This window comes from Mastacembelus armatus, chromosome 12 (assembly GCF_900324485.2).
Source record: "Mastacembelus armatus chromosome 12, fMasArm1.2, whole genome shotgun sequence".
NCBI classification, from domain to species: Eukaryota; Metazoa; Chordata; class Actinopteri; order Synbranchiformes; family Mastacembelidae; genus Mastacembelus; species Mastacembelus armatus.
Window position 1 is genome coordinate 20516308 of NC_046644.1, and position 141525 is coordinate 20657832.

A 141525-nucleotide genomic window follows, 5' to 3' on the forward strand; every position below is an offset into this window, starting at 1 on the left:
AATGATGAGGCTAACTGGTAATGAGGAGCAGCTGAGACGACGTTCCTGTGAGGACGAAGGTGGATTCACTGCAATGAGACCGTTTCCTCCTCTCAGTCCTCGGCTGTGATGTAATTAATGTCAGACTGGCTGCGTTAAACGTGACGCTGCCGTCGGGTTCTGCCCTCGTGGTGGTCGGAGCTGAAAGCAGCGACGACCTGCTGCTCCTACGAAGCGACCGCAGTTTAAACACTTCACATGTCCTTTCACTTATCACACACAGCAGGCTGAGATCTGTGCCATTGAATCGAACTCTGCAGTTCTTCATTTCATAGTATAATTTCCATCTGATGTGCAGCACCTGACACACCTGTCTTCATTTTGCATATTCAAAATCAAAAGGTCAGTCCTCACAGCGACACACAGACATCTGCTTTATGAGCCCGACACCAAGCGACAGTGCAGAGCGGGGATGGGTTCTGTGGGTTCTGAGTGGGGATGGGTTCTGTGGGTTCTGAGTGGGGATGGGTTCTTTTTACAGCAGTGTAAAAGCACCAGTGCATTAATCCCAGACAAGTATTTGTGAGGGCAGGGAAATTATTTAAACTTTTATTCAAACTAATATTGGCTTGTTTCTTCTTCTTCTTTAAATTTGTGAGTGTAAGATTTAAGCCCAGATGTTCCTGTTCGCCCTTTATTAACTATCCTCTTTAATAACTCCAGCGTCGTCTCATCCTTTCTTCGGTGACTAATGAGAAACTTGGCGAGTCATTAAATGGGTCTAATTGATGAATAATTGACTTGTCCATGTGCACGTTTAGCGCTGTGACCAGTGAAAGGTGTGGGCTCCTCACCTGTGTGACAGACACTGAATACTGCACATATGGCGGTGAAATAGGAGCAGTGATTAGAAGGTGGAAACCAGAAAACATCTGCGCTCGTACAAAACAAAAATAGAAGCGGTTTGATTTAAAAATAGAAACCAAAAACCATCCATCAGCTGGCAGACATCGTCTCGGAAGCGGGGACTCAGAACATCCACTATTTTCCAGCAACTGAGCTCAGAGTTTCCCAGTATCCAGAGTCAGTGCTGCCACGAACCCTCAGAAAGGCCGGCTCGGTTTACAAAATGGGAACCCAGTCCTGAGTTTGGGCTCAGCTTTTACTAAACGTCCTGCTACACAATCGGACAGTAAATAAATGACCTGGTGTTTGATCCTGGTGCTGTGTCAAAGAAGTCAAATACAGAGCTGCTTCACCTGTAGGCTGTCGGATCAGCGTGTGTCTGTTTTCACTTCGCTTCTCTCAGGACTCAGTGAGTCAGAGCCACCTGTGGCCTCGACACACCTGCACTTCCTATACAGCAGGTGCACGTTTAGTTACTTACAGACAAGAAGTCGCCTCTTTGTGCTCGTCGTATTAACTCGGTTTGACATTTGAGATGGATTTAACCTGTGTGACTTCTGTCTGTAAATGTGGGGACCTCTTACGCTTCAGTTCAGTTTTTAATTGACTTCATTTCCAAAGTTCACACACACTCTGACAGTGAACTACATTTTCACACAGCAGCTCCTGCCTCTTCTGTCGCCCCACTGCTCCACTTGTTATAACCTGGTCCGATGCAGCAGTGTAAACCACGCTAAGTGTGTTAGGTTTGGGTGCATCTCGTGCAGCAGATGGCACATGTGCATCAGGGTTAGGTGCTGAGCTCTTATCTGGGTCCAGCAGAGTTTCCAGTGAGCAGACACCTGCTGCACGTGACGCTGCTCCTCACCTCGGCATTTGTTCTGCCGTTGAACACGCTCGACCCCAAGCTCCTGCACACTCACGTAAGCAGTGAACGCACCACCAAAACAAAAAAACGTGTTCTGGACACAGAGAACCCCCCAACCCTCCATTCAGCAAATCCAGACCTCCACAGCCCCCAGCGCCTCCAGTCTTGTTCTTTAACTCTGTGTTTCGAATGTATTTGTCAGGAACTGGCATCTCCCTGTGACTGAGCGTGACTCAGCAGGCTGCCGGCCGCATGAATGGAACATGATACCTGTAAATATATGGGCGTGAACTAAAGCTGTGACGATCTGACCAGTCTGCACCACGTGTGCACGTTTGTTAGCGTTTGTTAAGGCCAGACACAAGTTGACTTTCAGCCGGATGTGATGTGTTACAGGTGAATTATCTTCATTTGAGCTGACGCTGATCCATTGAAATCACAATGTTACACACAATATTCAGAGTTTGACAAAGAGGATCCTTCACTTTAATGAAAAGCACATGATTTAATGTGTCTTATACTGTAGATTGAAGACAAAGTGTTTTAGCTCCACATCAGGCTGCAGTTTATTAAATGACTCCACCCTCATGAGTAAATTCAGCCTCCACCTGGGGCCGACATGATGTTGATGTGCTGTTCTGTGTTTACGTGTACGTGGGGGAACATGACGTGCTGTCTCTTGCTGACTTTTTGTAAAATGATGAAAATTTTCGCTCTGCCAGACTTGCCTGTTTGTTGCTGATAAGCCCGGTGTCTCCCATGTTTCTGTGTTTATCTAGGGCCTTGCCCAGCTGGAGATCCTGTGTAAGCAGCTGTATGAGACCACAGACACCGCTGTCCGACACCAGGCGGAGAAAGCTCTGGTGGAGTTCACCAACAGCCCCGACTGCCTCAGTAAATGTCAGCTGCTTTTGGAGAGAGGCAGTGTGAGTAGCCTGTGTTTCACCGTGTGTTTTCGTGTGTCAGCAGCAGCAGCAGGCTCAGTTGTGGGAAATGTCAGCTGTGTCCAGCCTCTCCAGCAGTTTTCAGTCACCTTAAATAGACTGTGTTCCCCGTCGGGGGGCTCATACTAAAGTCAGGTCAGATTGATCAACTTGCATCTTTTTATATTTAATATGCTCGAAAACAACAACAGAACAACACCTCTTATTAACAGTTCAGGTGTTTTAAATGTTCTGGACGTGTCTGACAAAAGTGGACGTGGAGGCTGGACCCAGGATGGACTGACCACTTTAACAGTCGCATCTGTTGGACTTTCCTCCCAGTCTGCCGCCTCCGTTCAGGTCGTCACACTGGGAAGTGTGGTCTAACTCCACACGGTTCAAACTGAGCTGGCTGCAGAAAGCTACAGTCTAAATATCACCACATGCTTCAGCACAAGTTTCATGTGTGTCATATAGAAGAAGAGAAAGGACAGGCCATTAATCACGTCTGTTGTTTCTGTCTCATCAGTCGTCATATTCTCAACTGCTTGCGGCCACTTGTTTGTCTAAACTGGTATCTAGAACCAGCAACCCTCTACCGCTCGAGCAACGCATCGACATCCGTGAGTATCTCTCAATGCTTTAAACCACTTCCTGTTGGGGGCGGTCTTTAACTTGGGACACACAGCTGGATTTGAGCGTGACGACTGGTCCGGACCGAGTCTGTTCCAGTCTGGGTCAGTCTGCAGATCAAATCCTGCCAGGTGTAAAATGTGAACCCATAAATACTGTACAGACTTGATGTTATCTGATGCTGGAACTTTGAGGCGTGTAGTTCAGGTCTGATGACGATGGGCTTGTTTTGTCTAACGTGCAGGGAATTATGTGCTGAACTATCTGGCAACGCGGCCAAAGTTAGCGGCGTTTGTGACCCAGGCTTTGATCCAGCTGTACGCCCGGATCACCAAGCTGGGCTGGTTCGACTGTCAGAAAGATGACTACGTCTTCAGAAACGTCATCGCCGATGTGACGCGCTTTCTGCAGGTGAGTGTGCGTGAAACTCCGGGGTTAGCGTAGCGCTGCGTGTGGCTCAGCCGTGCTGTTGATGTGTAACCGCTGTGTTTACAGGATAGCGTCGAGCACTGTATCATCGGGGTCACCATCCTGTCCCAGCTGACGAATGAGATCAATCAGGTGTGTGTTCATCCGCCTTCAAGCCTTCGGTGTCTTTTTTCTCCGTGTCACGATGGGAATGTTAACGTGTTTTTGTTCTCTGCAGGCCGACACGACGCATCCCCTGACCAAACATAGAAAGATAGCGTCGTCATTCAGAGATTCCTCTCTCTTCGACATCTTCACGCTTTCCTGCAACCTCCTCAAACAGGTACGTCTGTTGCTGAGACACAGACGCTGAATATTTCACGCAGCAGGTTCACAAAGAAAGCTAACAGGTGGATTTTAGGTAAGATGGCTTTGACAAGTTTAGTAATTACGTGAAACAATATCTGACAAAACGTTTCTTTTAAGCTTGTTTTTTAAATAAAGAGTAGAAATAATATTTATCCTGGATTATGTGGGGAACAGTTGAAGCTGTCGGTGCTTTTGTTCTCAGGTTTAAAGTAATTCACTTCAGGAGACCTTTGTCAAAACAGGATCAGAGCTTTGAAAAAAAATAAGAGCAGGTGTTTGTTTCCAACCTGACGCTTCAAAGAGAGAAGGCTCCGGCTGCAAACGGACTGAAGCTGCTGTGTTGTGTGTGTTTCCAGGCCTCAGGGAAGAACCTGAACCTGAACGATGAATCCCAGCACGGCCTGCTGATGCAGCTGCTCAAACTCAGCTACAATTGCCTCAACTATGACTTTATAGGAACTTCCACAGACGAGTCGTCGGACGACCTCTGCACCGTACAGATTCCCACATCATGGAGATCAGGTAGCTGTCCAGGACGTGGACACATTCAATCCCATGTCCTAAAACATGAGAGTAAGCACTGGTCTGCATTAGGAACAGACCAAACCACTAAATGCTTCCAGACGAGGCTCTGTGAGGGTGTTAGTTTTGCACATTCAACACCTGACAAGAGAGACAGATGTGATGTGTTGCAAAAACAACTGGCAGACAATTATTGCAGTTTCATTTGAAGCCTCTCAGCAGGTAAAGCTGCAGCACAGAAACGCTGTGGAAAGTTGTTAGTTGATATTTAGCTGATGAAACGTCAGTTGAAGTGGAAACTGGAAAATGAAATATTTGTATTGAGTGTGAAATAAACACCAAACACTGAATTTAGCTGCAGTTAAACTGTTGTAGTTGCTGTTTCAGCCGCTGCGTTAACGTATGTCTATGTAATTACAGGTGACGCGTTTAAAACGAACATTTTATGGCCGTTAAATTGATAGTTTCAACAGCTCCTCAGTGATCAGAGCTGCTCTCTGGCATCCTGACTTAAATATCAGCATGTGCTGCACCGACTCTGAAACTGCTTTTTTATTTCTCTCCGGCAGCGTTTCTTGATTCCTCCACACTGCAGCTGTTTTTCAATTTGTATCATTCCATCCCTCCATCCCTTTCCCCGTTGGTAAGTAAAGCAGGAACGTGTTGGTATGTGCAGAGTGAGCTGTGAAGCTTCCTGTATGACACTAAATACTGTGTGTGTGTGCATGTGCGTGTGTGTGTGCGTGTGTGTGTGTGTGCAGGTGTTGTCATGTCTAGTTCAGATAGCCTCTGTCAGGAGGTCTCTGTTCAACAACGCAGAGCGAGCAAAGTTTCTTTCACACTTGGTGGATGGAGTTAAGAGGATACTAGCAAATCCACAGGTATCAGACAAAACTCACACATTTCTCACATTTCTCTCTTTTTTTTTTTAAACTTTCCTGATGTTGTGAAATGTTTTGTGTTTCAGTGTTTGCCAGATCCTAATAACTACCATGAGTTCTGTCGTCTGCTGGCGAGGCTGAAGAGCAACTACCAGCTGGGGGAGCTGGTCAAAGTAGAAAACTACCCTGAGGTCATTCGACTCATAGCCAACTTCACCGTCACCAGTCTGCAGGTGGATGCATGTCCTCATCAGATATTACAGACAGACAACACATTAGTCTGACTGAGGTTTAATGTTGAGGCTTAGATGATCTTAGGGGCTGATATGACAAATTTACCTTCTAACCTGCTGCTGAAGTTGTTGGTAGATTCACTTCTCTTAACAAAACCACTTCAGAGTCACCCCTCAGCTTTAAAAAATGGCAGCAGCCTTATTATGGAAAGGTTTGGCAGTTACAGTGTGGAGATGACATGAACAGTCGGCACTCAGTCCTTTCTCTCCTCTCTTCCTCCCAGCACTGGGAGTTCGCCCCCAACAGTGTTCACTACCTGCTGAGTCTGTGGCAGCGCCTGGCAGCGTCAGTCCCCTACGTCAAAGCCACCGAACCTCATCTGCTGGAGACCTACACTCCAGAGGTCACCAAGGCCTACATCACCTCACGGCTGGAGTCGGTCCACGTCATCCTCAGGTAAGATCTGCTGCGGCTTTCTGTTTGGGACCGGTCTTCACGAATCGTGCGCTAAATACGTTTGCCCCACAGAGACGGTCTAGAAGACCCTCTGGATGACGCCGGCCTCGTTCAGCAGCAGTTGGACCAGTTATCGACCATCGGCAGGTGTGAGTACGAGAAGACGTGCGCGCTGCTCGTCCAGCTGTTCGACCAGGCCGCTCAGACGTACCAGGAGCTGCTACAGTCCACCAACTCCAGCGCAGTGGACATCACTGTGCAGGAGGGTCCGTGCTGCAAACACACTACACTGATTTTCAATGATACATTTAAATTCATTTACATTTAAAAATAAATATTCACCAGTGGCTTCTTGTAATGATGGATGACATCTTAGCATTTTGGACTTGTCTCTTCACTCCGGCTGCTTCGGCGTGGAGAAAAACGTCTTTCTTATCAGTAAACTTTGATGTGCCATCTTGTTCTCTGTGTGCAGGTCGGTTGACGTGGTTGGTTTATATAATCGGGGCAGTTATCGGTGGACGGGTGTCGTTTGCGAGTACAGATGAGCAGGACGCCATGGACGGAGAGTTAGTCTGTCGGTGAGAATTATAAGATCTGAGATCATATCAAAGCATTCAAGACAAAAAAGTCACGTCAAGTTTTACAGTCTGTGTGTGTGTGTGTGTGTGTGTGTGTGTGTGTGTGTGTGAGAGGGACCAGAACAATGAGAAGGAAGCAGGAAATGTTGTGTATTTCATTTCTGAAAGGTGTTTTTATAACTCAACAATAAGTGTATGCTGTGAATAAAAAACCTGGCGTCATCTTTGTGTGCTTATGTCAGGGTGCTCCAGCTGATGAATCTGACCGACTCTCGGCTGGCCCAGGCCGGGAACGAGCGGCTGGAGCTGGCCATGCTCAGCTTCTTTGAACAGTTCAGAAAGATCTACATCGGTGACCAGGTGCAGAAATCGTCAAAGGTAGGCACAGGTGGAGGAGGAGCCGTGTGCACCGTGTGTCTGCTGTCCCTCCCTCAATGACCCTAATGTCGCTGTCACCGGGGGCCAAAGCTGGTTGGCTGTGATGGCTCTTTTGTCCTGAACGCTGCTGTGGCGTCAGCAGATTGTACAGTCACAGTCTGTCTGCTCCCCCTCGTCTTTTCCTGCGGTGTATTTGGACCTGGCTTAGACCGAGCGGTCCGCCCTGACTGATACGTGTGTTTGCTTTGTTCAGGGCAGAAACTGCAAAATATGAGCGTCCCAGATAGAAACTGCTCTTTTAACTTGTTTTTCATTTTGTTCACAAGAATAAAACTGTGTTTTGCTAATTGCAGCTCTATCGGCGACTATCAGAAGTTCTGGGACTGAACGACGAGACGATGGTGCTCAGTGTTTTTATAGGGAAGATGTGAGTAACACGAGATAAACACACTCTGGGTTTAAGACTGATGTTTATGAGCCCAAGGTGGAGAACAAACCTTCACATTCAACATTTCACTCTAACTAAAATGAAAACGTGCCAGTGCTGTTGAAACTATTTTAAATCAAAATAAAGCATCTGGACTGTTAATGAAGCTACAAAAACATGTTTCTCTTCCTTTCAGCATCACAAACTTGAAGTACTGGGGCCAGTGTGAACCCATCACCTCCAAGACACTCCAGCTGCTGAACGACCTCTCTTTGGGATATCCTTTAGCAACAGAACATAAGGACTTGGTTTAGAATTGTGGTGCATTTCTGGTGCTGCTCAGCAACTGGTCAGAGAAAAGCCCAGAATATTAAAGACAGTCAGACGCCTCGTCCAGGCTACAGTGGAGAGCAGACAGTTTGTTTTTCACCTTCAACAGTAAATAAATGAAATGGAACAGGTCCCACAGGTTTGGTGCAGCAGACACTGGTGAATTATGGGATGCTTATTCTAAAAAGCGTGTGTGTTGGTGTTTTTGATCTGAGTTTGCAGCTGTGAGAGTTAAACTGTTCTCCTTGACCTGACCCGTGTGCACGTACAGCAGCGTGAGAAAGCTGGTGAAGCTCAGTGCGGTTCAGTTCATGTTGAATAACCACACGGTGAGTTTTCTCCCCCGTGTGTTGGTCGACCCGTCACGGTGTGTGTGAGTGTGTGTTTTGACGTGTCGCCTGTTGTCTTGCTGTGTCAGAGCGAACACTTCTCCTTCCTGGGGGTGAACAACCAGTCGAACCTGAGCGACATGAGGTGTCGGACCACCTTCTACACGGCCCTGGGGCGCCTGCTGATGGTCGATCTGGGTAAATACACACAGGGGACGTTGTCATTGTCGTCGTCCTCTTCTTCTTCCTCCTCTTTCTTCTTCAGCTTTTATTTATAGCCTTGTATCAGTGAAGGTTCAGTCTTTAGGTGTGAACTGCCTGGAAAGTTTAACTATTAAACTTGATTCTCCACAAACAAAAGTCAATTTGTGGGCCCACATGTACCACAGTGTAAATACAGAGCAGCCACTGTGTCATGGGTCTGCAGTGCAGCCACAAAGTGATGGAACATGTTGTGCTGTGTGTTTGTAGGCGAGGACGAGGACCAGTTCGAACAGTTCATGCTGCCTCTGACGGCTGCGTTCGAGGCCGTGGCTCAGATGTTGAGCACAAACACCTTCAACGAGCAGGAAGCCAAGGCACGTAACCTTTGTACACACAGGCTGCATGCTAGTTAGTTAGAGTTGGCTCTAAAGCTTTGTGTTATTTATAAGAAGCTGGTTTTTGTGCATTGACTTAGATCAGAGCCAACTGTATCTCAGAGGTGGTTTGTCCTAACATTTCTTCTTCTTTGGTTTCCTGTAGAGGACTTTGGTGGGTTTGGTCCGAGACCTGCGAGGAATCGCATTTGCCTTCAACGCTAAGACCAGTTTCATGATGCTTTTCGACTGGATGTATCCTTAGTCCTGAACCCTAACCCCAACCCTTGGAGCTGCCTAGAGACCTGAAGTGATGTTGAGTGTTTTAATCAGTGTCTGTAAGAACGTCTTTAACCCACACCTGTAGATATCCAGCCTACATGCCCATTTTGCAGCGAGCCATAGAGCTTTGGTACCATGACCCAGCATGCACCACACCTGTGCTCAAGCTAATGGCCGAGCTCGTTCACAACAGGTAAACTTTTACAGCTGTGTGTGCAGAGGCCGACTCAAATAAACCACATCAGGGCCAGTTTGGCAGTTCCCCCTTTAACAGTTCCTGTTAGAGGGGGTCCAGAGTTCACCTGACACCAGAAAAAACCAGCTGTTCCTGTTCCAGACGTGACATTAACCTGTAGATGCTTTGGCTTGATTGAAATTAAAAACGTTTTAGTTTGATGCCAACTCATCATCACTGAGACGGTTTGTTCTGTTCTGTAGATCCCAAAGGCTACAGTTTGATGTGTCGTCACCCAACGGGATTCTGCTGTTCCGAGAAACCAGCAAGATGATCACCACCTATGGTACTTCCACCAGTGTTCCCCCACCCTGATCCTCGCCCACCTTAAACCCTAATCTTGTTGTCTCGGCTGGCCGGCGGTCGGGTCTGGTGCACTGACCTAAACCATTAAAACCTCCCTGATGTTTCATCTTTAGGGAATCGTATCCTGACGCTCGGTGAGGTCCCGAAGGACCAGGTGTACGGAGTGAAGCTGAAGGGGGTCAGCGTGTGCTTCGCCATGCTGAAGGCGGTGCTCAGCGGAAACTACGTCAACTTTGGGGTCTTCCGTCTATACGGCGACGACGCTCTGGATAACGCCTTACAGACCTTCATCAAACTACTGCTGTCCATCCCTCACAGTGACTTACTAGTACGTTCAACAATGGTCCATGAAACATCCTCCGTCAGTCAGTGACGTCTACGTCTGTACATAATCGGTATCGAGACACGTTCTCTTAAAGCTGCGATGTGTGCAGATTGTACGAGCAGAACAGATGAGGTTGTGTTTAGTGGTTAAAAAACACTCAGCACCACTGTAGCTGTGTGTTGTGTAGATGTTTTGAGCAGCTGTAGGTTTTATTTCATCAGTTTGTGGAGCAGCTCAGACACGCTCGGACTCACTGATTGTTCCTCCTGCAGGACTATCCGAAGCTCAGCCAGTCGTTCTACTCTCTGCTGGAAGTGCTGACGCAGGACCACATGAACTTCATCGCCAGTCTGGAGCCTCACGTCGTCATGTACATCCTGTCGTCAATATCAGAAGGGCTGACCGCGCTCGGTAAACACGCTTAGTAGTCATGTTTGAGCTCAGAGTGTGTGCACATCACTGTAGTTGTTACACCTGTGTGTGTGTGTGTGTTTCAGACACGATGGTGTGCACGGGCTGCTGCTCCAGTCTGGACCACATCGTGACCTACCTGTTCAAGCAGCTGTCCCGCTCCACAAAGAAGCGTCCCACCCCGATGGCGACGGACGATCGCTTCCTGCACATCATGCAGCAGCACCCGGAGATGATCCAACAGGTCAGATGATCTGCTCGAGCATTTATTTGAGCTCACGTGGCTCATTCTGATGAGTTCACCTTGCTCAGGTTTATTTTATGCCACTGATCATTAACGTCATTAAAATGCAGTTTGAGGTTGTTGACGTCTCCTAGTTTGGTTGTGGAGCAGCATTTGATCCGACTCAGTGTCGAGGTCCGTGCACGTCTCCGTGTTGGTGTGACTGAAGAAGCTGAATCTGACCCTGTGATTGTCGTGCAGATGCTGTCCACGGTGTTGAACATCATCATCTTCGAGGACTGTAGGAACCAGTGGTCGATGTCGAGACCTCTGCTAGGCCTGATCCTGCTCAACGAGAAGGTAAACGTCTCTCTCACACACACACACACACACACACACACCTGGGTCATCTCGGACACATCAGTGTGTGTTTTAACACAAGTGTTGGGCCGCCCCGCAGTATTTTGCCGACCTGAGGAACAGCATCGTCAACAGCCAGCCCCCAGAGAAGCAGCAAGCCATGCACTTATGTTTCGAGAACTTGATGGAGGGAATCGAGAGAAACCTACTAACAAAGAATCGCGACAGGTGGGTCATTGTTTGTCGACGAGCCCTTTTCTTACACGAGTCCAGACTTTAATTTAACTTAAAGTACTGATCTGTGAACTTTATTGTTCTGCTGACTGGGTCTGACCCGCAGGTTTACCCAGAACCTGTCGGTGTTCAGGAGGGAGGTGAACGACAGCATGAAGAACTCCACGTACGGCGTCAACAGCAACGACATGATGAGCTGACATTCCTCACAGCTGAGTCTCACCCAGCTGCAGACAGAGCTCCCCCCTCCCCTCACCACCCCCTCGCTCCTTCACAGCCTCCTCCCCCCCTCTCTGCATCAGCCTCCCTCCCCCCTCGGGCCCGGATGCCCGGGGATCGTCTCCTCACCCCGATACGCCACGTACGGGATTGTTGATTAATTCAGCGAATAACCCCCCCCCCACCCCCTGCTCCTCCTTTTTGATATAAGCATATATAAATATATACAGATCTATTTTAAAGCCAGTCTGCGTTGGTGTGACTCGCCTGGCTGGGTCGCATGTCCGAGCACCCTGGATCACTCACAGAGGAGGCCGAGCGTGCTGTGGATGTAGGAGGTGAGGTTGGGGGGGGGGGTGAGAGACGGGACGCCGGTTAACGTAGTAATCCGCTTCTGCCTGCCTTGTATAGAAACCCACACAACAAGTGTACATTTTCTTTGGTAACATTTTGAACAATGTTTATAATGATCGAATTTAAGAAGAGCTGAGGAAAAACAAACACAAACCGTGTGATTGAGCTTTTTACAGTGTAGTGCGTTAGTGCAGCTGTCTGTCTGCGGGTGGGGGGGGCAGTCGAAGCAGAGGAACACACTAACAGGAACCGAGCGTCCGTGTTGTACATTTTTCTGTCTGGTTAAAGTGATGTAAATAGACACGCACCCCCCAACCCACCCCCGGTGGGCCAGGCCCACCGCACCAGGCGCCACGGCCTTTAAAGGGACGTTGCACGATTTTCAACCTGCCGCTTGTTGTCACTGAGCTGCTGTCAGGACACGAGCCTCAGGAGGGTTTCCACGTTTTGAAATCAACTTTATTTAAACAGGTAAATGAACAAAAACATTCCATGACTGAGACTGAAACACTCAGTTTGATGTTATATAGAAGAATCACGTGTGTGATGTTGTTCAGTACTAATCTGGTTTGTCAGACCCGTGTGTTTTGTCTCAGCAGCAGACAGATGCAGGCAGCAAATAGTTCCAGCCGGATTTTACCTGAATCTGCAGGTTTTTCTGAATCACATGTAAAGTCCGGTTTTTATTTCAGGTTAGTGTCAGAGAAGAGAAGAACATTTACTTGGTCTTTACAGTTTGGCCTCATTAGTTTGCTCAGACGTTGTTTTGGCTGCAGTGTTTCATGGAAACTGTCTAAACCGGATTTGCTGCCTGTTTCTTCTAAATTTGCTGCATTTCGGTCAAATCTGAGTCACTGGTTGTATCGAATCACTGTGAGACTGTTTGGTTGAAGCAGCTGTGAAATGCAGGAGGCTCCAGATGTTGCTGCGCTGCCGGAGACACAGTCCTGGTTGAAAACGGTGTAATGTCCCTTTAGTCCCTGGTCTCACGCTGGTGTCCTGCGTGCGTAACTGCGCGGTCACAGCTGCATGTCCCCGCTGGCAGGCTGAGCGCAGCCGCCACCGCCGCGTTTACGCTCCGGACTCCTGCCCCCCCCCCACCCATCCACCCCAGCCCCCTTAGGTCCTTTTGGTGTGCGTGACGTTGTCCGTGCGTGCGTGACGTGGCTCTCTGTTGCCTGGTGTGTATGTGGCGTGAACTCAAACAGCCCAGGTGTGCGGAGGGAAACCGCTGGAGCTTTTTCCTTTTGGAGGAGCCCGGTTTGGACCGTCCGTTGACCCCGGTAGGCGTCAGGACCGTGTGGACGAGAAGCGGAGTCTTTAGCAACTTGTGTTACTCTCTACGATGTTGCTGCTAACTGTTCGTGACAACTAGCTCTAACCATGTCAGCACTCATGGCTGTTCGTCGAGTTCCACTTGTTTGGTTCGTGTCCCTGATGTGAGTGTGTCGGATCCATAGAGTGAGTAGCTGTTTGAGTTGTTTGGATGTCTGCTACATATAGTGTAAGCATTGTGACTGCAAATAAACCTCATTGATTTTTAGCTGCCTGCTTCTCGCGTTATTTGGTTCGGGTCAGACGGAGAGAGAGAACCACGTGACCGATGACGTCTGCAGCCACACGAGCACCTGGTTCACCTGGTTCAGCAGAAACACCTTCTCATCATATTCCGTTAATGTTTGTGAATGTTTCTCAGGTCAAAGTTAGAATCTCACAGCTCATGGTCCCTGAAATGTGTCGGGTTGTTAAACTGAACTTCATCTGCTGAGATTGGTGAAGGAAACTAACACTTTATTTTTATATTAGTTACTGAGGAAACGCTAAAAAAGCTGCTGCTGTTTATGATCAATAAACAATAAAATGCATCATGAATGATCTGGTCTGAGGAAGCTGCTGTACCTTTACCAACCACCTGATGTCGCTGTTCTCAAAATTTAACCCAAACCTTCCTGACGCTTCATTGGCCCCGCAGGTCCTTTAAAGTCCTAAGTCCAGATGTTTCTCGAACGTATCAGACCTTTTATTTATTTCCTCCAAACAAACAGCCTCAGTGTTATTAGAAAACAAACCACTTCAGATAATTGGCACAATAAAACTTTACAGTAAATACAAAAGCTGAGCCCGTGGAACAGACCAGGACCAGGACCAGGACCTCAGGACCTCATCAGGATCCACAATATGACCTTTTTTAGGTTAGCTCTTTGAACACTTGGCTTTGTACACGGCGTCATTGTAACCTTCTCTGTTGCGGGTGATCTCGATAGCAAAGAACTGAACCCTGGTGGCTGAAAACAGAAGCAAAACATACAAATTATTCACTTTTATATTATTTAATGACAACGATCAGTGTCCTCAGGCCTTAGTCCTCAAAAAGGCTTAAGATGATTTTAAAGTCCCTTGTATGCAGATCTCTGACCTCTGACACAGTTGTCTTTAATCCATTGACCCAGTGAAACACGTGAAGCCTGCTCACTAACTCCAGCCCACAGGTGAATTCAAACACTGATTCTTTTAATACAGGTTCAGTGTGTTGGGGTCAAACTTACCGAATATCGTGTTCTCCTCTGTGTAATCCTTCTCACAGTCCAGACGGAGCAGGGTGCCGTAGTTAAAATCCTCCACGACTCCTTCAAACTGGTTACAGAACGGACGCCACCTCTGCACAGACACAGTAACGTCACTAATGTCAGTCACGTGAGAAATCCAGTAAAGACGATTCTCTCTGTTTTGAATGATTTATTTTGGGAGTTGTGTTTGTGGAATTTAAGGCTCCTGATCAGTTTGTAGTTTAACCTGTAGCTCCTGCAGCTGAATCTACTGACGAACACTCAGGTTTCTGAACAACAGCAATGCAATGAGCTTTTAATGATGTTTTTATCTGTGTGCTTGTTTTTACTGTGAAGTATCTGCACTTTCAGTCTGGTGCTGTTGTGCGATGACAACAAAGCTCTAAAACCAAACGTGGCTGCACACAGAGGACGCCGGACAACAGGTAAGCGATGATTCGACCGTCCCACCGACCTCTTTGGCCTCGTCGGACTTCAGGTCGTCTGCGTTCAGCAGCTTCACGTCCAGCTCTCCGAAGCCTTCTCTGAAGGACGAGTAGATTTTGTCGTCCTGCTTCGTCAGCTTCAGGAACTTTGGGTCCACAGAGGAAATCAGCTGCAGACAGAGGAGCAGGTGGGTTCATGTTTAAGACAGAAGCCGGCTCTGGTCTCTGGTCTACAGCGCAGACCAAGAGGCCGAACCAGGTTCTGGACTCACACCACATCCATGTGTCTGTGTGAACAATATGAATAACTGGTGCAGGTCTTACGTTGAAGTAAACCTCTGCGTGGTTGTAGGCCTTCATGGCCCACATGACCTCGAGCCGGGGCTGAAAGAAGAAACCCAGAGGTCAAAGGTAAACACAGCTTGTGTTGTTGATGAAGTAGCAACGAGCTGCTCGTGTGTGTGAGACACTGACAGGTGACCCTGCTCACTTACGTCGTTCCCATAGGCCTCAGCGGGCAGAGACAGAGCATGTGCGGCGGCGGAGGCTCCTTCCACGCCCTGTGAACCGCAGCACACACGGTGACTTCAGCAGCTAATTACAGCAGGTTATTATCATCACACACACCATCATCATCATTATTACTGTAACGGAGTGACCCTCACACCAGGTGTGGCATTAGCAGAAGCACGTGACCCGTCAGGGTTCCGTGTTTATCTGCGGGACACACGTGTTTCCCCTGAGCTAGCACAGTTAGCAGCCTTAGCTAACCACCGGAAACACCGGCCGCGTCAAACCGGTTCGTTCGTCAGACTCGACCCGGACTCTCCGGTGAGTCCGCTCCCACACACTCAGCCCAGAGACAGAACCTGTGGACGGGTCGTTTGTGTCCCAGGTGCTTACCAGAGAGGCGAGTCCATTATCCGACGCCATTACTGCTGACCAAAGATGGTCTATAGTGAAGATGAACCGCTGCAACTGCGCAGACTACGCATGCGCCTTGCTACGTTAATTTATTTCCCAGACAAAATAAGTAAAACTAAATTTAAAATCTCAAATTTATTCCAGCGCTTAGTTTTTACTCCGAAATTAATGTAAACAGGATTAGCCTGTAAAACCTAATTCACTCGTTTGAAATAAATTTATTATTGTTGATGTTTTGCTTTTTTTAGTGTCAATCTTTTATTTTCAGTTGTCAGTTCCGGGTTTTCATCCCCTTTAAACAGTCTCCATATAATTATACAGAATAAATGAACCCATGTTTATCTCACACAACTACTTTTCCCTTGTTTCTGTTAATGAAGTGAAGGGAACCACTGGAATCACTTATTATTCATATTATTGTAGTTCAGTAATTTCGATAGTATTAGAATCAGAATCAGGTTTATTTCCAAGTATGTTGGACACACAAGGAATTTGGCTCTGGTACAGTTGATCAGCGTGTTTGTCACTCAAATACAGTTTGTGATCCAGATGTGAGGGGTCTGCAGAAGTCTTTTCTGCCCCCCTTCTGACCCGTGAGGTGTTGAGGTTGGCACCAGTGTTTGTTTCTGCAGCCCACATTAGCTACTGTAAAAACCTACATACACAGTGGTGCATTAGCAGTGATAATGCACTGATTCCATATATTATAATAAAATAGTTCCAGTTCTGCAGAACAAATATGTTTCCATTTCACGATTTAAATGCATCTGAATCAAAATCTCTATGTAATTGAGCAGGATTTTCAATTCTTACTCCCAGTCTGTCCCTGCATTTTTATTGTGATTCTCAGGAAGCATGTATTGGGGTGCTTTCAAAGTTGAACCCATTTCTTTGTTGTCACAGGTCATTTTCAGTAATGTTTTCAGTGAAAACAGAAGAAGAAAGAAATGCACTCCTTCAGCTCGGGCTCTTCATACCTGCTGCTCGCCAACTACAGTTGTCTGTCTTCTGCCTGATACAAGTCCTACAACACAAAGCAGACTTCAACACTGAGATGGCCGACTTGTGAACAGGTACTTTTATTGACATCTTCAGCAGTTTCAGCAGTAAAGAGTACAACAGCAATTGACATGTAGCAAATTGTTAGTATATAGTCAGATTTTAATAAGTATAAATAATAACAGAAAAAGATATCGCCATGCAACTCCATCAGTAGAATGTATTTTTGCCCATATACAGAAAGGTGACACAAGAGGAGGAGCCCTGGAGTTTAGTGATAGAAACTTATAGTACAGCCCTTTTATTATGTGACAAAAAAATCATCTTATTATAGCATGTGGCAAAAAAAATGCCTTATTATAGCATGTGGCAAAAAAATCACCTTATTATAGCATGTGGAAAAAAAATGAAAAAAATCACCTTATTATAGCATGTGGCAAAAAAATCGCCTTAGTATAGCATGTGGCAAAAAAATGAAAAAAATCACCTTATAGCATGTGGCAAAAAAATCGCCTTAGTATAGCATGTGGCAAAAAAATAGCCTTATTATAGCATGTGGCAAAAAAATCACCTTATTATAGCATGTGGCAAAAAAATCGCCTTAGTGTATAGCATGTGGCAAAAAAATGAAAAAAATCACCTTATAGCATGTGGCAAAAAAATCGCCTTAGTATAGCATGTGGCAAAAAAAATGCCTTATTATAGCATGTGGCAAAAAAATCACCTTATTATAGCATGTGGCAAAAAAATCGCCTTAGTGTATAGCATGTGGCAAAAAAATGAAAAAAATCACCTTATAGCATGTGGCAAAAAAATCGCCTTAGTATAGCATGTGTCAAAAAAATCGCCTTATTATAGCATGTGGCAAAAAAATAGCCTTATTATAGCATGTGGCAAAAAAATGAAAAAAATCACCTTATAGCATGTGGCAAAAAAATCGCCTTAGTGTATAGCATGTGTCAAAAAAATGAAAAAAATCGCCTTATAGCATGTGGCAAAAAAAATGAAAAAAATCACCTTATAGCATGTGGCAAAAAAATCGCCTTAGTGTATAGCATGTGGCAAAAAAATGAAAAAAATCACCTTATAGCATGTGTCAAAAAAATGAAAAAAATCACCTTATAGCATGTGGCAAAAAAATCGCCTTAGTGTATAGCATGTGTCAAAAAAATGAAAAAAATCACCTTATAGCATGTGGCAAAAAAAATGCCTTAGTGTATAGCATGTGGCAAAAAAATGAAAAAAATCACCTTATAGCATGTGGCAAAAAAATCGCCTTAGTGTATAGCATGTGTCAAAAAAATGAAAAAAATCACCTTATAGCATGTGGCAAAAAAAATGCCTTAGTGTATAGCATGTGTCAAAAAAATGAAAAAAATCACCTTATAGCATGTGGCAAAAAAATAGCCTTATTATAGCATGTGGCAAAAAAATAAAAAAAATCACCTTTTAGCATGTGGCAAAAAAAATGCCTTAGTGTATAGCATGTGTCAAAAAAATGAAAAAAATCACCTTATAGCATGTGGCAAAAAAATGAAAAAAATCACCTTATAGCATGTGGCAAAAAAATGAAAAAAATCACCTTATAGCATGTGGCAAAAAAATGAAAAAAATCACCTTATAGCATGTGGCAAAAAAATAGCCTTATTATAGCATGTGGCAAAAAAATGAAAAAAATCACCTTATAGCATGTGGCAAAAAAATGCCTTAGTGTATAGCATGTGTCAAAAAAATGAAAAAAATCACCTTATAGCATGTGGCAAAAAAATGAAAAAAATCACCTTATAGCATGTGGCAAAAAAATGAAAAAAATCACCTTATAGCATGTGGCAAAAAAATGAAAAAAATCACCTTATAGCATGTGGCAAAAAAATGAAAAAAATCACCTTATAGCATGTGGCAAAAAAATGAAAAAAATCGCCTTATAGCATGTGGCAAAAAAATGAAAAAAATCACCTTATAGCATGTGGCAAAAAAATCGCCTTAGTGTATAGCATGTGTCAAAAAAATGAAAAAAATCGCCTTATTATTCAGGGTGTCCGCGGATCCTTAAGAAGTCTTAAAAAGTCTTAAATTACATATTATAAAACTAAGGCCTTAATTAGCATTAAAATGTCTTAAATTCACATTTCAAAGGTCTTAAAATGAAATCTAACCGATCCCATAAAGAAGATTTTATTTTCATCTTGAAATCAATTTGAAAGCCTTTCGCGTATTTGTTACGCAGAACGAAATAGGCGGAACCAACTAAAATACGCGTTTGAGGGGAGTTTATTTAACATGCTTTCCGGCAGCTGCGTGAACTGCGGGAAAGTTTCAGCATTAGTCTTTTGCCATGGGTAAATATAAATTTAATGACAATTGGTTACCCTGATTTTGCGCCGTGGTTAAGTCCAGTTGGTGGCAACGTGTTCGAGGTACGGTGCAGGTTGTGCAAAAAAATGTAAAACTCAGAACAATGGGTATGAAAGCTTTGGAGACCCACATGCGGCGTGAATAAGACAAAGCGGCTGAGGAAACATGTCCGAAAACACCTGGCATTTTATTTTTGTTTTACTCAACAAATCAAAAGGTGTGTAAACAGTTTATATCAATAAACAGTGTGTTATGGTAATTGGTTGTATTGTGGGATGTTTTATTTTATTTCTACAAAATTGGTCTTAAATTTCATTCAGCGTGGTATTAAAAAGGTCTTAAAAAGTCTTAAATCTAGTTCTTAGAAACCTGCAGATACCCTGTTATTGCATGTGGCAAAAAAATGAAAAAAATCTACTTTTTGGAGCATGTTCCTCTTGATTTTCAGGATTCTTTTTAAATATACAACTTTTGTGTTTTTTGCTTGATAAAGGTAATTTCCAGCAATGCTTCACTGAAGACATAAGGAAGAAGACAAACCAAGTGTATCAGAGATTTGAGTGTCTTCAATTTCTTCAATCTTTTTTTGTCTTTTGTTTTTGAATTCATTTTCATGTTTGGTATGTACTTTTTTGTTTATATGTGTGATGTTATTTAAAACATTGAAAATTTGCTACATCAATAAACCTGTTTCGAAGAACATTTTTGATTGACAGACTGGGCTATAATGAAAGTTTGATCAACTATATGAAGACTATAATTGCCACACACTATATACTAAGGACACCTTCGCCACACACTATATACTAAGGACACCTTCTATATACTAAGGACACCTTCGCCACACACTATATACTAAGGACACCTTCTATATACTAAGGACACCTTCGCCACACACTATATACTAAGGACACCTTCTACATACTAAGGACACCTTCTACATACTAAGGACACCTTCTATATACTAAGGACACCTTCTATATACTAAGGACACCTTCGCCACACACTATATACTAAGGACATCTTCTATATACTAAGGACACCTTCTATATACTAAGGACACCTTCTATATACTAAGGACACCTTCGCCACACACTATATACTAAGGACACCTTCTACATACTAAGGACACCTTCTACATACTAAGGACACCTTCTACATACTAAGGACACCTTCTACATACTAAGGACACCTTCTACATACTAAGGACACCTTCTACATACTAAGGACACCTTCTACATACTAAGGACACCTTCTATATACTAAGGACACCTTCGCCACACACTATATACTAAGGACATCTTCTATATACTAAGGACACCTTCTACATACTAAGGACACCTTCTATATACTAAGGACACCTTAGCCACACACTATATACTAAGGACACCTTCTATATACTAAGGACACCTTCGCCACACACTATATACTAAGGACATCTTCTATATACTAAGGACACCTTCTACATACTAAGGACACCTTCTACATACTAAGGACACCTTCTATATACTAAGGACACCTTCTATATACTAAGGACACCTTCTATATACTAAGGACACCTTTGCCACACACTATATACTAAGGACACCTTAGCCACACACTATATACTAAGGACACCTTCTATATACTAAGGACACCTTCGCCACACACTATATACTAAGGACACCTTCGCCACACACTATATACTAAGGACACCTTCTATATACTAAGGACACCTTTGCCACACACTATATACTAAGGACACCTTCGCCACACACTATATACTAAGGACACCTTCTATATACTAAGGACACCTTCTATATACTAAGGACACCTTCTATATACTAAGGACACCTTTGCCACACACTATATACTAAGGACACCTTCGCCACACACTATATACTAAGGACACCTTCTATATACTAAGGACACCTTCTATATACTAAGGACACCTTCTATATACTAAGGACACCTTTGCCACACACTATATACTAAGGACACCTTCTATATACTAAGGACACCTTCGCCACACACTATATACTAAGGACATCTTCTATATACTAAGGACACCTTCTACATACTAAGGACACCTTCTATATACTAAGGACACCTTAGCCACACACTATATACTAAGGACACCTTCTATATACTAAGGACACCTTCGCCACACACTATATACTAAGGACATCTTCTATATACTAAGGACACCTTCTACATACTAAGGACACCTTCTATATACTAAGGACACCTTCGCCACACACTATATACTAAGGACACCTTCTACATACTAAGGACACCTTCTACATACTAAGGACACCTTCTATATACTAAGGACACCTTCTATATACTAAGGACACCTTCGCCACACACTATATACTAAGGACATCTTCTATATACTAAGGACACCTACATACTAAGGACACCTTCTATATACTAAGGATACCTTCTATATACTAAGGACACCTTAGCCACACACTATATACTAAGGACACCTTAGCCACACACTATATACTAAGGACACCTTCTATATACTAAGGACACCTTAGCCACACACTATATACTAAGGACACCTTAGCCACACACTATATACTAAGGACACCTTCAATATACTAAGGACACCTTCGCCACACACTATATACTAAGGACACCTTCTATATACTAAGGACACCTTCTACATACTAAGGACACCTTCTTCTACATACTAAGGACACCTTCTACATACTAAGGACACCTTCTATATACTAAGGACACCTTCTATATACTAAGGACACCTTCGCCACACACTATATACTAAGGACACCTTCTACATACTAAGGACACCTTCTATATACTAAGGACACCTTCTATATACTAAGGACACCTTAGCCACACACTATATACTAAGGACACCTTCTATATACTAAGGACACCTTAGCCACACACTATATACTAAGGACACCTTCTATATACTAAGGACACCTTAGCCACACACTATATACTAAGGACACCTTAGCCACACACTATATACTAAGGACACCTTCTATATACTAAGGACACCTTCGCCACACACTATATACTAAGGACACCTTCTATATACTAAGGACACCTTCTACATACTAAGGACACCTTCTTCTACATACTAAGGACACCTTCTACATACTAAGGACACCTTCTACATACTAAGGACACCTTCTACATACTAAGGACACCTTCTACATACTAAGGACACCTTCTATATACTAAGGACACCTTCTATATACTAAGGACACCTTCTATATACTAAGGACACCTTCTATATACTAAGGACACTATAACTATTCATCACACGGTAAAGTAAAATGGTATATTTGCCCCATGCCACATATACTAAGGTGCTAGTTTTGACATATAGGCTACACACTATCCAACTGGTCAAGGTCATTAGTGGTTAGTTATTGTTGCATGGTACATGTAAAAATCAACATTATAACAAAATCAATAATTATGTTACTTTTCAACTGTGTGTTTACATGTTTTTTCTGTCAATTCTGGATCTTGGTGGTTCGTTTTTTGGGATTATCATCAGAGTGAAGCATCTCGCCTTTCTAAATGTCTCTGCGCAGCGTTGACGTACTCTGGTGACGTCACGCTTGTAAAGGGCCAGTTTAAAAACAATTTTGTAATATTTGAAAAATATTAAATTCGACATTTCAAGTTAACACAGAAGCTTCTTTGTTCTCACACAATCAAACTCTACGCCTGTTTTTGTTTAAAGTAGTAAGTTTTTTTTTTCTGAAAAAATCTACAGTTTATTTTTTTTTTATGTCCATGATGCGTTTATTTTTTCCGGCATTTGGTTCGTCGATACAACATTTAGTCAAGTCTGTTCTGATGAATTGTAATTCCCCAATTAATTTCATATCTGAACTAGAACAGCTGAGTTAGACGTTTTTGAATAAAACCAATACAATAATTTAACAAAACGAGTACAAAACACATATTATGTAGTTTGTACTAATTAAACTACTGTAGTGAAATATCTGTGAAACATAATCCTACAGTCAAGATGTGTGAACTGTATTAAAGTACACACAGGTATGAATAAGAACCACAACGATGGAGTTAAAGCCTAATCAATAAAAAGTGGAGGATACACTGAGCTAATAAACAGACTAATTATAATATTTCTAATAATTATATACTAATCAATAGTACATGAAGTATAATGTGTAGGCCCTGGGTGAATGTGCAGCTCCTAGTGTCTTGTATTTCAGGGGAATTTTATTATTATTGAATTATTGCATGTGGCTGCAAACTGATGATAGTTACCGTCGGTAACTCGGAGGAGTTTTACCGTGGGAGCTGGGATCGTTGCATAATGAGAAGGACGCTGGGACATTACGCAACGTCACAACACAGCGCTGATTGTTCCCCCTGCAGATGACAGTGGACCGGTCCGCCGGAGCAACAGGAAAACAGCCTCCTCCTCCTCCCGGGGTCACAACAGCCCCCCAGTCCGGCCTTTAAAAGCAGGCTGCAGCCACATCACAGAACACCTCCTCCTCTACCTCCTCCTCTTCCTCCTCCACCCTTCCTCCTCCTTGGAGCGTCACCGTCGGAGTCCTGGATGCGTCCACCCGGAGCTCATCCAGCCGCACTTTGATTTATTCTGCGCTGTTTGCAGGTAGGAGCCGCTTCCTCCGCCTAAATAATAAGAGACAATATGCGGATCAGACCCCGCGGGTCTGCGGGTTTCAGGTCTGGATAACGGGCCGTTTTATCGTGCTGCTGCAGACGCACTTGTCTCCTCACCCTCCCAGTCAGCAGCCACAGATAATGCAGGCCGCGCAAAACGGAGCTGATCGTTTCTGTGTGATGAAACTGTCATTACACGATTGATTCATTTAATGTGAACGAGTCTGATCACGGCTCGTTACACTGGCCACAGTTTGATTGTGAGGAGATGATCTGACGTTTGCTCCGGCCAACACTACAAATGAGCCTTTTCATTCTCAGGCTAGAAATAAGAAAAACAGCTGGAATGAAACAGCTGGAATTAAGACGCGTTTCTGTCTGAGCCCAAACTTATTCACATTATACTTCACAAGAAACGTGATTATTCTGCAGATCGATTCCTTAAGTCACTAAAGTATCAGAAAATGATGAGGAAACATTTTGAACATATCTGAATCTTTTCAGGTGAGAAAACAGAGAAAAGCAGCCAAACGTCAGGAAGGATGTGAAAGATCCCAAATAATAAGAATAAATAATAACCAGCAAATATTCAGCTTTAGTAAACAGAAGCTGTTTTCCTTTTCTGCTTAGAGAATGACTCAATCAATCAATTATTCAGCTAATTGATTAATCTAGCTGATTCCCAGATGAGTATTATTGAAATATTTCTAGAAAATATGACACAGAAATGTATAAATACTACAATATTTGTAGTCACGTCTTTGCTGCAAACTAACTTCAGCCATTTTCTTTTATTAATACGACAACAGGTGAGAACAGGCTGATAATCAATCGATTATTTGCCAAACATCGGCCAGTTCCACCCAGTGGTTTTCTGCTTTTCTCTGCCCCAATAAGCTCAAACAATAATCAAATAATCAATAAATAATCACTTGTGACGTTGCGTAATGCTGTGCTTTCAATAATTACTGTGGCACAAAGCTCCGGTATGATTTGGTACATTTGTGTGTGTGTGTGTGTGTGTGCAGTACCAGGTCGGACTAATGGACCACACACACACACACACACACACACACACACACACACTGAGCTCAGCTGCATCGACGTCTCTGGCACTTTAAAGCTCTTAGTGATAAGACAATCGGACACAGAGCACTCACACCGCTCAGAGGCCTGATCGCTGGTCCTCAGAGACCAGAGACAGGCAGAGCAGCAGGGTAACAGTACTACACTTATAGTACTACCTTACAGTACTACACTTATAGTACTACACCTCCAGTAGTGCACTTCCAGTATACTGCATATACTGTACTTCCAGTACTGCACTTCCAGTATACTACACTTTCAGTACTGCAATTCCAGTATACTGCACTTCCAGTACTGCATATACTGCACTTCCAGTATACTGCACTTCCAGTATACTGCATATACTGTACTTCCAGTATACTGTGCTTCCAACACTGCATTTACTGTACTTCCAGTACTGCACTTCCAGTATACTACACTTTCAGTACAGAACTGCCAGTATACTACACTTTCAGTACTGCAATTCCAGTATACTGCACTTCCAGTACTGCATATACTGCACTTCCAGTATACTGCACTTCCAGTATACTGCATATACTGTACTTCCAGTATACTGCGCTTCCAACACTGCATTTACTGTACTTCCAGTACTGCACTTCCAGTATACTACACTTTCAGTACAGAACTGCCAGTATACTACACTTTCAGTACTGCACTTCCAGTATACTGCACTTCCAGTACTGCATATACTGCACTTCCAGTATACTGCACTTCCAGTATACTACACTTTCAGTACTGCACTTCCAGTATACTACACTTTCAGTACTGCACTTCCAGTATACTGCACTTCCAGTACTGCATATACTGTACTTGAAGTATATTGCACTTCCAATACTGCACTTCCAGTATACTACACTTTCAGTATACTGCACTTCCAGTATACTGCACTTCCAGTACTGCATATACTGTACTTGAAGTATATTGCACTTCCAATACTGCACTTCCAGTATACTGCACTTCCAGTACTGCATATACTGCACTTGAAGTATATTGCACTTCCAATACTGCACTTCCAGTATACTGCACTTCCAGTACTGCATATACTGCACTTGAAGTATATTGCACTTCCAGTACTGCACTTCCAGTATACTACACTTTCAGTACTGCACTTCCAGTACAGCACTTCCAGTATACTGCACTTTCAGTACTACACTTCCAATGGTTATTGCATCTTTCAAAATAAAATGCGACATAAAAACCTAAAGGCTGACAAATTAAGAGTCTCCAGCTCTAACGTCAGCATGTGAACATTTACAGCTCAGCTTCAGACTGATGCAGAGGAAAAACATGTGGTCAGTGATTGATGCTTGTACATGGTGGGTCAGGTTTGGATTGATTGATTGATTGATTGATTGATTGAAGCACAGACCCACATGGTTCACCTTCATGACCTCTGTCATCACAGTGAGACACGTGGTCGTGGCTGTAAAACAGCAGCCGCACTAACTGAAGGTTGTCGTCCGTTGTGACCTCCGTCATTAGGTGACCTGCAGGTAACCCCCTCCTCCCCCCAGCACAGAGCCAGGCTAGCTGTTTCCCTCTGTTCCCAGTGTCTATGCTAAGCTAAGCTATCAGCTGCTGAGTGGACTGACCACCTGACTGAGAATGAAAGGCCAGACGACAGTTTCCCAAACTGCTGAACTCTTTCCTCCATCCAGAGCACAACATCTGTCTGTGCTGTGATGCTGATGCACAGATCAGGTTCATCTGGGGACAGCAAACACTGACCTGGTGTCAGTTTTTCTGCGTTGTGACCTGACAATGTCTGATGTAGAAACAGGAGCAGGGGGGATGGAAGGTGACGCTGTCCTGCCGGTGTTCTGCTGATCCTCTGGGGCCGAGTGTAACCACAGCAGTAACTGTTAGGCAGCGCTGGGCGTTGGCCCGGCTGGGCGAGCTGATAAACAGGAGGGGGGAGGAGGGAGGAAGAGGGAGGGTGACACAGATGAAAGACACAGGGATGTTTGGAGGAGGATTTCCTCAGCAGCAGTGAGGCTCTGTGTTGTTTAGGCCCCCTCACCCCCCCACACACCTCCACCATCCGTCCCCGGGGGAGGCTCTGATAACAGCCAGACATGAACCTGATTCTCAGGCTTGTTTTCCACTGTGTCCTTGTTCTCATCCTCCAGAAACACAGCGATTCTGCTCAGACACCACCTATAAAGGCTGCATCAGCTGTCATGGACCAGTCAACAATGACCGACTGGACCCTGGTTCATGTTTTTAGCTTGTTCAGTCATTAGGGACAGGTCTCCCTGGACCAAAGTGCTTTAATTAACTGTTATTAACATTCCCAGCTGCAGAGTCATGGTGGACTCTGTTGATCTGTGCAGGTTTCTGTTCTGTTCCTGTTCTGGTTCCTGCTCAGTAGTTATCACTTTATAAATGCTGGTTAACACGAATAAAATATTAGTTTCATTAACTAGAAGCAGCCAGCAGTTGTTACTGTTTACTGTAATAAATGCATTTGGTTCTGATGTGATCCAGCCTGAAGGTTAATGAGCCAAAGTGTCTGTCTGCCGGAGGATTTTCCACAACCTGGCAACCAAAGGCACCCAAACTGATTAAAATGAGACACATACATCATGCTGTGCTTTCAGTCTGTGGGTGTCTGTCCCTCTGTGGGGCTGTCGTCTCACGATATGTCCATAGCTATGAGGAGACGTATAACAGCGTCAGAGGTTTGTTGGATTTCTTTAAAGAAACTGCAGCAGAACAAAAGGTCCCTGTTTCCTCAGCCCATGATGAGTCACTCGTCAAACATCGACCAGAGTCTGTACAGCAGCTGATGCATTTGCTGATTCTCTCTCGCTTCTTTCTCTGCAGCCGGTTGAACCCAAACAGGAGGAAGGATTCTGTCCAGACATGCAGAAGGTAACCAGTCACGTCCGTCCACAACCCTGAGTGTCCTGATGTTTTCCATCAGAGCTGCTGCTTGTGAGTCCGCGTTCGTCCGGGATGTGTCCGGCTCCACTGTGAACATCCCTGAGCTCCTAAACCTGGAGAGAAACATTAGCTGTGATGTGAACGTGCCCCACACAAAGTTGCACTGATCAGCTCAGATCTGGCAACACAGAACTGTCTCTGCAGTAAAACCAGAGTCGGACGATCACACAGATGTAAACAAAGAGTTTTTAGGGACTTCACTGAACCAGATTCAGAGACTTTGACTGTCTCTGCTCTGCAGTTGATGGTGTTAATGATGAATATGTCTAATGATGTGGCTGTGAGGGGAACAGCTCAGCAGCTTCACTGGAAACACACCAGCACCAAATAATAACATGTTTGTTTGCTGCAGCACCAGCAAAACAAAAGAAGCTGAACTAAACCAGATGTTTGTCTGCGCTCAGCGTCTCACACTGAAACGAGACCTGAGCTGAATTCACCTGGAACTCTTTCACCTCTTCTGTTTCTTTTGGGGTCACAGGTGGAGGGACGGGTAACCCCGGTCAACCTGCCTTCTTCCAGGGGCCCGAGCACCCCAGGGTCTCCTGCCACTGGCATCATGGTAAATTACACCTGTGCAAACACACCTGTAGTATCAGTCTGTACACCTGTAGTATCACACAAACTACACAGTTTTCTTTGTGTGTGTGTGTTCAGACCCGGGTGAACGACCAGGTGGTGGGCTATAGAGACCTGGCAGCTCTGCCCAGAGATAAAGCCATCCTGCAGGTGGAGAGACCCGACCTGATGACCTACCAACCACACCTGAGCTTCTCCTCACTCGACCCGCCGCGCAGAGAGGTACACACTAAACCCGATACGGCTGTTACACACGGCTGCGACACACGGCTGCGACACACGGCTGAGACACACGGCTGAGACACACGGCTGAGACACACGGCTGTGACACACGGCTGAGACACACGGCTGAGACACACGGCTGAGACACACGGCTGAGACACACGGCTGAGACACACGGCTGAGACACACGGCTGTGACACACGGCTGTGACACACGGCTGAGACACACGGCTGAGACACACGGCTGAGACACACGGCTGAGACACACGGCTGAGACACACGGCTGAGACACACGGCTGAGACACACGGCTGAGACACACGGCTGAGACACACGGCTGTGACACACGGCTGTGACACACGGCTGAGACACACGGCTGAGACACACGGCTGAGACACACGGCTGTGACACACGGCTGTGACACACGGCTGTATCAGTCATGTAATGTTTCTGCCTTTAACACAGACCTGGTCTTAAATAACCCAGTCGAAATGGTTTCAGTATTTATTGACCCTAATCAGACCCGTAGTCCCAATGAAGCATGTGCTGTTATTCAAAAACATGCTGCTATCTCTGTTTTTTAATTATTATGCAGCTTCTGTATCAATAAAATCAGTTTGTTCTTCCCTGTATCAGGAGACGTTGCTTTTCTGAAACTTAACTCATGTTAAGGTGATGGTTAAAGGGTTAAAACCACTTTCCCTAAATCCCACAAACTGTCTGGCTGATAAAATATTCAGTGCCCTCAATGAAAAGAATATTTTTTAGTTTTTATTTCTGAAACCAGCTGTTTCTCCTGTGACCCAGACAAACTGGAGATCATTCTGTTTGTGCTGATGTTAACGTGTTGACCCTGTGTTTCTGCAGCGATCTCTGTCCCCTCCCTCCATGTCTCCCACCATGTCTCCTGAGGTAAGACTCAGTCTGGTCTGTTTGCTCTGAGGACACACAACATCATATTCCAGGTACAGCGCCACTTACCTGTGTGTGCTTTGTTTTCAGGTGAAGGGACGCAGAGCAGAAAGCGACAGCGGATCTCCTGGAGGATCCACGCTGCAGCTTCAGGCCGGACGCAAGATCAGCGCCAGCCTGCAGCATTTCCACAGACCAGGTAACACGACTGCACCTGGACCCGGGAGACGACGTGAAGGTGTTTGTGTCTGAAAACAGAGAAACATCCAGCAATGTGATTTATGTTCACATGAGTAATATATTATATTCTGCAATAAATAAATAAAGTTATTCAAATGAAGAGACAAAGAGGTGAAACCAGGTGTCAGACACAAACAGGACAGTCTCTGTCTCAGAAGAATGAAAACATTTCTCAGCTTCTGTCCTGCAGCCACAATAAATCAGTGTTTATAAAGCAGGTAGTCCTACTTCCTGTTTACTGTCAGTCTGGAGATGTTATGCTGCCACCTGCAGGAAGCACATGTGGAACTACATTCAGTACAATTATTCAGTTACATACAATAATATACAGTTTTATATGGTGACTCTAAATTGCCCATAGGAGTGAGTGTGAGTGTGTGAGGTTGTTTGTCTCTATGTGGCCCTGTGATGGACTGGGGACCTGTCCAGGGTGGACCCCTGCCTTTCACCCAGAGAGAGCTGGGATAGGCTCCAGCAGATCCCTGGGACCCTGGTTAGGACTAAGGGGGTCTAGATGATGGATGGATGGATAGTTCTTTATAAACAAAGATGAAAATGGTTTAAATGTTAATGAGACCCCTCAGACACATTGGAGAACAAAACACACCTGTCAGTGAATCTAATTTAAGAACTGATTATTTCTGAATTGGCAGTTACTTGGTGGCCCTTTTCTTCTTCCCTCTGACAGTTAAATCTAAAACTGTTTTTCAGACAATGGAAGCAACATCTACAGGAAACCTCCGATCTACAAACAGGGTGAGCTGCAGCTTCTTTCCTCTCGGTTCCCTCAATGAGCAGTTTACTCACTTTGGCTGCTCCGTCTGCGCAGATGCGAACAAACATGTGGAAGGCACCGGGGTCATTCAGTCTGCAAAGTTTCCTGCAGCTCAACCTCCAGATCCCAACCAGCCCTCCAAGATCGAGACCGAGTACTGGCCCTGCCCCCCCTCGCTGGCCACCATGGGTAACACACCGACGTACTTCATCTTTGACTTCATTCTTGTTGAATCCAATATTATCAGATACATTCATGTGAAATGGGTCATTCTGCACAATTACTACTTTTACTTCAAGTACATTTGGATGATGGTACTTTGCATTGTGTATTAGTATTTCTATACTGTAGTATTTTAGCTTTTCCTTTTGAGAATGAGGTACAAACCTGTGAGCAGTGGAAACAGAGCAGACCAGTTGTTTCTTCCTCCAGCTGTTGCTTTTTGAATGTTGCCAGATGTTTACTTGCATGGAGCATGTCTGGGCCCACGTCTGTTTCTGTAGCTGGACCTAACTGTCCGGCTGAACTCTTGCAGAGATTGAGTGGAGGAAGAAGAAGAACCTGCAGGAGGAAGACGAGTTTGAGGACCTGACAGAGGAGGCCCAGACGCTTCAGGAGCAGGAGCTGGAGAAGGTTTGTGAAGAAAGTCTGAAACACAAACCCCACGTGCTGACACCGTCTCCACTAACTCAGGTGTTAAATGCATCAGGCTGAAAAGCTGCAGCATCACTGGATTTGCTGTGGTCAGAAATGTTCTGTGTTCACCTATACACCTGTCCAGCAGCAGGTCAGGGTGGGCTGGTTAAACATTTTCAGAGGATGTTAAGTTCATTTTTACAGCATCACATCGATGTGACACAGTTTGTACCATGAGGCTCCTGGTCCTCAGCCATGACGAGTTCAGCACAGTTCAGTTTGACGATGGTAGGAAGTTTTACTAAGTTCAGAACTGAGGCCAGACTCACCATCATGCGGGCACAAACTGCTCTGAGGCTCCTGTGTGTGTGTCCGAATCCAGATCAAGTCCAACCTGGGCCGTCTGATCCTGAAGGAGGAGAAAGAGAAAGCTGTTCACTTTCGAAGGAAGACGCAGTCGCTGCCGGACAGAACACACATGCACAGCAGTAAGAGCTTTTCACGCTTCACTCTGTGGCTTCACCGTGAACCTGTTCTCCAGCTGCTCCTTTGTTTCCACCTGCAGGTTTGTCAGCAAGTGCGTCGAAGTCTCCGTCACGCTCCGGCTCAGGCCTGACCAGAGTAAGTGTCCAATAAGAGACGTGAACCAGGCTCCGCATCAAGACGCAGCTCATATATTATTAAGCTGATGCACTGAAAAGGTTTTGGAAGGTTCTCATTAGGCCACTTTAGTCTGCAGACACCTGAAGACACACGAACAGAAAATAATTTAATGCAAAACAACCACAGAGACAGAAAAACAACGATAAATACACAGAACATGAGATTACACAGAGACAATAACAAAAACTGAGCAGTGTAGGAGAAGTGGACCCCTGATTACATGTCTGTGCTCCTGATTGGTCCCTGAGAATATATAATACAAAAAGCTAAAAGTTCTTTAGTCAAGAATAAATGAATTGTTTGTTTAGTAAAGTCTCACACTGAAAAGGTAAAATGGAAGAAAAGAGGCATGTGAAGACACAAACCTTAACAACCTGAAAAGTAAACCTTGCTGTTTGTTTGCAGATGCAGTCTGCAGAGTTTTCCACAGACCGGGATAAAGGACGACCAGGTACGACTCAGTTCCATAAACTCAAACCCACTGTGCTGATCGGTGCTCAGGTCACCGTGTTGGTGTGTGGACACATGAAACCACCACAGGTCGAACGTGTTCAGCTGGGAGGTTTAGACGTGTTAGACAGATGCAGACCAGCTGTTCCCTCCTGTTTCTAATAAAGTGAGACTGTCGAGCTCACAGACCTGGGATCAGTCTCCACCTCTCACTCTCAGACAGACCAGCGTGTCCGTTATTTACAACATCAGCAGCTCCTGTTTGTGTGGACGTAGACATCCATCACTGTGGGACTGAAGAAAAACTAAAATCAGCAGGATTGTGAATGAAGTTCTGCAGATAGAACCATGTTCCTGATTTATCATTTGAATGTTGATTCAGATTCACATGGTTAAAGTTCAAAAGAAACAGACCAATAATATATAAAAATCTTATTTAAGAACTTTGTGCACAACAAACACAAACCACACACTGATGAGCAGCAGGGAACCACAAAGTAAAACATGTTTCTTCTCTGTCGTATGTTCCTGGCTTCGTGCTGCTGCAGCTGCTCAGGTAAGCGTGTTTTAAGCGTGTTTTAAGCGTGTTGTTCACTGCTCAGACTCTTGGTGCAGCATGTGCATGGCCGTCAGCTGAACTGTGACTAACCTGAGCCACCTGAACAAGGTGTGTGTGTGTGTGTGTGTTGAAGCTGTGCCTCTCCTGCTGTTTCTGCTCTGTGTCCCTGAGCTGCTGGGACGGTGGTTCACAGGTTCTACAGCTGAATCTTTCACACTCTGTGTCTCTGGTCTGAGCAGGAAGGAGACGCCCGCAGGGAGAGGATGGACCGAGGAAACTCTCTGCCCAGTATCCTGGAGCAGAAGGTCAGTTACTCTCTGGGTTTATCCATTAATCGTTCTGTCTGCAGTATTTCACAGCTTCTACAAGACGAACGTGACGTCCTCGAACGTCTCAGTCCACAACCAGAGAAAGAGCAAATCCTCATTCAGGAATCAGAAATGATTAAATTGATGATCAAACTTTTTCTGCTTTTTCTGAAAAAATATCAAAATAATATTTTCAGTTTAGCATCACTCTGCTCACGCTGTTCCCTGAGTTTCTTAAATGAATAAACTCATGATCGTGTCAATGAAAATCAATTTACAGAAAAGTCAGAACTCATTTGACCTGTTTGCTGCCCAGGTCTATCCCTACGAAGCACTGATTGTGACCCACAGGGGGCGCTGTAAGCTGCCGCCAGGAGTCGACCGCACTCGACTGGAGGTTTGTATCAGTTTGGTTAGAGACTGGATGGACCTGATGTGGGGAGACAGTTATGACTTTCTGCTGCCTGACGAGGGGACGGCACAGGGACTTTAGTGTCAGAGCCTGGGAGGGTTTTATTTTCTCACTACACATTTTGGTTCTATTTATTTATCCTGCTTCTCCTAATGAAGCTAAAAGTGTTTTAAATTCCAGCTCCTCCATTTTCTCCTCAGAGGCATCTGGCTCCAGAAGAGTTCGAGCAGGTGTTTGGGATGCCCATGGCCGAGTTCGACCGCCTCTCTCTGTGGAGACGAAATGACCTGAAGAAGAAAGCCTCACTTTTCTAACAGGAAGTGACCTTGTTCCCAACAAACAGTGATGAACCACCTGCTTTGGAACGAGGAGGAGACTCAACAGACCATAATATCAAATATCCAAACACACAGCGATGCATCATACTAGTCCACGCAAACATGTCCGCCATCCAACTAACCAATCACGTCCCTGGATGTGTCAGGATCAGACAGTGTGACCCTGATTAACCTTTTACTCTGACCAACCCTAATGACGCACTTACACTCATCCATGTTACCTGTGCTGCACTTATAACCACCACTGCTTCATCATCCTCATTGTGTCACCACCATCATCATCATCATCATCATCATCATCTCACTGAGCTGAGCACCCAGAGGTCTGTGTCATGACCCGAGGCTTTAGCAGTGACTGTGTGTTATTGAGGCCAAATCCAGAGGCTGGTCTCAGAGCAGCTTATCAGACGTCTGAGTCACTGATCCTTTAATGTTTGATATTTCCGGTGTTTCTGCAGCTTCATAGTCATGTGACAAATATTCCAGCTCGCTGCCTAAACACCTGCCAGGACACAGTTTGGTCACATATCATGTTGACTGGACCAGTTACTACCCAGCTTCAGGACACCAGTCTAACCAGACTGACCTCTCGTCATGACCCACAGCTCTGACGTGTTTCCGCTCTGAACTTGAAAAACTGATAAACGTCACGTGTTCAACGTTCCTGCTCTTGTACAGCAGATGGTAATATCTATTTATTATGTATTTATCTGAGGATTGGAATTTACTGCCATAAGTGTCACATTTGTTTGCTACTGTGAAACGTTTCAGTTGGAAAATATCAGTTTTTAATGAGCGTTCACTGACTTCATTCCTCACCTTAACCCACGTACCTGAACTTTTAAAGGAGCAGTTCGTACTAATCCACATGGTAGCATCTGTAAGGGATCGTGTCGTCCTCTCTGTGCTTCCTTCTGAAAATGCCTCTTTGTTTCTGTTGTACAATGTAAAGTCAATAAATAGTCAAATAAATCAGAGAAAACGTTAAAGGTCTCGTGTTTTTTTTTCTTGTCCATCTTGAAGCATCTCACCTTAGTGACCAGAGCAGGACAATCTGTGGATTCAGTGAGTTATGCGGTAAATGTTCAGGTAATAATAGGTGAATATTACGCACAAGATCAGTCATCACTGATCAATTAATTCAGAAAAAAGACCTCCACTCACCCTTTAGAGGCGCTCCAGGCCTGTCATGCTCCTCCAGGCCCTAAAATAACTCAGGGTCTGGAGCTGGTTTTTGGAAAAAGACAGGCCTCCCATTGTGAGCCAGGTCAGCGGTGTGGCTCCCTGCTGGGTTTTTAATAGTTTTTGGACAACAATGGAGGTCTACGGCTCAGACCCATAAGCTGAACCAGGTTCTGGATTCACACACATTCATTGGTGCTGTCAGTAACACACACACACACACACACACACCCACACACCCACACACCCACACACCCACACACACACACACACACACACACACACACACACACACACACACACACACACACACACACACACACACACACACACACACACACACACACACACACACACAGAATCATCAATGAAGTAGCCAAAACCAACACTGGGATAAACAGAACATTGAATTCTTGTGTTTTCTGACTGGTTGCATTTTGTTTGTCGTTCCTCCCCTGTGGATTTTCTTCCACCTGTTGTAAAGACGGACTGCGCAGAGTCCAAACGCCCCCTCAGCTGCTTTTATCACCACGAAGCTTCTGTCTCCGGTGAACTTGAGCTGTGGGTGCTTCATCTGGAGAGAGCTGCAGGTAATAATGTGGAGGGTCTGTGTTGCTAAGAAACACATGGAGCTGGCGATGTTTCAATGCGGCTCGTGTCCCCGCTGGATTAATGCGCACAAAGCAACACTTCCCACGCCGCCTGTGATTGGCAGCCGCTGTGCCGCACACACGGCGCCCTTGAACGCTGAAAGCGGCAGCAGCATTTAACAGACACACAAGTACTGGTACTTTTCTGTTTTTTATTTGAATGGAGTGAAACATCTACAGAAATGAGAGGCCTCGCAAATACATGGACTTGACAAAAAAGTTCTTGTTTTTTCAAATCGAGCTGTAAAGAAAAAAAAAAAGGTTGGACTTTAAACCGTTTCTGTACATTCTGTGAGAGATATGTTCCGAGACCAAGCCAGAAACGAGGCCTGCATACTCCCCCCACACAGCATCCGCAAAATTAAAGCAAAAATAATTCAATCCCACCCAGCCAGGTCCTCACCACTAAACGCTCCTCGACCTCCTGTCGCCCCCTGTTCTCCTACTCAGCTTCTTTTTTAAGGACAGTTCAGGTTCTTTACAACTTGGGTCTTATTGTGAGGCTTTTCCATGATTCCATCAGCATGAACCTTCGTCGTCACTAAATCTGCCCGGGATTTTATTTTTGATTCGATGTTCAGTCAAAAAAAAAAAAAAAACAGAAAACTGAACAGTCAAAATATTTCACATGCGATTTCTGCAACTGTTGTTTTGTCTGATCAACAGCAACTTTCACTTTTCACTAAAAACCTTAATTTTCCACATTTTAACACGTCGGCCGAGAGCGAACAGCACGGCAGCGGACTCCAGACCCCTTTACAGTCCCCGTAAGCTGCGGGTCCAAATTTGACTGTTTGTCTTCCGGTGGTGTAGAAAAGCTGAACCCGACAGTCTGACTTCAGGGAGGTTGTAAGACCACTAAAGCTGGCAAGCGCAACACAAACAACAGCCAAAGCCACCAAAACAAGACCCAAGTGGTTTCACAAAATCCAGCTGAAGCCCTGAGCGGTCTGTCAGAGACAACTCAGCATCATCATCATGCACAAAAAGCGAGTAAGCCTGTAACTCGTCCCTCACCCCGTCTCCCTCCCTCACCCCCACTCTGAACTTCTGCCTAAATCTATGTTGTAAAAAAACATCACATTGAAAAGAGGGAACAATTAAAATGTACATACAGAATATAAATGTCAATACTTGCTCCTCAGAGCTCAGCCACACTATCATTGGCATAAGAAAGATGGATGATATGTGTGTGTGTGTGTGTGTGTGTGTGTGTGAGGGTGTGTGTGTGTGTGTGTGTGGGCACAAATACAGCGTCTGAATAAGCGTCACTTCCTCCCTCGCCAAAATAAAACACAGCAACCCACCCCCCCTCCCTCTCCCTCCCTCCCTCCCTCCCCGCTGTGATTCTGGTCACCAGCTTCCTGGATGGAGAACGGGATTTGCCTGGATGGGTCGGGGCGTGAGCGCCTTCAGCAAAGTCCATGAGCGGCTGAGATCTGATCAGTCTGAAACTATGATTTTCCGATGATAAAATAAATTAAGCATGGTGAGAGTCGCTCGGACTGAACCGCTCTGAAAGGAGGAAGGAAGGGAGGGGGAGGAAGCAAAGGAGAGGAAGAGAGGGGAGGTAAAGGGCAGGGGGTTCTAGGCCTGTGCGTTGGTGCCGTTCTTGTCCGGAGGTCCAGTGCTGGCGGGCAGGTTGTTCTGGGAGGGCGTGGCCTCGTACTGCTTGCTGTCGCGCCGGGGGGGCATCCTCTCGTTGATCCGGTCCAGGCCTCGGGCCTCCTCAAAGCTCTGGATCTTGTGCTGCGGGTTGAAGCCTTGAATGGCTGTGAGGAAACAAACGTCTGTGAGAGCTGAGCCACAAACAACAACAAGCAAATATAACAACAACAATATACAACAAACTACAGCAAACAAATAACGAAGACAACAACAATAAACAACGACAACAAACAAATATAACAATAAACCACAGCAAACAAATAACGAAGACAAACAACAACAAACTATGACAAATATAATTATAAACAACAAAACAAACAAATATAACAACAGAGACAAACAAAACAAATATAATGACAACAAACAAACAACAACAACAACCAGCAGGGTCAGAAGAGTCAACATATTTAAACCAGTCAGTTTATCAGAAACCCCTGTGTGGGACCTGGTCGGTTTATTAGGAACCCCGTGTCACTTTCTGACCCTGCTGAACACAGTTTTTACTGGTACATACAGGTCACAGAACACTGGGAGGACTGGTTGAACAAGGAGCATAAACTTACTTCAAACCAGGACAAGGACAGCATGAAAACAAACAGACGTTCAGTAATAGAACATTTCGCTGCTACAGCTCTAATAATTTGCTGCTACAATGTAAAGTTATGACGTTAATATTTTGTAAACAATGTGGTAGATTTTGAAAATAAACTTTCCAAAAATATAGAACGCAGCTATGATTATATGAAAGATGAAATGTGTGTGTGTAAACAGATATAAGGATACGTTTATTATTAATGTCCTGTTTTTGTTCTCTTCTGAAGACATTTTATATTTATACACTCATACCTGCTTAGAGATACATTACAGTCTGTTAGAAACTGGTCAGGACGTTTAGATTTTGAAAGAATAAAAGATAAATACAGGGGATAAAGTCATTATCCATAAATAATAATAATAATAATAATAATGCTTCTCAGTTCTTTAATGTTCAGTTTTATGCAGATGATACTGTTTTCTATGTCTCGGGCTGCAGCTCATCTGCAGTTATCGCTCATTAACCATAATTATTCTCCACATCCACCATCTCTGACTATCTGCCATTACATTCCAGCTTCCTCACTAATTCAACAGTGATGTCACAGTGTCTCTATTGTGTGAATAGACGGGTTTGATGGGGAAGAGTTCAGAACAACATGAAGTTTTTGGACACTGAGTGTTTCGCTGCATTAGATCAACAGGACTAAGACGGTAAAGGTCTTTTAACCATGACAGAAAACACTTTCTGAACAAAAAAGCATCCAAATCATTCACAGAGTTGAAAGCACAACACAGAGCTGAGACAGAGACAGACAGATGGGAGCATACCTCGTGCCTCTTCTGCCTCTACGGTGGCTGTGTAAGCGTGAGTAGAAGTGCCATGCCCAAAACCAATGGAGAGAGAGTGGGAACGTTAAATATCAGTGCATTCAGTCAGTCACATTATCACTGCAATCAGTCAGTCCTGTTAACATGGAGTCAATCATCACACGACCCCGCCCACATCCCAAAACGCAGTGACCAGTCAGAGGTTAGATCATCATTATCATCATCATCATCACCATAATCATCATCATCATCAGAGTATGTTAGACAAATAAAACGTTTGCACCATGCTGCCATAAAAGAACAAACCACAACAACAAATATCCAGATTGGGTCAGAATTGATTAAAGAATTGAAGAAATGATCATGTGGGGAAACATGTTTCTGTCAGATGTTCAGATTATCACGATGATCAGATGATTGATTACAACAGAAAATGGGAATAATGATTGAATCATTTCATCCTCAGCCATTTATTCAGCAACACACACAAGCATCTGTCGTTCACATCGCACTCTCAGGAGCCAGGACAGGGTGGGAGGGGCAGAGAGCGGTGAGGGGGGGCTTACGTTGGGAGTTTGAGACTCATCTTAATGAATCAAGTTCACTTCAGAGGTTCACTCCAGCCTCTGGACCGTGCTCCCTGCTCAGGGTCTCAGCTCTGTCCACAGATCTTCAGCTGGACTAAGATCAGGTTAGGGTTTACTGAGGTTCGTGGCAGTTAAACTTTTTCATCACATTAAATTGTAGATTAATTCCTACATCTGACAGACACACATTAGTTCTCACTATGAGCTTTAAACAAGGACCTGTGGTTCTTTGTCTTTATAGGGCAGCATGGTGGAGCTGTTTGAACACAACGGCCCTTTAGAGGAGGAGAGGATACCGCTTGACATTTCCATTTCAACTGTGTGCGTGTCGGGAGTGTTGTGGGTTTGGGCCAGTGTCTGAGCTGTTAGTCTGTCGGTGAGAGTGCAGGCACGGGGAGTTAGTGTCAGCTGGACTCAGTGTTAGTGTTTGGTGGATGCTCGGCTGCGTTCGCACTCACCGCTTTGCAGAGTTCGCCGACCTCCAGACAAAACCCCCAGAGGCAGCGTTCCTGTCGGGGTCAGACCCTTCAGCTGCAGCACGCTCTCATTCTCCTCTCTGTCACCACACACACAAATAAACACACAAGGCTTTGTCAGAGCCAGCAGCAGTAAAAGCACTTCTTTAAATAAAAGTATATAAGGATCATCAGCAGAACGTAAAGTATCAGAAGAGCAGTGTTTTAAATGAAGCTGAGAAACTGTTTCATATCTAATTATTACACCAGTTATATCAACCCGTTTCTGACACAATAAGTCCAGTTGGTCCTTTAAAATATCTTGATTCAAGTGAGTCTGAGGCGGCTGGTTCTTGTGCACATTAAAGAGCAAAGTGAAAACAGCTTCTCAGGCTTGGGATTAGTCACAAGTGGTTTCTGTCTGAGCTGCATGTGGGTTTCTTTGCAGTTTTCAGACGTGGGCGGTTTATTGTATTTATTATACTCATGTCTTACATGTTGTTGTTTGCAGATTAATGCAAAGCAGGTAGCGTTCACTTATCATGAGATAAAGGCCTTGAACAAAAACTCATCTGCTGCAGAGAGACCAGTTTCTACTCTTCACCTCTGGAGCAAAAAGCAGCAGCCCGGTGGGAACCGATGTCACATCATGACGTGTTTATGTAGTGAGGGTGGTGCACACTGTGCAGTGTAAACTAAACAGATAACTAACACACTGTGAGATAGTGGCTTCAATAACAATGAAGACTTCTGATACAGGCCTGTCATGCTCCTCCAGGCCCTAAAATAACTCAGACGTTTTCTGAACAGGAGCATTCACCATTAAAGGACAAACTATTCTGACACACTTGCACAGGATTAAAGGAGGACACATGCAAATCAAGGAGAAAGTCATTAGCCTTATAGCAAAGTGGAGCAGGACTGGCAGAGTAACTCCACAGTAGCCTGGAGTCTCAACCCAGAATTTTCTGACCAGTCACATTAATAACTGGATTCAATGAAGCATTTTTACTTTAAGACAGTCCCACAGTCTCTTTTGCTGCCAGACAGGAAGCAATAACACAAAACTACGTCTACAAAAGCATAAAAACAGAAACTAAAACTGCTAAATTAAAAAAGACAAACTGGCCACATGTAAATAACATCCTCAGCATCAGAATGTGGAGTCCGTTACCGGATTCTTCAGTCTTCACATCATCTGTTTATCTTCATCTACATTGTTGTTTTTATGACCAGGGAGATGAAGACTCACCTGAGCACAGAGAAGACACGAGCCATCTTCCCAATCGCCCGGATCTTGTTTCTGATCACCTCCTTCCTGGCGGCCGGCGCTCCACCTGAAGAGCCAGTGAAAGGACGTCAGTCAACGTTGAGGAAACACACACGACAAAGCTCTGAATTAATGAATGTTAATAACCTGTAACGTCCGTGTGCCTGTGAATTAATAACCTGTGTATTCAACTTCACACACAAACCTGTAAATTATAGTCAAATTTAAAACACGTGAGTAAACAAACCAAAGACTGAGTTTATACTTTAATGATAGAAACATGGACTCTTTGAACAGACAGCTGATCAGGCTTCTTTTCACATTCGACGATGATGTTAAGACCCGACTCTCCATGTTGGAAACAGATTAAATGACTGATGAGTCCCCCCTTATCATCCTGAGCCCCTCAGAGTCCATCTGACGCTGGTCGGGAACTAAAGGGCACAGAGCTTTTCCCATCAGAGAACCACCCTGCCTGATAATCTCAGATTGCAAACTTCTTCTGAAAACTCACTTTTTTCTTTTTTCTTTATTAATCATTGATTTTAGCACGTGTCTGTGTGGCTCTGTATGTGTTCTTACAGTCTGCCTTATATAGCTGTGTGTAACTGCAGGTTACGCCACAGAACCTTCTGGTGGTGGACAAAGGGTTCACGTGGGCTACAGGAATTGAACATGCGGCATGTGAGACCGCTGTTCGCTGGCAGCAGCCTGCAGAGTGTCAGCCTGGCACTCGGCCACTCTCTGTGGACAAACACGGCGTTGTGTTGGCATCAGCTCACAGCAGCGTCACCATCACCCTGACACAGCACAACTCGTTTTAACTCTTCGGCCTCCTGCAGGGGTCGGCTCCTCCTGAGCTCCAGCCACATCCACTGTTGAAGCTTTATCAGACTCAAAGCCACAACTCTCACATGCCCACAAACGATAATAAGCACATAAACAGAACAAATCACTAACAGAAAAGTTGATCATATGAAGGACTAGACTGTAGTCCTCTTAGTCCAAAGCCCTTATTTCTAGCAGAGCTTTGTCCACTTTGTTTATAAAATCTGGAGTTTGCACCTTTGGCCTTTTTCTTGCTACTAAAATCCAAATTTTAGAAATAAATTCTGACTTGTTCCCAGGTAGGAACCAATGGGCTTGGAGCTGAGGGCAGAGATGGTGAGAGACAAACAAAAGACATTACAGTCCCACGCGGCTCTTTGACAAACCTGCTCATGTTACAGCTGAGACTGGGCATGTTCACACTGAATGTGCTGAGAAACACAAGGTGTCTGGTACTTGGCGTGACTCTGGCCACTTGTTGATGGGACAGAAAACTGAACGGTCACGTCCAACAACAGCAGGATACTGTCACAGTCAGGAGCGGCATGACGCCAGTACAGTGGGAAACCTGGAGGTGCCAAACCGCCTGCACGATGTGTGAGCGCTCTGACATGCAGTGTGTAGTGAAATGATTAAAAGGTGTGTGTGGTCTCTAATGCAGCTGGGTGGGGGATTGACACTTGTTCTTGGTGCAAAAGTAAAAGAAGGCGTTACATCCTCTTACCCTCACATGTGTCGTCCCCTTCTGACATCAGCTCGTCATCGGAGCAGATGTTCAACACGTTCACCAGCATCTCTGTCACTGTGAAAACACACAGCAGACACTGACACACACACACTGAGCCTGTGCATCAAACCTTCCACTAAATTAGCCGGTCTCCATTTTCCAAGAATCTCCAGATCCAGGTGTTGACACTGGGCGTCTGCCAGTTCACATACTAAGATACTAAGACAGTATTTACTTAGACGTTCGTTAAATATGTACCTAAGGCCACAGCTAATGGTTATTTTCTCAGCCTGTAATTTAATCTTCCAGAAACATCAGAAAATAGTTCAAATATTTGCAGAATAATGTAAATGAAGAAGCTGGAACTATATTATTTTATTTCATTATTATTATTAACATAGTTGCTGGTTAATTTTCTGCTTAATTATTAAAGTGTGTTAGTCAAACATGGCACAAAGTATTTCTGGAAAGTTTGATGCTTGAGGAAAACAAACACGCCGTGTGCCCTTTAAGATAATCTTTCAAGTTATTTGTTGGTTTATGTTCCCACAGTTATTGCGTATTATATAGTATTACACAAACTCACGCAGCGTCAGACCCACCTTTCTCTCCGACGAAGGGCAGCGACCAGGTGAAGACGTCCATGAAGTTGGGCAGCCAGTAGGGGTGGGGGGAGCAGTTAAACTGGCGGATGTTCATCACATTATTCTCATACTTCAGCACCGCCGCTGAGGACAAAACACACAAAACACATTTCCACTTCATGCTGCACTTCCTGCCTCCTGTTGCCATGGTTTCCATCCTTCGCCGCTCTTACCTTTGTTGTTGTACACGTCCAGGTAGTTTGGAGCCGAGAAGATTGTGATTAGAGAAGGGAAGCCTGTGGTCTGACTCTTCCTGTACATGCGATACCTGACAGACACAAATTACACGTCAGTCACATGCTGCCAACTTCACAATAAAATACAGATTATAGATGTGGTTTGTGTCGCATTCAAACAAAGCAGCATATTAGAGCTAATAAGTGTCCAGGAGAGATCAAGGTACACTGGTTCCTAAAGGTCAAAGGTTAATAACATAAGACAAAGTAAGAACAGGAAGGTAATAAAACAATGTAGCATGTAATATAATAATAAAAGTCCCATCAGAGAGACTCACCCAGCATCCTGCGCTTCGTGTGCTCGTATTACAGACAACAGGTTGTTGTTTATCAGGAAGTCACATACTGCTGGGTAACTGAAACACAGACAGACACTCATCAGGCACGTTCAAAGTTTTAAGGTTCGGCTGCTGCCACAATTAAGGCTGCTCCATCTCCAGAACAAGAGACGCTCACAGCGCTAAAATTAGAGATTAATTAAGGTCGAGGCTTTTTACACAGGAGAGGTCACAGAGTTTTTATTTGATCCACAGAACTGCACATTCACTGCATTCAGTTTCAACCGAGAGCCGTGTGCCGAGCTATGTAAACACTTTCACAGTCCAGGTATCAATAAAAACCTGCAGGGAGGACGAGGCCTGGATTTACTGAGCAATTCATTTAATATTTAACTCATTACTCGCTGGTATTTTCCTAATAACATAATGAATCATTAAACATGGTCTGAAGCAGGATGAGCAGCAGAAAACAGGCGGATGGATTAAATCATTTCAAAATAATTGATGTTAGGAGGTCGGGACAACAGCAGTAAGGCAGGTCCAGCACATACAGGAACATTTCAGAACAAATGTCCTGATGCACTAGAGACATCCCCTGATTTTTAATATCCTGTATTAATTATAATATTTACTTTGCCATGACATCAACATCTCCTGTCAAATTCATTCCACTTACTGCTGTCCTTCAAAACCAATCAGACCAAACAGATCTATTAAGTTGCAGCAGCAGTATTTATTAGCAGCAGTACTGCAGTATTTATTAGCAGCAGTAGCAGTATTTATTAGCAGCAGTACTGCAGTATTTATTAGCAGCAGTATGCAGTATGTAGTAGAAGTAGTACTGCAGTATTTATTAGCAGCAGTACTGCAGTATTTATTAGCAGCAGTACTGCAGTATGTAGTAGTAGTAGTATCTGGTGTAATTTCTTGATGAATCCTGTAATGTGTGCAGGGCAAAAGAGGCTCCAGAGCAGCACAGTAGCTTTGACCTCACTGTGACCTCCACAGGGTCAACACAGCAGAGCAAATATTAAGACAGAGCAGAGAAAGCTAATATTTGTTTTCAGTATAAGTCTGACAGCAGATTGAAGCAGAGATAAGCCACTGTTTAGAAAAGCTTTAATCAGCTCAGATTAACAGACCGAGCTGCCCACGCTGTCCTACCTGTAGAAATACGAGCAGCCTCTGACACTGTTGTGGCAGAAGTGTTCCTGGGTCTTTTCTGAGCCGTAGTCCTCCCCCGGGTCGGACCACAGCAGGTCACACATGGGCCCGAAAGCAGGAGGCTCCTTAAACCGGTCCACCTGCACACAAACACAGTCCGAACAGAGGGAAGTGAGGAAAGACCACATGTCTGAAACTCATGTTGGATAAAAACAAAGCAGATCAGTTAAATAACTGAAGAGCAGCCTCACACAGGAGACGTAAAAACACTGAGCTCTGATCTTTAACTGGTCTAACACATTATCTTTTCATATAGATGTTCTCTGTAAGTTACTCTGGTGTTTTCTGTCACTGAGCTGGTGACTGGTTTGGTTTTCTTTGTGTTCGTCATGTCATTTACAGCTGCACATCCTGAGCATCATAAAATCCCTCCATCCGTCCCCTGAAGACTTGGACTGTCTTGGGTGGGAACCTTCTCTCTGCCACTGTTTTTTTGTGCATGGTTCCTGTTTGTGCGTCTACGTGATGGCACAGCTGGATCAGCAGAGCCGGCTGGCTGACAAAAAGCTTGATAGCAGTTGAGAGCGTCCGGTTACCTTTCGAATGTCATCCAGGCAGGTGATTTCAGGGCTCAGGCCTCCATGCACACAGAGGAACTGCTGGTTGAGGAGAGCCGCCAGAGGAAGGCAGTCAAACGCTTCCATACAGGCATCGTACACACGCTCAGAGTACTTTATTTTACCTGGAGGACGCACACACACAAACACACCAAGGTCAGACGACTGAACGTGTCCCATTTTCAACACGCTCTGCTGCTCAGAGAGCGCCACGCCCTCCCAGCCTGCACAGACACAGCCAGATAAGACGTTTGTCTATGGCGGGGACTTGTAAAGACAAACAAAGCAGCAGGACTTACACTCCTGTTTGAAGGTGAAGTACTCGGTGAGATGCCGGCACTCGTGGTTGCCTCTGAGGAGGAAGAGGGTGTTGGGGTGGTTGATCTTCAGCGCCCAGAGGAAGAGTACGCACTGAGGGGAGAAACACACGGGGGAGATACTGAAGCCTGGTTGGAACGACTCATTCATCAGCATTATTTACTAAATGTGCTCACTGGTGCTGGAGCATAAAAAATAATCAGCAGTTTCATGTATTTTCCTGTTACTGCACCAAAAATGAGCCGAACTGCGATTTCAGACCTGAGGTACCAGACTGTGATGTTTGTGGAGTGTTAATCCTCAGCCAGTGTTATTTTTCATTTGGATGGAAACAGTGTCTGTAGGAGTGAAGGCTCCTTTTGTCACAGATTTGTGGGAACACTGCAGTCACAGGCTGAAACCACATGGGCCTCTGAGTGTGTCGCATGTGAAATGTCCAGTTAACACAACGTCAATAAAACGTCCCCTGTTGTTACGCTCTGACCCTGTAACACAGGACTCTCAGTCCAGCTTCTGCCCCACATACGCTCCCATTACCAGATATCAGACTCTAAAAATGCTGGACCGGGTGTTTATGTGGTAACTAACCCACTGGTTACCCAAACACAGGCTGCTGCACTTTAACGGATGAATAAAGCAAAACAATGGACGCCTCTAAATAATCACATTAGTCCTGCATTATGAATGTAAGCTCCATTATTATGGAGATTTCTGCCTCAGACAATGGCAGCAATCAGGTATGACAAGTATTTAGATCATTAGATGAGATAATTCACTTCTACGTGGAAATGGCCACTTGTTACGAGGGAAAAGAAGCAGCGAACGTGACAGGCGTCCAAACAAACCCACTCCTTTCAGCTGCCGCCCGCTCCGTGTTCCTGTGCAGCGTCAAACCACCTGCTTCGTTTCAGTTTTCTTTCTTTTCTGACCAGCTGTTCAGCAGACCGAGAACAACAACAGGCGGACAGACTCATTCTGCAACGCCCTGCACAAAGTGTATCATAACCGATTACTGGCTGACTGTGGCACTTTCAGATCCATCCTGTCACTGACATGGTCCCTGTGAGAGAGCTGTCAGATACAGAGCTGTGTAAATGTAGATTTAGGACCACAACAAACAGTTTGGTTCACTGTGGTGGAAGCAGATAAAGATCCTGTCCAACCCCAAGTGTTATCAGCTGCATTAGTCTTCAGCTGGAGTGCTGCTGTTTGCAGATCTGTGTCCTCTGTGAAATATTTATTATAATATTTATTTCTGATTACTGTGTAAAGAAAAGTCCACCATAGTACGTTTTTAAATTTCAGTAGAGCTGAATTCCAAAAACAGTGAAGGATTTTCAATTAAAAGTTACTGTGTGGACACTTGTAGAATATATTTATTAATATTTATGTTTATTATGATTCTTTCAATTCAGATAAAATGAGCTGCTGTGGCTTTAACTTTACCGAGGTGACTCTTCTTCTACGTGTTTAACCCTCTGGGGTCTGAGGGGGTTTTTTTGGGCCTGGACAAATTTTGACATGTCCTGACATTTGTGCTTTTTTCAGTGTCTTTTAATAAAGACATCTGATGTCACCTGATGTTTTAGACGCCAGTGTTTCTGTCAGCAGGTCAGTAGCCGTGCTAACGCTAATGCTAAGCTCAGATGAGAAAACGAGAGCTGCCTGGGCCATGTGACAGTCACAGTAGTCGTTCTTGTTCTTTCTGAGGACAAACGGCTTCTAAATTCATCTGGTTCACTGGAGCATCTGCTACTGCAGAAAGTGTGTGACCCAGATTGTGAGTGCGTCTCTGAAACAGGACAACGTGGGGCTCAGGATATCCAGCAGCCAATCAGACTATCATGCCCCCCATAGCTGCACAGGATTCCTTCCAGAAGACCCGTGTCCTTCCCTCAGATTGTTTTGGGAATGGGACACTGCACCTCTCACTTCCTAAAGCTACTGAAAACCACATGAGGGCGAGGCCAGATGAACCACAACCACCTACCTCGATGCTGAAGTACCCCCGGTCCACATAGTCCCCGAGGAACAAGTAGCGGGTGCTGCTGGGGGATCCGCCCACCTCAAACAGCTTCATCAGGTCAAAGAACTGGCCATGGACGTCTCCACACACTGGACACAGAACACAAGCTGGGTTACGTGTGTTAATGGTTCTGCACATATGCACACACACATCACACTGATCCCTCTGAAGCAGCAGAGTTGATCTGACAGTAATGAGTCTCTCTGTTCAGCTAATCTGCTGATCAATATGTATTAGTCGATTAATACTTCAATCTTCTTTAGGAGACACAGCTGCACACAAACTGTCTCACGTCGCTCAGCATGGTCTCAGTCTGAGGGTGGGGTCTGTGTCTGAGTCAGTCTAGGGGGGTTCACCTGTGATGGGGGCTTCCACCTCCAGCATGCACTTCTCCTGGCGCAGGATGCTGGCTCCCTCGTTGATGATCCGCAGAGCCGCCTCCTCCTCCAGCCGGCCCTCCTTCACCAGGTGGGCCTTCAGCAGCTCCACGCTGGGCCTCCCGTCCACGTACAGGTCTTTGACCGACAGGCGTGTTCCAGGAGGATAGGGCACCGCTGCACACAGGAGACACACAGTTGATGAGAAAGTTCATCCTGGACAGAGACGATGCTCCGGGTTCTACAGGGAGACATCCGACCGTGTCACAGCCACAGAACACAAAGAACCGATACGCTGTTTTTTATTCTTGATGAACCTGTTCGTTCATTTCTTTAGAGTCAGATCAGGCGTCTGTAAATGTTTAGTCCAACCAACAAACCAAAAGACATTCAGGTTGAAGCTGCAACAATTAATCAACAATTACTATTTTCCAATAATAGGTTCTAAGCCAAAATACAAACACTTACAGGTTCTTAATTGTGACAATTACTTTTTCACACTTTGATGTGTTTAAACTAATCCGGTAAATAATGAGAAAAACATGTTTTCCCATCATCGCTTAATCTGCCCTTTATTTACTCAATTAATCACTTATAAAAAAATTAAATGAGTCCACTGTGATGTCCCAAAGCCTTTTCATCGGTTTATCAACAGAACAAAAATCTTCAGTTCATAAAAGCAGCAAAACAGGATGTGAGAAGCTTAAACTGGGGAACAAAAACAGCAGCTAATTAATTTTTCATTTTACTGTCAAATTAAATTAAGTCTATTTGAAGGTGACGTTAAATACAAGATGAAACCTGTTCCCTGATGTTCTAAACGGACCAATGACCCGTTTTGGGCCGTGTAGGCTTCACCCTCATGTAGACTCTTATGTCTGTGACAGTCACATGACCTGCCACAGCTTTCCATATTCTGACCACCTCACTACGACAGGTATTTACTGCCTCGGCAAACTACAACTCCCATGTCTGCCTTTACCAGGTCACCAGAAGAGAAGAGCAGCATGAGGAGCCAGGAGTCTACATGTTGGACCACCCTGACCTCAAACAGGATCTACAGACCTGACTTTGGGCCCTTGTGTCTTTGGAGAACAGAGCAGTGAGTGTTTCCTATATTATATTTTTGCTATTTATTTTACATACTTTTGTACATTGTACATACATGTCATATCAATTAGCAGGCAATGTACAATATAAACAAAACACACATGGAAAATATAATACTTTAATATATATAAATATAATACTTTAATATATATAAATATAATACTTGAAACAACTGTTTCTCTGTCCTGATGGTTAAAAGCCGACGTCTCTGTTTATCAGGTACTTCACACATGCAGGACACTCCAGGATGTTTGTTCCTGTTTGTTTTCCCTTTTGCTTCTGCTGCTCGGGCTCAGCACGTTAACACCCCCCTGCGATCAGGTCAAGGTGGGCCTGCAGCACGTCACTCCTCACTGTGGCTGTGTGTCTTCGCATGTGGAGACAAATGCACGTGCACAGCTGCCAACAGCTTGGACAGACTCTAAAACGATGCATTATCACATGCACCAACCATCAGTAGCGTTCAGTGATTTTCCCAAGCTTCAAAATCCTGCAATCAGATGAGTAACAGAAAGTAAGGAGCGTGGCGGCGTGTCGAGGCTCGACTTGAAGACAAAGGATAACAGTTTGGCAGCACACCCCAGGCCCTGGAGGAAATACCAGACGGCTTAACTCCTGGAACACACCTCGATTTCACAAAAAGACCTGGTAGGTCTGATGGAGCGGGCAGCCCTACAGCTGAACGATTAATCATAACGAAATCAAACACTGAAACCTCAAGCTTCACAGTTTTAATCATGACTGACATTATACAGGAGATGTAGGAGGCTGAGCTAATGTTTGAATCCTGGTTCAAGCATACAGCACTTTGTCTTTAAGGGTTATTATTATTATCCCGTTCTCCTGTCTGCTCAGGTACACAGAGCGTTACAGGAGAACCCGCTTGTGTCGACACACACACTCTGTCCTGGACTACTTCACCGTGAAACTTCCAAACCAAACCAGGACACACACATTCAGCCAACTGTGCCGACATCCTGAACTGGTTCATCAGCAGCAGAGCGAACAGATGTGAGACTGAGCGGACAGGATATTCAGGCCAATAGCCCGCGAGTCACTCGTCTTTCTGAAGAAATACAAATGCAACCACATTTGTGAAGACAAGGCGTCACCAACCACAGCAGGAAGTGGTATTCAAATAACCAACAGCAGAGATGCAGTGTGCAGTGATAGGAGAGACAGAGGATATCTATTAATAATCGCACCAAAAAACACATTCCAACAGCTTCCAGTGTAATCAGCTTAAGAAAACTCAACCCTGAAACTAAATTAGTCTGAGGCAGATAAATGTTTTCATTCCGTTCTCTCACACCACTTTCACTTTTGTCCCTGTTGGCCACCGAACACACTCAGGCAATGATCTGATCAACCAGGCACCTGCTTCGTGTCTTTTTCTGCTGCTCTGCACAAACCGGACCAACGAAACGCGACGACGCTCAACATCAGCAGCAACAGCACGCGGCGCTAATAAAACGCCGGGCCGTGTGCGATGGCAGGCGGTTCAGATGTGAGGCAATAACGGGAAATAAAAATTAAAACACTCTGCAGAGTCACGGTGAGCAGATACTTCTGCTAAAGAGCTCCACGCCCAGAAAGAGAAAGTTTAATCATCGAAATAATTAAATTAAACCATAATGTTTCACTTTGTGCTCTGACCATCAACTTACATCAGGCTTTTTTCTGAGAAATCAGTTTGGCAGAAGGCATCTGCTCCATGCAAACCCCAGTGTAGAGCAGGGGGTTATGGGTAACCACAAGTTGCAGGGGCTCACAGAGGAGCTGATGTGTTGAACAGACCTGTGCACCAAAAAACACCTGAGTGGCTGATCCAACCTGCTGTGGGGAGGTGGGCCTGCACTAGATCTGACGGTTTAATAAACTGGGAGCTGAGTGTTGTGTTTGTGCAGCACAATGAGTTTTAGGAGCCAAACCGTAATAAACACAGCCTGAAAACCAAAAAACCCACACAGGAAAGAGACAGAAGCAGCAAAAAAAGATACTGAGATGGTTTTAACATGAGTCATGAAAAGGAAGAACAAGCTGTAACAGCAACATTTTGCATCCTGGACTAACAGTAACACCACCTGGGCGTAATTCAATTATTGTTTCAGCCCCTATTTAACTCATTACAACACTTGTCCCTGCACCAGGCAAGCACACAGCACAGGGCCCAGGGCGGAGCTCCATCCTGGGGACCATGAGGACACCCATGACGTCCTCAGGTCCAGCTCCATCAATCATGAATGAGGACAGACTCATTGCACACGCCAGGCTCCGCGAACGGGCCGATTCGATTACCATCGGTAACTAAGCCAAAAGGCCGGAGCTGATCTATTGGTGTGGGCGCACACACACACACGTGCACACACACACGCACACACACACACGCAGAAAGAGCAGTGAGGACAGTGTTCACCACCGTCAATAAAGAACAGCAGAGTTACAGCAGCAGCTCTCTGACAGCGTTCATTAAAACCCAATATTAGTGGTTTTGGTTCTGGGAGGACTGCACTAGATTTTACAGGTCCAGGTAATAAAGTGGGCACTGAGTGTATTTTACCGACCACACTGCTGCCACCGTGGGATCACATTTAATTATCCTATTCAGGTTCACGCTGCTTTAATTTGTCAGGTCTTTTTGAAGTGAAACGTGGTTTGTCATGGACCATCTGGTGCTGGAGCTGTGAAGGAAGATGCTGCTGTAAAAAGCCTGGCGGGTCGGGTCGGGTCGGGTCTGGAAAGGTTTTTACACAAGTCTGTGTCAGAGACGGAATGAGGATCCACTTTGAAGAAATCTTGTGTCTGTGGCGTTATTCAGGTGGATCAACAAGCCAACAGGTGAAGGTGTGTTGTGCAGCCTCACACTCCTAAGCCTTTCTAACCCAATGAGCCACACAACTAACCAGCTGGTTACCCCCTCAGTCCAACTAACCAGCTGGTTACCCCCTCAGTCCAACTAACCAGCTGGTTACCCCCTCAGTCCAACTAACCAGCTCTGACATCAAATAACATTATCTCATTAAACTCACTGCTGATTTTCTGACTTTTCTCTATAATAACGTTTATAATAATAATAAATCTTTACATTTAATTTTTTCTGACCAACCAACAGACTCAGTTTAACATGAGAGACAGAAAAGCAGCAGAGTCATCACAGAAAAACAAAACCAGCAGATATTTGACAGTTTTCACATTTCCCTGGTTCTAACCTGTTTCAGTTTAATTGATTCATTGCTTTGGCTCCAGACATTAACACTGTATTTCGCAACACTCGCAAAGATTGAAACCAGTTTTCAACAGCCCCCATGTTAGAGTCTCTAATATGGTTGCTAGAAACTTTAGTTCCCAGTGTTTCTGTGGACTTTTACGGCCTTTCTGTTCTGAATATTATTCCAGATTCTGGTTTGCACAGATGAGTCATGAAAGCTGATTGGAGATGTTTTGCTCCTGAAATATGACGTGGACTCGTGCCACAAGCCTCCAGGCTCTTTGGCTCCACCAGAACATCTTGTTTAATATTTTTATCAGACTCCTTCTTTTTGACGCTGTGCTAATAAACTGCGACCGGGTCGGCCAGTCCCGAGGGCGTCCATTTGATCAGTCAATCAAGAAAATGATCTGCAGATTGATCGATGGTAAAATAATGAGGAGTTTCCACACTAGTCTGGAACTAACACAAAGAAAACTGCACAGCATTTCCACCCACAACAATCACATTCATTATTTCAAGACAAATCTTTTCCAGTGTAATGATTTGGATCCGGATTTGGTGTCTGTCTGTGTGTTGTGGGGTCTGGGAGCTAAAGAGCTGACCTTCATCTGGGAAAGTGTGATCAGCCTTTTTAACCAGTCTGATCAACTGATCCAGAAAATAATGATCAGTGATCAATGATCACCTTCGGTTATTTTCTTGTGAAAACGCGTCTTAGCACATAATAAAATGTCATTTGGCTCATGTGTTCAGGCTGTTTCTGCTCTGATTTGATCTGAATCAAACGACCTTATTTTTCCAAAACCATCAACCGACAGAACAGACTGCAGATTAATCAATAACTAAAATGATCGAGGATTGATCCCTGATCAAATTCAGCCTTTCGGCCCAAACTGGGTCTGCAGGTACTTCCAGAAACTGCATTTACATCCACCGCCCCCACAAAGCGCTTCATCACCGGACAGCAGCCCCGTTAACAGCCGCGGCCCCCGCTAAAACCGAGCAGCTCTCGGTCTCCCGTTCGCAGCCGCGGCCGCGGCCCCCGTTAAAACCGAGCAGCTGGCGGTCCCCAGTTCAGCGGAGCCCGGGGCGCATGTGCTCGCTAGCGGGCGGTGACAGCTGGCACCCCGGACAAGCTAACTCGTTAGCCGCCGCTGGGTTGAGCCACTGACTTGACCCGGCTGGTTCTTCCCAGGCCGGGGAGGGGCGGTAACGAGCTCCGTGACCCACCGGGCTCCGCCGAGCAAACGGACCGTTTCCCGGGGCTGACTTGCCAGCAGCGCGTTAGCAAACTAGCTCGGGCGCCGTTAACTTCCTGCACCGAGAAGGAAACGGGCAGAAACGGGTAAAGGTCACGTACCTTTGATGGGCCGCTCGGTGGTGGACAGTTTGCTCTGGTCCTTCGCCGACATCCTGGCTCCGATGGGCCGCGGTTCGGGGACGGAGCTTGTTTCCGAACTGAACTTGACGAATTCCTCACTAGCTAGCTAGCTAGCTGGAGAGAGCTAGCCGCGCTAGCTAGCCGAGCGAGAGCAGCAGCGCTCCAGTCCAGGGAAACCGGGCCGAGCCGAGCCGAGCCGGGCTGGACTTAAACCTGGCGGGGGAAGGGAGAAGGGAGGAGAACTCTTCCGCCGACAAATTACAGCTTTTCCTCCCTCCCTCTCCGCACTGCTGTCAAGCCGCTGTCAGGGTCCGTGAGACGAATGGGTCCAGGAAACCGCCCGGCACCGCCGATCACCGAGCGCTGCGTCAGATCATAGCCGACTTTAGCGCTCTATTCTCGGCCGAGCTGCATTGGCTACAGGCCGCTGGGCTCGGGCTCCTCGTCGTGATCCGGTGTGTCGCACAGACCCTCTGTCGGATTACAGTAATCCGCCGCAAGCGGATTTCCTACAACATGGCTCGACGCGTGGGCTTCTGGGTAGTGTAGTGTTAATGCGACGCGTTCATGGTCCGCTGAGTATCGGCCAAACCAGCGTGTTACTGCGTAAATAATTAGACAGGGTATCAATAGGAATGTTCAGAGTACCATTAGTACCAGTACTCAGAGTAGCAGTACTGAAGTACTCTGATAAGTCACTGTATTTAAATCCTTGGCTGAGTAACAAATGACTCCAGAGTACGATCAGTTTTACAGATGTTGCTACTCCTGCAGCTGGTTGTCTCCTGTACACAAACCCTCATTACTAAACACACTATTTTATATTCTATATATTTCTATATGTCACTTGAACATTATATGAAAAGTCCAACACACTGACTGCAGCGCCACCGTGTGGACACTGATCAAACTGCGCTTCACACAATAATGTGGATTTTGAATTTTCCTCTGTATAAAGAAGAAAAACTTGGTGAGCAGGTTTCTAGGTCAGGACGATATTACACACACACACACACACAGGTCGGTTTATTAGATACACTTGGTTCAAACTGGTAATGGTCTGTGAAGCATTTAAACGTGTAAATATGTCCCAAGTATTTATATTTATATTATTATTATTATTATTATTATTATTAATATTCTTCTTATTAGTATTATATTAGTTTAAATTTGAATGTGCTGCAAAATAAATCTGCTCATGCATTAAAAACCTAAACAAATGAAAAAAATAAAAGCATGTACCCAAACCATCTTCACATTCAGGTACATGTGTCGGCGATTAGTGTTGAAAGATGATAATTAAAATCCCTTGTTTAGAATAAGAAGAGGTGATTAGAAAAGAAAAAGGAGGGCTGTAATGTCAGTAACCCTCAGATTTGTCCTCCCTCGCTCCTTATGTCTGTCTCCAATGTGAAACTGAAAATAGAAATGCTGTAAAAGGTTTTGATCAGCAGCAGCAGTTGTTGGGCCTCAGGAGAACCAGGCTTTCCCGAACATATTGTCCATTTAAGGGGAACTGTGAGGGGCTGCGGGGTCCCCGAAGACCTGGTTTCATTCAGACCATCATCACATTTGCTGTCTGCATCCCAGACAGCTGCTGTATTTAAACTCCCAGGTCATTAGAAGCAGTGAGCAGCATCGCAGCAGGGAGCAGGACAGATGGTATGTGTTACTGCATTTTCTCTCTCTGATTTAAAACCTCGCGTTCAGAGAAACCATCTACAGGCTTAATGTATCTGTAAAGTATAGAAGCTATTTATTATAATAAGGTAAATTAATGATTTTTGTACAAAAACAAAAGCTTGGTGACTTTTTCTGCTACAAACTTTAACACTAAACTCCAACAAAAACCTTTCATAGGAAATAATCAGGGAAAACTGAGAAAAATCTTCTGTTCATCTAATTTTATCACTGCACAGATTCTTCATTTCTGTGTGTGTGAAAATAAAATAATGTGTGAATAATTTTTTTCAGGCAAGCAGAAAGACGAAGAAGAAGGAAGGAGGCGCTAAGAGGGCTCAGAGAGCCTCGTCCAATGTTTTCTCCATGTTTGAACAAACCCAGATCCAAGAGTTCAAAGAGGTAAAGTCACTCTCCTCACAGGTTCAGCCTTAGCTTCTCGTCCTGCACTGACTGTTCTGATGCTTCTACTGCAGGCGTTCACACTGATCGACCAGAACCGGGACGGATTCATTGATAAAGAAGATCTGAAGGACACGTACGCCTCACTGGGTCTGTAGCTCTGAGTGCACGTGAACACATGGGTAGGGTTTTCTGCTGCGATGACCAGGTTTTGATCCTGGTCTCTGTCCTCAGGTAAACTCAACGTGAAGGACAACGAGCTGGAAGACATGTTGAAAGAAGCCACTGGTCCCATCAACTTCACCATGTTCCTCAACCTGTTTGGAGAAAAGCTGCACGGTGAGAAACTAAAAGTTTGCAAAGACATTTAAAAAGACCCAGTAGATTTACTCTAGAACTGTACAAATGTCTGGTTCGCCTCCATGTTTCAGCTGCTACTGACATGTTTCAGCTGACAGACAGACTAAATAACAAATTAAACCTGACAGATGTTCTCATGTTCCGTGTGGTGCAGGCACCGACCCTGAGGAGACCATCCTAAACGCTTTCAAACTGTTCGATCCTGATGCCAAAGGCTTCATTCACAAAGAAGAGTGAGTCTGACGTCTAGACTTTTAGAAACGTCACTTTTCTGCATGAGAAAACAAACTTCTGTCTCCTGTTTTTGCAGATTACAGAAGTTACTGATGACACAAGCCGACAGGTTCACGTCTGAGGAGGTACATTATCCAGCAGCTTTATGCAATAAACACATTTTGTGTTGCTTTGTGCTGAACCGTCTTTTCTGACCCGCTGAAGGTTGAAAAGTATGACCACAGAATAATTATAATGAGACTTAAACGTTAGATACTTTAAAAACAGGTGAACACACTGCTCTCATCCGTCTGACTGCAGGTGAAACAGATGTTCCAGTCGTCCAATATCGACGCCGCAGGAAACCTGGATTACAAATCTCTGTGCTACGTCATCACACACGGGGAGGAAAAGGAGGAATAATGTGTCTGGAAACTGAAAATAAACCTGGTTGTGATGAATCCAAACTCAGTCTTTGTCTTTCTCCAGTAAAAAATAGTGACAGACTGTGAATGTCGTACGTGACCTGACATGATGCTCTGATGAGACAAATACTCAGTTTGTAGTAAGTGAATTATGGGAAATAATCTGTTCTGAACAGGACAAATAGAAAAAACATCCACAGGTTAAAAGTAGCTGCTAATGGGCGGAGTCAGCAAAGAAATGCAGTAAAACTTTTATATTTTTGGTGAAATTTAGAAAAACTTTGGTTTCATGGTCTTGACCTGATCTGATTTACTTTGGGAAGCACCTTTTTGTGTCCTCAGCTGTTCTATTAGATGTTCTGCAACCTGTTTACACTAAATGTAGTTTTGCAAATAAGAGAGTCAAAGTGAAAAATGTACAGCTGTAATATTTGTGTAGTCGTGAACAGCAACTTCAAGCCTCTCACCACGTCTGTGTAAAGAAGAATAAAAACTGCTTTATTAGAAACTGTGCCTTCAATAAATTAGACCATATACAAATATTCTGGACACCAAACCCATTTAGTGTCACTAGAGTTCTCAGAGCTCTCAGTGTTTCATTTGTTCTCAGGCAGGAGGAGCCGATAGGTTCACTGACAGGCGGCCGCTCCAGCGTCTGCGAGAACAAAGAACGCCAGCGAGTGGGCGGGAAGCTGCAGATGTTCAGCTGGAGGCAGACGAGCTCCTTCAAGGTCGGGAAGAGTTTTATCATCCACCATCTTCAGCAGGTCTCCGTTCAGTTTCACCGACCTTCGTAAAAACACACAAAACCAACTCATGACTAAAACAGTGTGTGGCATCAAACGCATCAGCACAGACATGATTCTGCCTCCAACACGGTTTGAATTCTGCAAAGACTCTTTCTACCAAATGAATGTGAGGTACATAAAAAGCAGCAGCGCGTGTCTTCATGAAGACAAAGGAGCCTAAACGGTAAAACATGACTTTTCATGTGAAAGGTTATACTGAGGCACCTGGAGTAGAGCCCCTCCTCCCCCGGCTGCTCCGACTGCAGGACAAAAGCCTCCACGGTGCTGGAGGAGACGAGTCCAGGAACGGAGATCCTGGCTGGTTTCTTGCTCAGGTTCATGGAGATGAAGGTGACGGCCCCGCTCCTGTAACTGCAGAGACAATTATCAGACGCTAACAGCAGAAAGAACAACATGTAAATGGGATCCTGAAGCAGGAGTACCTCTGTTTGTTAGCACAGTGCAGGTACAGCCTCACTTTTCGACTTTGGGTAAAATTAGAAGACACTTCAATTTTCAAAACCTCTGGTCCGACGAGCTTTTTGTAGAGAACAGACAACCAGTAATCCTGAAAGGACACAACACGGACACATTAACCAGAAGGACAAACAGCAAAGTCCACAACATTGACTTAAACCTGCACTAGCTGATGCTTTGTCCACATGTTCTCAGCAGGAACAACATAACATCCACATTTACAGAACCTCAGCCCAGTGTTCCCTCAGTCTGAGCTCAGGGTTTGGTCTCCACCACCTCCTGAGGGAAATCTTACAGGCAGAGGATCCAGGTTGTTGTCGACCAGGTGGTAACTGCCAGAACCAACAAACACCTGCCTCATCACAACATCGAGGCCGAGCTGAGCCCCCAGGCCCAGTTTATCCAACCACCTGTGAACACGTGAATATCACATGACTGAGACGTTCATGTAGAGTCTGGACCAGACTTTTCTAACGCGGTTCAGAACAGTTTGTTTCTAATTAGCAGGTTTTTATTTTATTTTAGTAAACACCAGACAAATATACAGTTTCATGTTTCAGTGTGAGGTTCATTCAATTAGCAGAGCTGCTGCTGATAAACCACTAATGGCAGCTGTTTGTCTCAGATCAGGTCTTGACTCGTGTGCTGGTGTAAACTCACATGAATCCTGCTGCGAATGTGTCCGACAGCCCCACAGCTCCTCCTCCGTAGGCTGAGCTCGTCTCTCCGAGCCAAACCTTCTTCCCCGGAGACGCCGCATTTACTTCCTGCACCAGGACAGAAAACACAGACTCACTGTGGTGTCTGGACCTCACACAGATCAAACACAGGCCACTGCGGTTCTACCTCTAGGACTTCGTTGGTCTTTAAGGCCAGCGTGTCCAGAACATCCGGATCTACAAAGTCCTCCAGTGACGTGTCTCTCCCGTTCACGTAGTAACTAGGAAACAGCAGAGGGTGTTTGAGTGACAAACTGAACCGACTCGTAGACCCAAAGCCTCTGAACAGCTTCAGTTCTGGTCTCTCCTCATTAATAATGTCAAGATTTGTTTCTGCAGTTTGAGGTCAAAGGTGAACTCACTGGTGCCAGGTGCAGGCGTCCACCGCCGCAGCTCCGCTCTGCAGGAACCTGCACACGACATCGAACCAAAGATTAAGCAGCTGGTTGGGATGAAAGGACCTGGTCTGACGTCAGCTCAGGTAAGTCCAATAGATCCAAATAAAAACCACACACCAACACGTGGATAAACTCCCTGCTTGTTCCACCTGCTGTATATTTCTTTGGTTTTATTTTGTGTTTAATTTGAAAGATCGTGCAGTGCTCTGCAAATACAACATTCAATAAATTATTCACAAAAGATTCTTGTTTTTAATCTTCGAATGTCTGAGCATCAGTCAAAAACTGGAAAAAGTTCAGTTCACCAACAGAAACTAACAAATATTTAGAGGCTGAAACGAGAATTTCTGACATTTGTCTTTTGAAAATGATGAAACTTTAGCTGAGCAGCAACAGTGTGACCTCTCACCCCTGCAGCACGTCCACCCTGTGGCCTCGCGGCTGGCCGACGTCCGGCCCGTACAGTGCGGCGTCCCGGTAAAGTTTGGATTGGGACATTATCTCTCTGAGATGGGAAAAATCCTGGCCAAGCTGATTCCCATCCACACGAATCCCGGCCTTCTTCTCAAAGCTGTTGGGTTCTGAAGACAAGCAGAAACAGCACAGTCAGACCCACTGGGGAAAAACCGCCAGCGGGTCCGACCACAGGAACCGACTTCCTGTTTGCACTGACGCACGATGACGCATCAACACACAAAGACACGAAAGTGAAACTCAAACCTCAGGTGGGAAACCACTATTGACTTCAGGCCAGTAGAGAACGAGAAGTAAAACAGAGGAAACAGGAATTTGATTCTTCAGTTTTCTCAGTATTTTTAGGTTTCAGACTCAAACACTGTGGCCCAGAAACTATAAAACTAATCAATCAGGAAAATAATAAAACACTTACTGACAATGATCTGGTAATTACTTCCTTGACTATTCACTGAATTGTTTGATCGATAAAAAGAGAGAAGAAGGTCAGTGAATCAATCGATCAATATGTTTGTCGATTAATTTGCCAACAGTCAGAGAACCGGCGGCGTTTTAGGGTCAGTGTACCGTTTCCCAGCTCCCAGGACATCCTGTACTGCCTGGACTCACAGTACTGCAGCAGCATGCGGGCGTTGCTGCTGTTCCAGATGTTGTCGGCTGTCCGGAGCAGCGCGTTCAGCCCGAAGATCAGGTCCATCCCAGAGCAGTTGGTGAAGGAGTGCAGCAGGTCTACGGTGGACTCTGTGACAAGGGGGACAAGGGTTATATCGGACCTGTCACATGAGCAGCCCTTCATAAAGACCCTGAGGGAGGACTGGTACCTGTGAATTGGACTGTTGTGTAGTTCTTCAGCAGGTCTTCTCTCAGCAGAACCTCCTGCTGCTGAATCCACTTCTTCTTCAGCTGCTCCTCCAACCACAAGGCCAGTTCCAGCTCCTCGCAGGACTGAGCTACAACAATGACATGTTGTACTACTTCACCCTGGACCTCACTACATGTCAGAGCCAATTCCCAAGATACCCAGTACTATATAAAGTACTTCAAATTACAATCAGCTCTTACCTGCTGAGACACCTGGCTGCACCTGATGAGACTTCTGTGGACTGAACACCATGAAGTCCTGTCTCGTCCCCCCAAATCTCAAAAAAGCTGGAGTCAGAGCTTTAGCCAAAGTCCGTAACTTTGGGGACCTGAAAAAGACCAAAGATTCACATTCACGTTCTGACATCTCATAGACAACACAACTACACAAATACACAACAACTACACAACTACACAAATACACAACAACAACACAACTACACAAATACACAACAACAACACAACTACACAATAACACAACTACACAACAACAACAACATAACTACACAACAACAACACAACTACACAAATAACAACTACACAACAACACAACTACACAAATACACAACAACTACACAGCTACACAACAACACAACTACACAACTAGTCACCATCCGGCCCTAACACACTAATCGACAGAGCACTTTTCAAAATAAAAGTGTTTCAGACATGGACCTGCAAACAGAGACAGACAGAGACACAGCTACAAACGGATGCAACAAGACCAGAGACACAACGGACAGAAACCAGTGAAACCAGTTGCCCAGTGCCATTAAAGCAGTTTGTGGTGGTTTTGTGTTTCAGCATCAGAAGAAAGAAAATGTTCATGAAGACTTTAACTTCCACCATCAGCCCAGAGCATCGGGGTTAACTTAGCCCCGGACCCGGGACCCGGGACCTGGTGCGTGTTTAAAAGCTCCGCGTAAAAACTAAACCCGCTCAGATAAACCTTCTCAAACTGGAATAAGCGGCTTCACGGGAAAAAACTAAGTCCCTGAAACCGGTCCAGGACCGCAGACACCTACCTGAGCAGGAACATGAACCTCTCGTCCGCGGCCAGGCTGGCGTCGATGGTGACGGATAGAAAGCGCGGATCCACCCGGTGGATCGGTGCGGACAGATCCACATCCACGGCCCCTGAAAAGTTCCCGAGGTCCGGGTACCGCCTGAAGTCAAACTCGTAAGTCTGAGAACAGAACAGCCACAGGACCCAGATACGCATCATGTCAGCACACACGCACCGGACACGCGACACTTCCTGCACCGCTTCCTCCTCTTTCCTCCAGATTCACCCTGTTCACACTGGAGCCGGATCATGTCCGGATCGCCCTCAGCAGAGACCACACTGACATGGCACGGATCCGGCACATAGACTCAGTTTCATCCCTAACGTTTTTTTTAGCAGAAAGGGCCAAGACTAGACCCTCTGGGGCTCAGAGCAGTCCAGCCCAACATGAAATGTGTTATTAGGATCTAAGAGCGGTTCCTGTTCCTCTGGTTTATGGCGTTTAGAGACTTTGTCCTGTTGACAGTGAGTCCTCATGCCTGTGGGACAGGTTCTACCACCACCCCCTATCCACCTGTCAGGCTTGAGCTCCTGAACTGACACCATGCACAGACAGAACTCTGAAAGGAGACCTGGTCCCTCTGTAGATTTAAAGGCTCACATTGAGACCAGTCAGTATTTCCTGGTGATTACACGCTAGTGACTAATACTACATTAGAATACCATGATAGAACATTACACGCTAGTGACTAATACTACATTAGAATACCATGATAGAACATTACACACTAGTGACTAATACTACATTAGAATACCATGATAGAACATTACACGCTAGTGACTAATACTACGTTAGAATACCATGATAGAACATTACACGCTAGTGACTAATACTACATTAGAATACCATGATAGAACATTACACGTTAGTGACTAATACTACATTAGAATACCATGATAGAACATTACACGCTAGTGACTAATACTACATTAGAATACCATGATAGAACATTACACGCTAGTGACTAATACTACATTAGAATACCATGATAGAACATTACACGCTAGTGACTAATACTACATTAGAATACCATGATAGAACATTACACACTAGTGACTAATACTACATTAGAATACCATGATAGAACATTACACGCTAGTGACTAATACTACGTTAGAATACCATGATAGAACATTACACGCTAGTGACTAATACTACGTTAGAATACCATGATAGAACATTACACGCTAGTGACTAATACTACGTTAGAATACCATGATAGAACATTACACGCTAGTGACTAATACTACGTTAGAATACCATGATAGAACATTACACACTAGTGACTAATACTACATTAGAATACCATGATAGAACATTACACGCTAGTGACTAATACTACGTTAGAATACCATGATAGAACATTACACGCTAGTGACTAATACTACATTAGAATACCATGATAGAACATTACACGCTAGTGACTAATACTACGTTAGAATACCATGATAGAACATTACACACTAGTGACTAATACTACATTAGAATACCATGATAGAACATTACACGCTAGTGACTAATACTACGTTAGAATACCATGATAGAACATTACACACTAGTGACTAATACTACATTAGAATACCATGATAGAACATTACACGTTAGTGACTAATACTACATTAGAATACCATGATAGAACATTACACGCTAGTGACTAATACTACGTTAGAATACCATGATAGAACATTACACACTAGTGACTAATACTACATTAGAATACCATGATAGAACATTACACGCTAGTGACTAATACTACGTTAGAATACCATGATAGAACATTACACGCTAGTGACTAATACTACATTAGAATACCATGATAGAACATTACACGTTAGTGACTAATACTACATTAGAATACCATGATAGAACATTACACACTAGTGACTAATACTACATTAGAATACCATGATAGAACATTACACGTTAGTGACTAATACTACATTAGAATACCATGATAGAACATTACACGCTAGTGACTAATACTACATTAGAATACCATGATAGAACATTACACGCTAGTGACTAATACTACATTAGAATACCATGATAGAACATTACACGCTAGTGACTAATACTACGTTAGAATACCATGATAGAACATTACACGTTAGTGACTAATACTACATTAGAATACCATGATAGAACATTACACACTAGTGACTAATACTACATTAGAATACCATGATAGAACATTACACGCTAGTGACTAATACTACGTTAGAATACCATGATAGAACATTACACGTTAGTGACTAATACTACGTTAGAATACCATGATAGAACATTACACACTAGTGACTAATACTACATTAGAATACCATGATAGAACATTACACACTAGTGACTAATACTACATTAGAATACCATGATAGAACATTACACGTTAGTGACTAATACTACATTAGAATACCATGATAGAACATTACACGCTAGTGACTAATACTACATTAGAATACCATGATAGAACATTACACGCTAGTGACTAATACTACATTAGAATACCATGATAGAACATTACACGCTAGTGACTAATACTACGTTAGAATACCATGATAGAACATTACACGCTAGTGACTAATACTACGTTAGAATACCATGATAGAACATTACACACTAGTGACTAATACTACATTAGAATACCATGATAGAACATTACACACTAGTGACTAATACTACATTAGAATACCATGATAGAACATTACACGCTAGTGACTAATACTACGTTAGAATACCATGATAGAACATTACACGCTAGTGACTAATACTACGTTAGAATACCATGATAGAACATTACACGCTAGTGACTAATACTACATTAGAATACCATGATAGAACATTACACGCTAGTGACTAATACTACGTTAGAATACCATGATAGAACATTACACGCTAGTGACTAATACTACATTAGAATACCATGATAGAACATTACACGTTAGTGACTAATACTACGTTAGAATACCATGATAGAACATTACACACTAGTGACTAATACTACATTAGAATACCATGATAGAACATTACACGCTAGTGACTAATACTACATTAGAATACCATGATAGAACATTACACACTAGTGACTAATACTACATTAGAATACCATGATAGAACATTACACGTTAGTGACTAATACTACATTAGAATACCATGATAGAACATTACACGCTAGTGACTAATACTACATTAGAATACCATGATAGAACATTACACGCTAGTGACTAATACTACATTAGAATACCATGATAGAACATTACACACTAGTGACTAATACTACGTTAGAATACCATGATAGAACATTACACGTTAGTGACTAATACTACATTAGAATACCATGATAGAACATTACACACTAGTGACTAATACTACATTAGAATACCATGATAGAACATTACACGCTAGTGACTAATACTACGTTAGAATACCATGATAGAACATTACACGCTAGTGACTAATACTATATTAGAATACCATGATAGAACATTACACACTAGTGACTAATACTACATTAGAATACCATGATAGAACATTACACGCTAGTGACTAATACTACATTAGAATACCATGATAGAACATTAAACCATTAATAACCATAATAAAATATTTTAATTTAATTAATGGTTTTAATAACTTTATTAAAGTCTAAAACAACGACTGCCCCTTTATTAAACATGTGACACGTCTGTTTTTTCAGGCCTTTATAGCTGCAGCATTGAAACATTGAAAATACTGTTGTTGTTTTGTTGTACAATATTTAATAAGTTCTAATTCCCAAAGACATGAAACAATAAAAAACAGTCTGTTGTAGGAAACAGAGAATAACAATGTCAGGTCAGGTGCGTCAGGTGCGGCAGGTCCGACGGCGTCGTCAACAGGTCGTCCACCTCCTCCTGAAGAGCTGCAGCTTTTTCATTCAGAAGCATCTGCAACACACACACACGTCATCTGATGCACACAAACAGTCCACGGGTTAATTTAACCTTCTGTGAGTGACAGCGTGACGGACACAGGTACGACTCACCTTAGCAGAGGCCACGATCTGATTGGCCTGTTTCCTGTAGAGGTTTTCTATGGTCCGGGCCAGAACCGCAGGGTCGGCGTTGGCCAGGTGAGTCAGCGTCTTATAGCCTGCGTTATACAGCTGCTTCGCTCTGGACTGGAGGGAAAACAGACACAGCTGGAGGAAAATCCACGTCAAAGACAAATGAACCAGTAACTGATGAAACGCAGGTAAAACAGTTTCAGACACTGTTTGGCTGAGACTGTTGTTTTCATCACCAGATAATCTGCAGGGTAAATTCATGTTATCTGCCTTCAACAGCCCCCAACACTACAATATTGTATTTACAATCATAAAAAACAAAGATGTCAATTATGCTGAGTAAACGACTAAAATGTGTAAAATAATCAGGTCCAGGGCGACGTCTTCAAACGTCTTTTTTCTGAGAAAACAGAGAAACAGGAAACACTCAAAGAATCTTTACTTAAAAAAGACAAACAACATAAATCTATTCAATGAGAAGCTGAAAGCTGTAAATGTTTATCTGTTCTGAGTAAAACAATGATCAGAGCACTTGGTGTTTCAGTGCGTCACTGAGTCTTTCAGCAGTCAGAACAGCTCCTCCGCTCTTATAAACCCAGGACTGGGTGTCTTTGGGATCACTGACCTCCATGACTCCGGCCACCTCCATCAGGGGGATGAGCTCGGCCTTCACACAGTAGCTCAGCCTGCGCGTCAGCTCCGCCAGCAGAGCTCTGAACGGCCACAGCTCCTCCAGCTCCTGAGCACAGGGCGACAGCACCGATCACCCACCGGCTGCAGCAGCCTCGGCCACGTCCCCACAGGGGCCGGGTCCTTTCTTACCTCGGTGAAGTGCAGCGCGCAGGAGCAGAAGGCCGAGGAGGAGCTGAGCAGCGTCTGAACGAAGCCTCGGCTCAGCTGAAACCTGTCGGCCACGCTCCACAGGTTCGTTTCCCTCAGCAAAGAAAACAGCACCAGAGCGAGGTACATGCGCCGCACCGCCACCATGTCCACGTCCTGAAACAACATCACACTGAGGGGATCTGCTTCACACCAGAGCAGGCGGCCACTCGCTCAGCTGATCTGGCAGTTACTCTCAGCAGCAGATCATCACTTCTCACCTTTCTCACCGTCTGTCCTGCAGCTTTTCTAGCAACAAAGCTCTCAGGAACTCCGACAGCTGCAGACATCCTCTGCTCCGCAACAGACAGCAGCGTGAACTGGAACAGAACCACAGCACCAGGTTCACACACCTGCAAACACCCACCGACGTCAGTGACCCTGCAGCGACTCTACCTGTCGGAAGTAGATCATCCAGTTGGGCGTGCACTGTGAAACCATGTCGTACGGCGTGACCAGGTAGACCAAGTGCAGGTAGCTGTTGAGCAGCAGACCCTCCAGGCCTCTGGACAGGTCTTTGTACAGAACGTCACAGTAGGTCAGATCCACTGAGCCTGAGGACGACAGGTGGATGATTCAATACTGTCCATCCCACCCATAAACCTGTATGGGACGAGCTGTAATACTGTTTTATCCCAGCTGTTATAAATTATTATATCCAGAGGGGACAAGGACAAAAACATAAAACACCTCTGAATATAATGTAGTCTGGTCCAGCTTCACCTTTATTTTTACCAAAATGTGGAGAGAAACTAAATAAGCTCTGTCTGGTGCTGTACCTAATAAAGTGGCAACTGGGTGCAGATCTTATCAGAATTTTTTAAATATTCGTGCTGGCTTTACAAATCCAGTACTGGTAGGACTCTGGGTCTCTGCTCTGGAGATGTGCCATGATTCTGGGGGTTTACCTTTGTACGTAGCTTTTCCCAGCTTGGTGACCTGCAGAGTCTGAGCGTCTGAACGGATGAGATCTTTGGCCTTAAGCAGGTCGACGCTCTGCTGCACCACCTCCCACAGGCTCTTCTCCACACACAGCTGCTTCTGCTGTACATGTAGCAGCGTCCCACGCAGGAAGTCCCGAATCTGATCCAACGACGTGGTGATCTGCAACCAAACAGCCCGGTTCATGTTGGTCCACACCTGGCTCAGGTAACACGTTGGGATGTAAAATTTAAAAACAGGGTTTACGTTTAATCCGATGAGTGACAGGATGAGACTCAGGATGCCTTTTCCACCGTCGTGCATCAGGTTGCTGTAACAGTTCTCCATTGGGGCACACATCAGGGTTTTAGCCTGGAAAGATGAAACACATCAGGCACTACAGACTGAGCCGATTACTCCACTGTTCAAAAAACACATCAGCTGCAGCTTCTCGTCTGTCAGTATTTTCTGTCTTTCTTAGATTTCAGTCTAATAACAAAATTCCTCAACAGAGAAAATGAAACCAGACCATCCAACTTCACCTGTTTTCACTGTGTTTCTGGAGTTTGGCGGGCGGCTCACCATGTGCCTGTCCTTGTCCTGCAGGATGAGGATGCTCTCTCCCACAGTGTCGATCCCAGCTCGCCCGGCCCGCCCCACCATCTGTTTGTACTGGCTCCTCTTCAGGAAGTCCGTAGCCACGTACGGCGAGCGCAGAATCACCCTGGATCATGCACATCAGGGTCAAGCCCCAAAACAGAAGAACTCCATCATCTCATGAGCTCAGCAGCATTTTCAAAATTAAACTCAGATGTTTTCAGACACAAATGTTTTCAGTGGCACTTGTCAACAGATCCCAAATGTCTGTTCCACTTCTCTTGAGCAGTGCAACGTTAACCTGACACTCACCTGCGGGCAGGTAGGTTGATCCCTGCAGCCAGAGTGGAGGTGCAGGTGAGGAGACAGAGGACCCCACTGGAGTAGGCCTCCTCCACCAGCTTCCTCTCCTCCGTGGTCAGCCCGCTGTGGTGATAGGCGAGACCGTAAGGCACGGTCTTCCGGAGCACCGGGCACACCGAGCCGTTCCCGCTGTCCCTCAGCTCTCGCAGCAGTACGGCCTTCTCCGCCTCCCGGTGCTGCAGAAACTCCCTGTGAGAGTGACGAGAAGAACCCGGAGTCAGTTGGTGCTGTGGGCGGCCGGAAACAGCAGCCATCGGCTTCACTCACGCTTTCAGATATTTGCAGATCATCACGGCGACGTTCTCGCAGTTCTTCTTGGTGGGACAGAAGACCAGACAGGAGTGTGTCGGGATGACCTCAGTCACCAGAGCAATGATGTGATCTGGGTCAACCTTCTGCATCGCACTGGAGTACTGAGGGATATTACAGAGATCAGACACAGTGTCAGGAAGTACCTTCCTGTATCACTGCCATTCATTTATGTTCCCAAACAAACTGCCTCTGGACTTCATATAAAAACTGAAAGATCAGGCCTTTTTAATTTGGCTTTTAATTTGTAGTGACGTTACAAATTTCATGTCCTTGTTATGGTTTATTTTCATTTTCGATTTTCATTTTTGAATCAAACAAATAAAAACATATGAAGACTGAAAACAGCTTTAATGAGACTGAGTGCTTCAGTAGCCTGAAGATTACTAAAAATACAGCATGTGAAAACTGTCAGTACCTTATAATTGAGAAGACGTGAGAATTTAAAACAATCCTCTTCCTTTGGATCCACCTCATAGATCGTGTCTTTCAGTTTAACATATTCCTTTAGTTGGACCTGGACAGGACAGACAACAGTTTAACCATGAATCAAAGAAATCTGCTTATGTAAAGACTCTTTCAATATTTAAAACACTACAGAAAAGTGCGCTTAGCTTAGAGTTTTCCAAAGTTTAAAATCACCTACAGGCCTGAAGTCATTTGTATAATTTTCAGCTCCTAAAAACATCTGCAGGTCTCTGATGTTTCCCAGGGTGGCGCTCATTCCAATAATCTGAGTCGTTTCTGGAGAAGAATAAAAACTGGATCATTTGTTTAATTAAAAAAGTGTGTGGGTTTAAGGAGAGCTGTGATAGGACACTTACTGCTCATATAAAGAAGTTTAGCCAGTGTCATTTCAATAATAGCCCCTCTGCTGCCATCACCCAACATGTGAAGCTGGAAATGAAAGAATATGTGCATTAAACTCTTACTAGAGCTTTATTTTATAGCTAAAGCAGCTTCACTGAAACAAAGTGCGTTCAGACCTCATCAACCACGACCAGTCCGAGGTTATCAATCCTGCTGCTCTCTATCAGAGAGTTGACGAGGCTGTGGGCTTTCTCTATCGTAGCGATGAAAAGTGATCTGCTGTTTCTTCTCTTTACTGGAGGAAACTTGCCCTTACTGCCGGCGTACTCCTCCACCATGAAGTCCAGCTCCAGGCCAAAGCTCGCTAACCCCCGCACCTGCAAACAACCAAGCAGCAGCTTCCGTTGGTTTCACAGGAAGTAAAGGTGTCCCACAGGGCTCTATTCTTGATCCTTTTCTAGTCAGTATACACTTAAATGTGCATTTTTATCCAGATGATACCATTTTATTTATCACTGCTTTGTCTTCAATGGCACCGTTATAATGTGTGATATCAATGATCTTACAGACACATGCTGTGAGTTCTCCTTTGTTTCAGACCGTCATCGTATATATTATATATTAATTAATTAATAATGAATTATTATATATTAAACATTTGCTTCATTCATGGATAATCATGCACATTATTGGAATTTTATTTAAGACTGTCCCTTTATGTAGTTTTTATTGTTCTATTTTAAGTTATTTGTTTTATTATATGTATTTTTTTATTATATGTATTTTATATTTTTTAACACTTTTTTAACTTGTATGTATAATTTAGTCTTAAAGCAGCTACAAAAGCACTGAGGTATGAAAACAGTACAGTTTAACAAAAGGCTTTCTCTTTTGGGAGCAGTGTAGTAAAATTATCTGTCTGAATGTATTTGTCTATATAAGCAGACTGAGGAAGAGATCTCAGTGACTGCCTGCTTCAATTAAGGATTAAACAGATAAAAGTTCATGTACTAATGTTGCAGTTTTACTGTATGTATTTGTTTTTCTGTGGTCCCAGTACCTTCTCCTGCACCAGTGATATGTAGGGTAAGATGAACAGACAGTCCTTCTTCCTGCACAGCAGCTCTCTGAGGATGAGGATCTCTGCAACAAGAGTTTTCCCTCCACTGGTGGGGAGAGAGTAAATCAGATTGTTCCTCTGCTGAACACAGTCCAGGTTCAGACACACCTCCTGCCAATCTGAAAGAGTAAGAGAAAAATGTATTATTTTACTGTAGGAATCATATGGGAGCAGGTGGAGCGTGTACATTTTAAACACTCTTGCTTTAGAAGTGACTTCAAGTGATTTTCAGAATCCTTGAATTTTCTGTTGATCTACTAATGTGTAATAATGCATCACCATATAAATTCTTGATTCCCCTCAGTTTGTACATCAGCTCCTTCACTTTGGAGGGAAGTCCAAAGAAAGGCCCGAGGTCCGTCGTCTCTGCAGATACAGTCTCCATGGCCTGCATGGCGACGCCGATCTCCTCTGAAACCACCGCTTCTTTTAAAACCACTGTCCGAGAAACATTTGAGGGAGCTGCAGCGTTACCAAGCATCAGCCTCTTCAGCTGATCAGTTCTCCTCCTCGCTTTGTTTTTATCCTCCATGGTTCTCTCTGGTTCAGCCTCTGTGGTCTTGTCAGAGTTTCTAAAAGGTGTAGAGGTGCTCTGTCCCTCCTGAAGTCTGCTCCTCTTCACAATTTCATGAATCTGTTCTTGAAACTGGACCTGGCTGGCCGGTAAGTCCTCAAAGAGATTGTCTCCCAGGTCGTTTAAGATGGAGTCGGTGATGTTGTCTTTGCAGGACTGTTTCCAGACGCTGTCTTTCGGTGGCTGCACAGTCCTGAGGTCCTGCTGATCCACAGCATCAGTGTGAGCTGCATCGTCCAGCTTTGCTAAGAGAGAGCTGTCGTCCAGGATGCTGTCATAGCCCCCGAATACATCCTCAGTGTCACTGCAGTATGGCTGGAATCAGTACAGGAATCATAAAGGGCTTACTTGACTATTTTATTGCATCTAACATCAAAAAACTGATAAAGTTAAAGCAGCAGTGAATCTAAATAACAGCCAGCTGCAGCTGTAGATCAATAACAATTAGTCTGATGATGATTTGAATCAATTATCGTCTATAAACTGTGAACAGGTCTATTTATTCTGATAAATATCTATTGGTCAGAGTGTCATCTTTATCGGTCCTGACTCTTTATGGATCTGATGTTGACCTGAGAGGCTTTAATGTGTTGGGGCCCTAATGATTATTGGTTTATTGAACTTTATTAATTCAGCAGCCAAATGGTTCCACAGCCCATGGTGACAAATGAACAAGTGGAAACAAACCTCTGCAGCCTGTAACTCAGCCATGATGCTGCTGAGCCTCCGGTCTCTGCGACCCTGCTGCAAACATGAAGCCCCTCCTCTCTTCTTGGCAGGTGTCAGGTGAGTCTTCAGGAAGTCCCTCGGCCTCTTCCGTGACCAAACTCTTCTGATTCGGATGGTTTGGATGTTTCCATTGCTGCGCAGGTCCAGCTGATGCTGCATGTCACTGACTGTGACACAGAATAAACTCAGAGTCCATGTTGGTAAACGCAGCTGACAAACCTGAGATAAAACCAGCCCTAAGCAGCGTTAACGTTACTAACGTTAGTTACCTGAACAGGTAAAGTCCCCTAGCTTAGCTTAGCTTAGCTTAGCTTAGCTTAGCACCACTGCAACTCAGTCACAAACGGCCCTGAACCTGTAATTTAATGTCCAAACACCGTTTCACCAAACTAAAGTCATAGTTCGCCTCAGTTTGTTGTGACTCTAGACTTTAGCATCATGAGCATCACAAACTGCAGCAGCGTGTGAGCAAGAGACTCTTCACCCGTCATTTCCGTTTCCGGTTTACTAGCTAGCTGCCAACTTTATTATCCAACGCTGCTTCGTTTGTTGTTGTTTAACTTTCTTCGTTTTATTTATTATTTATTCATCATGATTATCTACTAACATGTTACACAGATAAAGCCGATAATTACAGTTACCATAAAATTCCTCATGCACTCCACCGGGATATTTCTATCTCATCTTGTCATATCTTTGAGTGTAACGTTTAACTTTCTCCGAAAAACACAAACTCGGAACAATAAATGTGCGTTTACTTCTTAAGTTTAAAGTGTGAGGAGTGAAAAATAAAACGTACATATTATTTATTTATTATTTGCAAATGAAGCTATAGTTCTAGCGTAATGTTAATTCAATAACATCGACTTAAAGGAAACATCAATTACTGTAGGCTAACTGGTCTTTAGGGTGAAGCAACTTTACATTTGTGTTGGAGTTGCTGTTCATGTAAATAATAATAATCATAATAATAATAATAAAAAAACAATGTGGTAGGAACTAATACCACATAAAACGCATTTACGGACCGAAATAACTGGCGGACAGGTTCCGGCCAACAGCGGGTCAAAATGCTGCCCCTGAGAGTGTTTCAGAGGATAAAGCCGCTTTTTCCTCAGCGTGGAAACTGCGGTAAGGCTCAATAAACGCTTCACCTTCTGTGTGAACAGGGTCAGTTAATGTGGGTTTAACTGTCGGGCCTGTTTTTAATATGAAGTGTAACTAACTCAGCTGTCAATGCTAAGGCTGAAGCTAATGCTAACACATTAACTATCAAATGTAATTTCAGGTTTACGGAGATTTGGCGCAGATCCTGGCGCAGCACCTGGCGCAGAGCTCCGACGCAACGACACGGTAGGAAATAAGCGGTGGAATAATGTGGGTGAGCACAGTGATAAATCCGTAAAGACTGAGGGGTTTTATCTGCTTCTTTAGCTGGTACAGATAGAAAATCCGTACAAGGAGCCAGAGAAACGGTGCATCCTCTGCAACGTCACAGTGGACTACAAAAACATCCAGGTGAGGGACGCACCTGTGGTCTGGGGGAAACACACCTGGTCTAACACGTCACTGACTGTATTTTCTCTGCCCTGGTCACAGCTGCTGTCTCAGTTCATCTCCCCTCACACCGGCAGGATCTACGGCCGACACATCACAGGTGAGCACCTGGACCTGGACCTGGACCTGGACCTGGAGCAGTCCGGTCCGGTTCTGGATAATAACCGTCTTTGTTCTGTTTTGCAGGCTTGTGTGGAAGGAAACAGAAAGAAATCTCCAAAGCGATAAAGAAAGCTCACTCAATGGGTAAGTTCCTCTGAGGTTTGTTCCCCCAGAAACTGTCACACATCAGCAAAAACACATCTGGATACTGCATTTACAAGTATTTCAAAGAGTAACTGGACAAGCAGCTGTACAAGCATTAAGTACTAACACTTCGGTGGAGTAAAAGTCCTGCATTCCAAGTGTTACTGCAGTAAAAGTCCAAATGTACTTGAAGTATCAACACAATACTGCTGGGTAGCTGACGTTAACTACCTTATATACTTCTAATTTGAAGTACTTTCCATACTGCTGGGTATCTGACATTAACTACCTTATATACTTCTAATTTGAAGTACTTTATATACCGCTGGGTAGCTGACGTTAACTACCTTATATACTTCTAATTTGAAGTACTTTCCATAGTGCTGGGTAGCTGACGTTAACTACCTTATATACTTCTAATTTGAAGTACTTTATATACCCCTGGGTAGCTGACGTTAACTACCTTATATACTTCTAATTTGAAGTACTTTATATACCCCTGGGTAGCTGACGTTAACTACCTTATATACTTCTAATTTGAAGTACTATATATACTGCTGGGTAGCTGACGTTAACTACCTTATATACTTCTAATTTGAAGTACTTTATATACCGCTGGGTAGCTGACGTTAACTATCTTATATACTTGTAATTTGAAGTACTTTCCATACTGCTGGGTATCTGACGTTAACTACCTTATATACTTCTAATTTGAAGTACTTTATATACCCCTGGGTAGCTGACGTTAACTACCTTATATACTTCTAATTTGAAGTACTATATATACTGCTGGGTAGCTGACGTTAACTACCTTATATACTTCTAATTTGAAGTACTTTATATACCGCTGGGTAGCTGACGTTAACTATCTTATATACTTGTAATTTGAAGTACTTTCCATACTAGGTTACTTTCGACCACCAGTATACAAGAGGAGGTATCTGCCAGAGAATTCAGGTTCTGTCTCTTTCCAGGTTTCATGTCGGTGACACACAAACATCCACAGTTCATGAGGGACCCCAAAGTCTGTGGTGTCAAACTTCTGGATTAGTGCATCGTCTTCAGTGTTGAATCTGTGATCATGTGTTTATTAAACTGTCAGTCTGTGAAGTTCAGGCCTCAGTTGTACTTTCACTTGAGGAAAGATCAGTTTTGATTCAAACGACTGGACGCGCACTGAAAACAGACACCAACCAACGTCCAGCTCTTCAGTGTGAGTAGTGACAGTTCAGGTATTATTGAAACTCTAGAGTTCAGTAATAATTACTGACACTATTTAATCTGTATTAAAAATCTTAAAAATCTGTCTGTGGACAGTTACTGACTTGTCTGCTAAGGTTCTATTAAACAGCCTCAGAGATCTCAGGCAGTGATCACAGCAACAAGTCTTATAAATCAACTTTTTATCAAAACATTTTTACACAACTCAAAATACCTGAAAAGCAAACTGGTTACCACGAACCTGAACTGGGTTTATTAATATTAAAATAAAGAAACAACAAGAAACGATTAAAAACAAGATGGAGATCAGGATTCACTAAAATAAACATAACCGAACACTTTGTACCCACAGTAACTTCCACTTCAGGACTTGCTTTTCCTACGTTTCCGCTCCCTCTCAGGCGGCGTCTCTTTCAGCCTTTTCTGACAGTTCGTCCTGCTGGGATTGAGCAGGGAGAGCGAGTTGTCGTCCTGCTCGGAGCCGCAACAGCCAGCGGGAACAGGAAAGGCGTCCGGGGTTAACGTCTGCGTGTGGAAGAGCGGAGCGCAGGCGAACAGAGCTCTGACGGCCTCGTGGAGCAGCAGGTTGTTCTTCTGTTCAGCTGGACCGTCGGCCGAGTCTGTTCACAGGAAACACACAGTAATTGACCTCTTTCAGTATCTGCATCTGCTTTGGAACCAAACACCAGAGCACCTGAGGTTTGACTGCAGGGAAAATGTTGTGTTCGTCTCTAGTTGTGACTTAGATGAACTTTGATTTTATTGAACCGATGCAGAAAAGTGCAAACAGCCTGAAAAGGCAGATGGCAGCGTACCTTGTCCTGCTCTGTCCTGCTGCTTCTCTCGGACTCTTCTCCTGAGAGCTGAAACTTCCAGCTGCAGAGTTTCCAGCAGACGTTCGCTCTCCTCCACGTCTCTGCACGCTTTCTGCCCAACAGAACACAAACACAGTGAGGCAGCAGCACGTGCACGCGCACTGTGCACACGGCTCCCGCCGCTCCTCACCTGCAGCTCCGACTGCAGAGCGTCGTTCATCTCGTTCACTTTGTTGACTTCTCTCAGCAGCCCGCTGGAGCAGAAGAATCTCGAGCCGTGTTTCTTCATGGTGAGGTTGTAACCCGCCGCAGAGCACGGAGCAGATACCTTCCAGTACGCCAGCTGCTCCAGTAAGCCCAGGTTGTTGACCAGCACAGGAACATTCAGGAACTGCCTTCACAGCACAGGAAACAGATTCAGATTTTTATTACATTTAAAAAATATTTTCACTTTATCATTATGGGTCTTTACATACACAAAGTGCAGAAAGTGAGAGGTCAGAACTTTCTGAAGCTGCTGTTCAAACTGTTCACTTGCTGAATTTACCAGCAGACCTGAATATTTAAATCTATATTTGGTTCCTATACACTTCTGTAAACAGGGTCAGTTTAATTGGTGGATTCTTAAATGCAGTCTGGTGTGTCACCTGCTGCGTGAGATGAAGGCAGCGTACTCCATCCTGTGCGTTGAGCCTGCAGGTGTCAGCTTGCTGGGCGTCAGCAGCACAAAGATCATGTGAGGGTTGGACAGAGCGCTCTTCAGGTTCTCATGGACGAGCTTTTCTCTGAGCGTCATCTGCTGGTCCGTGTTCCTGCGCTGCCGGTACCACCCGATCACACTGTCCTGCGTCAGTCACGGCAACAGCTTAGTCACTGACGACGGTTTCACTTAATCCACATTCAACTTCACTGACCTGCTTGTTGTCCGCCAGGATTTTCTTCAGAGTTTCCACGTTCACTTCTCCTGCATTGTTGTAAAAACTACAGACAGACAGTAAACACTCCTGTAACTGCTCCTGCAGCTCATGTACTGTTAAACACATCAGATACTTCATGTAGACACTGTGCAGTACTCACTGGTGCAGTGTGTGACAGTCAACATGCTTCTGGACGTCTGTCGAAGAAAGAAAAGGTTTATTATACGATAAAGGTCAAAGTTCTTTGTCCACATTTCTGTTTTGCATTATCAGTTTAATGTGGTTAAAGTACCAGCAGTATTTTTATAAGTAAATATGAAAACTCTTATTCTGCACAGTAACTAGTGAGTACAGGTGTCAGAGACGTGAAGTGCAGTACAAAATGTGAAGTAGAAATACGCTGTAGAATAAAAACTTCACTCCTCTGGGCTTAAAGTGCAGTACTTGTACTGCGTAGGAAACGTACTGTATGTCTCCTCGATGTGGATGTGATCGGCCTGGGAGTCGCTGATGGTGATGTGCTCATCGAACCGGCTCTCTCCCAGGATCAGACCCTCCTGTGGAACCAGCAGAAACACAACCTGCAGCTTTTCCACCGTGGGAACGTCAACGCTCGACACCTCAGCACTAGAACTGCATTTCTATCATCTACATTCTACACAGTTATGTTGTTATGTGAACTGCTTCATATTAAAAATACATTATCTAAAAATAAACAGGATTTAAAAAGCACAACATAAAAATATAAGATAAAAACTGAAGAGATCATTTAAAAAGTCCTCTGCACTTAGTTTGATCATGTATTGATTGTTTCAGACAAACAGGCTTTGACAGACATCACTGCATAAACATATTTGGGGCTTTTACATAAAAGACCCAAATTATATTTAATAAAAGTTTCAGGCCTCAGTTTAAAAAACTGAACCAAACCTTCAGTTCATATTAGTGGATTCTAACGACGTAACCCTCAGGTAAAGTAAGTTACCTGAGATCTGGTCTTAGTCAAACACACCTATTTCAGCTCCAGCTGCTTTGTGAACTCCACTTAAAATTCAGGTGTATTTTCCAGCAGGTAGACCACAACAAAACCCAACACAGTGGTTTGATTTACAGTTGCCGAATTTATCAGCAGGCACGAAAAATGCTTAATGTGTATTCAGTCGTTTTTCATAACGTCTATTTGACTGGTCCACAATCAGCGTCACTAAAAATTTGCGGATTTTTGAGCGGAGTCTGGTGCGTTAACTCTTAGCTTAGTTTCAAAAGTTGCAGGTGTGCCGCTGTGGGAGTTTTAGCTTCAGCTAACAAACAAACCCGTTTCCTCCGCGGCTGCAGCCTCAACATTTCACCCGTGAAACACGAATTAACCGGATTAAAAGTTTGTTAGTCCCGTCAGGTCACTCTTGTCCGCTAACGTTAGCTCCTCCAGCAGCCACACGCCCACTCCCCGCACACTCCGCTGGAAAACGTCGCTTTCAGTCCGGTACAAAAGTGTTTCTTACCACGTCCGAGTCGCTGTTGAGGTGCTGAAACATGAGAGAAGCTAAAACGATCCCGGACATACGGACCGTCGGCTCCGCCATGCTGCTCGTTGACTACACAGCTCGTCTTCGGGAGCGTCACTGACGCGCAGCAGACGCGCAGTCACGTTGTGCGTTTTTCCTGCGCAGCCCTGCGTCGCGGCGCAGGGGCGTGTTTTTCACAGAAGCACCGACTCTGAGGACATTTCACTCCGCTGCTGGTTCCGCCACCCTCAGGTAGGTTCTCACTAAATACACGGGCTGTTTTGTTAGAAGTAAAGAAATATTCCTCAGTACTTGAACTGTAGTACCAATAGAACTACTTTAAATACTTCACTGCCAGAAGAATAAACTGCAAATGTGTTTATTCACCATGACATTAATACTGTCAATGCATTAAACATATGTACTGTACATGTATGTATGTGAAAAACTACAGTATTTCCCTCTGAAATGTAGAGTATTACGGTACAAGTAACTTCAGATGAGAAAATGTAGTTAGTCCAGTTTAGAGGTAGTTGTACTTTAACTTTATGAAACTTTACTGCATTTGGGAGGAAAACAGATTGTTGTTCTGGTGTGTTAAAGATTAAACCAGTGGTTCTAAACATTATTCTAATACTATGTAGTGAAAATGTGTTAATAATTGTCTGTTTCCTGTCAAATGTTTTTTTGGCTCCAGCATCTTAAATGTGATGAACAGATTTATTTTGTTGTCGATTGTGAAATTGAAGATATTTGTGTTTTGGGCTCATTCTCAACTGTAAATAAACAATATAGTTTTTCAGCAGCCGAGCTGAAACAGATGATGCTGATGGGCTTCAGGTCAGTAAGTTTCAGGTATCTGGTCATAAAGTAGTGGACACATGATATTTTCCACCTCATGGTGGCGCTAGATGATGAGTCAGGAGATGAGCAGGCAGCAGGATTCATCCTGAGGGGAACATGAACATCTGAAGCACATTTCATCAGAACTGTCGAGATATTTGAGGCTGCATTGAAGGACGCGGTGACTGTTAATTTGGCTGAAAATCACATGGACTCTGGTTTGTCTTGTGCTGCAGATGATGATGTGACTTTAGGTCTGTGGCTGTCAGCGATGGAGGACCTGTGGTGTGTGGCTGTAGGTGTTTTCCAGCTGTGGATGTTTATGGTGGTGTTCCTCATCACGCTGCCTGCCATGTTTAACGTCTCCTTGGGGGTCACTGGGGTCTACATCCAGATCCTGGTCAAAATCCTGGAGGTAACTGAACCGAGCTGCTTATTATCGTCTGTGCACAGTTGGGAAATGTGCAGCAGGAGGCGTCGTGTCAGAGATCATCTGAAAATAACTTTGTTTTGCAGTGGGCCACCATACGAATCCGGAGGGGACAGCAGGAGCAGCACACTGTCCCTCCGCCCAACGGTAAGTCCGTCAGTCCGGTGGAACCAAACTGGTGTTTACACAGAGCAGGAGCAAATCAATTAGTCGACTGGCAGGAAAATAATCCCCAAGTATTTTTTAAACTGAATAACAGTTTGAGTTGATCTTTAAACCAAGATTTCTTGGCCCCAGCTCCAGGTGTGAGGATTAAAGGAACATGTTTGGGTTTTGGTGCTGCAGCTGGAGCTGAAGCTGATTTTGTCACATTCAGGTCGAAGCAGCCAAACAAACGATGTGTGAGCTGCTGCTGATTCTGCCATGAGACAGTCATGAGCCGTGTGGCAGCTGAGGCTCCCTGTTGTCCCGTACACTCCGTCCCAGGTCATGTGACGCTGTGGGAGCCGGCGGTGGGGCTCTGCTCTCATTGGTCAGTGTCAGCATCTGGTGTCGGGATGCCGTGCAGTGTGAAAAGCACATGGCTGGTCTCAGGATGATGATGCAACAGCAGATTGCATAAGTTTGGCCAAACAGACGCCAGTGGGAGTTTAACCCTTTAATCAAACAGCAGATTTCACATAAACAGTTTTCATGCATCATGAAGACTTTTACAGCGTGGATTCACTGAAGGGCTCAGCACCTGCTCCACCACGGCACTTTTCTCAGAACCACACACCAAAGGTCCAAATGATGAAGCTGATCAGCTGAAATTATTGATCTGATGTGAATGAAAGCTGTGATTCCTACAGAAGAACTAGAGAAACCCTCAGTCCACTCTGGTGCAGCTGTGCTCCATCCAGTACTGATTATCAGCCCAGACTGGTATCAAGTTAATGTATCACAGGATTATTAATTATTCACATTTCCACTAATCTAAGAGGTTTTTTCTACATTTGGTGGAAAATACATCCGTGATACTACAGTAGAAAAACTGCAGTACTACAACAGTGTCACCCTGTGTGGGTGGTTGTTTGCAGGGATCATTGAGCGAGCGGTGGGCTCGATGGAGGAGGATATGGGCCGGCCCCGGAGCTCCCCGTCCCTGGCGGGGGGGGACTTTGCTCTGAGCGATGCCTTTTACTTCTACAAGAAAGGTCTGGAGAGCATCGTGGACGACGAGGTGACCCAGCGCTTCTCCTCCGAGGAGCTGGCCTCCTGGAACCTCCTCACCCGCACCAACCAGAACTTCCACTACATCAGCCTCCGACTCACCATCATCTGGGGCCTCGGGGTCTTCGTGCGGTACTGCATCCTGCTGCCGCTGAGGTCAGTGTGAGACAGACAGGAAATGATCATTATAAGAACTGAGCCACTGGTGAACAGCTAAGGGATCAGTCAGATACTACACAGTGACCTGGCCTCTACCTACAGGGTCACTCTGGCCGTCATCGGCATCTCGTGGCTCGTGATCGGCACCACCCTGGTTGGATTCCTGTCTGACAGCAGGTAGGGGTCCGGTGCTTCCAGCAGATCATATGAAACTGTGGCCATTTTTTATGATTCTTGTGTGTGTCCAGTGTGAAGAACTGGCTGAGTGAACTGGTCCACCTGACCTGCTACAGGATCTGTGCCAGAGCCCTGTCGGCCACCATCCGCTACCACAACAGGTAGTTCTGCCTCTGCTGGGGGTGTCAGTACACACATTCACTCCAGTACTGCACTGTGAGGTACTATATCTATCTGACAGCTGGAAGTACTCATTAATACTTTTATGGAGTACAACACGCAGTTTAAACCTGTGTAGGTTTGTGAGTCACAGTTACAGTTTTTGTTCTGTGTTCTTGGCGTCTAAAGTGACGTTTTCTCATCTCGTTCCCTCTGACAAACAGTTCAAGACCCAAAGAATTTTCAGAACAATGATCAGCTGTTTTTCATGGTTTCTGATTTCTCTTAGTTATTTGTTAGTTAGTTTTTTAGATACTGTAACTGTAGAACTGTGATATTCAGCCGTGTATTATATTCAGTCAGACCAACGTGCATCAGGTGAGTTTCAAAGTTTGTTTTGCTAAAGAAGCAGGAGAATTTATTCATCTCATAGAAGAAGAATTGATTTTTCATCTACTTCCTCAGCTTTGGAGGCGTCTTGTTGTCACTGGACAGAAAATAAAACTATAACGTGTTAAAGGTCAAAGTGCAGTAAAAAGTACAGTATTTCCCCTGAAGCTCAGTGTAAAGTCACATGAAACAGAAAGCAGCTCACATTTGTGCTGACGTTGGTGAGTAAATGTCACTTACCTTATAGAGGATGTGAGTACATGTCTTCCTGCTGCTTCCACAGGGAAAACAAACCACGGAAAGGAGGGATCTGTGTAGCCAATCACACTGCTCCGATCGACGTGGTGATCCTGGCCAACGACGGCTGCTACGCCATGGTGAGAATCATCAGCGCCAAAGCTCAGCGCGAGCTCTGGAGGCGGGAACGTCACATCTCTGTGCTCCCTGTCGTCCTCAGGTGGGCCAGGTTCACGGCGGTCTGATGGGGGTCATTCAGAGGTCCATGGTGAGGTCCTGTCCTCACGTGTGGTTCGAGAGGTCGGAGATGAAAGACCGGCACACCGTGACCAGCAGGTGACACGGGAATTCACACAGCAGCACCCGGAGCGTGTCAGCACCACCCAACCACGTCTGATCACAGTGAAGCAGAGAGAGATGGATTAAAACCCAGGGCAACTACATTTCCCACAATCCTTCACACAGTTTCTCCCCTTACAGAAACACTGCTCAAGTTTTAAAGTTTAAAGAAACTCACCTTCTTACAGTCCATGTTATAAACAGGAAATATTCAGGTTTTATTCTGGAACAGTGGTTCTCCTCAAACCGGGTCACTGAACCTTGTATCTGTGTTCTGGATCTTTGGTGTTTTAACTGACATGTCTCTGCAGGCTCAGAGCTCACGTCGCAGCGAAGACCAAACTTCCCATCCTCATATTTCCTGAAGGTCAGTGTGAGCTGAGCTGCCGCCAGTCACATGATGCTGACGATGACGATGACGATGATGATGATGATGATGATGATGATGATGGTGGTGGTGGTGGTGGGTTCATGTTGTCATGTTGTCTCTAACAGGAACCTGCATCAACAACACGTCAGTCATGATGTTTAAGAAGGGAAGCTTTGAAGTCGGAGCGACCATATCCCCGGTCGCAATCAAGGTGAAAGGATGAAAGAGTTGATTCCCACAGCGTGGGGGGTCGGTTCTTCTGTTCCGGGTTTATCTCTGAAGTCAAACTCAAGTCCCCTAAAGTCCGTTTGTCTTTGACACGGTAAAGGCCCCGTCCAGCCTGGAAACTGTAGCTTCCACCCAGGACTCAAACACAGCAGAGGCCAAACAGAGCTGCTTCTTCTTTGTCCATTAGTGGGAAGAGCAGCTAGTGGGGATTGGTCAGGTGGTTTAACTGGAGTTTAACTGGTGTTTAATCCTGGTCTCTGTGTCCCAGTATGACCCCCGCTTTGGAGACGCGTTCTGGAACAGCAGCAAATACAACATCGTGAGCTACCTGCTCCGGACCATGACCAGCTGGGCCGTGGTCGTCAACGTGTGGTACCTCCCTCCCATGAGCTTACAGGTACACGACACCTGAAGTCACATGACCAGCAGCAACACAGTCGCAGCAAAGCATGTCCACCTGTTTTAGGTCTTCGCCACCAATAACCTGAAACACAGACATGAAACTTTTCGTCTGTGTTTCAGAGCAGCGTTATGTTTGAATGAGCTTTATTCATTCGTTTGTTGACTATTGTAACAAACAAATGATGGATTATTGGACCGGTGTGTTCTGTTTCTCCTGAGCAGGACGGGGAGGACGCAGCTCAGTTTGCAAACAAGGTCAAATCAGCCATCGCTCGTCAGGGAGGCCTGCTGGACCTGGCCTGGTGAGCCGAGCCGCCGCACAGCACTCACACTGCCAACGTAGACTGCAGTACTGCCAGAGTACTGCCACATACCTCAGTAGTACCATGTACTTCACCATCAGGGCTTGAACCCAGTAATTAATGAATAAATAATGAATAATGTCACATAAACTGTGGAGCTACAAGAAGCTTTCAGTTGTTTTTATTTTGAATTCCAGCTGCAGCTAACCTTATGGTTATGAGGATTATTATTGTTGACAAATGTCCTGAGTGTTTTCACAGTGAACCTACAAACCGATTATCAGAAAAGTTCATGCAGTTATTCGGGTCGATCGGCCGAGCTCTTTTCCTGAGCTGCGTTTGTGCCTCACAGGGACGGAGGCCTGAAAAGAGGAAAAGTGAAGGACACGCTGAGAGAGGAGCAGCAGAGGATGTACAGCAGCATCGTCCTTGGACCCATCGGCACCGACGTCCCACAAACCTGTGGTGAAAAAGCATCGGAGCAGTGAAACAGTCACTTTGTGTCACGTCTGCAGACTCAGACTCAGCAGCTGGTCGACCTGTCGTCTTAGTCCACTGGTTTCATACCAGCGGCTGTCCGTGTGCAGGAGTGAGTGTGCACCAGCAGGGGGCAGCGTAGGACAGCAGACGGTCTGTATCTCACCACAACAAACCTCTGACATGTTTCTATTTTTAAAACACGTCACTCTGTCTGAAGCTTTTTTATTTTTAATTGTCTTTTCATTATTGATCCTAACAACCTGCACAACATCTCACCTGTTCTCTTTGCTGCTGATGCAGCGTGACCGTCAGGCTGGGACACAACGTCCACATGTTTAGGCCCCAGCAGTTGTTGTTCTCACTGATCAATGTTCTGATAATCTGTCAGGTTCTGTTTGTGATGAGAGAACAAGAAAAAACAGGACATTTGTGACAGATCAGCTCCAGAAAGACTGATGAATGTTGGAACATCAGCACAGCTGCACTGAGGACGTGGAGGGTGAACTGATCAAGAGAAAGATGTGAGCAGATGAAAATAACTCGTGACGACGAAGGGAAGTGAACAGAAGCTGATTTTCTTTGTCACTAAATCAATCATGTTGTACATGTGTGACATTGTCAGGACGCGATGCTCCTCCACCAAACCTCCTGTGGATTATTTCCGTTTTCATCTTTGACAGAACAGAATCCACAATGTTCTCACAATGTTCTCACAATGTTCTCACAGTGTTCTCACAATGTTCTTGGTTCTTGGTTTAGTCACTGAAAAAAGAAAAAAATGAAAGCAGGTTAAAAAAACATAAAAATCATTATTAAATATAAATTATAACATAAACTAAAAAAACAAATAAAAGAAAAACTAGATTAAAAAAATGTAAATTACGTAACTTGTGCTCCAAATAGTTTCTATATATTAGAGCAGTGGTTCTCAACCTGTGGGTCAGGGCCCCCACAAGGGGCTGAAGGGTCAACCTGAGAGGTCAAGAGATGATTTTTAAAATACAAAACAAAAAAAAAACAATAACTTTGTTCTTTCACCTTTTCTGCCGTGACTGAATTGTTTCTGTTTACTCCTCGAAATAGGAAAATAAAACCATCTCCTGTTTTCCTATAATGATAGTCCAACAAATCTTCATCATCTTCATCTTCCCTTTTATAAACCCAGATATTTTCAGATATCAAACCATCCAGAACCTACACAATCATTTTAAATATTTAAAAACACATTTAATCCATTTAAGTGTCACTTTTTAAAATATCGTTTGTTTTTGTCTGTCACTCTCTTTGTATTTGGCCAAAACATATTTGACATTAGTGATTATTATTATTTGATTGTTGCTTATTCTTGTAAAACACTTCTGTTCTTTTAATAAATGCCACAAAATTCAATTCGATTTTTAATGATAAAATTAAATATAATAATAATTATGATAATAATAATAATAATAAGGTTAAATCTGTGTTTTATATATTTTTATCCTTCAACATTCACATTCCTCCAATTGTTCTTAAATTTTTTACACTTGTTTTTTTTTTTTTTTATATACGTTGAGAATATTTGTCATAATCTGAACCAGACGTTTGAATTTTCAATAATCAATAAAAACACCTGCGTTTCTGTATTTGAAAAACATAGACAATGAGCCCCGTCAGCATCCTCCACTCTGATCCTGTGGTGGCTGATTGAATAATTTCTTTCAGAAAATCTCCACAAAGGTTTTTCCTAATTTTCTGGCGTCTTTATCTTTTCCATCTCTGGATGAATCGCCAATGAAAACGATCAACAGTTGTCGGCCTAACGCCGGCTCTTGTGGCGTCTCCTGAAACAATGACCTTGTAATTGCGGCTGCAGCTGCTGCTCCTGCGTGGGGGAGGCAGCAGAGGGAAGAATTACAGTAACCGCCTGCACAGCTGAGTCGGCCCAGACGTGTTTACTGTGACGGTGCTTTAATAAAGAAAGCAGAGACTGTGAAATAGCATGGACTTATTGTTCCTCACACAGCCAGGCTTACATCTCACAGCCTCTCCGCCTCGTGCACGGAGGCCGCCTGCAGCACCCGCCTGAAATAACAATCCCGCAACTTAAATTGCTTGAACAGAAATGTTTGTTCTCCCCTAACAAGATTGTGAATTATTAATAGGATCTAAAGCCGATTCTATAACCCGATTGTTGAGGTGGGATTCTTGGCGAGCAATGCTCTGCCACACCATTTACCGTGATGTATGTGTCTGCACATCTTTATATCCAATTTAATGTGATTCAGATAGATTTCAGAGGGACATCATAAAAGGCATTGGAGTGACCCCGACTGTGGACTCCATACAACCGCCCTGTATGTCCCAATATGGTGATTCGATTTGCTCAATTTTACTTTTACCCTCAAGTGATCTATACAAATGCAATGCAGGTACACTAAGTAAATATGAATACATTTCCAAATTGAATCGCAGCGAATGTAGTCCACAGAGGACATCATTTTAAATCACGCTGTGCTGGGAACTGAGCAGCCTGACCACTCATGAGGGTAAATGACTGGAGCTCCTTCTAAGACTTGCCATTAGTTGGAGCGTAATGCCTTTAAATACATTGTTCTGCCATCTATTCTGTGCTCCTGCTGTAATGTATGTGATGCCGAGGAGCTACAATACAGCTCCGAGGGAGGGATCGATACCGGCCGACTGTCTGCATTCACAGGGCTTCCTGAAATCCATATGTTGGCCAGCAGCAGATGATTCAGCATGCAGGGGTGTGAGACCACCACAGCGTTTCAAAGGTCCTCGGCTCTGCTAGGAGAACATTAACCAGGCGCACGTGTGAGGTTCTTTATCCTGCAGCTGAACCACATCCCAGTGTCTCCTTTGCTTTTTCTCTGCCGACTTTCTGCCTCTTTGTCAGATTTACAACATATTTTATACGGTGACCGAGCGGCTTCTTACCTCTAATTAAAATGTGGTCATTATATTTGTTGGGCTCAGGACTGAGGTGTGTTTGTCTCGGCACCCGAGCAGCTGATTAATATCCGGTTCCTACACCAGTTACTGTCTCATTCAGGGGAAATACTGTTTTTTCTTTAGGCCAGATGTTACAGCATCTTATTAGCTTTTGCAGATAATTAATAATTCACATTTTAATAGTTTGTGGTGGTTATTAAAAGATAAAAATAGTTAAGAGCACATTAGAGCTGGAAGATTTATTTCTGTATTTTATTTAATAAATAAAAAAATAAATCTTCCAGAAACACGACTGTTGGTTCTGAGAAGCTTCTCGGTTTCTCTCCTGTCCTGCATGTTTCGGCTGCAGGCGTCTGGTCGTGCTGCAGCTGTGAGCGGCCACAGTGCAAACAGCTACACAATACTGACCTGTCACACACACATGCAGCAACACAACATGAAGGTTCTGCAGAAACCAGTCCAGGCTCAGCGTCTCTGGGAGTGTCTGACCAGGAGGGGGAAATATGAGACCAAGTCTTCTCAGCATCCTTCTGATTTGCATACACTAATGAAACCAGCTATAATTGGTCAGAATTGATTTTTTTTCCTGCTTTGATTGAGCTACAATTGAGTCTGAAGTTCTTCAAGTGGAGAACTGATTGATTTGTGGTTAAATTCCAGTTTATTTAGTTTAGAAAATAATTATGCAGCCGTGCTGTGATTGGCCGAGCAGAGCGGAGTGTCCGACCTCGTCCTCCAATCCGCTTCTCTTCCCTCTGTTTGTTATGAGGAATCATTTCTGCCGTCATCTACAATCTGTCCCAACAATGTGTTGTGTTTTACTGAGTGAGAAGGTGGAGTTACATGAAAAATGTCCTGCAGCGCGGCACATGAAGGTGTGAAATTGCAGACTCCTCTTTGCCCTCGGCCCTGTGCCTCAGAAGGTATTTCTTCTTTTATTGACAGAGCGTCTGAATTTCAGCCTGATGTCGGCCGCCGCCGCCGCTGCCCACCAGCCCGGCATCCTCCTCCGGCCTTGATTGCTTTTGTTTCCAGGTCACCTCCTATCCATTGCTGCAACTTTTCCAATTTCTCAGGGCTTGTTGTATGAAGACAGAAGGCACTGCCATCAGCTCTCTGGGAAATGTACATAAACCTCTGCAGAGACAATACAGAAGGAACACATTGAAATGTTCCCACTTTCACGCTCAGTGGGCGACACAGATCTTGTCAACGCCGTCGCTGATGCAACTTCATCAAACGAACAATCAAATAAATGTCCCGGTTCATTAATATGAAATTATTTTAGCATGAAGATTAATTGCATTAAACTTATGAAAGTGTGTTTTGGTTTGGGTCTAAGCTGGGAATGATGGATGATGAGAGAGGCGTGATGAATGGAGAAAGCAGTGGAACTAAATTGAAAGTGTACTCATCCGTTCTCCCCTCACAACTAATGATAAATTGAGCGTGTCACGTTGAACAATACGCCGTGAGGTCTGAACAGCGGCGGAGGGAGTGTGGACCATCGGACAGCAGCTTCCTATGGGAGGAGGGACTCCCGTATCCTGGGGTCAGCACTAATTAATTACACACCAGCATCTTGATCTGCCGCCGCACAGCTACTGTACTTCACTACAGTTGGAACATACACATCTTGTTTGAGTATTTCCATTTACTGCAGTATTTCAGAGGAAATATTCCACTTTGTAGTCATTTAAGGTGCTAGAGTTTGACGTGTGTGAGGTTGTTGCTACTAGTCTCAGTGAAACACAAAGTTTTTGGGTGTTTTTATAATAAATTTTTCTCTTTTTGTGACGTCATTGGTTAAATGAAAAACAAACAAACAAACTGGCTGTAAACGTATGAATGTTATTTCCTGCTTATACATTTATATTAATCTAGTAAATAGCTTCTTACAGAATGGGAGTGTGGGCTTTCTAAATTATTTATAGCAGTATTCCAATAAAAATGTACATTTGTGTTTCAACAATACACTGAAGTATTTCAGGTCTGTCTGCTGCTCTCTGGTACATAAAACATTTGCTCCTGTCACTGCCTCATTTCTGACTCATGTGTCTTTCAGGAGAAAACCGACTCCCAGACATTCAATCATATTTCCATCTGAAAAAAGAGCAGGAGGGCAGCACGGTGGCTGAGTGGTCAGCACTGCTGCCTCACATCAAGAAGGTTCCTGGTTTGAAACCCATCAGGGGCCTTTCTGTGTGGACTCTGCATGTTCTCCCTGTGCTTGTGTGGGTTTTCTCCAGGTACTCTGGTTTCCTCCCACAGTCCAAGAACATGTATGTCAGGTTGATTGGTGACTCTAAATTGTCCATAGGAGTGAGTGTGAGTGTGTGAGGTTGTTTGTCTCTATGTGGCCCTGTGATGCAGCCCTGAGTGGTGCCTGCAGGCCTCAGCAGCTGCAGCGTCTCTGTAGCCTGAGAGACCAAACGTGGGTCAGAGGTCACAGCTTCAGTACTGACTGAGTCCAGCCCCCGTCTCTTTAGCCAACACCGACAATAATCACTATTTGGATAACCAGCATTAACTCTTCTGTCTGTGTGGACGACCTGATCGCAAATATTTTTCTAACTGGTGGAAACAGCAACACGGACCGATTGCCAGAATATTTTTACTTTGCCCTGTTTAAAAACCAAAACAAGTGACAGGCAGCCAAAGTTACAGATGATCAAACTGCGATTAAGATAGCACCTGGCCCCGCTCCAGCCCACAGCCTCCATCCTAAATGCTATTGCCATCTGTGAGATTACAACAGCTGGGGAATGAAGAAGAGGATCTCTATCAATCTCTGCTCGGCCCATTCAGATTCCAGCACTACTCGTGTCACCCCGTCAGCGCGGCGTCAGCGCTCAAACACTCAGTCTCTAGGTCACATTAGCTTTAGCTGCTCTGCTTGAACTCCCATGTTAAACTTCTGAGGTGAATGAAGCACCTGCCACTGGACTGAAAGTGTGTCCAAACTTAGTTTCACAATAAAAGCCTTCACGTGGAAAGCTTTTAATGTGAAACATCAGCAGCAGAATGTGCAGGCTCTAAATTAGGACTTAACAACCTGAAACCTTATTCCTGGATAAACAGGGACACTGAAACTGTGAATTATAAACATGTTATATTGATGTGAGTACTATAGTAGTACTGTATCAATATAGAGTACTATACATGTGCTGGTATGTTTTGATGGGAGTTGGAGTTTTTTTTCTGAGCTGGCCTCTTACTTTTTAGGAACATGGATGAAGATGTCACAGAGAAATAAGTCAGGAGTCGTCCCTCATGTTTCTACAGTTTATTCTGTGCTGCTTCACCACACACACTGTGTGATTCCTCACATTCATCCTCTCACACACACACATTCTTCAGCTTGTCTGCACCGGCTGCCTACATCACCCAGAATGCAACTGGACCAGCTAGCAGTAGCTAACGGAGCACATATGGCTTTAGGAATAAACGAACTGATTAGATTTGTGCTGATTACACACTGAGACTAAAATCTGAAGTGACTGGTGCTTAAAGGGAAACTCTAAAACTTTAAATGTCTCTCTTTTCACGCTTCATTTGAATTATTAAACAAAACTGAAGCACTGACAGACGCTCAGTGGCTCCACGGTGTGTTTGTGTGTGACACTGACTCCTGCCGTGTGGCGTCAGGATTCACTAAACTGGGCCACGGCTCGTCACAGAAACAACTTTCAAAGAAAATTACGGCGCCTGATTTTATTCCAAGTTCATATTTGGCAGGTCCATGTTGGCTGTCATCCATCAGGGCCTGCGCCGCCCGATCAGCGTCTCCGGGGGACAGGGCTCGCCTCGCCTCTTCCACCAACCAGAGCAAAAAGAGCGCCTGCAATTTCATTCTCAGCAGCTATGCAGAAAAACCATCAGCTCAGCGGAGCAGCAACTTCTCTGCAAAATGAATACTTTTAATTTCTCTGCCTGGGATGGCCCCGGGCCCCAGGACAATGTTGATGGATGATGTTTTAATGCTGCTGAATGTTATTTTTACTGAACAGGGAAAACTATAAATTTTTACTTCATTGGCAATGATTGTGCCCTATGCATAAAAGCGCGGCGGGTGTGTTGCCCATGAATAATCGCCTCCTGCAGCAGATGTTACTTTGCAGAAACCAATTCCTCGGATAAGATTTGCAGAAGATTAATTGTCTACAGCTGTTTCATGGCCCGCTGCAATCTTAATACATTTATGATAAGTTTAAAAGCTCACCAGAGGCAGCGGAGCCAGCCGAGTGAGGCCGCACAGAGAAAGGGACGCTTTATTCTCACATCTGGATTCATATCCTCTGTCAGATTCATCATTAGCCTTTATGCAAGACGACTAGAGGCCGGCCGTCATTACCGCACGACATGCAACGGCGTCTCCCTCTGTCTTTATCCTCTCCTCAAGCCCATATTTTCATCTCTCCCATTTTTGAGTGACTGAATTATTCAGATTTGTGCAAATGAGTTGTTTTCATTTTTCTCCCCTGGAAGTGGAAATTGGAAGTGACCCAGTGTGACCCCCATCTATTACTCAAGCTAAATTGCAGTGAATGTGCAGCCCGGATCTTTCTAAGCATGCAGGGCTTTGTTAGCCGCCGCTCTGTGACCCTGCCCACGCGCAGCATCTGCACCAGTTTGGAAGAATCGGCGTGTTATGACCCAGACTCTGCGCTTTTATAAAGCCCCATTTAAATATTCTCCACAGAACAAAGGCAATCATGTTCGGTGCGGTGCCGGGTCAGGGGCCGGCGCTCGGCAGCCCAGTAGTTTAAGGTGAGTTTTTGAAGAAGCTTTTCATGTTTCAGGTTCCTGACGCTGACAGAAAGGACGTGGAGGCTCCGAGGTTTCCGTTTGCTGAGCATTTAACCCTGCGTGGCTCCTCCTCCGGGCTCATTGTGTGTCTTTCATCCCGGCTCAGCTCATTTAGCTCAGGCCCGACGCAGAGTCCACATCCATCATTAAATATGTGAACCACCTGAGTGACCATCAGAGGAAAGGCTGCAGCCTGTCGCCTTCACAAATTAATAACACTCAGCATTTATTAGCAACATCAACACATAATAATATTTGAACTTATATATATATATATATATATGTGTGTTATGTTATATATATATATATATGTGTTATATATGTGTTATGTTATATATATATATATATATATTTATTCATTTAGTTTCATTTGATTAAAGCTGCGCTAACAAATCCATCACTAAACACTAAGACCTGTTATTAAATACACACTATTTACCTGACAGCTGCACCTATTGGTTATTTGATGTTTTCCAACCTGGCAACCCAAGTTAACACTTCGATCTGTTTCCAGTTACATTCAGTTTTTTCTTCTAATTATGATGTTTATGTTATGAATTGAGACAAACCTGAAGATGAACAGAAACGCTGCTTGTTTTAATCTGATATATTGATTTTGTGTAATAACAGAATATTTCAATAAAGTCACGTTTTTATAACGACAATCAATTTAGCACCTACAAAAAAAGAAAATACTTGAGACTGTTATAATGTTAATGCTCCTGATTCTGTTACAACTGTGCACATCTTCAATGATTTTGGGTCAGAATCCAAATTGACATTAAAACAGTGACAGAAAAAAAAAGTTTTTAGAGACAGAAAACAATTGAAAATGCCAAAGAAATATATATATATTTAAATCACCATCCACATGGTGCATTGATTTTATATCGGATCACCATTAATCACCATTTTGTTCCCTCTCTTTTTGCATTTTAGCTCAATTTTAGTGCTAATTTTTGAACTGTGGCAATTTCTGCTGCAAAATGAAGCAAAAATTCTTCAAAAATCTCCAAATATCTGTTTCCAGTTAACCATCAGGACAAATCACCAGTTTATCAAAATGATCCATTTATGCATCAGTTTGCAGTAATAATGGATGGAAACATACTGAATCAAAAGAAAACTGTTGTTGCTTTAAGCTTCTCATTTTGCTTCATTTGCTTCTCAGCCAGAACCACAGTTTGATTCTCCGGTTTCTGTTGGTTTTCACTGCCAAAGAAAGAAAAGTCCAGAAAGATCTGCTCCCTGTCAGTTTGCTAATAAATACTGATAAAAAAAAAACAAAAAAAACCTGATCCTCAATATCCCGATCACACACACACACACACACACACACACATAAATAATCCGGACTAACCACCATCAGCTCGGCCTTTAGCTCAGTCCTGAGACTCCTCAGACATTGAACATGACATAATACGCTGTAATAAAACAAAACCTTCACTTCATAAATTTGCATGATTTATGTGGAGGATATGGGATGAATTCAGCATCATAAATATGCAAAAACATGAACGTGTTTCAGCCGCATAATTTTAATTTATTCTCATGTGATGTGGGACTTAATTACTAATTGGTTTCTCTCTGAGCTCTCGCTCATTAAGAAATTTGTGTTAATGAACTGAACGTTGTGCGTCTACCTTTTTATTCTGTTGTTAATACAGAGAGCGTACACAGGTAGGAACTCTGCAGTGCATCTAACTCACACGTTACACTTTCATTTTTCCTCCGAGGTCTGGGCTTTGTGGGAACATCAGGGTTAAACGCCAACACTCACAGGAGCTTTAATCGCAGGATCGCAGCCACATTCAGTCCTCGCACATCATCATTCCAGCCTGGCTCCTCTTTCTTTGTACAAACAGATACCTGTCACGTATGAAGAATAGGCCTGCTCCTTAACAAATGCCTCATTCTCTGCGGATTATTTACTTTTAATGGGTGGGGGGATGAGAACAGCATATGTGCTCACACGAGGTGTGATGTATGGGGTCATCGTAACACCGGTGGCACCGCCCCGGTAGCTCGTTGGAAATAAATCTATCCTCGGCTGTGGGTTTACTGCAGTTTATGTTAGAGCAGAAATGTGCTGTGGTAGACAGCTGACGTCCCACAGGAAGCTGCCGTTTAGCTTCTTTTATCATTTAGTGGCCTGGAGTGCAGACATGTGGGACTTCACACAATGAAGTCCGAGGAAAGAACAGTATTTCCACCATCATCAGGCCAGAGAAGAACATGCCATGATGGATCTCAGGTTAATATGAAGGTCATGGCTGTTTATATTTTCTGCTGGGATCACAGGAGAGCTAATGCTAACACAGGAGCCACTGCACTGAGTTAATGCTAACACAGGAGAGCTAATGCTAACACAGGAGCCACTGCACTGAGCTGATGCTAACACAGGAGCCGCTGCACTGAGCTGATGCTAATACATGAGAGCTAATGCTTACACAGGAGAGCTAATGCTAATACAGGAGAGCTAATGCTAACACAGGAGAGCTAATGCTAACACAGGAGCCACTGCACTGAGCTGATGCTAACACAGGAGCCGCTGCGCTGAGCTGATGCTAACACAGGAGCCGCTGCGCTGAGCTGATGCTAACACAGGAGCCGCTGCGCTGAGCTGATGCTAACACAGGAGCCGCTGCGCTGAGCTGATGCTAACACAGGAGCCGCTGCGCTGAGCTAATGCTACCACAGGAGAGCTAATGCTAACACTGGAGCTGCTGCACTGAGCTAATGCTAACATAGGAGAGCTAATGCTAACACAGGAGTCGCTGCGCTGAGCTAATGCTAACACAGGAGCCGCTGCACTGAGCTGATGCTAACAGTGTTTAGCTTGGCACGTTTACTTGACGTTGTGTTGGTCCCACTTTTAAAACACTCAGTCTAGTTGAAATTAAGTTAAACTTCTCAAACTGAGCCTGGGGACACACTCAACGGTTTCAAGGCCTGATTTGAGGTTAAATCTGTGGAGTCGTCACAATTATTTTACTGCTCCTGATCGGGAAACGCCAGCAGCAGAGGGAGCGTTGATAAAGAAAACATTCTTGTTGAATTATAGCAACAACACAAGTGTTACCACAACAGGACCAACAATGAGAAGGTGCCAGTCATGAAATCAATCCAACCAGCAGGTGTGTGGTCTGGTGGAATCGTCTAGTGTGTGTGTTATAATGTTGACACTGTCCTTATGTCTATGGTCTTCCAAGTTTTTTTTTTTATTATTATTTTTTTTGGGCAGTGGTTTTTGCCTTTATTTTGATAGGACAGTGGAGAGAGACAGGAAATTAGGGGAGAGAGAAAGGGAAGATATGCAGTCGTCCCCTGCGTATATGGACAGGCGCACTACCGCTACACCACCAGCGGCCCCTCGTCTTCCATGTTTTTAAAATCATCTAGTGTTCAGAGACTAACACACCACCAGTTTCCTGTCTGTCTACAGGAAAAGGCCCAACAGTAAAAAGATCAGAGGGAGCATATCGCCACCTATTGGAGCGGAGTCAGTCGTTCTAGCAGGACTCGGACACATGTCCCTGACAGATGTGAAGGAACACACACAAGCAGCAGATCTGATGGACACAGCAGGACACTCAGGCCTGGGACAGAGAGGACATCGGACTGACACTGAAACCGTGAGCGGACCCCCCTGTCCTCAGTCTAAACGATACCCCCACCTGTGTGACAGCTGTGCTGGATGAAATATGTCGGCTCTCCTGGCGCTGCACCTCCCTGACAAGACATATATGGAGGAGGCCATGAGGATTTAAATGGGGCCATTTATTTGCCATTTGGTGTTATTAATATTCATGATCAATCATCAGCAATGAGGCACCAAAGAGCCACTACGATCTGTGTTTTATGATGGTTATTAATGACGACCTGAGCGCTCACTTCTCCCACTCATACAGCTCTGAACTGTTAATGATCAAAAGTATTAATTCCCACAGTATTCCATTATTAATATCCTGGATGGAGATAAAAAGCAATATTAATGTAAGGCCAACATAAAGACAGACTCATTATTTAAGGCCTGTCATCGTTTGTCTTATTTAAATACCAGTGTGATAAGGCTTTATTTTAATTTAAATAAAGACATTAATTTCTGTAATGCTGAGTAATCAAAGCAATATTTTGCCGTTGAACTGAAAAGCTTGTTACTTCGATCATAAATCTTTTTAGGAATTACCAGTTATGGATCTGCCTTGATTACAATCATGGTTTCTGTCTTCACTTCAGCGAGTGAGGAAGGAGCTGATTTACATCTTTACATCTGGACACTGAAACCAGTTTTATTTAAACACACAACCCTAACATGCTGTGATTTAATTGGATCCATATTAAAGGTGAGTACAGTCCTTTCCTTACTATTATAATCACAGCAGCCACATTAAACTTTATGGGATGAACTGAACTTAAAACTGAACAAACACCTGAGTCAGTGAAAATAATAACAGATTTCTAATATTATATAATAATAATAATCATTTACAAAGATGGAAACAGAGAAAATGCCTTAATAATAAAAAGGCCCTAAAATAATGAAAGATAATCCCTTATTATGTTGTTCCCTCTGTAGTTATCATCTACTGTTTACATAGGATCCATAACATGTGCTCAGAAAATCAGAAAATATTGTTTTAGGTGTTTAGAGACTGTGGAGATGAGGATTCAGTCCACGTTTATGTAATGTTGAACTCTTAACATAATAATATACATATTAATATTCATTCTTGTCTTCTGGAGCACACGTGTACAAATTATGGAGATACTTCCTTCATGTCAGACTCATTATTCTACATTTGTATTCAATGGACATTATATGTCTTATAGTCTCACACACACACACACACACACACACACACACACACACACCTGTAGTCACATAACCCACACACCTGCGGTCACACACACACCTGTGGTCAGACTCTCAGTGAAGATGGAGCTAGTCTTTGTGGTGCCGCTCAGCTCTGCCTTAGACGGGAAGGTGAGGCGATACCTGTGCGCCCGCCGGTTGTGAGCTCGCAGTAAACAGCGTTTCCTCCGAGATGGCACGGAGGCGGCGGCACTTGTTGACGGGGAGCGGTGGGGGATGAATCACTAGATTATGTGGCGGGGGGGGGGGGGGGGGGCGTGCACTCGGAAAATGAGAACGAGTCTGAGGCAACACACACTCAGCTGCTTTCGGATCATCCTTTTAATAACCTGTAATATTGTGGCAGGAGATTTGTGCCAGGATGAATCTGATTGATGGGCTCTCCGATGAGACATTACAGGTGCAGCGTAGATTGGCCAAACAGCTAAACATACAAATTATTAAAAAAGGAGGGGTTACCCTCTGGACCCTGGGAGGAAAGTGAATAACCTTTGGTTAAGATGACACCATTTTCCAAGTGCAATTTATAGTCTATTGACTGGAGAAACTGTCCTTTCAGATATGCGGAAATTGTCTTACATTGCAGATGAGATCTGTCGCTTGACACCGGATTTGGGGGCCAGGGCGACAGCAAATATCACATTAGCTGCCTGGGAGCCGGAGAGATGATATCAGACTGTGTTTCAGCTCTGGACAAACACAACCACATATCATTCCATCTCCCAAACACAACCTCATCCTCCTCAGCACAGGCACAAATATACACACCGGCCGAGCACCGTGGTCCTCTAGCTCGGCCGTAGCCAGCAGGGGCCTTGTCATTAACTATAACCAGGACCTGTCTGATATTAACAGTGAGGTTGGGTTTCCTAACACTAACCACAGCCTAACGACCTTCTCCACACACTAGACGTTATCATGTCGTGCACACACGGCGTCACGGCTCATGCAACACACACGTCTTATTTCTGCAACGTATCTGTGCACACAATTATCATCCAGTTTGCTCCAATTGTGTTTGTACACGATTCATATCAGGTAACGTTAACGTCTTGTTTGTGTGAGTTATTATCTGGTCCGAGGTCTTGTTGACACATGCTAATATCTTATCTAACAGTAAAGTAACGCCGGGTATTTCACTCAACTTATCATTTTGTTTGCACAATTTATTACTTTGTTCTGCAAAGACAAGATCCTGCAAGAACAAGATCTTCTGAGCCAGACGGATCTCATTAAACACTTATTATGAAGATAATCGTCTGTGGTTCTGTCGTCTCTCCTGTGCAAGACATGCAGACAAAATCCAAATCTTTTGCAAACAAGAAATGATTTTCTGAACACAAGATACAGACCAATACATCAATATATCAATAGATCAATACATCAATAGATAGTAGAGCATCTGTGCCTCCATCTCAACCTGCACTTTAAATGTCTCCACGTTGATATATTGACCCTTATTATCTTGTTCTCAGAATGTTCTCATATTGTTTGGTTTGCAGACGCTGACGTTTTTACAGAACATCCAGATCCTGTGCTCACTCGTCTTTTACAGATACTGTCGGCTTCAAACGTTTCGCAAACGGTGGTGTTGAACGTATTTATAGGTTTTGAGGATCTTCTGCTGATTGATCTGCACACACACACACACACACACACACACGCACACACACACACACACACACACACACACACACACACACACACACACACACACACACACACACACACACTTCTCCAGTGTCAGACAATCCGACTGATTAAAAGAAGAAATCAGGGTTTTTGTGGGAGGTTTACACTCAGGTGGCGTTTCTCATTACCTCTCAGCCCGGGATGTTTTGACAGGGAGGGCCCTTCACTTGCCACTCAAGTCTATCAATGTCAGCAGCCGGGCTCAGCCACACACCCATATATTTGGATTAAACAGTCAGAGTCATTACAGCGAGTGTTATTGACCTTTTAAGATACAACTTTAATAGCTTTTCTCTCCCCTTTCTGTCTGTGCTGCTGTGAGACATGAGAGGCTGCTGTGCTGATGAAGTCCCCCTCAGGGTTTGCCTGGAATTGGAATCAAATACTTTAGATCCCCTCTTCCTTGTAGGTAATGCCGCCGGCTTTGTGCCAGAGAAAGGAGAAATTAAAGGAAAAGCACACAATGAGAATGAGGAGCAGGCGATCAGGATTACGAGACAGGACAGTCATTTTCCAGTGGCCAGCCAAGCTCGACAAAGCCGGAGTGTAGGACCGAGACCATACCGGCTGTGACTTTAAGCTGTAGCATCATTTCTCCTCCGACGGTAACGGGAGGTGTGATACTGCAACCAGCCGGCGCCAAGTAAATAAATAAGACATTAGGAAATAAATAAGGAAATGATTCAACTTCTTATTGAAACTCATTCCAACAATGTTTTGTAAGATTTGTTCTGCAGCTACTAAGGTTCTGAGCCTTTACCTGGGAAAATGTTGACATGTCGTTTTACAGCCACGCACAGTTTGTTTGGACCAGACTGAGAAGAAGCTCATTTACTGTTTAGCTGCTGGGCCCAGGTCACAGGTCAGCACCAGCGACACGTAGACACTCCTGAGTTGTCTGGTTTCAGTCTTACATTAGAAAATGCTGACGTGATGTTTCCTTTCTAGAATGAGCATCTGGGAGAAACAGGCACTGAGACATTTTGAAACGTGTCTAATGAGGCAGAGATGATCTCCAATAAACTGATGAATTGATAAAGACAAGGATCAAATGTTTGTCTGTGACTGACTGAGCTGACACACACTTTGTCTTCAGCTCTATAAAGACTGAACAATAACAGTTTCAATAACTTATTTCACTAACTTTAGTCCATTTTTGCGTCTGTTGTTGCGTCTGTTGCTGTTCTGCTGTTTTCCTGCTGATGTGCTTCATATCAGCCATGTTGGCTCCACCGTGGAAATAAAGCAGCAAAGCAGTGAAAGGTGTGTTTGTGCACAGGGTGGGGGTTAATATCCTGCCCTGTCTCGGCTCCTATTTATCATCTCAGGTGTGTTTAAGTGCCGCGGTGCATGATGGAGGATGGCTCATATGAATTGACAACAGCCATTTGGAAATCGCAGCACAGCACGGGGTCACACATAATCTGTTCTCTCACTTTATATAAGAGGAAGATAATGCGATGGAACTTTTGGAAACTCGTAACCTTTTATCGCCGGCGGCCCCCTCCTCGCTCCCTCACCTGTCCAGATCAGTCTTATTGTTTCTGTGCTCGTCGCTGCCCTGCCACAGCCATGTCCTGTTATTCACTGTCTGCAGCCATCAGCCTTTTCCAATCTCCCCATCAGGGAAGTCACAGCTCTTTGTACAAGTGCCTCCAGTAATTGAATTTGCTGCAGAAATAGCGGCCTGGAAAATTTCATTTTCGCTCCCGGTGGGTGTGTGCGTGTGTGTGTGCGTGTGTGTGTGTGTGTGTGTGTGTGTGTGTGAGGCTTCCTAACTGATCTATTCTCTCTTCCATTTCCAGTCTCGATGCTTCCTGTCCCACTCCATTTTGCACCAACAGACTCAACTGCCCCTGTTCTTGCCACCTCCACCCTCGTCCTCTCAGCCTCCCACCAACCACATCACCAAACACAGATGCTGATACTCTGCTACGTCCTGGATTATGTTCACTGACAATATGGTGAAATACATCTGGTGAAGCATCTGCACCTCTGCCTGTGTGGTTCAGTCGGGTCCTGCTGATGTGCTGATGGTACCTGGACATAGACTGACCTCTGGGAAGGTAGGGGGCACAGATAAATGTGGAAAATGGCATTAAATGTGAAGTTAAAGAGAATTAAAGAGAAGAAAATGTCCTTCAGGCACCTTGAACCAGAGACTTTAAGATCATCCACATCACTGGGTCTTTGTCAGGGTCCAGTGGAAACACCCCACAAAAACTTTCTGACCTGAGCAACATGAGTCAAATCCGTACGTCCACGTTTTTTCTCTCCAGATGATTCAGTCCTGATGTTCCCACAGTGATTCAGTCCTGATGTTCCCACAGTGTGAACAGACCAAACCAGATGTTCTCAGACCAGATCTAGTCCACCTGCATATGTGGTTCTAGATCTGATTCCTATCTGATGTGTGAGTGTGTGAGCGCCATCAGAACGGTCAGATCAGAATCCATGTGGTCGTTTTAACGTCTCCCTCCTCTGCACATGTCGCCTGTCGTCATCATCCAGTGTGGGAAACATCAACATGGAGGAGGGGGGGCAGTGGAGAGACCAGGACGCTTCACATTGGTTGGACATTTATGGAGAAGCTTCTGATGGAGCCAAACTGGAAGGAACATATGGGAACCCAGCAGCTTTGGAGGAAACTGAGCACAAATGATGTTGTTGTTCTTCACATTTCAGTTCAGTCTGTGCATGGTGGCAGTTTAGGAGCTCAGGGGGTTCACACCTGGTCCATGTCCCTGACACACATGGATGGGAAGGAACAGACACACAAACAGCAGATCTGATGGGAACAGCAGGAACCTCAGTTCTGGGATGTGGACTCAGCCTCGGGACAGATGGACAGGGCGTGGTGCCCTGCACATGTTGATTTGTGATGCTGGGCTGGGTAAATAACATGTGGTGGGTCCTGTCAGACCACTGGCCTCCTGCGGCTGCACTGTCCTCCCATCCTCCCTTCCCAAACCCTGACCACAGCCATCTCTGTCAGCAAAACTCTGCTGCAGACCCGGGGTGGGGTAGTGAGGTGGAGGGGGGAGACTTCTGTCTTGTCACGGTGGCAATTTTCTCCTAAATACCTTCCACAAATAATGGTTTTCAGAATGAGCATTAACAGGGTTGATTACACGAAATGGCCCTTTTAATTTACAGCGGGCTCCTATTGATCACAGGAGTGCAGATTAAAGCGTTCAATGAAGCCAGTGATGAGGTATTAACCAGCTGGAGCCCCCCGGGGGCCTGAGGGGATCGGGGGAGGCTGGCCGGGGCTCTGCCTGTGTACAGTCCTCCCCTATAATGAAGTGCCTCTATGCAGCGGCATGGAGCCCCGGCAGGAAAAATAGATTGAAGATGATGAGCTCTTCAAAGTCATTTCTTGCTCTCTCATTCCACCTCATGCCCGGTGTCTCCTGTCCCCCCGTCCCCACTCCCGAAAATACCTCGGATTTACTCAGCCGGCTGGACCGATGCAATTTTTATGACCTTATTGCTTTTTTACCATGGTAATAGTTTTGAATCAATTTATCAATCTGCAGGAGCCATCAGGCATGTTGCCCTCAAAGATCAAGTCCAGGTCATTCCATCATTGCTCTGTGGTGCACTGAGATGGAAAGGCAGGAGGAGAAAAATGTGCCCTCCCCACCCCCCATCACTGCCAGCGGCCATATGAGAATGCTCCTCAAACAGCTTAGCAAACATGCTCTCAGCAGTTTAACCCCTCATCCACCCCCCCACCACCACGCTGTCTTTAACAGCAGAGTGCAGCGATTTCTGATTATCTGTCGCCTCGTGATGGAGACATGGAGAGGGGGATAGAGAGGCACCGCCACAATAAGAGCCTCTCCAGCTTCACAAGTGTGTGTGTGTGTGTGTGTGTGTGTGTGTGTGTGCTGAAAAGAGCAGCTCTCTTAATTCTGCTCTGGCATGAATGTGCCCTGCTAATCAAATGCCGCTGTTTCAATGAATCCACATAAATCTGCAGAAATGCTCACCCAGTTAGTTTTATATTTTTTGGATTGATTGAACTTGTTTTCAGATCAATAACAGATTGAAGAGGACAATTTATTCCTGGATTAATATGTTTCAATGAGCGTTACGGCTCTACTGTCCTTTGTTTGGCTTCAGCAAATGTCAATTAATGTTCCATATCCTCGCTGAGATCAGGCCTGAGAGCTTTCATTCAATTAGGCTGAATTATCTGAGGCTCTGTCTACTGTACGCCACATAATGCTAAATCAGTAATGTGATAATGGCAGCGTGGCTTTGTTTCACATAGCTGCACAGCTGCAGCTCCATGGAGACGTCACAGAGGGAAATGTTCAATATGCAGTTTGTATTAATTAATCTTATTTTAAACCAAAACATCTGGACTCATTTACTCCTGGAATGGCTGAAACAGCCTGATCAGACCCACCATCAACTTGTCCGACAGCCTCAGACAGTCAGCTTCAGTTTCATTCTGTCACAACAGGTTTTCACATATTCATCAACGAGACACAGATTCAAGCCAGCAGAAACACGGACACGTACAACCAAAGAAAAGTGATAAAACCAGCAGATTAACGTATTTCCTGTCCACGGTCCTGGTTGTGTCTTATTGCAGAAGCTCTGATAAAAACCGAAGGATGCTGTGTCCTGATGAAGACTCAGTTTGATTCTACTGAGGGTGAGAACTAAACCATCTGCACAGCGACACACAAGTTTATCATCCAGGAAAATCTATTTGTTTTGGGGACGTTCACGAGACTGTTTCTGTGCGTCTCTGTGTGACTTAACCACATGACCAGTAACTTCATTCAGCTGCTTCACCTGTTGCTGCTGTTAATAAGAAGCATCTTCCCTCCAGGAACGTTCTGCCTCTGTTGTTACAGCCGCTTGGAAGAAATGGCTGTAACCACGGTGACTGTACACAACAAACAGGCTGCTGTAACCACGGTGACTGTACACAACAAACAGGCTGCTGTAACCACGGTAACTGTACACAACAAACGCAGAGACTGCTGTAACCACGGTGACTGTACAAAACAAACAGGCTGCTGTAACCACGGTAACTGTACACAACAAACAGGCTGCTGTAACCACGGTAACTGTACACAACAAACGCAGAGACTGCTGTAACCACGGTGACTGTACAAAACAAACGCAGAGACTGCTGTAACCATGGTGACTGTACACAACAAAGATGGAGACAGGTGAAGTTAGCAGATATAAATATTATCAATTCAAGTAAAGAAAATACTTTAAAACTTTAAAATTTCAGATTTTGCGACTAAAACAAAACAAAAATCAAATGACTAAAGTTTCACTTAAACTAACATTTTCATTAAATGAATAAAAGTGAAACTAAACAGCTAAATTAAACTGAATGAACCACACACACACACAGACACACAGCTGCTGTGTATTTAGTGTCCTGTGAGAACCATTTTGCTGAGGCACAAAGGCACAGTTCACCATAATGAGCCTCTTTAATGAAAAACACTGTGCAGCAAAATAAACACATTGCTATTGATCATTACATGAAGCTTTAAAGTAATTTAATAAGTGGTCTCAAGCTTTGGCTGCAGTCCGGTAACTCAACCCTGTTACTGTAACATCATAGACCTCCCCCCATACACACAGGACCAGGGTCCACGAGAGGACATAATGCAGCACTATAATATGTTACTTCATTAAGTTTAGTATTATTAAGGTTAATTTGTGAAGGGATTCACTACATTCAGAAACAAAACTGTGACTTTTAATAAAATATTATTTTTTATTTAGTGGACAAACGTCTTCCTGTTTGTTTCTTTGCACACCTGATTTGTGAGGGAGGAACAGGTGAATTATTAGCGAGTTAGCCTAAGGTGGGCTTCATATATCAGGCTGTTTTCTACATGAAGTGCCCTTTTCTAAAACACAGCTACAGAAAATGTAGAAAACGTCGATGCTGTAAGTAAAATGAAACATATGACCTTAGAGAAGTGAAGCACCACGAAGCTGCACGGTGACGTCCTCCCACTGACCTTGTGCTGCTGAGCCTCTTGTTTGATATGGACCTGGAGGAGCTCCAGTATCAAAGGTTGCCAGATATGATCCTCATTACCCCCCAGAGCTGAATTCATCTGCTTCCTGTAACAGCAGCCGATGTGTCTTCCCTATTCATTCCCTGCTAATATATTGAAATACTATGCAACACGCTAAGTAATAGATGAGCACAGTCACCGTCGGGCCGTATGATTGATTTATCTGATGACACTTTCTGGTAGTTTTTAACTCGTCCCTCCCTGAGTGTGTGTGTGTGTGTGGGTACTGAACATGCAGCACAGTAATGGGTTCACGAGGCCATGTGTGATGAATATTTCAAATACATGCAGCTGTGTCAAGGGCAGCGACTAAATGATCAGTTTAGCATCAGAACGACGAGTCTATAAACAAATCCATTTAAAAATGATTGTTTGTGCTTTTGACTGGAAATCACTCACAGTAAATATCATGAATATTGCATCATGTCCTCCCTGCGCACGCCGTGAACAAAACAACGACTGTGGTTCCCAACATGGGGTCGGGATCCCAACGAGGGGTTGCAGGATAAATCTGAGGGGTCACAAGATGATTACCAGACGATGAGATTGGCCTTTTTTTTTCAGCCTTTCCTCTATTTTGGCCTTTTCCCAGTGCCAGTCACCAAAACCTCTAAAAATAAAGCAGAACACCTCAGACCAGAGGGGCGACTCGAAACTAGAGGCGATAAAACTTTCACAGTTAGAGCCCCAGGCTTTATATCAGATCAGCAGAGTCAATAACCTCAGTTAAAGCTCTTCTTAAACATACTTTCATTGGAGACCCTTCCCACGTTTTGTTTCATTTTATTGGTTTAACTAATTTGCTTTTATTTCTTTATGCTGCATTTCATTTTTTTGCTGTGCTTTTTATGTTGCTCTTTATTTTTATTACTGTCTGATGCTCTTGTGAAGAAACGTGAAACAATTTTTGAAAATCCTATGAATAAAGTTATTATTATTATTATTAGTATGTAGTCTGTCAATGATCTGAACGTCTGTGTGTGAAAACAGTAATGATTTTTATATTTTAGATAAAAATGAAATATGCATATATGGATTATTGTATAGGAATAAGCAGGTATAAATAATTAATTGATTATTGTATATCATAAACTGAGAACTACACAGTGTATGACAAGATATTCTGCTGTCGTACACGTCTGTTTGATTTTTCTCCAATTTGTGCTTTTCATGACTTCAAATGATGAGATGACACTAAAGGAAACTGGTCTATGCATGTCCTTCTTAGTGGCACGCCATGTGCATGTACTGTGTCATATGAAACAGTAAAACGTGGTAAAAAGACGATTAATATGGTCCCACAGTCTCACCTCATAAAACAAACATCCCACACGTTATGTTTGCAGAAGGAATCATCAAGTCAAAGTATTAAATCATGTTAAATATGCAGTGATGCTCAGTCACGACTCCTGACAACAGCTCAGTGTTTTACACCAGAAGCTTCATGGGATGATGAAAACACACCACAACCTTCAGCTGCAACAATCACAGACAATAAATCTAATCTGTGATCAGTCTAAACTGATCACAGATCAGCTCCAAACTGAGGGAAAAAGGTTGGGAACCACTGTTGCATGCATTGACCTGTTCTTCCTCTAAAAGGGCCTTTAATTGAATGCCACGGCAGTAAATAGGAAATAATGAAAGGATGAGGTCTTTGGGATTCCAACAGCCAATCAGAGATCAGCGTCTGGAGTCCTCCAGCTGCCCTGACCTACAACATTCCCAGAAAGAGGCTGTGTGTTCTGGCTAATGTTGGACTAATCCCCCCTCTATCTGCCTGCTCCTGGAGGTCAGCCTTAAAAAAAGCATTAAGCAAACAGCTAATGGAATTAAAGCTATAATAATATAGGGATATAGTGAGACAATTCTATTAACAAGATATAAATCATGTTGAGTGTGAGGTAAGTGTTTTTTAATTGATTGATGGAAACAGCGATCCATAGGTTTTCTGGAGACTAACAGCCATTTACCGTCTCCTGCAGAGTAAAAGAGGCAAAAAGGGAGAGATAAGAAAATTACACTGGGCTGAGGTATAAATTATTCACCAAAGATAATCATTTTGTGCTGACATTACTAATGTGAAGAAGCATTTAATCTCCCTCCTGTGGGACGGGGAGCCGGGTGAAGGTTTTTATAAAGATTAAAACTGCATGCAGAACACCGCACTCCCATTAGCCACACTGCTGTCCTCTAATCAGGCCCTGCTCACCTGCACACGCACACACACACACTCACACACACACACACACACACACACACACACACGCACACACACGCACACACGCACACACACACACACACACACACGCTCCAGCAGCAACACCAGGCAGGAAAGGTTTCACATTCATCTTAATACTGTTGGTTATTCAACAGGAAAGCAGCTCGTCAAACAGCCACAACGAGCTCAGCACAAAAACCTAAATCCCCTTCACTACATTTCCTCAGGTATTTCGGTCCAGTTCTCAGGTATTAGTACTTTACCTGAGTATTTCCATGTAGTGCAATGAAAAAGGGCATCTTATTCCCAAAAGCTCCCAGGGGGAAAGGGCCTACAACACCCAGGATGCATTGCACCAGGTCGATCACTGATGAAACACCAAATATCTGAGAGACAGGAATCTGGCTGGAACAGACAAGTCTCCTTTTAAGTAAAAAGTTGAAAGCATGCAGGACCTGTCTTATGTCGTGGTGTTGGTACTGTTTCTTAAATACAGGGTCAGAACCAAACAGCTATAAAACAACATGTTTCAAACCTGTTAACAGTCACTGCAGCGTGTTTCCTCCCACCTCAGTAACAGCTGCTTCATCACACTACAGGACACAGCCTGTTCTCAGCTGGGTCTGGACTGGACTGGTTCTGGATAAGATCCAGCTCAGGTTCAGGTAATGACGGATCGTATCAGCCGTTTCCCTGGCTGCAGGCTGAACGTACGTGTCCTGAACAGAAGCTGACTTCTCCTCAGCGGGGTGCGTGTCTGCAGATGAATTAATGGCTGAAAAAAGGAGGAAAGAGCGAGACGGCGCGATAAAGAGGCGAGAGCGGCCCGCTGTGACAAATTATGAGAGGTACAAACTGAGATGACAAACGGGCCGATGAGCAGGAAGTTAACAAGAGCGTGATGCTCGGGCAGCAGGCGCGGGTCTTATCTCCCCCTCATGTTTATTACAGCCGGCCTCTTGTTGGGCCCCGAGCGGCTCTGACATTGATGGACAGCTCCTATTAAGATCCTCGGGGCCCGGCAGCTGGCAGGAGCAGATACATTAAATACAACTGTTATTACTTTTCATTGGCTCAGCCGTAAAATATGGCCACTAAATAGTTGCTGCCATCAGATGCAGTTTGATACAAGATTTTAATTTGAGAGACTGCTCCGTAACGCTGCTGCTATTGACACCAGGCTTTGTAATGATGCTGTACATGTTGGGTATTGATGGTCTGTCTCCTCAGGGCTTTGTTCGCCGGTTATATATATGTCTCTGCCTGTCAGGGCCCCTGAGCGCCGGCCCCGAGCGGGATGTTATCAGACCTGCCTCCCTCTTCTTCTCTCCCCCACAGAGCGTGTCTGCTTATCGCAGCGTGTCTGCACGAGGCCACCGGCAGCTCGCACACGGTCCAGTCGCTGCAGCATTTCCCGTGGAATCATCTCCCACAAATCAATTCTCTCCAATCAGTGGCTTTTCTCTCCGGAGGGAAACCGGCACAAATCTTTCACGTGTGATTTCCACAGTCAGCAGGGTCATTTCTAAACCACAGCCAGTATAATAAGTGGGCAGCCACTGGTTTACACTGGAACCAGTTTGAAACCAGAGTGGAGCCGCGAGGAGCTGCTGCCTCAGACCTTCACACAATCCGATATCAGCTGCTGCACCACATGAAGCCAATGTGCTGTATTTCTATTATTTCTATTTATTTCCAACCCATGCTGACACACATAATCAGCATAATGCAGCTGCACAGACATGAGCCGGTGTCTGACTAACAACCGACGCACTGACAGTCAGCACAAAGACATAAACTCCATCAAAGGTAGAAATCATAACTCTGCCAGCGGAGTCTGAAAATGTGCCGCATCATCTCCGTAATGAAACCCTGCCAGCTTCCCCTGCACACTCCAGGGTCGGGCTTGAGTTCTGAAAGTATGGACCTCTTCTTTCCCAGTACAGGACTACTGGGTGCACTGGGACGAACCAGTTTGTAATGTGTGTTTACTGCTAATTAGCAAATGCTAATACTCTGCCCATACATTCAGTTGGTCATAATGACCAAATGAAAGAATGTTTTTAGAAATTCATTAAAAATCTACAATGAAATCTTTTCATCTTTTATATAAAACTCTGCGTTGCCTGCTCCACAGATAAACTCACCTTGCATTAAAAGATTAAGTGTTTGTGTGTCTGTCCGGCCTCTGAGTAACAATAATAATGATGTATTGGAAACCGGACTGTCCAATAAGACTCCACCCAGGCCTGTGTCTCCGTGGTGATGGCGGGACATCTGCATGTTGGCCGGGTCCGTGTCACGTCCCCCCGCTCTGTGTGCTGCATATTAAAAGCTTTATGGAAGCAATTAAATGTGTGCTTAATGGCCAGGAGTTGGCAGAATGATTGTAGAATCGAATTAGCAGTTATGATGGCCCACATTACAAGATGAAGTAAATGCAATTACCTCAGGCGTTTCCCCTCTCCTCCCGTCAGGTTTAGCAGCATGATGTGACTTAATTAGCTCTTGTCACATACACTTTCCTCCGGATCTAATTCTCCGACGGCTCAAAGTGGATGTGCAGCAGAGCCGGTCCCCTCTGTCGGCCCTCACGCTGATCTTCTCGGGGCCATTTTCCACTGTGATGCATTGGAGCCGACTCATCCCAATAATAACAATAATGGCTGCGCTGATTCCTGGACCAGGAAATGAATGTGATGAAGCTGTAAGCTGGTTCAGAACTTCCGGGGCGTTGCAAGTAGAATTTGACATTACAGAGTTGCTCAGGTCCCAAAAACCAGCTCCAGAGTCTGAGAACAGCCGTCACTTTTTACTGTCTTCTGGTCTCTGCTGTGTTTCCGCTGCTCCACCAGCTTCTCTCTGCCCACAGCAACGACTGAGCTGGTTTCAGACACAATACACTGAGGACCCCACAGTCTTTGCTGCTGTCAGTCTCTGGATGGGATTTGGACTCAGGAACACACAGAATCACCCGGTCCTTCCTGTGAACTAAAGATTAGATCCATCCTCTAAGCTGTGAGATGCTTCTGGGAAACTGGGCCATGGCTTCAGGTGAAGCTGATTTCTAGCTACTGAGATGTCCTGCAGGTTTGACCTCTTGACCTCAGTCTGGATTTTGAGCTTTGTGTCTGAATTTGACTGACAGGTGAAAGACACAGAGATCCAGGTTCAGAGGCATCAGCAACATGTGATGTTCTCCTGCAGGGGGGCAGGGGGTCCTGGCCTGAGTATCAACAGAGGATCTGAGCCTGTTTGAAGCTGCCTTCCAAGTCCTGGAGCAGCGGTGAAATGAATCACACTCGATGCTCTCCCAGGGCTCTTCGGCGCCCTGCGGCTCTCCCACACAAACCATTGATTAGCGCTGAGCTCTTAGCCGGGCTCGTTTGCCAGCGATAGAGGCTCAGCCAGTGTGAATGTGGTGTCCTTGCAGATTTACTGGTCACTTCTCTCAACTTTGCCCATTAACCTGAGTGCAGGAGGCAGTTTGCCCCCCCCCCCTCCGAGCACCGCAGGAACATTTATTACCCAGGGACACCCTAATGGATCCCAGTTAAGGTGTGTTAACAATTTTTCTATCGATTAATTGTAAGAGAATCATAGCCAGACTAACTTAGCCCAGAAGATTTAGTGGCTTTTAAGGTAGTAGCGATGAATATAATGCTTTAGAAAGAGCTTCTGTACATTATATATATGACACCTGCTACATTAAGCTACATTAAGGTTTAATACGTCTTCATTACTGGCACTCTGCCCAACCCCTTCAAGGTTGAAATAGAGATCCACCTTTCATTATGCCACCCATCATCGCTCTATGGAGAGATATCAAATAATAATGGAACGGCTGAAACAGTTCTGCCTGAGTTGTTAATGTTAATCGATGTATTAAATATTAAGGATTTCCATAACAGGACCGGGAGCCGCTGCCACGCTGCCCCCATCAGGACCATTCACACCCCCGCGGTGGGAGGGGCTCAGCTCTGCTGTAATTGGGCAAAGTCGAGGACGACGACGACCTGGTGACCTTCGACCTGCTCGCACTCCCAACCGCTGTTGAAAGAAGGGGAACTCAAAGACACGTCCCAGCAGGACGCCATCAACTCACACATCAACGCCACCCTACCAGCCAATGGGTGTCACACAGAGCGAAGGTGTGAAGACTCACTACCTACTGGTTTTAGAGAGTAAATAGAGAGTAAATAAAAACGTACAGGAACATCAGCAGAACACAGAAGGTCTGAATATGAAGATCATCCAAACACAGGGGAACATTTACTAAGCCTACCAGATCAGCTGCTGAGTCACGTGGACAAATTTCCACTCTCCTCCATATTTGCTCTTTCTGAAGAGGAGCATGAGCCCAAACACGCAGCTTCTCACTGTGGCTCCTTAGTGCTTGAACCTTTCCCACCTGCAAACAAACAGGTTTACAGGGAGACTCAACAGCAGTTCAGTGTCCAGAGCTCTGGACAGACGCCGCTCAGGATGAAAGAGATTTGGCCTCCGCACACGACGCAGCACAAATAAACGGTTCTCAGCGAGCTAAGGCCAGGCTGGCGAGAAGTGGAGGCGTGCTCGGTGACGGTGTGTGGAGAGAAAACAGCCTCATCCACAGGACGCCCCCGCCGCCCACATCTCAGCCCCAAACCTCTGTTTCTTTTTCCTCCAGAGCATCCAAGGCCTTACTCATGTTTGGTTTCCACAGCTTTTGATGACAGTCGCTGCTTTCCAAAGTCAGCACATGATTCTCCTCTAATGTCCCATCGGAGAGTTGCAGGCCAGATTCACAAGAGTCACTGTGCCACTGACATCTGAAGAGGCCGCTTTGCTTCAAATCTTAACATTTGAAATGTTCACACTAAGACTGCAGGCATTAAAAACTGTGGTTTACACGTCCATTTACACATTATCAGTGAAAACCTTTGATTATTTTAATTATTTCTTCGTTTCCCCACTTATTTTTAGCACTTGTGTCATTTCTATTTTCTTACTTTCTCTTATATGTTTTCTTGTTTTCTACACTGTATAAATATCGTATGAGTCAGGCAGGTACAGGCGCAGACTTTTGGTGATCAAATCATTTCTCAGGAAAAAACATAAAGATGATTTAAGGTGATAATTTTTTACATGACAGTAAACTGAGTTCGGGTCCTGGACCGTTGCTCTGAAAATAACATGATGATGTTTGAGCTTCTTGTGACTAAAAAGTCAATATAATGTGTTGTCACAGTTACAGGCCATTAAACTGTGGAGATAAAATATAATAAAGCTGTTTTTACATTCACGTCTCTGCAAACTGTCCTAAAGATTCATATGTACAATAACCTGGTGGAGGATCCTCAGGAAGACAGAACAGTCATTATCCTCAGAGTTCAACTGAGACCAACACTGGAATAAAAAGCCCTGATTCCAAAATAAAACTGGGGGAGAAGATAAATCTGACTAATGCTGCATGTATGAGGATTTACAGTGACCCTGAGACAGACCCTGAGTCCAGCTGGAGCTGCTCAGTGACCAGGTGTGGGACTGTGATCGTGCTGGGCAGCGTCCAGGTGTACGAGACGCAGCCTTTCAGTGATTCCACGGAACAAATAGAGGTCAAAAGAAAAGCCGCGTAGGAACAGGTCAGATCTTGGTCTGTCTGAAGAGGCAGCTGACTGCATGTCCACGCTACGACTCAAAGAATAATAATGGCGAGTAACCGACCGACTCACCTTCCCATACAGGCCTGATCTGAACATCGATCTCTCAGCAACAAAGAGAAGCAGCGAATTTCCCCACATGTGGAATTTTACAGCAAAGCAGGCTGAGCTGAACACACTGCTGCCCCTCCTCTAATGGCCTCCACCGTGGAGCCAGTGTGCACTTTGTGGTCGTAGACATAAAAAGAGCAGAACCAGGGCCGTGCAGCTGCTGACTCTGACGGCTTGAAGAAATTAGTGAAGGAACAGCATTTCGTCCATTTATTGTTTAATGCCACATTAGCAATCTGCAGCGTTTTGGAGTCGCTGCCAGTGGAGGCAGCTCCGGGCAGATGGGCCGGTCTGTAAGATAGATCCACTGCCACATAAATTCCCTGCTGCCATCAAAAGCCAAAGGAGAAACAGCACTAAACAGCGTGTTATGGTTGGTCCAAAGCCGCTGCCAAAAGCAACAGTTCATGCTTTTTCCCTATTCAGACATTTGAGGGATAGATTCAGATGCTAGCTCTCATTAGTATTACTGAACAGCAGAAACAAAGAGCGAGCACGACTGTCAGAGAGGACGCAGCTTTCAGGCGGCACGTAATTAGGCTGCAGATGTGCTGCACGCTCCTCTTTGTCCTCAGCAACAGCAATAAAGCCTCAATCACATTAATGGATCAGCTGATTGAGAAGCAGCTGCTGGGTGGACTTTCACACCTGAAGTCATCAGTGCAGCAGTTTGCAGCACCTGCATGAACAAACACGTCGATGCAGGAGCTTCACCGTAAGGCTCCAAACAACACGGGCCCAGGACAGAGGTGCTGGCATTTCATCATGAGACAGTCGGATTAGAGAAGCCATAAAAGATCATCGCTCACCTTCAGGGCCAGCTATCCAGTCAGAGAGTTGGGTTTTATTTGTCCACGCTTGGACATATCTGTCTCCAGCAAACAGCCTGTAATGTTTTCACTCATGCACCTGCAGCTTCATCTCTTGGAGGAATTATGATTTTCTGATTTGGGCTCTAGATCAATTCTAGAGCTGCTGATTAGTGGATTCATCAATCAGCCTGAAAAACATGTTTCTGCAACTCATTGATGAAATTCATCGATGAAATAACTGGATCGACAGAAACACGAGCTGTGAGTGTGAAAGTCTGACACATGAAAAGCAGAAACTCATTTTAACCCCCAAAGACCCTGCATCCTCACTTTACGCTTCAGCTTTGCTTTTATACAGTTAACAATAAATAATAATTACATGATAGATAAAATGTGAGCACATCATTAGTTTATTTTAGCTTATCATGTTTAACGTGAAAATAAAAACTGTTAGAGTTGATATTCTGCGTTTTCTCTATTTTTCCTCCATGAATCGATCAGTAATTTTATCTGTAAAGTCAAAGGCGACGTCTTCGAACGTCCTGTTCAGTCAGACCCCGTTTCACACACATGCAGTGTTTTTGTTCATGAGATGGGTCAGTTCCTCCTGTCAGAGCTCAGCCACCGATTTATTACTGACCAACGCTCCCTAACGTGCCCAGTTCACCGTCTCATAAGACAAAGCAACAAACCCTCACATCAGACAAATGACTGAGGTGATTGTTAGTAACTGTAAATGACACAGACTTGTCTGGATTTTTTAACCAACATTTCCAAAGCCAGAGTCCCAGAGGACCAATCAGTAAAGTGCCTTTAAGCGTCCGGGACAAACATTATCAGACGCCGGCCCAGCAGGCAGCAGAACAAGTGTATCTGTGGCGAGCAGACATTTGTTAAAGGCACCACTTCCTTCTGTTTTCTGCGTCGCCACAATTGACTTGTCATGTATTTTCCAGCTAATTAGCTCCTTTAAATCAGCGGTTATGTAAGGCTGGCATTGATAAGAACACAGCGGTAAATTGACCGTGTAATGCTGCCATTCATTCAGGGACAATGACCCCCTGTAGCGATTAATTAAAGGCAGTTAAGGGAGAGTGATGGCAGGGCAGCGGGCATGCTGGGTAGATAGCAGGGCGCTCTTTATCAGCGCCGTGATTGGTCAGTTGTTGTGAATGTGTCGGGGTTAACCGGCGGGGTCGGGGCTGTAAAGAGGTGGGTGCATTCAAACAAAAGGTCAGGACAAAGCCTGAACACAGCGAGGGGAAGGAGGTGAGGCTGGAAAAGCATCTAGAGCAGCATGAAACACTGAGATGACGAAAATAAAAACAGTCTCCATGACGTGTGCGTCCACCGGAGGTGGACTGAAACTCATGTCACCTGCTCTGGTTAGTGATTTTCTCCTTCTCTCCATAATAATTTTCAATAATTCGTCCTGTTTTTCTGTGAACCAGCTGCTCCTGAAATCTCAACCTTGGCTTTTAAAGTCAATCTGAATTTTTTTGCTTCTGCTTTATTTTATCAGCTCAGAGTGAAAGTGAAATGTGTGACACATGCTAATGTCAACGTACGGGTCTGTTTGGGAACCAGCACGCTGACAGAACCAATGACACCCAACAGGAGATGCAGACAGTATGAGCTCATCAGGTGTGCTGGTTTAGGTGGGTGCTGCTGTTCTCTTGGAGAACCGTTTTAGCCATTTGTATATTTTAGGAAACCAAGCAGCAGAACACACAGTGACCAGCTGCTGTTTGCAGTGGACCCATGGGTGCACAGACAACTGTCCCTGGATCACTGTGACACTGAAGGAAACTTAAAAACAGCAGGAATCTGAATGAAGTTCTGCAGCCTGTTTCCTCTGAGTGGATTTCTAGAGGTTTGTTGTGGAGGGACACCAGAGAGAATGAGACCCTCAGGAAGTGGAGTCACACTGAATCTGTTTCAAGTGTGTGTTCACATTTCACAGTGTTGGAATCAGATTTCACTCTAATTCACCTCACACTGAACGTTTCATCCTTCAACTCTCCCACTTCCCCCTGAGGAGGCTTTTGTCTTTCTGGATTCATTGCGACTTCTCCAGATTTATTATTCCTGATGTCACAAATATCGGACTGGTCATCTGTGGAGCACAGCTCGGTACTTCTCGGCTAAGATGTTGTACATGTAAATGTAGCTTTCTTAAGGCTAACTACAGCGTATGTCCTTTTAGTAAAAACCAGTAGCTCATGTATCAACATGAACCATCAGTATTATCCAGTAAGCAGTTTAATAATTGCAGGCATTTTCTGGACAAATCTAAATATTTCATCTATAAACGACAGTGAATCTTTCCTCTGTGGCTCCCCTGCTCAGGTGTCTCACCTTCACCTGTTCAGAGGATGTCAGGCTGAGCAGCGTGTCCCAGTGTGCAGCCTCTGTCCATTACTGTGTGTGTTGTAAGCAGCGCTGTATGATTACTGCTGCCGCTCCCTCTGCAGCTGCTGACAACCATGAGACAGGACCGGGGCTCTCCGGGGATCTGGGAGCTCTCCTCTCCTGTGAGCACAGAAAGCACTTGTCTCTGTTAATTGTGGGCTGCTGGGTGTGACAGGTAATGGGTCTGTGGGGGGGCGGCCCTGAGGCCTGCACTCTCCTCCACACTGTCTATACAGGCTGGCGGCTTAATTCACTGCCCATTAGCCAGGAGATTTGTTATTGCTCACTTTTAAAGGCACTGACAGGAGGCATTTCAGCTGCTGGACGGCTCCTCCGCCGGGAATCACAATGAAGGATTTGGCTCCTTCTGCTCTGTTCCCGAATCTCTGCAGCCTGGCTCGAGTCTGGGAAGTCACCACATCCGCTCGCTCGCCTCATCATTCAAAACATCATCTTCACAGCCGAAGGGATTCCCAGCCATGGAGCTCCTGATCTGTCGATCACTTTTCAATTAGCAAATGAGCTGCACCACCTGGAATGACTTCAGCCACAGCTGAAGAGCTGAGGTCGGATGGAGACGAGCTGAGCCAGCACCCGTCAGACACTTCTTCACAGGCAGCAGTGGAATTCACCCAATATAATATAATTACCATCGTGCAATTGATCAGTGTTAGAGCTGGAGGGCTGGGGGGGGGGGTCATAATAACATCGAACACTAACCACATGTTTGTGGACATGTGGTTACTTTGGAGATGTTCGGCACATTTTTCTGGTGATGCTCTTTTGTAATGCTGCTTTTGCTTTTTAAGCCCAGGTTTGGGTCTCACGCCTCTGAAGGCAGGAAGGACCAAGGCTCGCTGGGTGGGAATAGGAAATGAAGCGACCTGTTTTTTTCCTGCTCCTCTGTCAGCAGCTCTGACCTTCTCCGTCGCTGTGACAGAAGCTGCTGAAGGACGTCCTGATTGGCTGACACTGCACTTCCCGCCTGCCAAGGTGTGAGAGGTCTGGCTGCAGTGTGGGCACTTGATGAAGCAGAGGAATCGATGGAGCGAGGAATGATGAAGAAATGAGCAGTGGAGACAGACAGGCTGCAAAAATGAGTGTGTCACTTTTTGTGTGTGTGTGTGTGTGTGTGTGTGTGTGGGGGGGTGACGTCCAAGTAAAATGCAGAGGGGGAGGAGGAGGAGGGGGGAGGGGAGGGGGGTTGTGTAATCAATAAGTGAGATGAAACCGTCTCTGCTTCTGCAGCAACATGTCCATGCATCAAAACATTATTATGTTCACAGTGAATGTGAGTGAAAGGATTCAGGGATTGGTCTTAATTAAAAGGAACGAGGTTCTTATTGAACAACGTCTGGTTATGATTCTGCAGAAGAAGAAAACCTCTGGTCGGTCCCAGCGACAGCAACAAGAGGCCGACAGGGAAATGATTGATGAACGTATGGAATCCTAAACTGCTCTTTGGTCGGTTGCCAGACAGTGGAGGTTTATTTGTCTTCATTTTGGGGCGAGTCTGTGTTTATGTTCGGTCTCTGGAGGAACCACATGTCCTGAGAAATGACCCGGCCCAGCAGAGAGAGCACAGATATGAAGTTCTGCTCATCTGCTGCTGGTGGTGCCAGCGTTTGTCTGCATTTGGGGATGAGACGCAGCAGCAGAAATGTTGTGGAAAGTGGTACGGTCGGTGTCGTACATGTGCGACCTGCTCACGTTGGTTTGTGCCATTCACAGCAACAATGAGCTGCCCAGCACATTAAACAGCAGCTACAGTCAGGAAACCACTGCTAACTAATATTACAAATGCCCCTATAACAGCATCAAAGCTCAGAAATATATTTTATTAGTAGTAGTCTCAGATTTTGGACGTTGGGCGTCAGTTTTTAAAAAAAACTCAAATCTGAAGGATAAAAGTGACACAGGTTCAGATTTAAAGAATGACATGGAGGAGAGGAGGTGGAATTGGAGCATCTCCTGCTGTTTCCCTGCAAATTGATTTATTTCACATTATTAATGAACTTTGCTGCAGTGCTACCTGTCAGGCTGGGCCCGCGAGGGTCAATAACCAGAGGAAACTTGATGTTAGTGGATCCGGCTTAAGTGATTCTGTCGTGCTAATGATTCAATATATCAGGACAAATGTCAGCTGCTTGTAATATGTTGATTCTCCAGGTCTGATCTGCATAAGCACTGCGTCCACCGGGCTGCAGGCTCAGCTGGGGGTGGGGGGTGTAATGACAAGCTGCAAAGTCTCTTGGCCTTCAATAAATATTTCATGCAGAGGTAAAGCCTTGAGAGCAGAGGATGCAGAGCGAAAGCCCTCGCTCACTGAATAAAGCAGCACTGGAGGGAAAGTGTGGTGGGAATCGATAAACAAGCTCCTTTTAAATCAAAATTTAATTTTAGATAAATACTTGCACGGAATAAAAGTCATACCTGCGGTGTTTAAAAGTGGGAATAGCGTAACACGAGCGTTTGCATGGCAGCAGTGACGTGTGCACTGCAGGTGGTGGGGTGGGGGCGATGTGTAAACACTTAAGGTGACTAAACTGCTGGCTCCAGTTTTCTGGCCCGCTGCAGAAATCAGTGCGATGGATTGGACGGGAGAGATTTAGTTGCAGGTGGCAGAGGTCGGTGGATTGTGTATTCTGTGCAGTCAATAATAAAGTTAGGACTTATGCCCACGGAAAGTTAATGAGCAATCACAAGGACCTTGGAAAGTCATTTGCATCTGGGCACGAGCTCTTCACTTTGGCTGGGAGGGGGCCCCGGGGACACGCAGAGGAACAGTGATACTGCAGAGCAGGAGAGTTACTCCGAGCTGCTCGGCCGGGAGCCCGGGACGCTCCGCACATAACAATAAGACATCACAACAACATTTAACAACATGACAAAATGTGTGCACAGCCCTGAGCCCTCACAGGTTATTCAGTACAATTAATGCAGGCTGCTCAGTGCGGCAGCACCTCTGTCTGCATGAGAATCATTGTGATTTGATTCAGTCTGTCCTGAGTCCAGATCCCATCCAGAGACTGACAGCACCAATGAATGTGGTGAACCCAGATCCTGGTTCAGCTTATGGGTCTGTGCCGTAGACCTCCATTGTTGTCCAAAGACTATTACAAACCCAGCAGGGAGCTGTGGTCCAGTACAGTGCGACATTCAGCCGCCATGAACACGCGAAGGATTCCTCTTATCACAGGGTCGCACTGGGCCTTGTAATCACCTCGTGTGCTTCCACATCCACAGCTATGAGGCTGTAATCTGTCTAGCGCACTGTGAGACACGGGGGCCCCCGCCGGCCAGTGTGGCCCCTCTCAGGCTCCAGGTCCCCACAGGACCCAGAACCCTGCCCCAATAGAAATGATTTGTCAGAAATGTACTGTAGCACGAGGCCAAACACAGTTTGATTTCAAACAAATCTGCACCGTCTCTGCTGTTTCACTTCATTTCCTTTCACCAAATCTGACTCTTTAGCTGCTACATCAGGTTTCGTGGCGCGGCGTGTTCCCCACACCGTCACGCCGTCTGGTGGCTTCGCTGCAGAATTCAGATTGTGTGGGAAACACAGGATGTGATGCAGAGGGTTCACACTGACTCAGTGCTGAATGATGACGCCGGGGACGAACACAGAAATAAGCACAATGGAAGTGTTGCATCTTTCTCCTTCCCCTCCGCGGTGCAGAATATAGTTAGAGCAGGCGGAGGGAAAAATACATTTCATCACTTTGCTTTGTGGCGTTTCTTCCACGTCATTACAAAGCAGTAATGTGCGATCACAGGGAGAAACAGATTGCTCTGCTACTCGCATCCAACAGGCCTCATTTGAATGTGCCACCATTACACAACTCACTGCTTTGTTACAGTCGAGTCTGAGCGCTGCTCCCTCCTCCCTGTGTCTGTGGGTCTGTATAGAGGGAGTAGACGCTGCTCTGTTCTGACACCAGACAAATGTTTCATTCAAATGTTGCTTTCGCATATTGTGCAGGAAGTAATGAATTGCTGTGCGGCGGCGGCGGCAGGCCCGGTTCACCGTGTCGAGCCGGAGCGGGCGCAGGCACAGCTCCACAGCAGCAAAATTAAATTTAATGTTCCATTCTCTGCGGGAAAGGTGCATAAATCAAAGCTTTTGATTTGCATGGACTGTGGCGAGCAACCTCATCCCATGCAAAAATAAACCAGGACAGAATATGATGTCACGGGAAAAACAAGGTAATCTCAGAGCTCCTAATAAAAACAAGCAACAGGCGGGGCATTTCATTCAGACTGCTGCCCCGGTGTCAAGTATATTATTAAAAACAGGGCTCCCTCCTGCCCCGGCTTTCATTTAAGGAAAGAGGAAGCATCGGAAAAGTTTAATATTGTTTCCCCGAAAGAGGAAAAATTAAAGTTTGAACCTTTGGAATCAGCCAAAACAAAGAGGGGGGTATAAAATTAATTAAACACCACAGACACATGTGACAGCTGGAGATACAGAGACAAAGTGCTACAGGTGCAGGAGCAGGACTTTCCTCTGTCTGACCTCAGACTGGATTATTCATGTCAACACCTGGAGCCAATAACCTTCCCCTGAACAGTCAATCACAAACTACACAACAACTACACAAACCACCAAATGAGAAACAACAGAAGCAAAACAATTACAGAGATACAGAAGAGAGAGAAGAGCCCAGAATGACACCAAACAACCACGTGGCTGCTGGTGAACCTTAATATGTCAGGATCTCTGATCGGCTGCGACCCACACAGGATTAATTCATAATAAAATAAATCCTCCGGTTGGAAACATTAACGTTAATATAGCCCAGAAACATCAGGACTCACCTCAGCCTCCACTACAGGTGTGTCTGCGTTGGTGCGTCAGTGTGAACTGTCCCCTAGAAACAAACAAACAAACAGAAATGACTGTTATTAATAAACTCATCTCATTGAAATCCACATTTCCTCTCAGTCAGAGACCTGACAATGCAGGAAAAGGTGCCACTGTGATTAATTAATATCTATTAATTAAAATACAAATGAAATAAATGTTCGTGTCCATTGAAGACACACACACTACACATTTTCTCTTGTGCAGCTTTAACCTGGTTCCCACTGAAACGTGACGTGTGTTTAAACACTGGGGGCTTTTACTTTGACAGGAGAAACGGGCTGAGCAGCTGATTATCGTTGTCCTGTGTTAGAGCAGCACACGGATCAGCTTCCTGTCTGGAACACAGGCACATCCTCACAAAGACGGTTCGGCCTGAGCTGATTCCAGCCTTCATTCGATTTAAAAGTCACTCAGACTGTCTGTGTGCTTCTCCTGCTGTTTATCACAGTCAGGGAAATTAGTGCAGATGTGGATTTAAAGGACAGTCGTGCTAATGACTCTGAAACCCATTAAAGTGCTGTTACTGTCAGACATGTGATCCGGCTGCTGCTTCAGGACAAACTTCAGCCTCCATCACTTTTCATCCGACTGCATTTAAACAATGAGCTCATCGTCTGATTAGTACTGTCGTTGTTTTGCAGCGGTTTTTATTAATATCACGGGGGGAATATGAAAAGACACAAAAAAAGCTTAAAGCATCATGATCAGCAGACATTTCCATTCCTGGAAGCTAATGCTAATCACACACACACACACACACACACACACACACACACACACACAAAGGCAGGTCTGAGGGCCCATTAGGAATCAGCCTTGATCAATACCCAGTGAATTAGAGTGCAACTGATCTGATTAACTCCCCATTATTTTCTACCAGCCCTTATTTAGGATGCATGATGAGAAAATATCGCACTTTCTTTTTCTACCAGTGAAACACTGGATCTCCTTCAACATGACACTTCTTCCTCTGGAGGCCACAGACCAGTTTGACCAGTTCTCACCCCAGCCCATGTAGGTCAATAATGTTCAGCTCGTCGCTCAGTTCCGGGACCACAACTTTGCTGTTCAACTGAAACAACCCACACTGCTGGGTTTTTAATAGTCTTTGGACAACAATGGAGGTCTACGGCACAGATCCATAAGCTGAACCAGGTTCTGGATTCACACACATTCATTGGTGCTGTCAGTCTGTGGATGGGATCTGGACTCAGTAAATCACACTGGCCGCTGCCTTTAAAGACACATCTCGTCTTCAGGGGCCCTGCTCTCTTCCCATTGGCTGCAGACCCAGGTCCATATGGTGGCCCCGCCATGTTTGGTCTCTCATTTCCTATTCCCACCCAGCGAGCCTCGGTTTCTCTCCAGTCCGGTCTCTGAATCCAGTAGATGTGGGATACTGAAATGAAATGGATCCACTGAAAATCTGCTTTCCCCCCTGTTGCGTTAACAGCACAGAGGAGGAAGAGATGAGGACGAGAAGCCAAGTCCACCAAAGGCATGATGGGATTAGTGCTGGGGGCTATAGAGCGATTGCGGCAGCCCTGGCTGGCGAGGTCCAGGTGTAGCAGCTCACCCCTGTAGTTAAAGAGATTATCAACAATGAAGATAATCTACAGAAAAGTTCCTCCATCCACACGCAGCAGGAAAAGTCTCTGCATTTTTCAAACAAATTCCCAGAAAAGGCTTTTTATTGTATAAGTGTAGTGCAGGCGGGCGCTGTCCAGGTGGCTGCTGCTCACCCTGTGATCCCAGCAGCTCCACAAACTTAATAACACGCAGCAGGGATGACAGGCTTTTATATTAAAAGCCATATATTCTGATTAATTCTGCTCTTTGTGAATTCCACACTGACGGTGTCCTCTCAGAGCAGCAAGCTGCACCTTAAAGGACCAGACCGCAGCGTTTTTTCTCATGCACGCTGCTGTGTGCACGAGAAATCACCTTTACTTTCAAAATATCTCACTTTTATTCACTGAATATTTCACCTTTATGCTGAAATAATGACTTTAACACAAAACTTTCATGTTAACTAATCAAATAGTACAAACCTGCAGACGTCCCAGTTTTGCCTGACAATGTTCTGACACTAAACACTAAACGTCAACTACAGTAATTTAACATTGATTCTGATAAATGGAAATTAATGGGAAACGTCCTGATCCGCAATGGACATTAGGAAGTGGATAATTATTATTGTGAAGGCGGCAACTTTTGAGCATCATGAAATGAGGGAACCATCTGTGACATTCCCCACTGTGCAGGAAATAACCATTAATGTCCATATGTCTGCACAGCCTGACTGTGTGATGGGATTTTATTTGACTTTTATTGGACATGACGTCTAACTAACTTTGGGCTGCTGTCACTTTGTCCCGTTTGCTTTGGTGAGTGTGAAAATGGGTTTTATACGTTTTCTAAACGTAAAGTGTTGACGTTTAAACCTGCAGCAGCATCAGGTCCATTTATTCTGAACATATTTTACAGCTGTGGGACATTAACCTGAACACAGAACTAAGCTTCTGTCAGCAGGTCGGTGACCCGGGGCCCCGTGTTTACTCGGTATCGTCACCGTGAATGAAACCATCAAACAGCGATGGCCTCTCATTGTTATTGTTGTTGCTGTTTAGGACCGACCTGTGGAAGTGGCGGCTGCTGGATACAGAAACATCAGGTGTGCAGGTGGAGCTCCAGGTGTGTGGGCGTCTCCACCCATCTCAGCTCTCAGCTCACCATGAAAACCACGTCTGCAGAAATGCAGAGAGCATTTTAAAGAGCCAAGGCTTCTGTAAGTTTGGGCAAAGTTTGTGAGGCAGCAGAGGCAGGGGGAGGATTCAGCCGAGTGTGTATTGGGGGGTGGCGGGGGCTGTGAGAAAAACACACAAGCTCATACACCAGCGACTCAAATCAATTTTAAAGCAGAGCCGGAAGAAATTTCTGTACCAGCAAGCCCAGGGTTCCTCGTTTGGAGAAGAACAAGTAGACGCAGTGAAGAGGGGGGAACAAATAAGCAGCCGCCGAGAAAAAAAAACTTCTCTGGATTCCAACTTGCAAATAAAAAAGCAAAGCAATCAATCATGTCGGAGAGCCCTCATTCCTGGCCGCTCCTTCCAGGCAGCGGCAGAATGAAATCGGACAAGACTAGAATATGCAAACGTATTTCTGGACGGCTGGGGAGAGGAGGGGAGGAGGAAGAGGGGGTCTGGAAAGATAAATGGGCATTCCAGGGGACGACACGGGGGCCCGTTAAAAGTTTACTGTCACAAACACTAATTAATCACCGCAGCAGCAGCTATTAATCATATATTAATGAGATGGTCTCTTTACTTTGGCCCGTCCAGGCCTCCTCTCGGCCCTGTGGCCCCTGGAAGCCTCGCTGAGCAGAAAGCATCCAGGACTCAATTAATCTTCTTGCACCTCCGCAGACAGACACCGTCAGTGAGAGCAGACAAACAGCGAGGACGTTTAAAGTGTCCATATTTCAGAAGGGATTTTTGGGGACAGTTAATCACCCCAGGGGCCGCGATCAGGTCCAGGCTGCAGGGTCGGCAGCTACCACAGGTTTAATCCCGTGTCCTCACTGAAAAGGTGAAAGTGACAGAGCTGAAATGTCTTTCTGATTGTTGGAACTGCACCTTGGAAACACACGGCCTGATGTCAGATGAAGGCTCGTGATGTGGTCGCCCTCGCTGTTCCCATTGCACTCTGGGTATCGATCGGGGCTGAGTCCTGCTGAGATGCAGTGAATTGATCTGATGCAGAAACAGCTGAAACACAAACAGGCCTGTTGGATATTTACTTAAACTAACGTTTCACAAACTGCATCGTCACAGACTTCACTGAAGTTCAGGACTCTCAGAATAAAAGTTGTAGAGTCCAGACACTAATTATCAGCTGAATGTGGGTGAAGGATCTGCAGTGAACGTCCTGCTTATCGTCAGATCTTTAGTCCTGAGCAGCATTTTCCTGTTGCAGCAGGTGGAAACATCTCAGATGTTGTTCAGGTCACCTCCTGCTCTCTCCCTGTTTCAGCAGGTCTCAGTCTGGGCAGCGATGCCTCCTCCTCGTCCTGCCTGACTGGCTCCATCAGCTAAAGGGGGAAGCGTGTCTCCGAACTGTAAACCCGCGGCAGAGAAGAAGGAGCTGGCGGCGTTTACGATCGTCCTCACCTTCGCGTCCTCCGTCCCACAGAGATGAATAACTGCACAGGCTGATTCAGATGTGGGAGAAAATTACATTAGTTTTCCCGGCTTCAGTGTTTCCTTTTCTCCGCCTTTGTTCCTCATAATATTGGACTGCTGACAATAAAATATGGTGCAGCTGTGACAGGCTGAGATTGTTTCTGAGGACGAACAGGACCAGCTACTAATACACTTTATGATCTGATCTGTCATTTGCTGGGGTTTATTGTGAAGCTCCAAGGGGTCGATGACACACACCATGGTCAGGGAATTTAACCTCATTAACACTGAGTGTTTATAGTAATAGACTAAAATAAACTTCAATCTGAGCAATCACTTTATTTTCACTGTGAAGCTGCTCAGGTCATGATGAGGCTGACGAGCATGTGGACAGATGTTCAGAGACGCTCTGCATCCTGTACACATAGACCATATCCTGCTGCGCCACCTGCCCAGTGCACTCTGGGAGGTGTAGTTTCCTTCAGACAGCGGTGTGTGTGACCTGTGAGCTTCGTCTGCAGAAATGTTTATCACACTTTGGGCATTAATAAACTGCAGGAGTGCATTAAACAGTGCAGGTGTCAGTGCATGCTGATGGAGAGAGCTGCAGTGTCACCCGGGCTGTATGCAGATCAGCCTGAGGGTCAGCACCTGCACACACATACTAATGCACACACACACACACACACACACACACACACACACACTGATACAAAAACTGCCTCTGACAACAACCAGCACAGAGACTGTACGCAGGTCAATAAATCCTGAGATGATTTATTGAAGCACCCAGCTGCTCTCTCACACACTCTCTCACACACACACACACACACACACACCTGTACACAGGTGAGCTTTCTGACATTTTGCTGATAACTTGGTTAGCAGCTGCTGAACAACAATAGACTGAGGCGTTAAAGTGATTGTGGAACAATATCTGATCAATGCTATTAAATACTGTGCAGTATTAAATTAAATTAAAGGTCCTACACTGGGAACCTGGTGGGAGATTGTTCTCAGGGCTGGAACATGAACTCGGACGTGTGCTGTTATAATTTATAACAGAATCGCAGCGATCGTTAGAGCTGATGGTCGGTGATGAGGTGAAGTGGTTGCTGTGTGTTTGTTGGCAGCTCTGGCGATCACCGCTCGCCTCCAGACGCCTCATTAAGTGAACGGAGCTAAATGAAGCGTGGCCTCGCTTTACACCTGCAGGATCGCCGCGAGGAGAATAAAGCCAATGGACTGTGAAGTTACAGAGCGGCGTCCTCACACGTTTAACACACAGCCTGACAGACTGTTGCTCTCACACTCTCAACTAATGGGCCCTGAAGGAGCTCAATGATTCTAGATCCAGAGTTTAAAAAAGTCCCATCATACACCTCAGATGACTTTTATAACTTCAACAGCTCCAGATTCTCTCTGGTCCTGATGTGGTCTCTCTAGACAAAAGGAGGAACGCTTCAGGGCCAGACTCTGTACTTTAGGATGTCTGACTTTCGGGCTGCTATAAGTTCATGTACACAGGTTTGTAAATGGGCTGAAACCCATGGCTCCCCTGACGGCTGAGGCCTGCTGTTTAATGTCATTTTAAACACAGCAGCACACAGACATGCTGCTCCGTGCACAGTCAGACAAGGAGCTGATGTAGCTGCTTGGCCCAGACCAAATTCATCCACAGTCCCTGAGAATCAGACAGGAAGACCCAAACAAACAGCTGAGACACACGAGGAAAACGCAGCAGCTTTCAGGAAGTGCTGTGGATGTGGCGTCAGCGTTCCTGTCAGTCCGATATCTCCGTGCTGCCGTCAGAAGGAATAAGTCAGGTACAGGATGAACGTGGGCAGTCGGCCATCAAAACCTTCCTCCTCATGTTGGGTCATGAAACCCCACTGTGTTCCCGTATCCACGGTAACTGTCCACAGCTGTATCCACGGTAACTGTACACAGCTGTATCCACGGTAACTGTACACAGCTGTATCCACGGTAACTGCGACTAAATGTTGGTGTCACAGTGTTTAACACAGTTAACAACAGACGCAAACAGTCTGTCCAGCTTTGGCACCGACTGTTCTGCATGTGGTCTCAGTCAGGTCCCAAACAAACTCTGGAGCAACGTGATCCGACCTCAGTCCAGCTACACGGTGCGATCAGCAGGTCAGAGCTGTGTCTGTGGGCAGATGGCTTCAGTGTGTGAAGCTGGATGTTCAGGCAGAGAGTAGCTCTGGTCACTGCAGATCTGTTCAATGTTACAGATCAGTTTGTCATCAGAATATTATTGACCAGTCCAGAACTTCACCATCTTCCTGTGTTTACTTCCTTGTTCCCGCCCCAGACTTAGTGAACCAATGAGCAGCTCCCAAAATGAAACGCCGTCGTGGTCGGTATGAACAGCAGCAGCAATTAAAGCGACCACTAATTCTTTAAATGTCATTATGGACATTATTTAGTGACACATCTGAAAACTGTCCTTGAATCCAGCGTCTGGTTTCTCTGCACCAACACATCAGAAACATAGTCATGGTCCAGCTCACATTCATCAAGGCCCAGCTAATGTGAGTGTAAGAAACCAGCACTCTAACCCCCCCAGCCCATCTTTAAATGATCCCTGCAGGACGTTTGTTAATACCCTTTCAAACTGACAAGTTATGGACGGGAATCAAAGCCCGATCGGAGACAAACGATCATAATTAAGCACTCAGGCAGCCATCGGAATAATCAGAGCATGTAAAACCACAGGCCAAAACAGAATCCCATTTCCATCAGTGACCTCCAGACTGTGACACCTTCCTGTAATAACGGCCCTGAGTGGAGGGATGACATAATAAACATGCGACCCTGTGGCCAGGTTTGTCACAGAGACGTCCTTTAACTGCACAGACACTCTCTAATTGGTTTCCCTCCCCCATGGCGAGTGCAGCCCCCCCCGTAATTACCCACCACGGGCAGGCGTGCAGCGTGCGGGCGCGAGGCGTCGGGCCGAGCCGAGGCGCGCTCTCCGTCCTTCACTGCATTACACCGAGACCACCTGAGGAGGGTGACACAGATAGATCTCCCTCATGTGCCCCATGGGGGAGTGTGATGGCTTAAAAGCAAGGTATTCACGGGAGACCCATTGACCCGAGGACAAGAGCTGGAGGGAGGAGGCGGTGATGGAGGACGGGGGGAGGACGGATCTCAGGGCTGTCAGTGGGCCTCTGTCGCTTCAGGCTGTCAGGCTGCTTTAACCAAGGATTCACAGGCCGGACTGCAGACAAGGACCTGGTCCACAGGCCGAAGAAAACCTGCAGCTTTACTCTCTAATAACACATGGATTCATCTCCGTTATTATTTATTATCCTGATGATTATTTTTTTGATTAATCAATTATTTGTTTAGTGACCCAGAATCAAAAGGTCCGTTTCATAAAGTCTAAGACATTTAGTCCAAAATGAAATCAGTGAATGAAAATCTGCCTCAACCTGATCTGCATCAAAACATTTTCATAGGAGAGATTCTAAGAACCTTCAGACCCGACCCAAACAGACCAACGGAAGATCAGACCCAACCTGATCAGAGACAGAACCAACTCCACCAACAATCCGACCATAGTTCAGTGAATTCAATCAAACATCCGCAGCATAAAAGAGCCAAAATGTAAAAAACCTCATGTCCTCAGAACAAATGACATAGAAAGTGGATCAGTTGTTGTCAAATGTTGTCAAATGTACAGAACCTACAACAAACGGTCCTGCAGCCGACTGGGGAACCTGTGTCCCTGTGAACTGAACTGCAGGAAGCAGAAACGTTGCAGCTTCAGTTCCCACGACAGAAAAGCTGGTTCTGTCTGATCTGCTGTAATTGAAGTTGTGTCTGTACGTTTGAGTTGATCCGGTTTGCCAAAGAGGACTATGGGAGAATGCCTGCGCAGCTCTCTCAGATAACACAGGCTGCTCTGTGTTTGCATGTCTGTCGGTTCTGTGTCTCCTGGGCCGACCGACGGCTTCGGTTCAGTCCCGGCATGTTTGTGGACAGCTCCGGAGAACCGGGGTCTGTGTGGTAATGGTAACATTAATGTTATGATTGGGTGGGTACTGGGTCTTTGATGACACGCTTAATGAGAGGTCTGGGCGAGCAGCTCAGCAGGGTGAGGGGGGAGACCTCCCACATCAAACGGCGACCCCCCCCCCCCCCCACAGAAAGGCTGCGAGTGTCGTCCTGCACATTCGCTCACGACTGAGCCGCAGCACAAAGCTGCCTTCATCCAGATCCAGTTACACTGAAAACAGCCCGACTGGGCCCGGACAAAAGCCTCGAAAACTCCACTCACACTTGAAATATTTCTTTGTTAAGGGTCTTCGCTTTTCTGGTTTCGATCAGTGGTCGCATTGTTCTGAGACCGAAAGGTGCGGAAACACTTTGCCATAATTGAAACAAGAGTCTAAATAAATATCAGATACTAAACTGATATTTTTATCATTATGAGAAAGTTTCTCACAGCGAAGTGACGTTTATTCTTCTGACGTTAATAAAGAAAGTTGGACCAGATATGAGACACTAAGCAACCAGGATATTTGATGTCAATTAGTTTAACATGATAAAATAAAAGACATGTTGAACAATTATGAGAAAAAATATTGATTAAAAAATTATCCCCAAACTTACTGCTGGTACACAAACACAACTCAACATTTCTCGATGATGGAAGATCCAACACGTTAGAAAATGAAGATAATTAATGAAATAATGAACAAACTGTTCTCATAAGGAAAGGAACTTTAAACAAAAACAAAAAAAACAAAACCTTCCCATAATTATGAGAAACGTTTGTTTGTTAAATGCAAAAACTTACAAATTTACAATAAACTGCCTGTGAGTTGCTAAACACTCAACTAACCTTCTGATAGTTATGAGAAAATATCTGCTAATTATCAACAACTTTGCCATAAGTGAGGAGGAGCTGGCCTGTTGCTACACGTCATTATCGATAACGACAGGAGCCAGTCTCTGCCGCTAATATTAATAAAACTGTGTGTTTCGGTGCGTTTGCAGCCACGGTCCGAACTAGCAGCATATCATGTGTCAAGCGGGATGATGGATGTGCGCTCCATGTTACTGCGCAAGAACAAACAGAGCGGTTCACATGTGCAGATATGAGTTTACTCAGCTTGGGAATTACATCTTACAGATGGCTGCTTCACGAGGAGAATGGGCTAATGTCACAGGGGAAAATATTATTGCAGCACTGACCTCTGTTTGAAAGTGCTCTGAGTGAGTGTTTTCTGGGAGTCCTGTAGTCCTGACCCCACAAGACATCATCAACCTCATCAAAGGCCGGACCCCCCCCATCGCACTGCAACTTCACTGTCCCCTCGTGTTTGAACAGAGACGTATCAATACAGACGACGACAGGAAGGTTCCACACCTGAGAGTTTGCTGTGTTTGTGCGTCAAAAACTATTTAAACTGGAGGTTTTTTTCTCTCAGGTCAGAACCATTAAGTGTCTATTTTAGGAGATGGAAGACCACAGTGTGTTTTCCCAAAGAGCAAAAATCCCTGTGGTATTTACTTTAGACCACGCTCCAGTGCTGAACATCCCTCCACAAATTAACATCAAAGTGTGTCTGCTGAAGGAAATGCTTGGGAAGTATATTTTAAAACTCAGTGTGACTTCACTCTCCTGCCATCAGCTGCAAGACGAGAACGAGGCCGTTTCTCACTGTCCTGTGTCTGCAGACATCAGCGAGAACCAGCGTCCACGTTTAATGGGAGCATCTGCCCGGGGGGACGAACGGTTCTCACACGCTGCGGATTTACCGGAAACATTCCTCGTCACCCACAGATTCATTAGTGGGCAGGACAACTCAGGCCCACACCGGGACCAAACAAACCCAGATCAGCAGAGTGACCCGGGAAAAGTTCAGCAGATGATGTTCAAATGTCCAAATCCAAGCAGACATGTTCTGCTCACATGTGCTCCACAGTGACTCGCTGCTTTAGGATCATCTGTTTTCACAGATGCGTCACGTTGTCCAGGAGAATTTCTGATGCATTTCAGCCAAAATCCAGTCCAGCATTAAGAAAATCCACAACCAGCAGCTGGCTGTGTTAGAGTTAGACCTGCACTGATTCTGTCCTCATGACACCAACACACCATCACTTTAGGTGTCTGTGCAGACCACAGGCTGGTCCATGTGTCCACCTGTTTTAGCTCTGGCTTTGGGCTCCACCACCTCCTTTAGCAGCTCAACTATAAAAAACACTTCAACCTGTCCTGCACACAAACGTCAAATCTGTGGACGCGCCTGTCGCCTTCTACTATTTCACATCCGTCTCCAGAGAGCTGACTTTCATATTAACCTTATCAATACATTAATATTCCCGAGCTGTTTGTTTATTCTGTGTTAAGAAGAATAACACACAGACACGTTGTTCATGTTGTGCCCTGTGAAAACCCTGTGAAAACCCTGTGGACACATTGAAGTCAGTGATTTCTGGGTCTGAGGCTGAAAACAACTACAGCAAAGCACAAACTGGACCAGTGTAAAACCTCATGGACTCTGCAGTGAGACTCCCTGGGGTTTGCTGGGGATGAGGCTGCAGTTCACAGTTTCATCGACGGGGGGCTGCACTTCACTGTCAGCACGTTTCCACGTTTGCTCCCAGGCAGCTTCATTAAATGGACTCTTCTTTATCTGACTCTTACACTACAAGAAGGAGGAATGTCATCATCAGTGTTTTATTGCTTTCACATCCTTTGGCATCTTTAGCTCTTACATGAAAAACATCCATCACTACCTGCAGGTCAAAGGTCACAGGCCCAGAACCCAAAGACATTTCAGATTCAGAAAAACTGAAATTTATCACTAGAAGCAGTTTTGACATTTCTGCATGAAAAATAAATAATGGATGATTCATTTTCTGTTGCCCCACTAGACAGTGAATCAATAATAAACTGATATATTGATCACACGTGACACTAACATCACTGCAGAGCTGCAACAGTTCAGTGATTCATCAAAAGCAAAATCAAACAGAAGCTAATTTATTTTTTCAGGTGAATCACCCAAAGAAACAAAAGTTCATGATGAGAGAATGAAAATTAAAAACTGCAAAACTGACAGAAAAGAGAAATTAACTGGACGAAGTAACATCAGAACAATAAAAATTATTTAAATTATAAATTACGATCAAGTCATCGCCGATTTCTTCTGCTGCTTTTTTGTCTCCTGACAATAAACTGGAGAATTTTAGGTTTTGAAGCGTTTGTGAGTTTGAATTAACTGAGAATTAGAGGAAATGATCAGAAAGTTATTGAGCTGTAATTAGAAGTCACTGATCACAGCTGCAGATACTTCCATGATCCAAAACCTGCTTGGCTCTGATGTTTTCATGCTGTTGGATTTTACTTTCATCAGTGTCGGGATGTGACGTTGTTATGGATGAACAAACTGAACTTTGAACTGTGGAAAATGATTTTGCTCCAGGCGGTTCCTCTGGGTCAGCGGACTAACGCACCTACGCTCTCCTGTCATTGTGCTGGTCGGACCAACGGGCTCAGTGATTTCATTTCTCCCCGTCTGTCACATTAGAGGCTGCTGCTAAAGCCCATCAGCTAATTGTATGAAGCAGCTAAAGTCAGGGAGACGTGTAGAGTCCAAGTGTCTGCATCCAACTGTTCGCTGCCATTAGCTCAGCATTTAAAGCTAATGACATTAGCGTCAATCCATCAAGCGGGGGGGGGGGGGTATGAATAGACATCAGGCGTGTGTGTGTAGGTGGGTGTGGGTGGGTGTGTGAATGGGGAGCTGGTGTGTGTGGGGGGGAGCAGCTGGTTGGCCATGGATTGACTTAACCTCTGTCACTTTGATGGCTTTTGTTTTGTGTGTGTCCAAAAAACAGGGGCAGATGTCCCCAACCCCCCCAACAATGACTGACCCTCTCACACACACACACACACACACACACACACACACACACACACACGGCTCTAACATGGCACAGGCAGTAAGCAGGTGAGTGCACAGGTAGAAACAGACGTAAACATGGAGGAAGGTCTGGGGTCACCTCAGTCTCCAGCTGTTAGAAAATGTCTGTAGTTTCCTGTGACGTCTCAGTGGAATCAAAGCAGGAACCAACCTGTGCAGGTGAAAACTCTGCAGGTAAATGTGATGTGACTGTTGGAGCAGCCTCACACCCTGTGGCTGAATCTAACATTGTTGGCACAGACAGCACCCTTTGTTGTCGCACCCATAGGTGTCTCTTCACCTGGAGACTGAGCTGCTCTGACACTTGACCACACTGGACCTGAGCCGTTTAGATGGAGCTGACCAAGCTCTGACCGGTGGTGTCGGTGCAGTATGTAAGGAAGTAACTATGTAGTACAGGCACATCTCAGTAAGTACATACACAGGTAAAAGGAGTGTAGTCTAGTACCGTGGAACAGGTTCTGTTTGCAGCCCTGGTTCTCCTGAAGGGCTTTTATTTTTCTCTACTAGCTCTAGCGTATTGTTTAAATGAGTTTATCTGACTTTGTAATCAGGCCACATTAAAATCCACTGAGCGCCCCCCCGGCCGCCCCTCCCCTCGCTCCCGGTGAATGGGGACTCGGTCTGCGGTGAATGTTAACCAGTGTGAGGAGGACACTGGGCCAAACGCTGCAGTGTTGTTGGGATCCACTCAGGCAGAGCAGCATTTGACAGAGAAGTTTTTAATAGCCCTCTGGAGTCGCTCCATAAATAGCTTGGCTCTGGCCATTATTTGTCCCTGTTTCCTTTCTTTTGAGAGGGACACCATTGTGCCCCATCCCACCAAGCCAAGGCAATCATTTCCACTGCTCTGGGTCATTTGGGGAGTATGAATGCTCTTGATTTATCGTCCAGTCTCTATTAAAATCTGGGGGTCAGATTATGGCTCCGCATCTCCTAATCAAACCACATTCATTCGCCCATTCTTCATGCAGTGTTGTTCTGCAAACAAAGGCAAACTGTGTGTGTGTTTCATTAACAGGGTCCAGAAATGAAAGTGTGTCTGAACAGAGACGCCACATCACTGTCCACACAACAACAACAACAGCAACTAGGAAGCCAGGGTGTCACTGGTGACGGTCCAGAAACAGGAAAGTACAAGGACCAAACTGTGCAGGGAACATGTCGGTTCTCACCTGATGCAGCTCGGTGCGATCTACCTGAAGGTTTGGGACCGTCTATGAGTTTGCTGTTACTTTCGCCACCAACATCTGGATAATCACATTCAAACGAGCCGCCTGAAAGTGGCCGTGCTGGTTCAGGGCTGTGTTTACAAGAGCAGCTGTAAATGAACGGGCTGCAGGTTGTGTGTGTGCAGGGTGCGGAGCAGGCAAACAGCTGCCCCTCCATGGAGATAACTGTGAGGGTGTTTGGTTACAGGCCTGCAATGTCAGATCTCCCAGCTGTCCCACTGAGTCCCACTGAACTTCCTGTGAACCCCGGGCAGGGACGGTCTACCTGCCGACAAACCCTCCTCCCACACCGTCCTCTGGGTGGGTGGTCCCCACATGCAGTCACCGGGTGATGGAGGGTGGAGCGGCAGCCATTGTTACAGACAAAGAGGAGGCCGAGGCCGTTCATTAAGCAAATTAGGTCGACAGGATCCACATCACTCCAACTTTCCTCTCTCCTGAACTCCCAGCATCCCCCTGGGAATTCAGGTTAAACCAGAACTAAAACCCTAAAACTGGTCCTTCATCAGAGAAAGTTAGACCTGGACTACAACAGAAGTAGACCAAGACGCTCTGGTCCCCTCGCTCCGTCACGTTCAGGGAGCGTCAGACAGCAGAGGCTCGGCCTGTGAGGATTCAGCGTTTTATACGTGGTGCAGCTGTTGGGGGAGACATTCATGAGTTACTGTGAGCTGTAAAGCTTTTGATGAATTCACAGCTCTGTTACAGCGGTCAAATAAAAGCTTACTATGAAAACATGGTGTAAAACTGCCCGTTTTATTGGAACAAGTGTTGCCATTATGCTGTGGGACATTATTACAGCCTGCTGCCTGTGAAATATGGATGTGCTGATGTGCAGACAGCCTGCGCCTCACTCAGACGATCTCTGCTTCAGCACAGCTCCGTAATTACAACCAGTAACTGTTAACTGTGCAACTGTTTGTTTTATAAAGAGGTCATGTGCTCTTTTTTTGGGGGGGGGATGAAATGACGCTGATGTTGTCGTTTCTCCTGAGGACTGTGGACACACACATGCTCCTCGCCAGAAAACAAGAAGGCGACGTCCTGACAGCAAGAAGCTCCACAACAACAGGACCACGACAAATCGAAACAAGCGCCCACTTTGCTCGTCCGGTGCATGTGCAGCTCACAGTGCAGATGTTTGCATCCCTGACAGGTGTGAAAGCCTCAGAGCTGTGTGATGGTCTCACCACCCAAAACAGAAGACGCCCCAGAAATGTTTTAAAAAACAAACCAGGTAATGCTGAAAAACTGAGGAACTGTTTTGGTCATAAAGTCCTGAGCGATTCTTTTATTTGGTTCTTCACCTTTGGAGCCTCAGGTCGGACCATATTTGATAAACTGATTTTATTTGGAGCTTCGTGAGCAGGACTTAAGTGGATGATTCACTGAAATTCAAAATCTCACCTTTAGCAGTTTGATGAATACGCCTCGTGGATTTTAAGAGCCCGTCAGTAACCGGGTCAGTGACTGTGCTCCAGCAGCCGAGCGCTCGACAGTGGCCCCTGAGAAATCGTTGCTTCATTTAATTGCATTAATTAAAGTGCTGATGTGTTTGTGCCTTTTACAGGAGCAGGGCTCGCTGCTATCGACAGCACAGGCAGAGACAAATGACATGGCTGCCCTGTTTGATTAATAGCTGCTCTAACATACATGTTAGCCATGAAACATTTCAAATGTAATAATAAAAGAGCACATCATTCACTGCTCAAACAGCCTGGCTCATAAACTGGAGATGTGAATGAATCACCGTTAGAAAGCTTTCTCAGAGCTGACGTCATTCAGCCGAGGCGGCCTCGCCACCGCCACCGCAGGACCGACACCCCTGCCCTCAGCTCCCATGATCCTCCGGGGCAGAAACTGGCCCCTGAGCTCAGGCTAAACCTCGGCCGAAGCTCGTCACAGGTTCAGGCTGCAGGTGTGCTAATGTTAGAAGAGTAAAACAGGCTGCACCTCCATGTGTGCTTTAATGCCTCACTACAGATCCAGGTGTTTCAGCTGCGTCTTGGTTAATGTCTGTGTCCATGTGCATCTTCCTAAACACTGTTATTGTTATTAATTTGACCTTTGTCTCATATTTCTAATCCAAACACAACATCATCAAACAAAACATCAGCCTGTTAAAGTGGAGGTGCGTTTAATGACCCCACATTAAACTAATGATCCCCGTCTGTAATAACACTGGGCTGAGTATTTCTGTGGGGTGTCACAGAAATCGGGCCGGGCCGGGCGACACCTCGTTAAAATACCAGCTGCAGCCGCGGCCGTGCACCACAGTTTGTGTTAGCTGATAAGCCTCGATAGACTTTAATGCTGCATTTGCCCAGTTACACTAATATTATTGTTAGACATGATGATACTGTGACATGACAGGAGGTTCATGTCAGGGAACAACATCCCCTGTGGTGGTGCGTGTATTAGGAGAATTACAGCTTTCACATACACAACATACAGGCTGGGTGATAAACTGGGATTGTTGGGATTATTCCTGATGCAGCGTTGATTATCTGACATATCTGAACACAGTGGGACTCAATGGGCCCCCATTCACTTCAATTCATTACAGAACTCTAAAACCTCTTGTTTTCCTAATGAGCTTCTGTGCAGGTGAACTGAATTGTGTTTGCAGTGTAAACAGTGTCTGAGGTAAAAATACAGTCAGTTTAGATGATCAAGTCTAATAGTTATCAATAGGAAACCAATCAAGGCAGCCTTCTATAGAGAATGAACTGTGCATGAAGAAAACTACAGAAGCTATTCCTGTGTCATTAAGTGTTTTAGATATATGTGGCAACGGGGGCCAAAAATGAATAAAATCCGACTAATCAGAGTTTCGGCTCATGAATTTCTAATCACATTGTGATTTCACAGGAGCCGTTTCTTCTGCTCATTTTTCTAACTTCCACAAACACAGTGTGTGTATTTGGAGACCGATGCCTCGCTGGCTGTGTAATAATCTGCTCCTCGGTGGCCTGTGATTGAGAGAAAAAAGACCTGATGGAAAAGAGGCGATTTAATTAAGTAGCTAACAAAATACAAATCTCAATAGCTTGGGAAATAATTGTGCAACCCTCATTAAGCATTCCATCTGGGCAATTACCTTCTTTTTAGCCTCGGGGAGTTATAAATGACTGGCCGGTAATTGAAGCTAGCAGTCAGCGAGAGCCTGAGATGAACTGAATTACACAATGTCATTAAAATAAATACATCAAATAATTATTCGATGGAAAGTCAATGGACTGAACGCGTGTAATTGTTCTTTCGAATTAGTTCCTCCAGCACTCGGAGCCGTCGGCCTCCTGCAGGAAGCTCAGGGTCTCCACCGGCGTCCGGCCTGAAGCGGCAGAAACAACTTCCCTCCTGTTTTACGGTTTTCACCCTGAGCTTCGTTTACTAATGTGCAAGAGCTTCTGCTGCTGCAGAGTAAACAGCTCCTCTCTCACGGCACCTTTTATAAGATTAAGCAGCGGACAATTGAAGAAAAGCTCATTTCTTCTTCCAAATATGGAGCCCAGAGCTCAGTGAAACCATTGTGAGCCACGGCTTTGTCCTCTCTGACAGATTACTTTCTTGATTTGCTAAAAAAGGGGAATCCTTTTTTTTACCTTGAACTCTGCGGAGGAGAATGTGCTTGAAACATTCTCAGCTGAATTGATAGTGAACTGATTTATGGGCCTTATTGCGCCGTATAATTAATTTTATGCATATGACTTCCTTTACAATTACCATGCCGGCCGATTGGAGAAGTTCACTGCTTATATGAAGCCATCAATAATTGCAAATTCATCACTGGGCGGGCTGAACATCTGCATGAGGACAGGGGAAAGAGATTGTCTCTCTGTTAAAGGGCAAACGCTTCAGGTTGACTACACACTTTAAAGAACTGCGCAGAACAAATGTGAAGGACGTTTACAGAGTCACAGTGTTGGACTGACTGGAGGACACAATCATACGAGCCTCTTTTCATTCATTCTGTCTCCATCAGCTGCTGCCAGGTGGCCTTACCTGAAAATCAGGTGGGTAAAAACTGCACCAGGGTTAGAGCCACGCGGGGTCAGGGGATAAATCTGAGGGAGTGTGAAATGATTAATAATCAGGACAGGATCAAATCCAGGTTTATACTACACAGAAGCAGCTGCAGACTCTGGTCCCCGTCTTTGCTTTTGTGATGACACAAACCAGCTGTTTATTTCGGTAACAACAGAACAAGATCAGGCGTCACATGTCTTCATCTCAGCAAATGTCTTTACTTACAGTAGAACTAGAAATGATTCAACAACGTGCTGCCCAGAGATTCATGACCCCAATAACACAGGAGCAGAGTCACTGGTAACATGGTGAGATCAACAAGATCTACAAGAACCAAGTGGACAACATGCAAAGTACACTTTACCAAGAAGGAGCCCGGTCAGAACCTAGAACAGAGCTTATATACATTCTGAGCTTAAATATGCAACCTAGGTTCAGTTTTTATGGAGTATTTGTTCAAATTCTGAAAAACGATTCAGCAGAATTCACAGTGACCAGCTGCTGTTTGCAGTGAACCCATGGGTGCACAGAAAACTGACCCTGGATCACTGTGATACTGAAGGAAACTTAGAAACAGCAGGATTCTCAATGATGTTCTGCAGCCTGTTTCCTGTGATTTCTATGGACATTTAATTTATGATGGATGTCAGAGAGAAAGTGGTGATGGTCACGTCTGAAGTGTGGATGATGGTCAATGACACACACACTCAGTGTGTGAACAAACCTCACAGACTGAAGTCACTTGGAGAAGATATGGAAACATTCATACTTGAGGTCCAGCGTTTGTTTCACTGCTTATTCAGTCGGTCTGTGCCTTATTCAAAGCTTTGGTTCCTACACTGCAGAGACAGGTCAGCTGAAGCAGACAGGCAGAGGTCAGCGACGGACAGGTGACAGCGATGTCTCTCAGCCGGCCTGTGATTGGACGTGAAGGCTTGGTCTCAAACTTTTAGCAACACGGTTTTTTCTACGCTGGTGAATGATTTGTTTTTCTGCCTGCTCACCGCAGCAACAGCAGATGATCTGAAGCTGCGCTGACACTTAACGTCACTAAATAAACAGTAAATCCAGCCCTGTGACACCTGACATGCTCATGTTTAGTCCACATAATTGAGCACTGTGGCTCCTGTTCCTGCACAGCAGTGATAAACACTGCAGAGCAACATATTAGTGTCAGCGTGTGCAGCTGCAGGAGAGCAGGTCTTTATTAAAAAGGAATGAATGCAGGGAGAAACGGGCCTGTTGCATGTGTGACTCGACTGATCTGGATGACATGAATAATTTAGCCGACACTAAAGGAGGTAATATAAATGCACACGTATATTCTAATCTTTTCACTGGTGGCGCGTGGATGCTGTTTCTCGCTGCCTCCGTCTCTCTGAGGTGGAAAAGCAGCAGATGCCCTCAGTGCTGAATTAATCCAGAGATCTATCTCCGCCTCAGAATTATTCACATACAGACGCGTGATAATGATTCCCAGATTAATCTGTGACAAGAGCCGCCGCCGCCGCTCGATGCCTTTCTCTGCACCGAGGGAACTTTTTCCCTGCTGACCTTTAGCTCGACATCGGCCTCGTTTCTCAGCTAATACCTCGATCGACGGCGACACCTGAGCCGGGGTTTGTTCCTTCAGCCTGTCAGGACTCTCAGTGTCCCTGTAAGACAGCGCACTGGGACCAGACGCCCTAAAAACCCCAGTCACAGATATACAAACATTTCTGATTAGACATTACGTCAGGACTGTCAGGCACAAACAACACAGCCATCTTAGTTTGTGTTCTGTAGTAATGTCAGACTGTTACTACACCAGTCAAAGTTTGGATCACCTCCATGCTTCAGCTCAGGTCCAGGGCTGAAGCTGAACTGGTCCAAAGTGGTGAAGTGTCAGAGAGTGAAATGTCAGAGATGCAGTGATGCTTCCTTCCATCTTTCCTGCAGCAGCAGAAGGAAATGAACCTTGGAAATGGAGGCAAACAGTTTCCTCCAGGTGTCCCAGCTTTGGCTGAGTCCTTCCAACAAACTGTGTGTGTATAAAGACTGGGGTCCATTATTTGGACCATCCAGCCCAGCAGGAAGCAGGACTGGGTCTGGCTGGTCCAATGAACAAGGGGAGTCAGGATAATGAGGCTGTGGAAGGAAAGAACAAGACACTCAGTCTGCAGGTGAAGAGACACCTATGGGTGCTACAACAACAGGTGCTGTCTGTGCCAACAATGTTAAATTCAGCCACAGGGTGTGAGGCTGCTCCAACAGTCACATCACATTTACCTGCAGAGTTTTCACCTGCACAGGTTGGTTCCTGCTGTGATTCCACTGAGACGTCACAGGAAACTACAGACATTTTCTAACAGCTGGAGACTGAGGTGACCCCAGACCTTCCTCCATGTTTATGTCTGTTTCTACCTGTGCACTCACCTGCTACTGACCTCTGACCTGTAGTGTAGATTTATAATTAAATACTGATAAAATATAGTGGGAGGAACTGGGGTCAATCTGACCAAAGCTGGGACCACTCTGTCCTGATGCAGAGCAAAGGCCAGAGTCAGTACAGGGACCATCCTCTGTGGCATCTGGACGTCTGAGTGCAGGAACCATCCGTCCCTCCACACGGGCTCATGAGCTGCCGCTCTCGCTGCAGAGCAGAGCTGGTGCTCTGCCAAACAGCAGCAGCCACAATAGTGCTGTCTGTGCGAGTCCGGGACAAGTCTCACAGGCGGCCACAGCAACAGATGGCCTGAGCAGAACAGCTCATTTGGACACCAACAAAGAGCCACCGATGATTTAATGATCATTTCTCATTCAGACATTATTTATACAGGCACATAATCAACTGACACACAATATTTCATTGCTGGGGAGACTCTTGTGGCGACAGGAGGCCACGTCACTGAGACTTCCTGCTCCGGAGCCGGGGAGGCCCCTGGTGGATCGGGCTCACGTGGTGAATTATTATGCTGATTATAAGCAGTTTTTATGACACGCCTCTTTCAGTGGAACGGCTCATAATGAACGCGTCCCCTGACAGGTGTTTTTGTTGTCGCTGGAATTACGGCGCTCTGATTTACATGGCAGACTAATTTGGTGGAGAGGCTGGAATAAAGCGGGTCAGGGCGTGCGGTGAGAGGCGCCGTGTAGAGTCCCGCTCTCAGGATGTTCCCCTGCACGTGCAGCAACAACAGGTGACGCAGCTGTGACGAGTCCCGCAGGTGAAGCTGCGTGGGGTGTGGGGCTGCGGCCGACCTGAGCTCCAGGTTAATTAATGAAGTGGTCCGGGCTGGGGGGGGGCGGCCCCGAGCAGCAGGTCGCCACACTGACAGATGCCCTATTACAATGTTAATGATAGCAGGGCCCAGGTCACATAATCATATTCAAAGCTTTTTCCAGCAGATAACAATCAGCGCACGCCACTGATGGCTTCCCTGTTCACAGCCCACACCCATCCCCCCAAACGGTAGGCTGCAGGACCCCTCCAGGCCCCGGGCTCTGATCCAGGACATGAAGACCTGATAAGATCTGCGGTGCCTGGCGCTCCATCGCAGCACGTGCCGCACACTCACCAGGGACCCACCGGCTCAGAAACGCTC

General features: G+C 45.0%; 10 protein-coding genes across 19 annotated transcripts in view; 5 read left to right on the plus strand and 5 right to left on the minus strand.

Annotated features, from left to right (window-relative positions):
* Positions 1-13662, plus strand: part of xpo7 (exportin 7) — a 16789-nt gene extending 3127 nt beyond the window's left edge. The window contains exons 3-30 of one of the 2 annotated variants that reach the window (XR_003295038.2): positions 2533-2679; positions 3206-3299; positions 3554-3720; positions 3805-3870; positions 3956-4060; positions 4443-4608; positions 5178-5251; positions 5370-5489; positions 5576-5722; positions 6007-6179; positions 6252-6445; positions 6655-6760; positions 7003-7138; positions 7492-7565; positions 7762-7842; positions 8161-8224; positions 8314-8422; positions 8696-8802; positions 8969-9057; positions 9170-9277; positions 9523-9605; positions 9739-9953; positions 10223-10361; positions 10448-10605; positions 10846-10944; positions 11045-11172; positions 11285-13212; positions 13296-13662. Coding sequence is in view for 1 of the 2 variants with exons in the window: in XM_026297080.1 (XP_026152865.1) it covers positions 2533-2679; positions 3206-3299; positions 3554-3720; positions 3805-3870; positions 3956-4060; positions 4443-4608; positions 5178-5251; positions 5370-5489; positions 5576-5722; positions 6007-6179; positions 6252-6445; positions 6655-6760; positions 7003-7138; positions 7492-7565; positions 7762-7842; positions 8161-8224; positions 8314-8422; positions 8696-8802; positions 8969-9057; positions 9170-9277; positions 9523-9605; positions 9739-9953; positions 10223-10361; positions 10448-10605; positions 10846-10944; positions 11045-11172; positions 11285-11378 (3243 nt within the window). In the remaining variant the exon portion in view is untranslated. The other variant, XM_026297080.1, reaches the window with a different exon arrangement.
* Positions 13663-13756: 94 nt separating this feature from the next.
* Positions 13757-15716, minus strand: pbdc1 (polysaccharide biosynthesis domain containing 1). Its single transcript, XM_026297087.2, has 6 exons — positions 15647-15716; positions 15238-15303; positions 15068-15127; positions 14773-14913; positions 14298-14409; positions 13757-14036 (listed from the first exon to the last, which is right to left on the minus strand). The coding sequence occupies exons 1-6, from the start codon at positions 15674-15676 to the stop codon at positions 13945-13947; spliced, it is 501 nt and encodes a 166-aa protein (XP_026152872.1). The 5' UTR covers positions 15677-15716; the 3' UTR covers positions 13757-13944.
* A 7717-nt stretch (positions 15717-23433) lies between these two features.
* Positions 23434-34765, plus strand: dmtn (dematin actin binding protein). Of its 3 annotated transcripts, none has more exons than XM_026297085.2 (16): positions 23434-23642; positions 27566-27676; positions 28167-28247; positions 28343-28486; positions 29351-29395; positions 29486-29594; positions 30347-30391; positions 30465-30599; positions 30946-31043; positions 31429-31534; positions 31612-31667; positions 32115-32160; positions 32708-32715; positions 32958-33023; positions 33307-33423; positions 33639-34765. In XM_026297085.2, the coding sequence occupies exons 3-16, from the start codon at positions 28245-28247 to the stop codon at positions 33750-33752; spliced, it is 1092 nt and encodes a 363-aa protein (XP_026152870.1). In that variant the 5' UTR covers positions 23434-23642; positions 27566-27676; positions 28167-28244; the 3' UTR covers positions 33753-34765. The 3 variants fall into 3 exon arrangements, with proteins under 3 accessions (XP_026152870.1, XP_026152868.1, XP_026152869.1); XM_026297083.2 differs by having other exon boundaries at positions 23435-23642; positions 27566-27613; XM_026297084.2 differs by having other exon boundaries at positions 23438-23642; positions 27566-27613; positions 33343-33423.
* Positions 34766-35740: 975 nt separating this feature from the next.
* ppp3ccb (protein phosphatase 3, catalytic subunit, gamma isozyme, b) lies at positions 35741-54382 on the minus strand. 2 transcript variants are annotated; one of them, XM_026297081.2, is made up of 14 exons: positions 53850-54381; positions 48148-48345; positions 47756-47880; positions 45747-45858; positions 45427-45572; positions 44831-44970; positions 43667-43744; positions 43326-43420; positions 43111-43236; positions 42506-42583; positions 40936-41020; positions 39687-39784; positions 38642-38668; positions 35744-37380 (listed from the first exon to the last, which is right to left on the minus strand). In XM_026297081.2, exons 1-14 carry the CDS (start codon positions 53899-53901, stop codon positions 37196-37198), a joined length of 1545 nt encoding a protein of 514 aa, XP_026152866.1. In that variant the 5' UTR covers positions 53902-54381; the 3' UTR covers positions 35744-37195. The 2 variants fall into 2 exon arrangements, with proteins under 2 accessions (XP_026152867.1, XP_026152866.1); XM_026297082.2 differs by lacking the exon at positions 38642-38668 and having other exon boundaries at positions 35741-37380; positions 53850-54382.
* Positions 54383-55082: 700 nt separating this feature from the next.
* LOC113124363 (myosin light chain 5-like) lies at positions 55083-56966 on the plus strand. Its single transcript, XM_026297086.1, has 7 exons — positions 55083-55532; positions 55845-55952; positions 56027-56102; positions 56187-56291; positions 56467-56545; positions 56623-56671; positions 56847-56966. Exons 1-7 carry the CDS (start codon positions 55530-55532, stop codon positions 56946-56948), a joined length of 522 nt encoding a protein of 173 aa, XP_026152871.1. The 5' UTR covers positions 55083-55529; the 3' UTR covers positions 56949-56966.
* Positions 56967-57421: 455 nt separating this feature from the next.
* On the minus strand, positions 57422-61983 carry hpse (heparanase). Of its 2 annotated transcripts, none has more exons than XM_026296970.2 (12): positions 61693-61983; positions 60869-60996; positions 60634-60756; positions 60374-60553; positions 59742-59913; positions 59297-59344; positions 59062-59155; positions 58876-58982; positions 58511-58625; positions 58182-58306; positions 57964-58110; positions 57422-57739 (listed from the first exon to the last, which is right to left on the minus strand). In XM_026296970.2, the coding sequence occupies exons 1-12, from the start codon at positions 61890-61892 to the stop codon at positions 57580-57582; spliced, it is 1599 nt and encodes a 532-aa protein (XP_026152755.1). In that variant the 5' UTR covers positions 61893-61983; the 3' UTR covers positions 57422-57579. The 2 variants fall into 2 exon arrangements, with proteins under 2 accessions (XP_026152755.1, XP_026152752.1); XM_026296967.2 differs by having other exon boundaries at positions 60374-60547; positions 60628-60756; positions 61693-61976.
* Positions 61984-65466: 3483 nt separating this feature from the next.
* helq (helicase, POLQ like) lies at positions 65467-72754 on the minus strand. 5 transcript variants are annotated; one of them, XM_026296963.1, is made up of 19 exons: positions 72345-72754; positions 72034-72242; positions 71052-71661; positions 70713-70891; positions 69829-70029; positions 69667-69739; positions 69489-69586; positions 69261-69359; positions 68801-68946; positions 68483-68722; positions 68156-68297; positions 67841-67945; positions 67561-67756; positions 67049-67206; positions 66874-66972; positions 66596-66769; positions 66399-66512; positions 65753-65887; positions 65467-65654 (listed from the first exon to the last, which is right to left on the minus strand). In XM_026296963.1, the coding sequence occupies exons 2-19, from the start codon at positions 72232-72234 to the stop codon at positions 65559-65561; spliced, it is 3066 nt and encodes a 1021-aa protein (XP_026152748.1). In that variant the 5' UTR covers positions 72235-72242; positions 72345-72754; the 3' UTR covers positions 65467-65558. The 5 variants fall into 5 exon arrangements, with proteins under 5 accessions (XP_026152748.1, XP_026152749.1, XP_026152747.1 ...); XM_026296964.1 differs by having other exon boundaries at positions 71052-71658; positions 72034-72753; XM_026296962.2 differs by having other exon boundaries at positions 72034-72753.
* Positions 72755-73077: 323 nt separating this feature from the next.
* mrps18c (mitochondrial ribosomal protein S18C) lies at positions 73078-74988 on the plus strand. Its single transcript, XM_026296973.1, has 6 exons — positions 73078-73206; positions 73364-73428; positions 73510-73593; positions 73675-73732; positions 73819-73878; positions 74853-74988. Exons 1-6 carry the CDS (start codon positions 73146-73148, stop codon positions 74927-74929), a joined length of 405 nt encoding a protein of 134 aa, XP_026152758.1. The 5' UTR covers positions 73078-73145; the 3' UTR covers positions 74930-74988.
* A 300-nt stretch (positions 74989-75288) lies between these two features.
* abraxas1 (abraxas 1, BRCA1 A complex subunit) lies at positions 75289-78483 on the minus strand. Its single transcript, XM_026296972.1, has 8 exons — positions 78334-78483; positions 77298-77388; positions 76992-77028; positions 76829-76895; positions 76562-76758; positions 76105-76309; positions 75915-76026; positions 75289-75719 (listed from the first exon to the last, which is right to left on the minus strand). The coding sequence occupies exons 1-8, from the start codon at positions 78412-78414 to the stop codon at positions 75463-75465; spliced, it is 1047 nt and encodes a 348-aa protein (XP_026152757.1). The 5' UTR covers positions 78415-78483; the 3' UTR covers positions 75289-75462.
* gpat3 (glycerol-3-phosphate acyltransferase 3) lies at positions 78400-84900 on the plus strand. Its single transcript, XM_026296971.2, has 13 exons — positions 78400-78588; positions 79416-79594; positions 79696-79756; positions 80689-80977; positions 81083-81157; positions 81229-81318; positions 81990-82083; positions 82164-82279; positions 82594-82649; positions 82778-82863; positions 83149-83277; positions 83505-83584; positions 83937-84900. Exons 2-13 carry the CDS (start codon positions 79451-79453, stop codon positions 84070-84072), a joined length of 1356 nt encoding a protein of 451 aa, XP_026152756.1. The 5' UTR covers positions 78400-78588; positions 79416-79450; the 3' UTR covers positions 84073-84900.
* The last annotated feature ends 56625 nt before the right edge of the window (positions 84901-141525 follow it).

Coding starts and splice junctions, on each gene's coding strand:
- pbdc1 (XM_026297087.2), bottom strand. CDS start 15,676: ATGGCGTCGGATAATGGACTCGCCTCTCTG. Junction 14,914..15,067: donor ACGCAGAGGTTTACTTCAAC/GTAAGACCTGCA, acceptor CTCTGTCTGCAG/CTGATTTCCTCTGTGGACCC. Junction 14,037..14,297: donor AGAGGAGAACACGATATTCG/GTAAGTTTGACC, acceptor TTCTGTTTTCAG/CCACCAGGGTTCAGTTCTTT.
- dmtn (XM_026297083.2), top strand. Junction 33,024..33,306: donor CCAGTATCCTGGAGCAGAAG/GTCAGTTACTCT, acceptor ATCAATTTACAG/AAAAGTCAGAACTCATTTGA. Junction 33,424..33,638: donor TCGACCGCACTCGACTGGAG/GTTTGTATCAGT, acceptor TTTTCTCCTCAG/AGGCATCTGGCTCCAGAAGA.
- ppp3ccb (XM_026297081.2), bottom strand. CDS start 53,901: ATGTCGGCGAAGGACCAGAGCAAACTGTCCACCACCGAGCGGCCCATC. Junction 47,881..48,147: donor GGTGGAAGCCCCCATCACAG/GTGAACCCCCCT, acceptor TTCTGTGTCCAG/TGTGTGGAGACGTCCATGGC. Junction 45,573..45,746: donor CTTCACCTTCAAACAGGAGT/GTAAGTCCTGCT, acceptor TGCGTCCTCCAG/GTAAAATAAAGTACTCTGAG.
- LOC113124363 (XM_026297086.1), top strand. Junction 56,292..56,466: donor GTTTGGAGAAAAGCTGCACG/GTGAGAAACTAA, acceptor CGTGTGGTGCAG/GCACCGACCCTGAGGAGACC. Junction 56,546..56,622: donor GGCTTCATTCACAAAGAAGA/GTGAGTCTGACG, acceptor CTGTTTTTGCAG/ATTACAGAAGTTACTGATGA.
- hpse (XM_026296970.2), bottom strand. CDS start 61,892: ATGATGCGTATCTGGGTCCTGTGGCTGTTCTGTTCTCAGACTTACGAG. Junction 60,757..60,868: donor GCAGCCAGGTGTCTCAGCAG/GTAAGAGCTGAT, acceptor TCATTGTTGTAG/CTCAGTCCTGCGAGGAGCTG. Junction 59,156..59,296: donor GACGCCTGCACCTGGCACCA/GTGAGTTCACCT, acceptor GCTGTTTCCTAG/TTACTACGTGAACGGGAGAG.
- helq (XM_026296963.1), bottom strand. CDS start 72,234: ATGCAGCATCAGCTGGACCTGCGCAGCAATGGAAACATCCAAACCATC. Junction 68,298..68,482: donor ATCAACCTACCTGCCCGCAG/GTGAGTGTCAGG, acceptor TGCATGATCCAG/GGTGATTCTGCGCTCGCCGT. Junction 66,513..66,595: donor GCGCGCTGCACTTCACCGAG/GTAAGAAAGGAC, acceptor CCCTGTGCTCAG/GAGCTGGAGGAGCTGTGGCC.
- mrps18c (XM_026296973.1), top strand. CDS start 73,146: ATGCTGCCCCTGAGAGTGTTTCAGAGGATAAAGCCGCTTTTTCCTCAG. Junction 73,207..73,363: donor TCCTCAGCGTGGAAACTGCG/GTAAGGCTCAAT, acceptor ATGTAATTTCAG/GTTTACGGAGATTTGGCGCA. Junction 73,594..73,674: donor TGGACTACAAAAACATCCAG/GTGAGGGACGCA, acceptor CCCTGGTCACAG/CTGCTGTCTCAGTTCATCTC.
- abraxas1 (XM_026296972.1), bottom strand. CDS start 78,414: ATGGCGGAGCCGACGGTCCGTATGTCCGGGATCGTTTTAGCTTCTCTC. Junction 77,389..78,333: donor TCAACAGCGACTCGGACGTG/GTAAGAAACACT, acceptor CTGGTTCCACAG/GAGGGTCTGATCCTGGGAGA. Junction 76,027..76,104: donor CTCTGCAGTCGGAGCTGCAG/GTGAGGAGCGGC, acceptor TCTGTTGGGCAG/AAAGCGTGCAGAGACGTGGA.
- gpat3 (XM_026296971.2), top strand. CDS start 79,451: ATGGAGGACCTGTGGTGTGTGGCTGTAGGTGTTTTCCAGCTGTGGATG. Junction 79,757..80,688: donor CACTGTCCCTCCGCCCAACG/GTAAGTCCGTCA, acceptor GGTTGTTTGCAG/GGATCATTGAGCGAGCGGTG. Junction 83,278..83,504: donor TCCCTCCCATGAGCTTACAG/GTACACGACACC, acceptor TCTCCTGAGCAG/GACGGGGAGGACGCAGCTCA.